The sequence below is a fragment of the Ornithorhynchus anatinus genome, chromosome 19 (assembly GCF_004115215.2).
Source record: "Ornithorhynchus anatinus isolate Pmale09 chromosome 19, mOrnAna1.pri.v4, whole genome shotgun sequence".
In the NCBI taxonomy this organism is placed as follows: domain Eukaryota; kingdom Metazoa; phylum Chordata; class Mammalia; order Monotremata; family Ornithorhynchidae; genus Ornithorhynchus; species Ornithorhynchus anatinus.
The window spans coordinates 6,139,533-6,268,701 of NC_041746.1; the positions used below are offsets into that span (position 1 = coordinate 6,139,533).

General features: G+C 43.8%; 1 protein-coding gene and 1 long non-coding RNA gene across 3 annotated transcripts; both read right to left on the reverse strand.

The window, feature by feature from the left end:
* Positions 1-1,190: 1,190 nt before the first annotated feature.
* CNIH3 (cornichon family AMPA receptor auxiliary protein 3) lies at positions 1,191-67,685 on the reverse strand. 2 transcript variants are annotated; one of them, XM_029047601.1, is made up of 6 exons: positions 67,089-67,685; positions 37,417-37,485; positions 34,508-34,555; positions 9,610-9,722; positions 6,935-7,078; positions 1,191-2,537 (listed from the first exon to the last, which is right to left on the reverse strand). In XM_029047601.1, the coding sequence occupies exons 1-6, from the start codon at positions 67,167-67,169 to the stop codon at positions 2,510-2,512; spliced, it is 483 nt and encodes a 160-aa protein (XP_028903434.1). In that variant the 5' UTR covers positions 67,170-67,685; the 3' UTR covers positions 1,191-2,509. The 2 variants fall into 2 exon arrangements, with proteins under 2 accessions (XP_028903434.1, XP_039770786.1); XM_039914852.1 differs by lacking the exon at positions 37,417-37,485.
* Positions 67,686-75,293: 7,608 nt separating this feature from the next.
* LOC120639026 lies at positions 75,294-101,683 on the reverse strand. Its single transcript, XR_005661139.1, has 4 exons — positions 101,647-101,683; positions 80,924-80,987; positions 79,017-79,079; positions 75,294-75,826 (listed from the first exon to the last, which is right to left on the reverse strand). It is a non-coding gene; the product is annotated as an uncharacterized LOC120639026 (long non-coding RNA).
* Positions 101,684-129,169: the final 27,486 nt, after the last annotated feature.

Consider the following 129,169-nt stretch of genomic DNA (forward strand, 5'->3'; position numbering starts at 1 on the left):
TGGGAGATTACCTAGTAAATGCTAAGAGCCAGAGCTTCTGCTGGATTTTTTTAATATTAAGTGCTTACTGTGGGTCAAACACTGTTCTAAATGCTTGGGTTAGGTACAAGCTAATTAGGTTGGACATAGTCCCTGTCCCACAGAGTTCACAATCTAAATAGGAGGGAGAACTGAGGCACAGAGAAGTTAAGTGAGTTGCCCAAGGTCACACAGGAAGCAATTAGCAGAGCCAAGATTACAACCCAGGTCCTCTGACTCCCAGGTCCGTGCTCTTTCCACTAGGTCACGCTGCTTCTCACACAGATTATAACCTCTCTATGAGCAGGGAATATGTCAGTTATTCCATATTCCCTAAGTGCCTCTTTCAGAGCACAGCACCAAAGGGTACTCAATAAATTGCTGTGGCTGCTGCTTGGTTGTTTTTTTAATGGTGTTTGTTAAGTGCTTACTCTCTGTCAAGCCGTGTACTAAGGGCTGGGATAGATAGAAGCTAATCAAGCTGGACAAAGTTCCTATCCCACATGGTGCTCATTGTCTAAGGAGGGAGGAGGATTTGATTCCCATTTTACAGCTGAGATAAGTGAGGCACAGAGAAGTTATGTGACTTGCCAAAGTCACAGAGCAGACAAATTGCAGTGCTGGGGTTAGAACCCAGGTCTTTTGACTCCTAGGCCTGTGTGCTTTCCACTAGGCCACATTGCTTCTTGCTGCTACTACCTTACAACTTACATCGCCTTGATTCTATTTAGTTGCCATTGTTTTTACGAGATGTTCTTCCCCTTGACGCTGTTTAGTGCCATTGTTCTTGTCTGTCCGTCTCCCCCAATTAGACTGTAAGCCCGTCAAACGGCAGGGACTGTCTCTATCTGTTGCCGACTTGTTCATTCCAAGCGCTTAGTACAGTGCTCTGCACATAGTAAGCGCTCAATAAATACTATTGAATGAATACAACTCTGGATTTGGAGCCTTGGCTCAGTGCCCCATGTTCCTCATTCAGTTCCAGAACAGTAATCCACCTTAGGATTTCTGCTAGAAGGCTAGCAGCAAGATGCTTTATTATGCACTAAACTCTTTAGTTTTTAAAAACTTTTTTCCCTCAGATAACAAAGTTTTCCTTCAGATTACAAACCCTGTAGAGTTAAAGGGTGTCCTATGAGGATGTAAAATGAGATCGCCAGTGAGGGGAGAAATTCTAGAATTGCTATTTTTTTAATGAAAGCACACAATATGTTCCATAAACATCCTCCTCACACACACCATCTTAGAGGCCAGGTTTAAATGAGGGGTTGAAACATAGAAATTTGGGGATGGAGATCATTTTTGCTCCCAATCTTAAAAAAACAAACCCAAAACTTCCTCCATTCTTCAGTCATCTGCCACCAGAGCCATCCATTATTAACTGGGTTTTTAATAGTTATTATGTGGAAATTTAATAAAGAGCCTATTATCTTTAGGTTAAATTGGAACATTACAAATGAAGCAACATTACAAAAATTTACACACTAAAATCAGACTGCCATCCTTCGAGGTACATGAAGAGCTAATGCACCACTGTTCAGGGTAGGAGGCTTCATTCCAACCATCCAGACTCTTAAATAGGTGGCATAAATAATGGGCTTTCATTCGTGATACACCATTTAAAAGTTAATAGATCAAACTAGCAGTCACTGAAGTTTCACCCACTGGAGATATTTCACAAAGTTGAAGTATTCCAGTCTGCACTGTTCTTTCCAGGAAGGATATCCTTCCACCTGAGTTCATATTAAATACGAGTGGTATTTTGACCTCAGTGAATTACTTCTAAATTGGAATCTCACAAACCTCAGGTGGAAAATTGAACCATCTGAGGGAAAGGTATCCCACAAGTTTGCTTCTAGCCTCCTTCTCCTTGGTGGAAAAGAATGAGGCAGTTCTTCTGAAGGGTCAGGAAAAGTTTCTTCTGCAGCTGGAGTTCCCGGATCTTTACCAGTTAAAACCCAGTATACTCATCTTGCTCTGCATTCCAGGCCCCAGCACCTAAGAATTAGCATCCTTTTCATGGCATGATTCCGGCCCTGCTCCTTTCCCCTACCCCTGCTCCATCCCGCTGCCCCACAGTCCAACTGAACGGTTACCAGGAACTCAGCATGAAATTGCGGGGAGCTGTTTTATGAAGTGGTTTCAGGAAAGCAGCAATTCTTACCCATGAGAGGTTTCTGCATCACCCACCCCTCCCGCCCCCAATTCTCCGAAGTGATATACAACTCGTGTGTGGGATTTTGAATGCCAAAGACTGCAATACACAGAGCAACAACAGACGATCACAGTTTACTCAGCCCACTAGCTGCATTATTTCAGTTTTGAATGAAGTCATTCTTCCTGCTGGGTCTCACACTCACACACGCCACAGACTGCCTTGCTTCCAACATTCCCCTCCTCCTGGTCCTTTCAACCAAGCCTGAGCGTGGGCGACGCTTCCTCATCTTCCATCCTTTTCATGGTCCCGGTCTCTGATGATGAGATCTTGCAGTTAAGAACTCACTAGAGTGTAGATCATGCTGCATGCAAAAGAAAAGACAACAGCATTAAAGGAGCCTTGGGAAACATTTGGAGCAACCTGACTTGTTCAAAGAGTCTGTTCTTTCATTCCAGTCAATGATGCTTTTCTTTTCGGTTTTAGTGTGTCTCTTGCCTTGTCCTCTCCCCACAAGCGCTCTCCCCCAGTCCCCCCCGACACCTCCCTGTTTACATTCCTTAGCTCCTCATGGGATTGTTCTAGATGCAGATTACTGTCATTTTTTTTCTGTTCTTATTCCACTTGTTACTTCCACAGGTGGGTCTCCGTCAAAGCTGAGGGGTTTCCTCACCCTGCCAGCAGCCACCTGTTACACAATGACCAGAATGCCCCAGGACTCCAAAGATTCACCCATGGCATGATTACCCTCTAGACTGTAAGCTCGTTGTGGGCAGCGAATGTCTGTTCATTGTTATATTGTACTTTCCCAAGCACTCAGTACAGTGCTCTGCACACAGTAAGGGCTCAATAAATTTGATTTACTACTATTATGGCTATTGGCAAACAAAGGTTCCTTTAAGAACATGTACAAAATGGGCACCTAATTGAATCAGTCTTCACCTCTGTAAATCATTAACTGTCTTTCCAGTTTCGAATATGCATTTAAAGAATTTGCTCTGAGGTCTGAGCACAGAAAGCAGAGAAAAACACATCACCATATATTAGTACGTTAGTCTTGGAAATTTCTGCAGTTAAATCTTTGAGGTACAGGAAAGATTCACATCAAATTGCTCCACTTTCTTTAGGAGGGGGAAAAAAACCAACAATTGCCTCTTCATGTGAAAATGCTGCCATTTGGCTGTGAAAAACTATGAAGGAAAGGACCTATCACAAATTGAATGTCACATCCAGGGAGAGGGCAACAGGACCCAAGAAAATGACTGCACAACAGAGACTCCAGTGAAGGGAAACCATCAGCTACTCTAAGCACCTCAGTCCCAGCTCCTGAATCAGGAACTCCTGGGTCACCCCTCAGACCCACTCCCATCTAAACTACCCAGGCATCCCATTATAGGTGGGACTTTCACAATTTTTGGGGTTCTGTTTCATCACATGAAAGAGATAGGTGGGGCCCAAAACAGTTCTGGTTTTTGTTGGGGAGCAGGAAGGAGGTGCTGTAGCCGAGACAGAGTGTGAGCATTTTGAGAGCAGGGATTGCGCCTACTTACTCTATTGTCCTCTCCTAAGTGCTTAGCATGGAGTAAGCACTTAAATCCCATTGATTGATTGACTGAAAGTGGTAGCAGAACAGCATCAGAAAGAAGAAGCAGAAGATGGTTGCCCACCATCACCTCCTCCTCTGGAGACACCAACAGCCACTGCTAATGCTCAGTGCACATGGTAAGAGCTCAGAAAATACCACTGATTGATTGCAGCTGAACTGGGCTGGCCTAGGGGTCTTCATGGGACTTCTGGTTTGACTGTTTTAATGTTTCCCAGGGGGCTCTTCTCCCTGCTTTCTACATACAAGTAGTAATGGTAGCCAGCCACAGCCTATTCAAGTCCGTGACTTCAGGGCCACCATTTCTTTTCCCCAAGGGAGGTAGCAGTAGGAGGGGAGAGGGGATAACAGTGGTAGCCCAGTATCTTACCACCTCCTGTCTTCTTTTTCTTCACTCCCTATTTTCTTCCTGATGGAGATGGAGCTTGCTTTAAGACCCAGCGGTCGTTGGTCACCAAATCCCACAAAATCAAGATAAGGAACCACCGGCTGAGCTGTCGGTTCTACCTTCTCAACATCTCTATAATCCCTTCCTTCTCCTCCATCCAAACTACTACCATGCTGATTCCATCACTTATCCTATCCCTTTTTGATTACTACATCAACCTCCTCATGGACCTTTCATTCATTCAGTAGTATTTATTGAGCGCTTACTATGTGCAGAGCACTGTACTAAACGCTTGGAATGAACAAGTCGGCAACAGATAGAGACAGTTCCTGCCGTTTGACGGGCTTACAGTCTAATTGGGGGAGACGGACAGACAAGAACAATGGCGATAAATAGAGTCAAGGGGAAGAACATCTCATAAAAACAATGTCAACTAAATAGAATCGAGGCGATGTACATTTCATTAACAAAATAAATAGGGTAATAAATATATACAGTTGAGCAGACGAGTACAATGCTGAGGGGATGGGAAGGGAGAGGAGGAGGAGCAGAGGGAAATGGGGGGAAAAGAGGGTTAAGCTGTGGAGAAGTGAAGGGGGGGTGGTAGATGGAGTAGAGGGAGAAGAGGAGCTCAGTCTGGGAAGGCCTCTTGGAGGAGGTGAGTTTTAAGTAGGGTTTTGAAGAGGGGAAGAGAATCAGTTTGGCGGAGGTGAGGAGGGAGGGCGTTCCGGGACCGCGGGAGGACGTGGCCCAGGGGTCGACGGCGGGATAGGCGAGACCGAGGGACGGTGAGGAGGTGGGCGGCGGAGGAGCGGAGCGTGCGGGGTGGGCGGTAGAAAGAGAGAAGGGAGGAGAGGTAGGAAGGGGCAAGGCGATGTAGAGCCTCGAAGCCTAGAGTGAGGAGTTTTTGTTTGGAGCAGAGGTTGATAGGCAACCACTGGAGTTGTTTAAGAAGGGGAGTGACATGCCCAGATCGTTTCTGCAGGAAGATGAGCCGGGCAGCGGAGTGAAGAATAGACTGGAGCGGGGCGAGAGAGGAGGAAGGGAGATCAGAGAGAAGGTTGACACAGTAGTCTAGCCGGGATATAACGAGAGCCCGTAGCAGTAAGGTAGCCGTTTGGGTGGAGAGGAAAGGGCGGATCTTGGCGATATCATAAAGGTGAAACCGGCAGGTCTTGGTAACGGATAGGATGTGTGGGGTGAACGAGAGGGACGAGTCAAGGATGACACCGAGATTGCGGGCCTGAGAGACGGGAAGGATGGTCGTGCCATCCACGGTGATAGGGAAGTCTGGGAGAGGACCGGGTTTGGGAGGGAAGATGAGGAGCTCAGTCTTGCTTCCTGTATAAAATCCATTCTGCTGCATGGATCATTTTCCTTAAAAAATGCCCAGTCCACATCTCCTCAAGCCTCAAAGCTCACCAATGACTGCCTATACATCTACACATCAAACAGAAACTCTCCTTATCATCGGCTTTAAAGCACCCAATCAACTCTCTTCCTCTGACCTTACTGATCTCTTACTACAGAAGAAGTAAAATAGAGTAGGCTTGCTAGAAACTTTGGCAAGTCAGGAAAAGACAGGGAATAGTAATTGTATTTGTTGAGTCCCCATAAATGCTGTGCACTGTACTAAACGCTTTGGTGGTCCCCTGGTCTTGACTGTTTTTACAACTGGGATTAAACCTAACTCCCATGGCTGGGATTTTCCCAGCTGGATCCTGTTCATGTAGTTCCAGTTCTTAGGTCTAGACTTTAGGCTGTAGAGTCCAGCTCCATCAGCGAACTCCACCATTTTGCCTCACAACAACTCAAAACACTACCTTTCACCAAGTTCCTGTAATTCCCTTCCATTTACTCCATGATATTTGAATGGCTTAAACTGAGTAGTATCTAATAGTAATAATTGTAGCATTTGTTATGTAATAATAATAATGTTGGTATTTGTTAAGCGCTTACTATGTGCAGAGCACTGTTCTAAGCGCTGGGGTAGACACAGGGGAATCAGGTTGTCCCACGTGGGGCTCACAGTCTTAATCCCCATTTTACAGATGAGGTAACTGAGACACAGAGAAGTTAAGTGACTTGCCCACAGTCACACAGCCGACAAGTGGCAGAGCTGGGATTCGAACTCATGAGCTCTGACTCCAAAGCCCGTGCTCTTTCCACTGAGCCATGCTGCTTCTCTCATGGCTTTTGTTTATGTGCTTTTCTACATGCTAGGCACTGTGCTAAGCAATGGAATAAATACAAGAGAATCAGTTCAGAAACAGTCTCTGTTCCACATTGGGCTAACAGTCTAAAGTAGAGAGAGAACAGGTAATCAATGACCAATTTTCAGATGAGGAAACTGAGGAACAACAAATTTAAATGAATTATCCAAGGCCACACTGCAATCAAATAGCAGGGCAATCAATCAATCATATTTATTGAATGCTTACTGTGTGCACAGCACTATACTAAGTGCTTGCGGAAGAGTACAATACAACAGAGTTGGATGACATTCCCTGCCCACAACAAGCTCACAGTCCACAGTCCACATTTAATATAAATAAACTACAGACAGGTACATAAGTGCCAAGGAGCTGAAGGTGGGGTGCTCCTTGTGGGGAAAGAATGTGTCTGTTTATTGTTGTATTGTACGCTCCCAAGCGCTCAGTACAGTGTGCTGCAACAGTAAGTGCTCAATAAATATGACTGAATGAATGAATGAACGAGTTCCAAATGCCCAAAGGGTACAGGGAATTAGAACCCAGGGATTCGAACTTACCAGTAAAGGTAGTAGAAAAAGGAGAGGAGATAGAACGCCAGCTTGCACCAGGCTTCCTTCTGGCAGTAACTCAAGGTGTCAGCATTCATGACCACAGGAGGATCATAGGCTAGCTCTGAACTGTCCGCAGGGCAGTGGAAATACCTGGAAGGAGAGGAAATGACATCGGAGAAATTCTCTATTAACTTCTAGCTGTAGCCTAAAAAAGGATTGTGTTCATTTTTGTGCCTATTACTAATCACTCGACACTTTATGCTACGTGCTTGGGGGAGTACGATATAAGAGAGTTAAGAGATGTAAGAGAGATATAAGAGAGTTGCCCCATCCTCTCCTCAAAAAGAGCGTACAGACTAGAGGGGAAAGCAAAACGAAGAAGATGGAGCACAAGCTGGACCTCCTGCCAAAAGAAAGAGGGAGGTCTGATAATCAGGTTTAGTTCTGTGCCCTGCACATAGTAAGCACTCAATAAATATGAAGCCGTGTAGCCTAGTGGAAAGATTACGCACCTAGGAGTCAGAGGACCTGAGTTCTAATCCTGACTCTGCCACTTGTCTCCCCTGTGACCTTGAGCAAGTCACTTAAATTCTCTGCGCATCAGTTACCACACTATAAAATGGGGATTAAGACTATGAGCCCTATGTGGGTCAGGGACTGTGTCCAACCCGATTATCTTGTATCTATCCCAGCACTTAGAACAGTGCCTGGCACATAGTAAGTACTTAATAAATACCATTAAAAAAATACCAATGATTAACTGGTTGATTTGTCCAAAAGAAATCTCCTTTCTCCCTGCAGTCAAGAAAGTCAGGAAAGTTAGCTTTCAATTCATCAGTTTATTCTGTGCCTTTCAGCAAGCGCCTCCCTCTTTATATTGAGTAGAATGATGGTGAGAGCGTTGATGATGGTGATGCTTGATTAGTCTACTCTTAATTACTCAAGACTTGATTATCCCATTCATAGATTAACCAGGCTCATAGATTAACCAGGCTCCTTACTTCTCCTCCCCTCCCACTTGTTTTCATCACTTCCATTTTAGGATCCACAGAGGCAAGAAGAGGAGTAAAATTCCAAATGAGTCCAAAATTTTACTCCTCAACATCAACTCTAGTAAAGGTTGGTGGTGGGGAGAGGAAGGAGAAAGAAGAAAAAGGGGTCGAGGGGAGTTGAAATTAATGGTTGAAAGGCTTTTTAATTATTTGTGAATTTTATTCATATGTGCTCTTCCCCGGGGCATGGGTAACAGTCTTGGCTGGAATACCAACACTAATCAAGCCTGCTTTACAGTACCATGCAACCTAGCAACTACCACAATTCATATTTTAATTGCCTCTTTTTTCTAGTTCAAAGCCCTTTGCTGACATTATTTCATTCTTCTTCCCAACCTCCCTGGGTGGGTGGTATATCATTCATCATCTCACCATTGCATGCCCCTCTGAGCTGTTGACCTTCCTTTTCCCAATAGTAGCTCAAGAATCAATTCCAGAAGTGCCACTGAAGCTATATTGTTCCAGCTGCTTAAAACTATGGTTCAGAGCAGAATTGCCTAGTGGAAAGAGCAGGGGCCTGAGAGTTGTCAGAGGACCTGGATTCTAATCTGGATCTGCCACCTGCCTGCTGGGTGACCTTGGGCAAGTCACTTCTCTATGCCTCAATTTTCTCATCTGTAAAATGGGGATTCAATATCTGTTCTCTCTCCTACTTAGACTATAAGCCCTGTGTAGGACAGGGACAGCGTCTGAGCAGATTATCTTCTATCTACCCCAGAGCTGAATACAGTGCTTGGCACAAAGAAAGTGCTTAACAAATACCATCTTTTAAAATTTATACTATTAATATCATCATCATTCAATCAATTAATCACATTTATTGAGTACATACTATGTGCACAGCACTGTACTGAGTGCTTGAGAGAGTACATTATAACAACATATCAGTCACATTCCCTGCCCACAATGAACTTACACCATCATCATCATCAGAAGGGAGCCATCCTATATCACTGAGCTAGAAATATCCCAAAGCCACCATTACTCAGGGGAGAAATTTGGGGGTAGTATCTGCCCATCTCTGTGCTCCCCTCTGAGCTTCTGGTTCCATTTTTAGGGAGGACTAGGAGCACTATAGAGAATACAAACTAGGAGTAGGGCCAGGAAACTGAGGAATCCGATAAGAATTGGAAGCAGAAACTAATCCTATCCCTTTCCCACAGGTGACCCCCTGAAACAACTGACTGACCCCAATATATCAAATCCTGTGATAAACCCATCCGTGATAAATTCTTTTGGAATCCTTCATGGGGAGGAGCGGTTCATGTCTTGGCCTTTAAAAATATGCCTATCCTTACTTGCCTCATCTCCCCTTTTCCTGTCTTATCCTCCCTAAAATTTCTGTAAACTCTTTAATGTCAGAAACTATGTCGATTCTTTATTCTAAGCTACTTAATACAGTGCTGTGAATGCTTAATAAATACTTGGCAATTGACTGACTGATTTCCTTAGTCATAGAAATGTAAATACTTCACCTCAAAGTGGAGACCAAGAAGTAAAAAAGGTGGAACATTGTTTAGGGAAAATAAGAGACTAGGTGGGGGAAAATGATGAAAGGAGGGCAGCAGGTGTTTTCATGACCTCTTGACCATTAGGAATAGTAGTAGGGAAAATGAAAGGGAGACTTACCTCCAGAAGTGATAGAAAAGCAGAGGAACATTCAGTCCCAAGGTCAGCCACTCCTGAGCACACAAGAACATGATACAGAAAAGGCTGTGGATGGAATATTCGGGCAGCACCAGCTGAGGAGAAACCACAGACACCTCAGTGAGTTGGAGAGGGAAATGGTCTCATACAGAAATAAACTGGACTTGGGAATTTCTGGAGATGCAGGAAAGGCCATTTGAGCAAGAAAACAAGTAAGAACGCGCCCCAAAGATATGGAAATGCAGGGAGAGATGGGAAAGTTTTTTAATAATAATAATAATAATGTTGGTATTTGTTAAGCGCTTACTATGTGCCGAGCACTGTTCTAAGCGCTGGGGTAGACATAGGGGAATCAGGTTGTCCCACGTGGGGCTCACAGTCTTAATCCCCATTTTACAGATGAGGGAACTGAGGCACCGAGAAGTTTTAGTTAGTGAGGGTATTTATTAAGCAACTACTACGTAGTAAACACTATACTGAGCCCTGGGCTAGATGCCCAATAATCAGACCAGACACAGTCCCTGCCCCAAGCAGGACTCAGGATAATGATGATGGTATTTGTTAAATCCTATGTGCCACATATTGTGCTCGGCACTAGGGTAAATACATGAAAATCAGATCATCATCATCATAATAATAATAATTTGGTATTTGTTAAGCGCTTACTATGTGCCAGGCACTTTACTAAGCACTGGGGTGGATACAAGCTCAGTTCTTGTCCCACGAGGGTCTCACAGTCTCAATCCCATTTTACAGAGGAGGTAACTGAGGCCCAGCCCTCTAGACTGTTAGCTTGTTGTGGGCAGGAATGTGTCTGTTGTTATTCTGTACTCTCCCAAGTGCTTAGTACAGTGCTTTGTACACAGAGAGCACTCAATAAATACTACTGAATGAATAAATAAATGCAGTGAGTTGCCCAGGGTCACACAGCAGACAAGTGGCAGAACTGGGACTAAAACCCAGGACCTTCTGATTCCCAGGACCATGATCAGAGATCAGGGGCTCATTAACTAAGAGCTAGAAATAGGTGCATGCCTATTATATAAATAATTCCTTGTGCCTCTACTGAATTATGCTCTAAAAACACCAGAGAATGAATGTATTTGCTTTTCGTTCATAAATATATCTACTGTAATTCTGTGGGCAAGGGAGCTCTGATAAAGCCTGGAAGGTGCTTGAGAGCATGGAATGGAATGATAATAATAATAATATTAATGGTATTTTAAAGCACTTACTATGTGCCAAGCACTATTCTATGCACTGGGGTAGATACAAGGTCATCAGACTGTCCCACCTGGGGCTCACAGTCTTAATCCCCCTTTTACAGATGAGGTAACTGAGGCCCAGAGAAGTTAAGTGACTTGCCCAAAGTCACAAAGCTGACAAATGGCAGACCCAGAATTAGAACCCACGCCCTCTGACTCCCAAACCCGTGCTCTTCCCACTAAGCCACGGACTACAGGATCTCTCTGGACTTGTGAATTGACTGGGGTTTCTCCCTGGTTCCTTCAAGTGCCTTGAGCATACTAGAAGGAAATAAGCCCAACTCCTATAGTTCAGAGATTAGTCAAAGGGATCCCCTGTGTGGAGTTGATAATCATGCCCCTGGGGGAATGTGTACAGTTGTTTGGGTCTTGCTGCCATTGGGGTTGGTGGGAGAAGTGTATGTGTCTGAGGGGCAAGGTCAGTGCTTAATGTGGGCCGGGACACATCCCAGGGACCTGCTCTGAAACCCCAGCATCTTTGGGAGATGCAGCAGCTTTTAGCCCGGGAGAGGTGCTGTCTGGGCCCATGGTGAAAGAGGAATCTTGGATCCAGAAGGGAGCATTGGAGGCAAGAAAGAGTGTGGGTGAGTGGCAGTGACCGGATGCAACGCAGCAATGCCCATCCACTGCTCGCTCCCCTTTCCCTTTCCGCCTCCCACCTCCACTCTCACTCCTCCAGGAGGAGACTGCTCCAATCCTGGATTCCGTTTGGAGGCAGGAGCTGGCTTTCTGGGTATCAGCTCCCGGGCACCTCTCCCAGTACAAATTAAGCGCTGGAGGAGGCCGGAAGTTCTCCCACTCACACACACATATCCACGTTTTTTTTTCAATCATCTGTTTCCCACATTAGCACCTCCCCACACCCCACCGGAATAATTAACACATTTAGAGGCAGCTACCCTCTGCTTGAATCATCTATTATAGTGCCACTGAGGACTCTAACCCTGATGACAAATCACTGTCTGATTACGGTGTGGATTTCAGGCACCACGATTAATCATCACTACCTCTTCCTTTCTCGCGGTTTGATTTATGGCGTAAACTGCAACCTTCCGCACAGGGAGGATTCATCACTGTCATCCTGCTGAGAAAAACCACTTAATGTTGGCCGTCTGGCTGCCTGAGCCCACTGGCTCAATGGGCCGCCCCTGGGGGTGAATGAGCTGAGAGGAGGCCTGGTGGTGGAGCCATGGGGATGAGGCAGGTCCAGGAGATGGACCTACAGGACTCCAAGTGCCCTCCTGCAGATTAGGCAAGGGCGGGCTTGGCCTTTCCTCTGGCTCCCATGCTGGGGCCCAGATGAGGCTGCTCCAGGAATTGTGACCAGACCTAGGAAGCCAATTAGAAACCGTGATGGAAGGCCCGGCCTAGAGAGAAGCAAGGAAGGAAGGAAGGGGGATGACCCACCCCACTCTGCTCCCAGTGGGTTCTCATTTATAGGGGAGGAGAAGGTCCTCTCTCCATTCCAGAAAATTTCCAACTCAGGATGTATCCCCTCTCTCCCTTCCTAACCATGGCCTCTTGCCCACACAGCACATACCCATAATCCTGAATTTATTGTTAACTGGTACCACGGTGAGCTCAAGCAAAAAGGGGTTGGCTGCTGAGAGGAAACCCCTTCTCTTAAGGGTTATCACACTCCCAAGAGAGAGGTGGGCACCTTTAGGCAAAAGGCCCACTCAAAGGGGTCACAGAGCACCCCTGCAGGCCTAACCAAAATCAGAACACTCAGGCTGCTGCATTACAGCTCTCACGGCCAGTTCTTCGCCTCCCTGGCCGGGCCGTCTCTTGTGGAGATCATTTCTAAGTTCCATGTGACCCCAAGCCTGGAACTCAGCTGAAAATCCTCAACTCGATTTATTAAGCCTTGGACCAGAGATACGTAGGCTCGCCACCGATTCCAAGCAGACAGCGAAAACTCAACATACAGAGAGCTCCATAAGGACTCTATCTCCCCGATTGCTTCCTGGAGTAACCATGGTGATTTGCATTTAGAGTAGCTGTTGAGAAGAACGGGTCAAAAGGGAGGCAAGCTGATCCAAACATTCTCCCACTCGCCATCGCTCACTCGCTTGAAAATGATTCACATTTTTAGAATGAGTCAGCTGTGGCATTGGGCGGGCAGGCACTGGATTTGCTCTCTACACCTGGTACCAGGGGTCACCTCGATCTCCTCAGGACCCGGGAAAACTGACTGTTTCATTTAAAGAGTGGCTCTCCTGTAGCCATAGCTCTTGCTGAGGTCAGCTGAAACTTCCTGGCTACATTAAGTCGGGGAGAAGAAGTTCCCACACGATGGCATGGATGGATTCTTTGCTTCATCTTTTTGAATGCTTCCTGGCTCAGGGGAAAGAAAAGGACACCCCAATCAGTGACATATGTTATAAATCCAGATACCTTCCTGGGAAAGCCTCTTGGAAAGTGGGGAGAGATGGCTGGGGAAGCAGCAAGCTGATGTCAGCTCTTTGAAGGCAAGGATCACATCTATTCTGTTGTAATATTAATAATTGTGGTATTTGTTAGGTGCTTACTATGTGCCAGACACTGTACTATGCACTGGGGTGGATTTCAGCTCCTTGAGGGCAGGAATCACATCTACTAACTCTGCTGTAGTAGTAGTAGTAATAATAATTATTATTATTGTGGTATTTAAGGGTATTTAAGAGCTTACTATGTTCCAGGCACTGTACTAAGCACTGAGGTGAATACAATTTAATTGGGTTGGACATAGTCCCTGTCCCACATTGGGCTCACAGTCTCAACCCCCATTTTACAGATGAGGTGACTGAGGTACAGGGAAGTGAAGTGACTTGCCCAGGGTCACACAGCAGATACACAGTGGAGAGAGATTAGAACCGATGACCTTCTGACTCCAGGCCCGTGCTCTATCCACTACACCATGCTGTTTCTCTGTACTCTCCCCAGCACTTAGTTCAGCACTGTGCACACAGTAGGGGGTCCATGAATATTACTGATGGACATGTTCAGTAGCCTTAACCACCTGGGAAGCATCATTCCTAATAAGGGTCAGGGGAGGGGAGAGAAGAGCATTCAGGAAACCAGGAATAGGCTGCAGGAGGGGATAGGGCTGACACTTCCTGGAAAGCTCCATGTTTCCCCAGCTGTTGCATGGGAAAGCCAAGCTAGCTCAGTGTTGGGTTCCTGAAAAAAAAAGACGTGGCACTTTTCCCAATTATTGAGGAAATCATCACTGCAACCTGAGCCATGGAAAAGGGCAAAACCCTTGGAGCTGATGATGAGTCTCATGGACTTTAATAGCACTCCAGGCTTACAATCCTTAAATACCTACACAGATACTTTAAACACCTACACAATGTATGGAACACCGAGAGGCCACAGGGTTTCAAAGATATTGCTGTCGTGTCTATCTTCAAGAATGAAGATGTAAATCAAACTTCAGCATCTATCAAAGAAATTGATTGCTTTCCATTGCTCCCCTCCAGATTGGAAGCTCCTTGTAGACATGGAAGATGTCTAACAAATCTGTTCTATTGTACTCGCCCAAGGGCTTAATACAGTATTCTGCCCACAGTAACCAGAGAAGCAGTGTAGTCTAATGGACAGAGTACAGGCCTGGGAGTCAGAAGGATCTGGGTTCTAATAATTGCTCCACCACTTGTCTGCTGTGTGACGTTGGACAAATCACTTAACTTCTCTGGGCCTGAGTTACCTCAATCGTATTTATTGTGTGCAGAGCTCTTTACTAAGCGCTTGGGAGAGAACAATGCAACAGAGTTGGTAGATATAGTCCCTGCCCACAACGAGTTTGCAGTCTGGAGGATGTTAGCATCTGTAAAAATGGGGATTAAGACTGTGAACCCCATGTGGGAAATGGACTGTTTTCAACCCGACTATTATATATCTACCTCAGTCCTTACTACAGTGCCTGGTACATAGTACATGCTTAATAAATACCATAAAAAGTGCTTGAAAAATATGATTCATTGCTCACAGAGTCCTAGCCAGAGTCTTGCTGAACCAGCTACTGAAGAATATCACTAACTACACACTCCCAGAATTGCAGTGTAGTTTAGGATCACAGGGTGGCAGTTGATGTGATCTTCCCACCCTGACAGATACATGAGTCCTATTGACAGCACCGCTAAAATCCCCTCTACAATATTCATAATCCTCAAAAAAATATCTCAGCCAATCAATCTTTGTGCACAGCACTAAACTAAGCACTTGGAAAAGCACAATGAAATTAGAAGATCATTCCTGCCCTCGAGAAGCTTACAATCTGGCAGAGGCGACCGATAGTTAAATTACAGATGGGAGGTAATTACAGAATATAGAGATATGTACATAAGTTCTTTATGAAGTTTTGCACATTTACAAATGTAAATGTCAGATGTCAGGAGGATATTAGTGTGGGGGAGAGTAAGAACCAACCAGGGAAAACGACCTGAAGGAGATATGATTTCAGACGGCTTCAAAGGCTTGCCTCATCTGTAAAATGAGGATTATAACTGTGAGCCTTATGTGGCACTTTGTGTCGCATCTGATTATCTACCCCAGCATTTAGTACAGTGACTAGCACGTAGTAAATATTTAACAAATACCACCCCCCCTCCAAAAAAATGCTCTAGTTCAAGGAATTTGAGCAAAGAAACATTTTGTTTGTGCTTCCAATGCTATTACATTATGTTACATAAATCCGTTGCTTCTGGGCCAGCAGAGGGGCATGCAGAATTATCTGGGCCACCAGTGACCACCTTACCTACAGTTAGGAATGGAGAGGCTCTTTTTGAGCAGAAGCTTCAAATGAATTGTGAGACACAGAGGCGAATGCCAAAGCAGTACCAGGCTCTGCTAACGAGTGTGAGGACACAACCGAGAAGAGTCTTTGGGTGTGCCCCATGTAGTTAGAACAGGGAGTCCCTCATTGCACAATGGCCTCTGCAACTCTACACACTCCCATAGGTGAGCTTTGTTTTGGAGTCTGCCGTCGAGCATGAGGGTCGAACCTCAGCCCCGTCACTTGTAATATTTTTGGGGAGTGAGAACTTGGACAGAGGAATTGATTATAGTGATTGGGTTTGCGGAGTGTCACTCACACACGCTCATCCCCCCGAGCTATTACTCCCGTGGGGGCACAAAGCACAACAAGTAAGAAGAAGGGCATATTGCCAAGTACACGCAGGACCTGTTGAAGGCCAAAGTGACCACAGAATAGTGCCGTGCTATAGCACCATCAGTCACTGCCCACATTTGTCAGCTATTTTTCAGGCTTTCTCCTTCGGTCAAGAACCTTCACCACTGATGCCACAGCAGGCACTCCCCAACTACTAGCTATTTTACCCCCCGCCCCACACACCACAATTAATCTGTTGAGCTTTGAGGGAATGGGCCATGAACAGTGCTTTGGAAAAGTCTGAATAAGAAGAGACCTTGGGCTGGTTCCCTGCTATAACATCCTCCTTAAGAAAGAAAGTGAAAGTGCCAGGGAAATTGTGAAAATTATCTGCTTTCCCAACTAGCCTGGTCCTACTGAATAACCAATTCTGTCCTGCCGAGGGCAGGAAATTGGGTTCATTGCCATCCAAGCGGCAGCAGGTTCTATTTGTGTGCACCGCCTGGGGAAAAGGAAAAGTTTCCTTCCACCTGACTTTGCCAGAGCTCCAACTCGGCAACCGAAATCACCTATAGACTGATGTTTCCAATCTGAGTTTAGCCCTGACAGGGGGAGGCTAAAATGCAACCCCAACCGCTTTGGCCTCTGCCAGGGGTACATAATATGCAACTGCCCTAAATTGGTTTCATCTGTTCATTGAGGCTCCAAAGAAATTCATTCACGACCTTCCACAAAGAGGAAATCCCTACTGCTGGTGGAATCTCCAGTAGCCCACCATCTGGCAGAGTACCACTTGAACGTCAATGAGGAGACAAAATAACTCTCCAATCCCTCAGTAAATGACAAGAAGTTAAATCGCCCAAGTAGAATCTCTGGGCTGGGAATGAATAAAGGGTGGGTTGTTTGGTATGGCCAGGAAGGGACAGCTCTTTAAAAAAATCAAGTTGTTCAGAACCCTCCCATCTTCGGTCTCTAGAACCAACAGTAGCGAGGAAGCTCAGGCAGACTCAGACCCAGAAATGATCATATATGCCTACCCCCTATTCTGATGCCTTGTTCCAGAAGACACCCTTCCCCATATGAAGCTTTGTCTTTGGACGTACGAAGAGTCCTGTTTTCAGAACCAAGCATTTATCTAATTTCACTTTAGAGTTCATTAATAGAGCGTGCCTGGTGTTAGCTCAGGTTCCCTGTGCAGCTCCATTAGTCTCAGAATTAGAGTCTTTGTGAGGGACAACAGGTGATTACCCTACTTAACAGCTATTAAGCGGTGTTAATTACCTGTTATATAGGGCAGGCTGGAAGAATTGTGCTCAAACTGCCGGAAAGAGTGAATGGGGTAAGGGTGAAAGCTTTGGCATTTGTGAAGAAGGAGGCTGACTAGTAACATCACTACCCATTTAATATTTATGGTCTCCCACAGGGTGCATACTACTCTACTAACTGTAACAAATAATGACCCTGAAAAGCTGTTTCTTGACCTCAGAAGGGATGACAAGTGAAAAACTGACCAGACAATATAATAATAATACTGGTATTTGTTAAGCACTTATTGTGCCAAGCATTGTATTAAGCACAGGGGTGGATACAAGCAAATTGGTTTGGACACAGTCCTTGTCCCACATGGGGCTCACAGTCTCAATCTCTATTTTACAGATGAGGTTACTGAGGCACAGAGAAGTGAAGAGACTTGCCCAAGGTCATAAAGCAAACATGTGGCAGAGCCAGGATTAGAATCCATGACTTTGTCTCCCAGGCCCTTGCTCTATGTGCTACACCATGCTGTTTCTCATTTGCGGATGAGATTGACTGGGCCAAGACTGATGGTAGGTTGGCATATCTGAGGCTGCAAGGAATTGGATTAAGGGAATCTTCTTTTGGAGGCCTCTCTCTCCACCTTTATGGTTGTGTCACTCAGGACATATTTTGACAGTCTGACTCATCATTTACAGTATCAAAATTCCTTGGCTAGAGAGGTGGGCCCCAAATAAGGATACGGAATTTGAGATGGAGGCAGATTAACCCAGTGGGATGCTTGAAAAATCCCAATGGATCCTTGTCTAGAGACTTTGTCTGTGAGCACACTCTGGACTGTGAGCACAGTCCAGAAAAGTCAGGGCAAGCAGAAACTGGGCTGAAATGGAGGAGCTACTACTCCACCCTTTGCAAGTGTGGTGGACCATGGGGATTCTGGGATTGCAAATTCCAGTAGCTCCCAATAGCATCCCTGAATCCACACATTCCTGGGTCCATGGGCCTATGCATCCATTAACCCCTGGATCTGCTACCATACCACATATGCATGCCTCACTCTGACCCACAGGTGTGTGGATGTGGGTCTGGCCTTGGGCTAATCAATCAATGGTAATTATTTAGTACTTACTGTGTGTATTAAAAGCTTGGGAGAGTAGACTTTCACTCAGCAGAATCGACACTCAGCAGAGAGCAGATGCAGCAAGAGCTGCATCAAAATGTTTAGGCCTGGGCCAGGCTTTCTGCCTAACCAACTAAAAGGGGTGCTGAAATAAGATCAAGCACATTCTGGCCTCATTCGCTTGTCCTTTTTAAGGGGTATTAATTTAATTGACTGAATGTTTGATGATGTTGAATGAATGAATGAGACATCTAGGCTTTTTGCTTTTTTTTTATCAAAGTCAATCTCTGTGTGTATACAAGGTAATTTTCATAGTTAAGTAAAAGAGGCTGAGCCCATTTCAAAATAAAGGCAAAAGGCAATGTAGATGTAATTTCTTCCAAATTACATCCATTACAATCACACCTGCACTCACTTAGCTGCAATGAGAAATGTCTCCTGCACTGTAGGAAAATTGTTCTGGAAACTACAGGGGCTTTGGTTACTGTTAAGAGTAAGCTGTCAAATTGTGGAGGGAGGCTCAAGGAAGAGGTGGCATTTTGTTTTGGGATGCAGCTCTTTTGATTCTATAAGACTATATTCCCTCTGTCAGGATAAACCTGCAGAGTGTCTGCTCCATAAATGGCAGAATCCCAAAAGGAATATATGATGAAGATTATGTAAAAATTGCCCTTTGTATCATAGCTGGAGCACATGCTCAGATAATTAAATTAAGAATTTACCTTTAACCTTTCGATCAGGGCATCACAGAAGGCAGGTTTGTTTGCCAGCTTGAAAATCGAAGGACAAGTTGGAAAAACTTATGAAACAGCTGCCTAAAGTCTGATGTGGTTATCAGAAGAGGCAGAGGTACCAAGTACAGAGCCATGATGTGCTAGGAAAGAAGGACTCCAGCTTTCTCAGCAACACGAAGCTGAGATCAAAACAACTAACAACTTCATGGGAGCAAATCATGGCAGTGAATACCCTCACAATATAATTGTGGCATTTATTAAGCACTTATTCTATGCCAAATACTGACCCAATCTCTGGCCCACACAGGCCAGCCTCAGGGTTCACAACCAGGGAAAAATGAAATTGTAATGTGGATAGGCATTAGTATTTTAGGCAGAATGGCAACTTAGAGAAGCAGCATGGCCAAGTGGATAGAACACAGGCCTAGGAGTCTGAAGAACCTGGGTTCTAATCCTACTTCTGCTACTTGCCTGCTGTGTGACCTTGGGCAAATCACTTAGCTTCTCTGTGCCTCAGGTATCACATCTGTAAAATGGGGATTAAGTCTGTAAGCCCCATGTGGTACTGTGTCCAACCCCATCGCCTGAGAGCTTAGTATAGGGCCTGGCACACAGTAAGTACTTAACAAATACCACAGCTTTAACTAGGCTGTTCCACTGCTGGGAGCAGGATGGGGCTGGAACAGCCAAGATCGAGGACCTACTTCTGGCCATGGCAACAGGGTAGTTCAGACTGTCACTGCCATGGCCAAAAGGTACCTTGCCATTTTGGGCTCCGAAGAGAGTTCAACAGGCACTCCCACCACACCAGAGCATAATCTTCTTGTGAGTCTGTGTTTCACCCCACAGATATCTGTGTCTTTCACTTCTTTTCCTTTCTGGACGTCTCTGTCTCTATGGGAGGGTCCTTTCTCATTTTTCTCAGGCTCTTGCTCTCACCCATTCTGCAGCTCTCTCTTTCTCTCCTCCCACCCCCTCCTAGGAGCCCTACCCACAGTTAGCCTTTCCACACTCAAAATGAAAAGTTGGCACCTATGATGTGACAGAAGCTGGAACTCAGAGTTAGTACCCTGCCCTGTGATCCGGGTGACCTGGGTTCTGGTAGCAGAGTCTGTTTCAATTGGGGACAGTTTCCGCAGGGAGATTAAGCCTAGCTGGCCCATCAAGCACAAGCAGAATCCCTCAATATCCAGTCGAGGGAGGATTAATGAGCTAATGATTGCACAGGCGCTCTGTAGCTCTGCACTATTTGCTTGGCAGGCACTGTGTAATCACTAGGTGATAACACTGTGAGCTATGAAAACAGTCACTGGATGTCGAACAGCCAAAGAGATAGGGGCCCTGATGAGGTTTCCAGTTCTTTTAACTTTTGCATAGTATCTTCTCCAGGCACATAGAGAGCTCTGTTTTTTTTTTCTTGAAGCATGTTTAGCCACTGCTGTGTATACAGCCTACTTTGCCATTTAAAGTCAAATAACACAGTGGGTTTGCCGCATTACAGCACTTTCACCTGGCTTCTAAAGTAAGGGGGAAATGCTGTATTATAGAAACTGTACAGAAGGTCGGTGAAGACATGAGGTCAAAAGGAAATCGATGTCCTGACTTCCTCCTAGCCCTACTCTTTTTTCCTTGGGCAAGTCCAAGGAAGGTGCTTCAAGATGCTTGTGTGGAAGAAACCCAGGCAAGGCACTGATTGGCCAGAAGAGGACAACATTCTTTCATTAGCAAGGGCTTGTGAGGGGAGCCCATATGCTTGGCCTGAAAATGGAGATGGGCTCTTTAGAGGGGTTTGTGTTTTGGCTGACCTGGAAGGAGTTGAAAGCAGGGTCACCAAAACCCCAACAGGAGGCCAGGTTGCCAGGGATAGGGAATACTGGATAAAGATCATGTTCTGAGAAAATACAAACCTTTGCCCCCAGGGATTAAATGAGAGGCTTCTAGGGAGAGCTCAGATACATAACTGTATTTTTGTGATTAGGGCTTAATTTGTGGAGAAGAGAGTTGTATACTTGGGACTGGAGGAGGCAACCTATTGACTCAGTAAAAAATACAGCTGCCCAGCGTGGCTGGCCCCCTAACACTAAATAAATCCTGAGAAGCACCTTCCTGAAGGTGAGTTTAAATTTGCATTACAAAGTTTGCATTTTTTTGCATAAAAAATTGCAAAGTTTTGGCTTGGGCTATCAATAAAGAGATGACGACTATCTCCCTCCTTTTTAGGAGACCCTGAAATATAGGCAGTGGTGAAGTTTGCCAGTTGCTTCCAATTTTTATTGGGGATTTCACTGCCTGATTAGATAGGTGCATCTTTGGTCCTCTTTCCATCCCAATAATGTGAGAGGATTGATTGTGCTATTCAAGTTATTTTTAACCCTTGCTAAATGAAGTGCTTTCATTAGTTATGGAAAAATATGACCAAATACAGTAACTGGTGGGAGAGAACTAAGACAAAGGTGTAAACTCAGCTCTGGCAGGGATCTGCTAGCATGCAGGGAGCGTGAGAGTCCAGAGGATTCTCAGCCAGAGTCAGGAGACCCCAAAACCCAAGAAGCTGGAGGGTTGGTTGGTTGTGGCCCTGCTCACTAACCTAAGCAGTCACTGGGGGATCATGAGAAGCAATGTAGTTCAGGACTCACTACACCTGCCCTGGGCCTGACCGATATTGAGTAAACTGCCCTGCTCATCCAATGAGTCCTCGGGTCCAAAATGGACTGGATTAATCCAATCTCTACTTCCACAAGTGTGGGCTCCTTTCCCCTGGAGGAGCCCCAAATCCACGCTTCATCCCACATTAGGATGGAAATAGCACCTGGATCTTATTCATCCAGTTGTTTCCAGCTCCTGGTGACAAACACCTTATACATAGATGAGCAATAAAAACAGGCTTAGAGGGGATTTACAAAAATAGATTGAAACCTGTTCTCCACTTCACTTACAGGAAGGCTGGGGATTGCAGGGAGGAGGTGAAGGGAAACTGGGGGGAGGCTGCAAAGTGTTATGAGGGTTGGCACTAAGGGTTAGAAGTGTCATGCACATAAGTGTCATACATGGGTTTTTCCAGCAGAAAAATCTAGTTCAAAAGACCTTTGCCCCATAGCAACTCAGTCACTTGTTCCCTCTATAACTTGCTGTGTGATTTCAGGCCATCCCCTGAACATTTCTATTCTTCCATTTGCCATTTAAAGAGAGCAATATTACTGTTTTGGTCCATTTCCCTGGAATCTCCAAAAGTGAACATGTCCAAACATTTTGACCTCTCCAGGCTGGATCAGAGTATTATGCATACTAAATTTTCCTTCTTAATGCACAGTTGCTGAACAGATTGTACCAGGCTGTCTTGTTCCCCAAGTGATGGCTTTAGTTCTTATGCTGAAAAATGCCCATACACCCCCAAGAGGAAGTGTTCTATAAATAAAAATAATTATAACAACAATGAAACTTCAGGCTCACTCAGCAATTTGCCCTCTTGCAAAAATTCTCCACAAAGAGGTCTTGTCCTGACCCTGTTCCTGCTTGGGAGGCAGATGTAAGAGTTAATTAGGATGATGAATGAACACCTGGTTTGTGCTCATGCCTTTTGCTGAGCTTCAGGGCCAGGTGCATGCTCCATAATTTTGAACTTTGCTTTGACACTGTGGCACCAAGAAGCAGCCTTATATATTCCCTGCTGCCTCCCCCCAGATTCCCTCTACTTCCCTGGAGAGAATGCTGGGAAAAGCCACAGCAACAAATACAGGCCAGGGAAAACCTGTCCTCCATCAGATTTGGGCATACAATTAACGGTCCTTTACTTCTATGTCAATGACAGAAAGATTCTGGAAAAGGCAGCATTCTCATTGTTGTTTTGAACATAGGCTCAGAGTTGAAGCCTGGAACGATATTGGTTCCATTACATCTCTTGGCAGCTTTCCTCTGATTTACCCCTCTGCACAAAAACTAAGCTCTGAACCTAATTATAGAAATTATTCTTGATTTTGAGCTGTTTTGTGGTTCAGAGATGGCTCTGTTTAACTTGCTTGATTCAGATCCCAGTTTAATAAATGTATGATAAAGATAAAATAACGCAATAGATTAATACGGCACTTACTACTACAAGAACTTATCTTTGTGTCAACAATCCCATTTCATCCTCACCACATCCCAATGCGCAGAGTTGGTAGATTTTATTATCCAGATCTTTCAGATAGGAGACAGAAGGCCCAGAAAGGTTGCAGCTTGTCCAAAGATACCTATTTAGTCAGTGCTAGGACTATGACTAGCATCCACATCCCCTGTTCCAAAGCCTAGGTCTCTTCTTCTTCCCAGAAAAGCTGTCACCATATCAAAGCCATACCAGCACAACAATCACCTCTGCTCACTCTGCTGCCACACTGTTTTCCTACTCATTAAAACTCCTGTCCCTCTTAGTCTGCATTTTTCCAGACTGAAAGTCCTCATATTTTCAGTCTCTCCTTGCACTGAAGCATCTCCATCCAACTGCTCAGTCAAATCAGTGGTATTAATTGAGGACTTACTATGTGTTCAGCACTGTACTAAGCATTTGGGAAAGTACAATATAGAATTGGTAGACACAATCACTGCCCATTCTCTGTGCCTCAGTTACCTCATCTGTAAAATGGGGATTAACTGTGAGCCTCACATGGGACAACCTGATTACCCTGTATCTACCCCAGCGCTTAGAACAGTGCTCGGCACATAGTAAGCACTTAACAAATACCAACATTATTATTATTATTATTACAGGGATGATAGGCAGCCTGATGATTCCCAGTCTTATGTCCTTTTGTTTTCTATCCCTTTCTGGTGATAGCCAGCATTGGGTTTTGTTTTTTCAACTGCTGCTGCACACTGAATCAATGATTTAAAGGAACAGCTGCACTGATACCAACACTTTCTGGAGTTGTATCTTTCTTGATACAACTCATCATGGAGTTGTAGTTTGGATTGTTTTTCCCTAGATCCGTTACCTTTTGTTTATTTAAATGGTATTTATTAAGTCCTTACCATGTGCCAAACACTGCTGTAAGTACTGGGGTAGATACATGCTTATGAGGTTGGACACAGACCCTGTCCCACTTAGGGTACTCAGTCTAAATTGGGGGACAGAGGATTTAATCCCCATTTTACAGATCAGGTAGCTGAGGCACAGAGAAATGAACTGACTTACCCAAGGTCACACAGCAAGTGGCACAGTGGGGACTAGAACCCAGGTCTTCTGACTCCCAGGCCCATTGCACTGCTCACATTAAAGATGAGACACCCATTTTCTTGCCTTCTCACCTAAAGCTCTTTCTGCAGTTTATGCTCAGCAGCACATTTTTCCATCTGCCCCAGCTAGACCTGTAAATCCTGGAAAGCTGCAATGACTGGAACCCTTAGAAATCCCTATTCGCCAACACTTTGTCAAGCAGAATTGTCACAGACCCACAGAGAGCGCTAGGGTTACCCCCTCCTAGGGTCTTGGTGTCAGAAAAGCAAAGTCCCATGCTGGTTGGGAAGCTTCCATTGGCAAGTTTTAACACACAAGCAAATACTGGGCCACTAACTGGAGATGGAGTTCACAGAGTAAAGGGCTTCCAAAGTCCCGTCCCCTATTGAAAATTTGCCTCTACTTCGGGGCAAGCTGCTCGCCTAAATCTTAAGGCTGAATGGCCAGGGAGTTGGGAATGCCAGTGAAGGGTGGATAGACAGGCCAGATCCCCTGGTGACCTAGGGTTAAAACCTTCCTGAAACAAGCAGCAGGCTGTGGGGTCCCCAGCCCACCCTGAGACAAAATAGCCTTTTATATATTAAAGAAGAGTTTCTGCAACCCAAACCTTCAGAATTCTAGCTGCAGAAAGAAAAGGGTGTACATACATATTCCACTTTTTACCAATACAAACCCAGATTCCACAAGCTGCCAGGCAGTTTCACAATGCTTCTTATTCTCTTCCTACTGTTCTCCGAGGGGCATGAAGCAGAATGAGCTCTCCGCCAAGAGCTGAGAGGAAACCATTCTTCCCCAGTTGCCGCCTCCATCCTTTCTGTTCAGCAGCCGGTGACAGCCCTGCTGTGTCCATGAAGTCAACTATTTCATTTCTTCCTCTGACTAACAAGGAATTTGCCCCAGAAGGAGCCTGAAAATAAATTGTGCATAAGTCATGGTTTCCAAACTCACTAGAAGTTTTGTTCCATGATATTTTTATCCTTTTGGAAATGTTTCTCTTAGGGGTGAATTACCCTCCACAGAAAATAAAATAGAAGACAATTTAAATGACTCTGGTTGCCCCACTTGCGCAAGTCTGGCATTTGCTACAGCAGCTGAAATACTGCTTAGACTAAGAAATACACATATGAATGGTTCACCGGGTACTTTGAAATATGTAAATAAGATTCCAACATTGGGGACCTTTTGACTCTCAAGAAACTATGTGTGTTTGGGGAGAGGATAAGATTCACAGCTGAGGGAAAATGATTGATCAGTTTTCAGAAACAGAAAGGAAATGTAACTTTATTACACAGGAGTTTGGTAACTCAGAACTGGAGGTTCCGCAAAGTGAATAATATGGGATCGGTGGTGAGATTCACCTTCAAATGCCATGCCAGGTAATAATGGCATCCCTATTGCACATCCCAACTGAGTGAAGACTGGATCCTAAGAATTGACAAGATTCTGGAGTAGATTCCTTGAATATTGCCAGTATTTTCACTTTAAAGGTGAATATTAAAAACAAAATGTTACAATAATAAAAATTGTGTTATTTAAGTGCTTTCTATGTGCCAGGCACTGTACTAAGGGCTGTGGTGGATACAAGCAAATTGGCTTGGACAGAGGCCCTGTTCCACATGGGGCTCACAGTCTTAATTCCCATTCTACAGATGAAGTAATTGAGGCAGAGAGATGTTAAGCAGCTTGCCCAGGTTCACACAGCAGACAAATGGTGGAGCTGGGATTAAAACCCAGGTCCTTCTGACTGCCAGAATGGCACCCAGTTAAAGAGAATGAACATGAAATTTCCAAGGAGGGAAAGTCTGAGAAACAGATGGTAAGGACTGCTGGGAATTGGCACCAGAGGGAGCCTTTACTTGTTCTGGGTAACAAGGATGTGAATTCCCTCAATGGCTGCACAGTGGCTAAAAGGTGTTATTGAGCCTGGGATTTTCCAGGTTGCATCTGGATTGACATTGGTACTGGAAATGATTTCCATGCCTTTTTTCTTTCCTTGACTGACTTTATTTAGGCAGGAAAAAAAAATACACCTATTCACAAAATGCTTTAGTGGCCTTGTCTTAGGAGCTCCTTAAGTATATAGAATAGCTGTCAATACAGATAGCCCTTCCCCTATTGGTTAGAGTGCTAGACTCTATCATCTCTCACTGCAGTGGAATACTCAGGAGTCATCTTAGATTGTTTCCTTTCAAACCCGTTACCTTCCTTAAAAGACCACATTCCAGTGAGATGGAAAGGGCCAGTAATTTTAATCAACTCAATTTACTAATGGGAAACCAAGACAAAAAGAGGTTGAGTGACTTACCCAAGGCCACATGGCATGTCAAAATTGTAACCCAAGTATTCTGATGCATTTGGTGGTAGAATGAACTAATTTTGCTGCCATGATTAGAGTTCTGCTTTTGTGCTCTCCTTTGACCCAATGCACAATTTCTCTGGAGATGAAGTAAGAGGAGTCTCAGCCCCTCCTTGCTTCTGCCACAGAGCAAGAGATGAGGTTGGAGGAGAAAGGAGGGGGAGGCCAGCCATTCCAGGGCCCCCAGCTTCTGGGTACCTAGGAACTGATGGGGACTGTGGAAGTGACCCAGAGGCACCTCAGATGACCTACCCTGATGCCCCCATTGCTGCACCAATCTTCTGGCTCAAGCAGTTGCATCTGCTCTTCTCAGAGCCCTGAGAGGCACTGCCTGATTTAATCTTCCAGGGCTAGAGGATTTGGACTTTATAAGAAACAGAAAAACTATCAGAGGCAGGTTTATTTTAGGGAAGAGAAGAAATGTTTCCTCAGCTCATTTCCAAAAATCAGAATACAGTACACTTTTAAAAACTTCCTCCTTCTTTCTCTTCTGTTCCCTAAAATAATTGCTTGCCCCACTTTACAGTTCAGTGTCCTCTAATATTTCCCTGGGGCCAATATAACCCTTGCTCACTCCTTCTGGCATTTTTGCCTAAGATAGAGGGGGGAAAATCCCAATCCCACAACTCCAAAGGCCCACTATGTCTGACTCATCTTAGAGAAGACCAAAGGCCAAGTTCTAATTCTGCATTTTCCATTACTCTGCATTCTGCAGCAAAAGTCTCTCTAGGTTAATCGTTAATAAGGTCCCTAGGTGAATACCTACTGCTCCACTAGAACAATCTCACCTCTGGGGAAATGGAGAAGACAAAGCAGGCCATAACCTACCCTTGGTAGAGGGCCAACTGAGGTGGCCATGATAATGTGGTGTTATCAAAATGGGTGTAAGTTTGAAGCCCCTGTCCCACCACCTGCAAACCCCTACAATTCAAATTTTCTCCTGGCTGCTGGCAGAAGAAGGGATGGGGATCTTGGGGCTCATAGCAGTGAGTGAAGAAGTGATTAGCTGTCTTAGGTGCCCCTCCCACATGCTGACACTGCCATGACCACTTTCAGCATAATAACAAAACCAGTGATATTTAAGTGCTTACTAAGTGCCCCATCCTGTACTAAGCACTGAGGTACTTACAAGATAATCAAGTCAGACACAGACCCTGCCCCACATGGGACTCAGTCTAAGTAGGAGAGAGAACAAGTATTGAATCCCCATTTTGCAGATGAGGAAATTGAGGAATAGAGAAGTTAAGTGACTCGCTGATGGCCACACAGTAGGCTGCGGGGAGAGTCAGGATTAGAACCCAATGTTCTGACCCCAGGCCCATGTTGCTTCCTTCCCTCCTTTAACTCCCAGGACCATGAGGCATCCAATGTGGTTGGAATTGTGTAAGGAGAAATGCAGGGGAAACATCTTTTGGAGGAGAAGAGGGCACTCATATTCTGGCAACCGTAGTAGTGATTCCTGGTCAGTAATGACAAAGGCACTGGTGGGGGTGGGCAATCTGGCTTCTAATTCTCTGCTTCCCTGCTGCTGCCGCCATGATTGGCAATCCCAGCTGGAAGTGCAACAGGGTGAGCACTTCTCCTGGTAAAGGTTTTTGTCAGGCAAGGAGGCTCCTCCTCTATATTCTCTTTTCTCTCAGTACATCTGCATCTCTGCATCTAGCTGGCTCATCCTCTTTTGAGAGTCTCACTCTCCCTATCTGCCTCTCTCTTCTTCCTCTCTACTTCTGTATGTCCTTATTTGCCTGTCTCCCTCAGATTGTAAGCTCCTTGTGGTCAGGAAACATGTCTTGTGCTTCTGTTGGAGTTTCCAAGGATGTTGTGTTCAGAAGGTGCTGAATAAGTACTGTAACTCCTACTGCTATTATTATTTGATCTTTCTTTCCTGTCTTTTCTTGCCCTCTATTTCTGGATGACTGGGAAGTGTCCTTCCTTCTTGAAGCTTGTAACTGTGGGAAAGCACCAGGCTATTAAGTGCTATGGTAGGGGCACTTCTGTTACATCTGTACTACAAGCCCCAGTAATAGTATTAGTAATGATGATAATAATAATCATGGCGTACGTTAAGCACTTACTATATGTCAAGCACTGTACTAAGTGCCAGAGTAAATACAAGATAATCAGGTCCCAAATGGAGCTCACAGTCTAAATAGGAGAGAGAACCCCATTTTGCTGATGAGGGAACTAAGGCGCAGAGAAATTAAGTGACTTGCCCAAGGTCACACACACAAGAGGTGGAGCAGAGATTAGAACCCAGGTCGTCTGACCCCCAGGCCCCTGCTTTTCCCACTAGGCCACACTGCTTCTCAAGTATGCTTTAAGACTTAAACTGTGCATACACTGATTCCTTTTCATCTTGGAGATTGAAGTTTAAGTACTTATAGTAACAAAAGCAATGACAGAGAGGAATCAAATGGCAGAAGTCACAGGGGTGGTGACACGGGTGGGGAGTCCCTTGGGGCCAAGCCAGCTTGCATAGGTGACCTACTTATTTGCCATTGCAGAGTCATCTTGCTGCATTATATAATCTGTGAAACACCACTATAGATACACTAAGCACCTTGAGTTTTCACAAAGACTGTACAGGGGGAGGGACTATTTCAGGATTTTTGCTAGGTCAAATCAGGGATTAAGATTAGATAAAACAGGTTTTTCTGATAGTGAAGCTAATGGTTTCAAGACTGTAAAAGGTTACCAAAAAAGGAATGAAATTTCCTTCTCTGAGAATCTTTAAAAATAGGAAGACATCATCTCTCAGAGCTCATTTATGTGTGGTCCGACATTAAGTCAGAAGAATGGACTAAATTACCTCTTAAATCCCTACCTGCCTTGGAAATTTTTTTTAATGATTCTTGTTAAGTGCTTACTTTCTGCCAAGTAGATAATAATTCATAATTATGGTATTTATGAAGCGCATAGTATGTGCCAGACACTGTACTAAGGCACTGGGGTAGGTACAAGCAAATTGGGTTGGACACAGTCCCTGTCCCATATGGAGCTCACAGTCTCAATCCCCAATTTACAGATGAGGTAACTGAGGCAACAGAGAAATTAAATGACTTGCCCAAGTTCATATAGTAGGCAACACAAGTGACAGAGTCAGGATTAGAACCCTGGTCTTCTGATTCCCAGGCCTGTGCTCTTTCCACTAAGCCTTGTTGCTTCCCAAATTCAGGGTGGCCCTTCTATTCCAGTGCCCTCTGGGGAGAAGAGAAACAAAACTAGCTTTCTCTAAATGCAACAGAATGCACACACATAATAATTGTGATATTTAAGTGTTTTCTATGTGTCAGGCACTGTTCAAAGCCCTGCGGTGGATACAAGTAAATCGGGTTGGACACAGGCCCTGTCCAACATGAGCCTCACGGTTTTAATTCCCATTTTATAGATGAATAGCTGAGGTACAGAGAAGTGACTTGCCCAAGACTATTCAGCAGAAAAGTGGCAGAGCTGGGATTAGAACCAAGGTCCTCCTGACTGCCAGGCCCATGCTCCATCCACTTAGCCATGCTGGAGAAGGCTACAACTGGTTAACAAAATTATAACAAGCACTCAACTTTTGACCAGAATGCTCATTCAGAATGCTGAAACTTTCTGCTATCAGAGGCATCTCCACCATGGCACTGGAGAATAGGTGTACTGGTGATTGATGGCAAACACTACATGAAGCCTATTGAAGCAGAGTTGAGTAGCAGAAAGTTGGTTCTAAGAGCTTCAGATCCACCATGCTGCTGCCATAACCAGACATTTTAGGGAGTCACTGAAAACGTTCCTCCTGAGTCCAGGATTAGGGTCCAGTTCCATCACTTGAGAGACTTCTCATTAAAGGGTTTTGTCCTTGAGTATCCAAGGATTGCCCCACGACCCAAAAATGTCACGAGACACCACCAGCCATTAAAGACTGAAGTTTTCTCTCTTACTGTATCATGTCTCTCAATTAAGCCAAACTGTTCCCTAATGAGCCCTGCAGGAAGAATTGCTTTACCCAGCAGCTGAAGTGACTTAAAATCAAATTAATCTCTTGTGTCCTCAGTACCAGTAATTAGCCACAAGGCATTGTCTCTGAGGTTCTTCAGAAAGCTGAAAGTTAATAAATATTAAACATCAGTGGGACACAGGTATCTCTGGAGACCCCTACATATTAGCATATTCACCAGCCCACCTGTTGATTATATCCCAGAAACTGAGACAATACATGAAGCTGCCTAAACAATGAGGAATTACCCTCCAGGCCAGGATGAAATTTTAAATATCCTGGCTCCCCTTCTTGTCCCTTTCCTTCCCTCCCTAGTCCTCAAAAAAAACAGGACCCAGTGATTCCTGTTAGTGACATTACTCAGAACCAACTGGTCTCTTGCAAATATCAGTAAAGTCAGGGAGGGTTTTATCCAATGCAAACCCCAACTGAATTAGGAAGTCAGGGAATTACAAAAGAAACTTCAACTGGTCTTGAAGTTTAGTTACTCTAACAAGGGGATGACCTCTCTGCACACAGTATGTTCTCAATAGATATCAATTATAGATTGATTGATTGACTACATTAAACCAACCAAGACAGATGGTTATCTGTCCTGGTCTTAAAGATGTACAAGGATGATGATCCCATCACCTAGTGACTTTCCAAACTTTCATCACTTGTATCTCACATCTTCAACTGGCCAGCAGTAACACCTCCTGCTACTTAATGTCCAGGAAGTCCCCCATCTTGTTTGGTGAAGGAAGCTTAGTAACTACAACTTTGATAGAATTCAATAGGAGTTACATAAAGTTAGGTTTGGTTTGTAGAGAGAAGTCTGCAGGGCCAGGATGCAGCTGACTTGGCCTCCTCATTATTCCCCTTCCTGGACCCAGGTTGGCGGCTGGGGGTGAAGGTGCAGAACAGAAAGGAAGTGGGGTAGAAAACCTTGAGAGTCTGTGCCCAGCAGGTTCCTGATTCTTTCATTCATTCATTTAATCGCATTTATTGAGTGCTTACTGTGTGCAAAACACTGTACTAAGCACTTGGGTGAGTACAATACAACAATAAACAGACATATTCCCTTCCCACAAAGAGCTTGCAGTTCAGAGATGCCAGATTTTCTATTGGGAAGGATTATAACGCATTACTGAAAAATTGTGTTAGCAAAAGTACAGTAGCCTAGAGAAGCCATGGCATCACTGTCAGAAGCCCTATCAAATCACAATTTCCTTAGCCTCACTTTAGACCCAGTTGCTCTTAGGTCCTCTAAGAAAATAAGGAACAACTGGTCAGTGTCTTTCTTAAGACACTTAGAGATAGCCATCGTCAACCTTCCCATTTCCAGACTGAATGTAAACATCAGACCTCTCCGCCTGGTTTAATGAGCCTGAGCCTGCTGTCCAGGGTTAGAGCAGCACAAGAAGCAAGTGGTTTTTGTAATGAAAAATGAATCATAAGTACAAGTTGACAGGAGAATCCTGCAGTTCAGACAATTACCCAAAGAACACATTTTCTGATAATTATAGTCCTAAAGATAGATCCACTTTGAAAATCCTTTCCTTTTTCTCAGGGAAGCTGTGGAGGTGGTTTGACAACAATCATCTGCTGAGATGCATCACATTCTGGGGTGTTTCAAAGACTAGTTCCAAGAAATTTCTTGGAAGGTACCAGTTCCCAGAAGGGAGTGATGCTAGTCAGTGCGGTCACCCACACATCCCCTTCTCCCTCCCCGACACACTCATATGTTCACCTTGGAAGCCTCTGAACCCTGAATCTCATTTAAATGAGAATAATCCCACATGCAAGGAAAGGCTCAGGATCAGCTGAGGTTTTGGGGCAGAGCACAGGCTTACCTGGCTGACATCCCACCAAGAGGCTGGTGTCTAGGAATGAAACAAGGATGGGGTAGGTTGAAAATCTAGAGTCCTCTGCATAACTGGCAGACCTGAACCTAGTAAGGAGACATCGCTAGTTTCTGAAGCATTTTCACCAGGGCCACTTATAAGCTACACTCCTCATCAAATGTCAGGATAAGATTCCCAACAATCAGTTCCCTGGAATGTAACCAGCTCTGCAACAACAACTTGCCTATTGTGCAGGACTTGTGAGAAGAGCGGATGATAGCAAATCCCTAAGCAGCTGTTGAATGGTGCACAGGCAAGCTGGCAGAGCAAAATAAATTATTTTAAAGACTTAGGCAAGCACACAGCCTCAAACATTGGGATCTGGCAGTGGACTAATGGAAGAGAAAAGCAGTAGACAGCCTAGCATGAAACAATCATGGGGAGGGTTCGTCTCCTTGACCAAAGGTTTCAGGGGACAGGCTCAAAAACAGGGACAGGTCCTGAACAGGAAAAATTAATTTACCCAGTAGAGGTATACACTGAGGGAAAACAAGGTGGCAGGAAGTGTCAGTCTTGCATTCGTCCCTTCAGTAATGCTCACGTGTTTGAGTAGGAATGTACTGTCACAAGTATGGTCATCTTTGAAAACAAGGACAGCTATAGATATTTGGTATCAGAGGGATGAATTTCAGGTTAGACTAATAGTGGCCAAGTGGAAGCAATGGCAAAGTCATGATCGAGACAAGCAGGGTGACGAGACGGAAGAGGGCAACCTTGTGAAACCCAAGGGGAAAACACTCTTTCCAGAGTTCCTCAAGAGTCACAGAAAAGGACAAAGAGGTGGTGCCTCTCCAGTCCATTCACTAGGCTCTCCCTCCATCATCAGCAGCCACCGCAGAGCTCTGACTAGCAGCTGCAGGCTGGGATCCAGGAGGAGGCAGCAGCAGAGACAAAAAGGTAGAGGTAGCCTTCAGCTTCCCTGCTATACTGCTCCATCAAAAAAAAAGTGCCAAGTCACTGACGCAGCATAAGGGGGCACCTGACCCAAATGAGGTCTCAGACAGAGGCCCGTGAAACTATTTCCCTGTGAAATTGGCCTGACTCAGTCAATTGTATTTATTGAGTGCTTACTGACGTGAAGAGCACTTTACTAAATGTTTGAGAGAATACAATATAATAAACAGGTACATTCCCACTCCATACCCATCTGAGAATTTACACACAAAAACAGCTTTCAAAGTAGCATCTATCAAACACTGATCTAGTCCCAGGCCTCTTGGCTGTTGCAGCCTTTTGAGTCAATAAGGATGGGTGATGAGAAGGAAGACAGAAAGATTTAAACAGGGTAATCTTAAAAGTAATTAAGAAAACAGCTGAATTTGCAAACCATCTAAGGCTGCACAGACCATATCCAAGCACAGTGGGAGCACTGTTAATGCTCAAATATCTCAATCAGGGCCCTCAGGAAAACTCTCATGAAGGCCATGGCTCTAAGGTCAGGTAAGGGTAGTAACTACTGAGAGATTTGGGGACACCAAATCAAATCTTTGAGAGGCCTGGACTAGGATTCTCCAGAAAAGGTGGATAGGCTACATCTTAACCACACACTCTACCTCTTTCCCAATCAATTTCCCAAAGAGCATGACAGAAAAAAGCTTCCAAAAAAGCAGAGTTAAGTTACTAGGTGAAGAAAAACCATTTGTATTTTAGACAAAGCTCAGAGCCCAATGGGAGGAGATGGCATGCATCAGCTGCACTTCCATCCACATTCAAATTAAAAAGCCTCTTCAATCCAGTGTCAAGTCATTTACTCACAGCCCATAAGTCCCTAGAAAGTTGACTGAAGCCACCCCTTCTAATTAGCATCTCCCCTCTCTCCAGAGCTTTGTTAATATTGATTGCAGCTCCCCAGCTCTGCCTTCCTTGCCAGGAGCCAGGAGCTAGCAACCAATGCGGGGGTTGGGGGGGAGGGTGTTAGATTCTGTGGGACTATTAACTGCCCTTTCCCATGAGGGTCCCAGAAGCAGCTGTGGCCCCACACTCACCTTTCGCAGAAGAAAACAGATGCGCTCGATGTTTCTTAATCGCTCCCGCTGTGAGAAGACACACAAGAGAGAGAATGGAAGTCAGATTTGGGAGAACTCCAGAAAAAGCCATCAAGAACCCATTTCCTACCATTTTTGCCAAGAAAATAGTCATCAACCTCAGCAGCAACTATGTCACTTGCAGGGATCCTGGGCTGAAGATGGCTTTCAGCAGGCAAAAAGCTCTCCAGTCCCTCACTGAAATTCTCCATTCAGCTAACCAAAGAAAATATATGTTCCCAATAAGAGAGATGCAGGTCAGCCTTCATTCATTCTCTTCCCAATTGTTTTTCTATTGAATCAGGATTATGTTGCCTCTGAGAGAAGACAGAAGAAGAGGCAGATTATTTTTCCTTTTCTCTGGGACTACTGATCTCCAGAGTCATCCAGTTGGTATCACCTTCTGCCCTTCAGTTTTGTGTAGCAACTGAAGTCTCCATAAAAGTCATCTCCAAGCTTTTCCAACTCAGAATGATTTTAGCTCACACCTCACTCAGGCCATTTATTTAATTTATTAGAATGAAAACCTTAGTGCCACAAGCTTCCTACAACCTACAGTCTGTCCTACCTTGAGCCTATAGGGTTGTCTCTCTGCCTGAAAGTGTATTTCCTGTAAACTTGTCCTTTTGCCATACAATATTAGTAGAGGTGGAGAATAATGACTCCTCTAAGCTTTAGTAATAGCCCAGACCAGAGATTGCTGATGGCACAATTAGCCTGGAAAAGTAGTTTGGGGGACACTAATGATGCATCTGTGCTTGGTTATCACCTTGATATGGCCAAGTAACAGGCCGAGTCTGAGTTGAGGGGTCAGCTGATCAACCTACCCGTGGCTGTTTCCACGGTCAGCACTTCCTCACAGCCAATGTTGGCTGATAATGACAAGCAGGGAATGAGGGTCTGGGGAAATAATGAGAAGGTATTTATTTTCCAAACACTTTCTAACTGATTATCCCTTTTGTTCTCATAGGCCTCTGGGAAGTAAATGCCTGTGAGAGGGAGGTAGGATGATCCCTTCTGTAGAACTGAGGGACTGAAGCACAAAAAAAGGTAAATGATTCAAAGAAGGGCAGAGCCAGAGCTAGAACCCAACTGCGGTAACTCCTCACAGGTGCTCTTTCCACTAGACCACTTGGTTTCCAGGAAGCCAGTCTTTCCCAGGGAGGTCCAGAATTGGGTAAATGGATGCTTTCCCTCCCCTTACACAATTAGTCTAGAATCTTAACTTTTGGGGAAGCAGCATGGCCTAGTGGATAGAGCACAGGACTGGGAGTAGGAAGAACCTGGGTTCCAATCTCACCCTGCCACTTGTCTGCTGTGTGACCTGAGCAAGTCACTTCGATTCTCTGGACCTCAGTTTCTTCATCTGTAAAATGGGGATTAAGACTGTAAACCCTCTGTGGAACAGGGACTGTGTCCAACCTGATCAGCTTGTATCTACCCCAGTGCTTAGAACAGTGCCTGACACATAGTAAATGCTTAACAAATACCATTGTTGCTATTATTTCTCTGAAGACATCTGTGTCTTCACTAGGACTAAAAAAGTCAACATTTTGATGCCTAGACTCTTCTCCTTACTCACTCTCAATGTTCTCCTGGTTTCAGTTTAAGCTGCTTGCAAAATAGGAGTTATAAAATAGTCTAATATTATCTGGAGATCAGTTAAGTCCCTCTTGTACAGTCGAATGTATGTTCCTTGGAGGCAGGGAAGATGTTACTTCTTCATGGCTTAATGGAAAGAGCCCAGGCTTGGGAATCAGAGGATGTGGGTTCTAATTCCGCCTCTGCCACTTGTCTGCTGTGTGGTCTTGGGCAAGCCACTTAACTTCTCTGTGCCTCAGTTGCCTCATCTGTAAAATGTGGATTAAGAATGTGAACCCCAAATGGGATGAGCTGATTACCTTGTATCTACCCCAGTGCTTAGAACAGTGCTTGGCACATAGAAAGTGCTTAACAAAGACCAAAATAATTATTATTATTCTGTACTTTCGAAGTGACTAGTCTGGTGAACTACAACTAGTGGGTACTCAATAATTGCTATTACTAGTACTACTATTACTAGTAATAATTTTAATGCACCAAGGGTATTGGTGAGCTCTAAGAGCCTCCTGGACAAACATCATAAGTTTCTGACCATTCACATCAACCTGCTGCTTCTCCAAATGACCAGGATGAGATGAGAGGAAGGACTGTGGGGAAGGAAAACTGCCTTGGGGAAGTGGTGAATTTAGGGAGTAATGGTGGGAGAAGCTGGGAAAAGATTTGGAAATGGGGACTTGAGGAAAGTCCCCGAGCTGACTCTTCCCTGCCTACCCACAAGTCAGTTCTCTCCCCGGCCCTTCTGCTTATCCTGTTCCAAACTACCCCTGGGCCAGCTTTCTTTTGCTGCTTCTACCTTGCTCCCACTGTCCTCACCACCGCAGATCCTCATCTCACCACTGATAACCCTCTCCGAATCCCCCCATAGCCTTTAGACAGACCTTTGGAGTAGTTAATATTGAAATATACATATTTCTTCCAAGGAATCACTAGAAAGGCTTACTGTCACATGCCTAGGAATGAGAAACAATAAAATTTCTGCTTGTGATGTGAAACTTTGCCTAATACTTCCAATCTCTGGTTCATTTGAGGTTTTGGACTCCAACCAAGGACAGCTAGAGGAATTTCCCTCAATAAATAACAGGACTTTTGTTTGGCTGAAAAAGTATGGTCAGGGTCAGGTTCTGTTTCTGTGTCTCCTGCAGACTTCAACTGTATTGACAAGCTAAATCCTAAATCATTTCAGTCCTCCTACCCCTTTAGTTCCTCCAAAACTCAGTGAGACTTCTCAAATTCAAAACTGGACAAGGTGATTTCCAGGCTTTACTCACCGCATGAACTGGATTGCACTGATCTATGGGGCTCTTGAAATCTGTTCTCAACTCATCAAAGGCAATTATCTGAAAAAGAACATGGAGAACCAGACTGTGTCAATGGCAAATGTCAATCAGCATCCAGGATGATAACATAGGCTGTGTGCGAATGTACCTCTTCAGCCAGTTCTGTATTACCTGTGGCAGCAGGGATGCTATGGTTGCACAGATGACTGAAATCCACAGATAATCCAGAGCCTCATTCAAGTTGCTATCAAGAAGCCAAATTGGCAGGTTTTTAAATCACCTCCTCTCCCAGCTCCTGGGAGAAGCGTAATGGCCAAAGGGCAATTAGTCAGAAGAGGATGGGAAACCGGGACCTAGACTGTGCACAAACTGGATAACCACCCTCTGGGTAATTGAGAAGTGGAAGCATAACTGAGTTAGACACAGGATATTGACCCATTAATCCTCCAAAGGAGTAAATGAAGCAGACACTGAGAGACTTTCACTTTACAGAGGTCAACAGCCCAGATGTGATGATTGTCTGACCAATTTGTGTATTCCTGTACAACCTCCCTACACAAGGCAATTTGATCCCTTGGAAAAAGGAGTTTTTTGTCCATCTCTCTGGGACAGACTCTCTGCTTCCTTTTCCCTCGGGACCTGTTCCTGTCTCTATACTGATTTCTATTTCTTTTTTTAAAAAAATGAGCTTGTGCAATGAGAACTAAGGATTTCAACTTTCAAATATAATTCCGCTTCCCCTCCCTGCACAGCTACCCTCAGTTTAGTCTCAAGGGTTCAAATGACACAGTACCTCCATTTTGTAGCTGAACGCTAAATTTCTGAAATGGATAAACCTTGGTGACACATTCGCTTTAGCTATCAGATGCTCTGCCAAATTGTTCTCAGTAATATTTCACGGCCGCATTCGTATAGCCTCAACCGTATTACAAACATTCATCACCACCTGTCTAGTATTACTGTAACAATCTCCTTGCTGGTCTCCCAACCTCTAGTCAATCCTTCAGGCAGCAGCAGGGATCATTTTTCTCAAATACCAATTAACTCACATCACTCCCCTCAAAAACTTGTAATGGCTCCCAATCTCCTGTCATATCACCTAAAGTTCTTGACATCGTTCTTGCTCTCCACTGCCTAGTTCCCTCACACCCACAAGCCTCCTCTCTGTTTACTCCATCCTGTGCCTCAAACTAAGCTCCTCCTCATCCCCCTCATTCAACTCTCACAATTTTCAATCAAGGGTAGGTATTTGAAAGCTTACTGTAAGCAGAACTCTGTACCCAATACTTAGGAGAGTGCAATATAAAAGACCATGTCCTTGTTTGCCTGTCCAAGCCATGGTCCTTCCCTATTCAGAATCCTGTTCAAAACTCACCTTCTTCAGGATGCCTACTCTAAATAATCCCCTTCCTAGACATGCCATCTACTATAACCACTTTTTTTATCATATTTGTTAAGGGCTTACTATGTGCCAAGTACTAAACTAAGCACTGGGGTAGATATAAGTGAAAGAGGTTGGACACAGTCCATGTCCCACATGAGGCTGAGTCTTAATCCCTATTGTACAGATGATGTAACAGAGGACCAGAGAAGTGAAGTGATTTGCCCAAGGTCATAGAGTAGATAAATGGCACAGCTGAGATTAGAATCAAGGTTCTCTGACTTCCAGGCCTGTGTTCTATCCATTAGGTCAATGCTGCTTCCATTATATGTGTTGTTGTACGTCTATGTCCTGAATCTGGAAGTTTATTTATAGTCAGTTCCTCAGTTAGGTTTTGCATTTATCAAATTGTCTGTCCCTGTACTTCTGCTTCCTTACATTCCATGATGAAACAGGACCTTGTTTTATTTTGCACAAAGCAGTCCTTCAATAAATACTGATGAGGAGGATGGTAATGAGAAGAAAATGCACTAAAAGACTAAATTTCATGATCCCAATTCCAGAGATAATGAAAATGAGAATGAAGAATTGAGTCAGCAGAGCTCAAAACAATGAAAAGAGATCTTTCTGGGCTGGCTTTATTGTGTAATGTTGTGTTGGCCCAAACCTCTACCTCCACCCCTGCTTTATGAACAGAAGCGACTAAGGAGGATGTTTTAGTCGATAGAGCATGGGCCTGGGAGTCAGAAGGACCTGAGTTCTAATCCCAGCTCCGCAGCATATCTGCTGTGTGACCTTGAGCAAGTCACTTTACTTCTCTGGGCCTCATCTCATCTGTAAAATGGAGATTAAGACTGTGAGCCCTGCATGGGACAAGGGACCGTGCCCGACCTGATTCACTTGTATCTACCTCAGTGCTTAGAACAATGCTTGACACATAGTAAGTGCTTAATAAGTACCATAGTTACTAAGCAGTGAGATTAATTGACCACTTGAGCTTCACATCTTCCCACTCCTTTAAACGGTCCTTTTACAGATGCTTTAAACAGGCCTCTGGTAGACCATTTATTTAATGAAAATCCCAAGGAATACACAGCAAAAGGAGACTCAAGGGATATGGGGAATCCCTACACTGGCAAGCCTACGCCCTGGATATTTGAGCAAACTGTACCATAAACATGTTACCACCAAATCTAAAACTAGCCAGACTGTATGTTTATTTTGGTCAGGGAACATGTCTACCAACTCTGTTATACTGTACTCTCCCAAGAGTTCAGTACAGTGTTTGGCACACAGTAAATGCTCAATAAATATCACTGATCAATTGAATAAAACGACTCCCTTTCCTAGTGGAATGAATCTCCAACCTAGGGCATCACTGGAGAGCCTGAATGACTGACTGGTTGAATTGATAGCTGAGCAGCCTCCCAAGGAAGTACTAAGGACTTTACGAAAAAGATCAAATTTTCAGTCAAATTCACCCATTGTTTCTTTATGTGGCCAGCCCCTGTCTTCTCAGCCCTTCCTCCCCTCCCTTCCCCAGCCCTGCCAGCACTTCTCAGATTTTTCCTAGGTTCACTCTATGCCTGGAATGCTCTTTCCCAACCTACCTAGCCAAGCACACTCTCATTCCTCATTCATATAGCTAGTGAAATTCACTCTCTTGGAGAAATCCTCCCTGACTAACTGGAAGAGAGGGGGAGACCATTGGCTACAATTAACCCTAAAAATTAGCAGTCTTGAAAATTATCTAGAAAGGAACACGATGGTTTCCGGTGGACACTGCCAAGAACAAGCAGGAAATAAGATTCCTTTGCATCACCAATTTCCTGGGAGATCTTAACTTCTTTTGACCTCGGTTTCCCCTTGTGGAAAAAGGAGATAATGATTCCTTGCCTCACAAGACCTAGGCAGATTAAGGAGCTTGATATCCTCAGCTTTATCTAAAACATTTTTCCTAGTCAGAACCTTGGTACCTTATAATTTGACTTGTGCAAAAAGTAACTGCGGCAGGTGGGGAGCGAATTTCTTGTGAGGAAATTAAAATGAGGCAGGAGATATCACCTATCCTGATGTAAGCAACTAAATGAGAGGAACCCCTTTACTTCAGTCCAGGGAGACAGGGTTTAGGATTAATCCTTCAAAGAGAAAATAGCAGCTACTGGAACCTTGTTATTATCCATTCTGACACCAGTCTTGGACATGAACCTCCACATAAGCAAGAGATGGGGGCTGAAGAGATGCTCATTATGTCCTGCCCAAGATGAAGCAATGAAAATTGCTTGTGATACTTATCAAAAGGGGTCACGACACTGAGTTTCAGCCTTTCTCGTAGGTCTGTTTCTTCAGCAACCCAGAGGCATTTAGGACATATTCAAGTCCTAAAAAAAAATTCCAGTTACTTATTGAGCTGCGCAAGAAGTGAGTGGCGGAAGTGGTGGGGATCTTAGCCTGGAACAGCCAGCGATGGTTGCAGGAAATACATACAGAGAAAAGATACCAATACTGCCCTCTGGATTTCTTCTGCCTCTTTTGCCACCACACCAGACTGCTCCTCTGAAGTTTCTCATGGAGCTATGATCAGAAGAGTCATTACAGAAACCTCTTGGGAACAGCCCACAGCCATGACAACAATAGCTATGTCTGTGTTGCCCCACACTAAAGATGCCCTACAATGAATCAGTGATTGGGTGAGGTGAATGTTTGTGCATGGTTGTGTATGTGTGTTTGTGTAGGGGGGGTGTGGATCTGGATGTGTTGTCCCTGCCTATGTGTATTTCTCTCTCTTTGCCTTTCTACATCTTTGTCTGTTTCTGATTGGTCTCTCTCTGTCTCTCATCTTTTTCTATCTTCCCAGTTCTCTTGTATCTCTGTACCCTTTTCTCCATCTCTAATTCCCATTATTCCCTTTACTCCCTTTCCCACCTTCTTCTACTATCCTTGGACCATTTGTCCCATCCTAGGAATGTCCTCCCATAGCCGAATCCCATCCCACCCTGTCCCACTTTGAATTCCAGAAAATTGAGTCATTTTATTTTGTTGGCCATCTTGAATTCTCTAGAACCCCTAAAGTTCTAATACTCTTACTGGGAGAGATTCAGGTGCTGGGGATTGTAAAGCCTAGTGTTGTAAACTGCATTACCCACAGAATGCACTCACGCTGCATCTGACAATTGACATTTTAAATGGGCTTTGCTTTCCACTACCAGAAAATGGTGAGTCACTGGCAACTCTGAGGTTTGGGGGAGGCTCAACACATGGGGATGCCAGAGGGAAGAAGAGAAAAGTTAAGAAACAAGCCCCATAATTCACCTAAAGAATAGAATAAGACTGTCACAGAGACAGGCATTATCAAGAAAATCAATGTGAGTCAAAGGGATAAAGCCAGAAGATTTGGTTGCCAGTGAGAGAAAAAAGAAGCTGGGGACCTGGCAGATCAGCATGGGAGAGAGGAGACAGTGCAATGGGAATTTAGCTTGTGGCCCTAAATGAAGAGTATTTAGTTGGATTACGAGTCCCTTGAGGGACAGGAATCATGTTTAATTCCCAGCTGTGTATTTTCTCCCAGTGCTTACTACAGTGCTCTGCACACAGTAAGCATTTAATAAATACTATTCCTATTACTACTGGGGAAACTTATTGAACTTATTGAAACAGTTGGTTTCTTTGCTACTGTCTTTACTGGTGTTTACAGATGCAACTGACTCCTTGGTTCCTTCTTGGTGCTGAGTCCATAAAAATAAATGAAGATGCTCAATCCATTAATCAATCTTGGGAGCCTATTGTACACAGATCTCTGTGTTCAGAGTGAAATAGAATTAGTAGACATACTCCTTGCCCTCAGGGGGCCTACAGTCTAGTGGGGAGACAAGCAATTTAATTGGAGATGGGAGGAAAGAACAATGTATATTACATATATATGTATATATATGTGCTGAGGGGAGATTGCAAGTGGTTAATGGATTAAGTGACATGGAAGTTCTGACATAGAAGTTGGGGGACATATAGTGGGGCAGTTAGACATTAATTGAGCAAAGCCTCCTGGGAGAGTTGCACTTTTAAAAGGCCTTTGATGATGGGAAGAGCTGTATGGCCTTTTGGATATGAAGGCAGAAGGAGTTAAAGTAGGAGAGAGCACATAAGCAAGAGATGGTGGCTGCAGAGATGCTCATGATGTCCTGCCCAAGATGAAGCAATGAAAATTGCTTGTGATACTTATCAAAAGGGGTCACGACACTGGGTTTCAGCCTTTCTCAAAGGCCTGTTTCTTCAGCAACCCACAGGCATTTAGGACATGTTCAAGTCCTAAAAAAAAATTCCAGTTACTTAAACACCCAAACTTCAGGGTCAGTAGCAATGCAAAATTTTGGTCTCTTGACTCCCATCCACTAATCTCTCCAACAGACCCTGTTGACTAATTGAAAACATTAGCCCTAGTTGGCTCATTGCCTATCCCTATTGAAATGTCACTCTTCGTTCACCAAATAAATATTTTCTCTAATGCAGCTTGAGAAAGCAAATCAAACCCAATCAACTTCTCAGTTGCCAGCCCTTCTGGTTTCTGGTTGTGAAGACTTCACTCTCCTTAGTGTTTTACGGTGGGGATGGGAGTGGAAAGGAGCAGAGGGGGAAAAGAGCATTCTTGGCGAGGAAATGCAGTGGGAATTTTACCCAATGCCTCTTCAGAAGGCAGAGCATCGGCTGCACAAGCTGTGTCTAAGGCGACAAGGAGAAAGAACTCTGGGAGCCACCCGCTCTGTGAATCTCCAGGACTCCAGATGGATGAGGAGCTGGTGAGACTATTTGGGACTGGTGGAGCTGAGTTGTTTAACTCAGCCAGAACTCTCTTCTTCAAGCCCTGCTGGAAAGCTTCAGAAAGACCATTCTCCAATTTGGCTACCAAACATCAGGGTCAGTAGTAAGGCAAACCTTGGGTCTCTTGACTTAGCATGGGCTGGAGAAGCAGCATGGTCTAGTAGATAGAGCACAGGCCTGGGAGTCAGAAGGACCTGGCTCTAATCCCGGATCTGCCACTTGTCTGTGGTGTGACCTTGGTCAAGTCACTTCATTCTCTGGGACTCAGTTACCTCATCTGTAAAAGGGGGATTAAGACTGTGAGCCCCATGTGGGACAGGGACTGTGTCCAACCTGGTTAGTTTATATCTACCTCAGCTCTCACAGCAGTGCTTGACACATAGTAAGCACTTAACAAATGCCATCTCTCCAACAGATTTGCCTACTGTCACCATCCAGGAAAATCAATCAATTAATCAATTGTATTTCTGAGCACTTGCGTGCAGTACGCTCAATAAATTCAAATTATTATTTAAATTTATTTATTTAAATGTAAAAACACTTAAACCAATTCTGGTAAATGTCCTGAGAAAAATAAGGGCTACTTTGATTGTTTTTACCTATAGTCACAGCCAGAGAACGGTTAATGGACCCCTTGTTCTTAGTACTTACAGACAAGCCTTATAAACATAGATGGCCTGCTGCATTTAACAGCTGATAGCCAGTCAGTTGAAAGAATTTTTAATTTTATTTTTATCACCTATGAAGTGCCTCAGGAGAATTTATGTTGGCTGAAAACACTGTAGTACTTATATGCAAAGATGGTACATACTTTCTCTGGTCTGTGGCAAGAAGGAAAAAATGTCCCCAGTTCTATAAAGTGGGGTTTGTGTTCTTGTAAAACATTACATTAAGAAAAAACTGTGCCCTATCCCTCCAAATTGTGAGCTCGTTATGGACAGGGAATATATCTACCAACTCTGTTATACTGTACTCTCCCACATGCTTAGTACAGTGCTCTGCACATAGTAAGCAGAAAATAAATACAATTGATTGATTGATATACTTCGCCCCCATCTGACACCATGTGCACACACACAACCCATTCCTGCCAACTTTTTCCGAAAAGACTCCTGCTTTTGGATGAATATTCTTTAATTCCCTAAAACATGTAGTAAAAAGTCTGTGTTATGGCTGAACTGAATGTATATCTTCCACCTCCCCCTGCTTTTCCATCCTTGCTCGATCCATTAAAGGGTCAATTTTCCTTTCCACTCTTCACTATCTCCCCTAGCAGGCAAATACCAGTATCTTTGCCCGACAACTCAAAAATGATGATTCCTTTTAGCCAAGATGTCCACAGGCAAAGCCAGGTGGAGAAGTTGGGATAGGATCTAAAAAATTCAACCCAGGAAAAGTTGGAATTCTGTTTGGGTTCATTCAATTCATTCATTCAATAGTATTTATTGAGCGCTTACTATGTGCAGAGCACTGTACTAAGTGCTTGGGATGAACAAGTCGGCAACAGATAGAGACAGTCCCTGCCGTTTGACGGGCTTACAGTCTAATCGGGGGAGATGGACAGACGAGAACAATGGCACTAAACAGCGTCAAGAGGAAGAACATCTCGTAAAAACAATGGCAACTAAATAGAATCAAGGCGATGTACAATTCATTAACAAAATAAATAGGGTAACGAAAATATATACAGTTGAGCGGACGAGTACAGTGCTGTGGGGATGGGAAGGGAGAGGTGGAGGAGCAGAGGGAAAAGGGGAAAATGAGGCTTTAGCTGCGGAGAGGTAAAGGGGGGATGGCAGAGGGAGTAGAGGGGGAAGAGGAGCTCAGTCTGGGAACGCCTCTTGGAGGAGGTGATTTTTAAGTAAGGTTTTGAAGAGGGAAAGAGAATCAGTTTGGCGGAGGTGAGGAGGGAGGGCGTTCCAGGACCGTGGGAGGACGTGACCCAGGGGTCGACGGCGGGATAGGCGAGACCGAGGGACGGTGAGGAGGTGGGCGGCAGAGGAGCGGAGCGTGCGGGGTGGGCGGTAGAAAGAGAGAAGGGAGGAGAGGTAGGAAGGGGCAAGGTGATGGAGAGCCTTGAAGCCTAGAGTGAGGAGTTTTTGTTTGGAGCGGAGGTCGATAGGCAACCACTGGAGTTGTTTAAGAAGGGGAGTGACATGCCCAGATCGTTTCTGCAGGAAGATGAGCCGGGCAGCGGAGTGAAGAATAGACCGGAGCGGGGCGAGAGAGGAGGAAGGGAGGTCAGAGAGAAGGCTGACACAGTAGTCTAGCCGGGATATAACGAGAGCCCGTAGCAGTAAGGTAGCCGTTTGGGTGGAGAGGAAAGGGCGGATCTTGGCGATATCATAAAGGTGAAACCGGCAGGTCTTGGTAACGGATAGGATGTGTGGGGTGAACGAGAGGGACGAGTCAAGGATGACACCGAGATTGCGGGCCTGCAGGACGGGAAGGATGGTCGTGCCATCCACGGTGATAGAGAAGTCTGGGAGCGGACCGGGTTTGGGAGGGATGATGAGGAGCTCAGTCTTGCTCATGTTGAGTTTTAGGTGGCGGGCCGACATCCAGGTGGAGACGTCCCGGAGGCAGGAGGAGATGCGAGCCTGAAGGGAGGGGGAGAGGAGGGGGTTATCTGTGAATCCCTGGCTCAACCAACTTTACCAGTGGTGATCTGGCCTCTGGGTGGACTGGGGTTGGGCCCCTGGAGGTCCCTATGAGATTCAGGTGGTTCCATGTGGCAGTGGGCTTTTAAGACAGGGAGACTCTTCCTTCTTGCAAATTAGATTCTGCCAATGGTTTTTGTTTGTTTCAAATTCAAAAAGTGAAGAAAGCTGAAAAATCCCATGTGATCAGAAACTTGCTTCTGAATTTTTTGCTTATTCAGTGAAAAGATCTTTTTTTTCCCTAATTTGAAAGCTCCCCTGATGTTTGGCAAATAAAACAGTTCCAGTGTCCCGAACACCAGAAAGTAAGAGTGATCAGAGAGTTGCACAGAGCTGAAAACTGGGGCAGAATTTTTAACCACAAAGCCCTGATGGGAAAAAAAAATAGTCAGGGACAAGGCTCAAAATGAAATTTGCATTTATTTAGCATGTATTTGCATAGATTTCATGTGACCCTGACTATTAGACTGAGGAACGAAATAAATTAATTAGCTTCCCATTTCATGATGTGGTTTTGTCGATTTGTGAGGCTATAATAAGGTACTTTGCTTTTCCGCAGAACCAGGGCATATTGTTTCTGTCTCTAGCACAATTCACTCTTGCAAACACATACCCCACTATTCCTCACCACCACTGCTCAAAAGAGCCACTCCCCACCAAATTCTTTCACACGCTCTTGCCCTCAGCTCACACACATCCAACCCTCAGCTCTCAAAAGTACATCCCTATGGTTAAGGATTGGCTCATTATAGCTCCTGGTCGCTCTCCTTCCCTACTACATGGTGACCTGTGGCCGAAACCATCGATGCCAGATTAGCAAAACTCTCTGTAAACACTGCCAAGGGGAGAAAATGAGGAAGGGCTTTTGGAACAACCAATCAATCATATTTATTGAGCACTTACTGTGTGCAAATTCTTGTTCTAAGCACTTGGGAGAATATGATAAAACAGTTACATTTGCTGCTAGGGAAGCAGCATGGCCAACTGGGGAGAATATGGGGCTGGGAGTCAGAAGGACCTGGGTTATAATCCCAGTCCCACCACTTCCTCTGGGGCTATGCGAGGGGTGAATAAAGGGTGCAAATCTAGGTTCAAAGGTGAGAACATGGCATTGTCTCCCCAGAGTCTAGGATGTCCACCAACCATCCAGAGAGACTGAAAATACACTTAATTCTCAGTTATCCAGTTCATAAATTAACCATGCTCTTTGCTTTAACTTCTCCCAGCTCTCTCTCTCCACCACACACACACACACACACTGCTGCTGCCTGCCCTTTGGATATTTCACTGCTCATTAAAACCATCATGAGAAAATAGGCAGAAGATGGAAGAAGAGTTGAAACAAATCAGTTCATTTCACTGCTCATTAAAAGCTTTTAAACTGTGAGGGGGAAGTAGGCATCAAAACTGTCAATACTGAGATATAGGATTACCTATGATTTACACTCACTCATGGCACAAATAACTGAAGGTGTGACCCCAGTGCTGATTAGAGCAAGCTCAGAAGTCTATAAATCAGGCATATTTTTCTCCATGCAACACACCTGCAAGTGGAAACCTGCCTAAAGTTGGCTGGAAGCATTAATGTGTTTGGATTTGTGTCTTCCATGTAAAATTCACTATTTGGACTTCACAATTAAGAACTGGGCTTGGTCTCCTTCCAGAAACAAAAATCTGAAGCACCCTGTAGGTCTGTGGTTGAACACAGTCATCTAAAAATGATTTCTAATCACTTTTCCATTTCCAAATCTATTTTTCACCTTCTGTTTTGATATATTTTCTAGACTAACCTGAGCCTGAGTCCAGGCCAAATGCCCCTAAGGCGAAACAAACATAGGTTTAAAAACAAAAATGCAGATTTTCTTAACAGGGTTTGGGACCTTATTACCAACCAGACATTAAGAGAGCTTGCAGTGGGTACCTTTTGTCCCATATTGGGAAGGTACAGCTATAATCCATTTAGCTGAAGTCCTAGAGAGAGAGAGGATTTTAGGTGGAATCATGTCTCCGGACAAGGCTCTAATTGACCCAAGAGTCTGCCTGTTGTCAGCTGTTGCCCTGAGGTGTCGATTCTTCCCTTCTCATTGCTAAGGATTTGCAATTTAGATTTTTAATATACTCCTGCGGCCCCTATGTGCATCGTTTAATTTGTGCTCAGAACCAGAGAGCTGGCACCTCTCCCAATCACGGATCACTCTCTTGTCGAGAGCCTTGACAGCTAAGGAAGAAGGGAAGGTGGTTTGAGGAGCGGGAGTGCAGTGACTTCCAGCCGCCGCCACCTCCAAGTTACTCTGGGGCTCCTGTCTAGCCACCATCCAGACACACCACCTTCCTAATTGGGGCTGGGGCCAAGGGTGCTGGGACTGACCATGAATTTATTTTGCACAACTTAGCATGGTAATGCATCCCCAAACCTCACCACCTGTTGTATGAAGAAGAAGAATGCAGGCCACATTCAAGACTGACAACCAGTCAGATGCTCTGGTGTCAAGGCAAGCTTGGCAATGGGACCGGTGGTCCATGACAGCAAAAATACCACCTGATAATCACCTGTGAGAAATGGGTCATAAACATAATTTTCCCATGGAAAAACCCTTGCAAAAAATAGGCCTGAGCTGTGCAGGCTCAGACTCTTGAGTCATTCGTGACTTTCATTAGCCCAGTGAATACAAACCCAACATTCCTCAACACTTCCATCATTATCAACTTCATCAATGGTCTTTTTTTAGAGCTTTCTAAGTGTGGAGAGTTCTACTAGGTGCCTAGGGAGAGTTAGTCGATCAATCATATTTATTGAGCACTTACTGTGTGCAAAGCACTGTGTTAAACCCTTGGGAAAGTACTATATAACAATATAACAGATACATTCCCTGCCCACAGTGAGCTTACAGTCTAGATGGAGAAGTGAAGCGTAGAGATCCAAGTGGCAGTGGAAGAACTCTCTTCTTCACAGTTGGAAGCTGCTTAGGTACTCGCCAGGAAGTGAGAAACAGGGAGTGCTGGGATTTGGATCTGGACTGTGGCCATGGGAACTAAAAATCTCTGGGAATAACTCCTCTCCTCAGAGCTGAATTGGTTTTGGTACTGAAAAGTAATACTAATAATAAAGTTCATGCTATTCTGTAACCTGGGAATGGAGTAATAATAGTACTCAATGTTAAGAAATTGGAAGTCAGGCATAACTAAAGGAGGATGCAAACACTTCATTTCTATATTAAAGTTGTTCCGACTGATTCTAAAAAGCTATAAATGATATCAATCATATTTATTGAGTGCTTACTCTGTGCAGAGCATGGTACTAAGCACTTGGGAGAGTACCATATTACAGAGTTGGTAGTCATATTCCCTTCCCGCCATGAGCTTACAGTCTAGAGGGGAAGTAGCAACTGGAAAAGATGGGGAAGGGAAGAGACTGTGGGGTCACCTATAGAGAAAAAAATGTTCTCTGTAAATTTTCCCTGCTATGAACTAGTACTCTGAAGGGAGGTCAAGAAAATTAAATTGGGTTGTCTTGCAACCCTTATTTGGTTGTCAGGCAACATTTCAAAACACTAGAGAAAATTCTGTCAAAGATCTGAATTGCATTTAACAATCCTAAAGCCTGAATTCAAGGGGAGTCCAGGGAGAAAGTAAAATCCACCATTTCCTTTCACGTTGCAGAGGAGGAAACACTGGAGCGTTACAGCAACCTCAAATGTGAAAAAGGAACCAAATGTAAGGAATATTGTCCATGAAAAAGAGAATGAGACTTTTGAAAGGCACAAATTCAGGTGTGGGCAAAAATCAGCTGAAAACTTAGAACTGAAAAGGCTGAGAAATACTTGTACTTTTTGATATTTATCAGATTGTCTGATGAGATCAGATTATGGAACGTGTCTACCAACTCTGTTGGATTGTACTCTCCCAAGCATTTAGTGCAGTGCTCTGCACACAGAAAGAGCTCAATAGATGCGATTGATTGATTGGTTGATCTGATGGATGACAGCGCAGTCAGAGAGAGGTCAATGCATGGAAAGGAACTAACTCTAGATAAGGCTCCAGCTCTAAAGAACATCAGAATCTGTAAAGATCCAAACCACTGAATTCAAGACCACTGAAATGACTGTCCGGGGACCAGACAGGAGAGAATGAGCATGGAAAAATGTAGAAGGATAGGACTACATGCCTTCCAGAGCTTAGAACAGTGCTTGGCACAAAGTAAGCGCTTAACAAATACCACCATTATTATTATCATAATAACAACCAAAAGGGAGAGAAGTTATTGTTAGGCATGCCACGATGTCCTGCAAATTTGCAAGGTGAGTTACAAGTGTGCCAGAAACAACCATTTTGCAAAATGTTTTTAATCTCAACTACCAAAACATCAAGTGGAAGGTGTTTTGGAGAAGGAATTTTACATGAATGTGGTGGAATCAAGAACTATTAGTAGAAGAACTTAGTTCCAGGGTGAAAGTACAGGGAACCATATGCTTCTCTCTCTTTTCCAGCTGCCATTCCATATATCATGTATAGTTTTTAGGTTCAGTAGGAACAATTTTAATGCAGAGACAAGGTGACTGCATCCTCCTTTAGTTATGCCTGACTCCCAATTCCCTTCTAAAGTTTTCTCTGGAGCTCGAGTTACTGGGGCAAAAAATGGAAAATAGAAACAAAAACACCATGAATAAAATGCCACTGAAAAATACCATGATTATTATTTAAAAGGCGTCCTATCAACATAAAATGAACTGACTTCTCAGGAACAAACTATACACACTACATTTCACTGTAATGCCTCAGGAAATGACTTCTATGTGAGGAGTCTTATCCATTCGGGCAAGCGCTCACCCTACAAGAACATGTTGACCTGGACTCTGGAGCATTTACTGAAAAATATCAAGAGTTATCAAAAGGGTAGAACGTTTCCTATGGGAACCAATGACCCCAACAATAACAAACTCCCTCCTGTTAAATATCTATGTAGAAATGGACTTACAGTTGATCACTCAGTTGAGATAAATATGAAGGCAGAAACTTAGTTCCCTCAGCAAAGTTTAAATCAGTTTAGAAATAAATATTTAGAAAACTGCAGATATTGAACCTCTGTCCAGCAAGGAGCTTTGAGTAAACACGTAAGTTAGAACAGTAAGGAGAAACAGCATGGCTTAGTGGAGGCAACACAGACCTGAGAGTCAGAAGACCTGGGTTTTAATCCCAGCGCCGCCTCTTGCCTGCTCTGAGATCTTGGACAAGTAACTTGACTTCTCGGTCTCTCAGTTTCCTCATCTGTAAAATGGGTACCTGTTCTCCTGTCTCCTTAGACCGTGAGCATGGGAGAAGAACTGTTTCTGGCCCAACTGTATTGCATCTACCACAGTCCTTGGCACCTGGTAAGTGCTTGCCAAATATTATTGTTGTTACCATTATTATTATCATCAGAAGAATGTGAGGGGACTGGAAATAGGTTAAAGATTCACTTCTAAGTAATCCTGAATGGCCCATTCTCTGAATATAACCGTCAAGTTTTTTTTAAAGAATTCATATAATAATAATAATAATAATAATAATGTTGGTATTTAGTATAGTATAGCAACTGTTCAGTATGAATTCAAGGTGAAATCCCCAAGTGGTGGTTTCTAGTTCGAGGCATTCCATGACTGGAGGGGATGTTCAATGTTACCCTATTTGAAATGGACGATTCGCTAAATAATGGCCCAAACCGTCAAATATAGGCCCTCTAGTGGTCACTACTGAGTATTTCAGCCTGGGCAAGGTCTCGCTTCTCAAAGTCTGGACACTTCAACTTTATGAAGTCTAGTTAGATGTAGGGCAGTTCCCCCCTGGATTTTGAGGATGGTATCCAAATTTAAGTTCTGAGGGTACAGATCACCTGCTGAAGCCTGGCTTTACCCCATTTCTTCTCAAAGGCCAATTGTGTCACTGAACTCTGTTCCATGGATGATGATCATGCTAGTTGTTAAGCACTATGTGCCAGGCACTGTAATGCATTGGTAATGCATGGATTGGTACTACATTTCTGCCCTGCTGTCCCGCTACCTCTCCTTCTCTCAAAAACAAACAAACAAAAAAGGAGGAGGTCTCTCGCTCTGCAAAAATTCCCATTTACAGTGGTGATGGGGGGAGGAGTCATGATGTGCAAGCAGTGAGAAGTCCAGAATGGGGAAGCAGCACGTAAGTGAAAAATGGAAGGGAGCTAGCCAAGTGGTTCCTCCCCTCTGGTGATTGTGCCACCACTGTTACCCAAGACCTCTGATTCATTCATTCAATCGTATTTATTGAGCACTTACTGTGTGCAGAGCACTGTACTAAGCACTTGGAATGTACAATTTGGCAACAGATAGAGACCATCTCCACCCAACAACGGGCTCATAGCCTAAAAGGGGGAGACAGACAGCAGAACAAAACAAGCAGATCGGTAATTGAGGCACAGAGAAGTGAAGTGACTTGCCCAAGGTCACACAGCAGGCTGAACTGAGTTCTCTTAATGACCAAAGCTGTGTTCTTACCACCTACTGTTACTATGGCTGATCTCAGGCTGCCATGGCCTCTGCTACAGTCTGATTCCTGTAACTTCCTGACAGCTGAACCGTGCACAGTTTGGTCATGCTAAAAACCCCCTTTGCCACTGAGGCATTCTAGTGGTGGCAATAGTGGAAGCTGCTATGGTATCAACCAATCAGTGGCATTCATTGAGCACTTACTGCATACAGAGCACTGTACTAACTGCTTGAGAGAGTACAACACAACAGAGTCGATAGACACGTTACCAGCCCACCAGGAGTCTGTAGTCTAGAGGGGGAGAAAGAGGTTAAAATAAACTACAGATATGTATATAAGTGTTTTGGGACTGAGGGTGGGATGATTAGCGAGTGCTTAAAGGGAACAGATCCAAGACACAGGCAATACAGAAGGAAGAGGGAATAGGGGAAATGAGAGCTTACTTTGGGAAGGCCTCTTAGAGATGTGATTTGAATAGGGCTTTGAAGAGGAGCAGAATGGCTTCTTCCTTCTCCACCTTTCTGCTACGAAGCATAAGATTATCAGGCATGCTTCTGAGTGTGTGGGTATGTGTGTTTTTGTTTTACACCTTTCCTGCCTCTATCTTTCTATCTCTCTCTCTCTAGTTACATATATATCTTTGAATCTGTGTGTGTATGTCACTGTCTCCAGTCTTTCTCCCATTATGTGTGTGGGATATCTTTGTATATCCTGTATATCTTTGTGTATCTCTCTATAAAATTCCATTTCTTCCTCTCTCCTTGTCTCTCTTGCTTCGCTCATAGTTGCTCACAGCCTGAGGAATCCAATGATGCCTTTGCCGGGAGCGCTAGGGAAGCTTTTCCTTAGGGGAAAACGGATATTAATGAGAGACTATTTACCATTGGCCTGCCTGTGCCTTTGTTGAGGAAAGTTAAGGGTCTTTTTAGATAATGTAAGAAAGTTTTCTTTTAAGTCCAGGAGTTGGAGCCCTGTTTCCACCACTACAACCTCTTGCCGCATCACTTGAAACTGAACAACTACTCTAAACACAGTCCCATTGGTCTGAGCCCAGGTCTGGCCACGGTCTTCTCAGTTTGGGTAATAAAGATGTCCTAAGGTGCTTCATGGAAGACCTAAAGAGGCTTGTGGGTTTATGCCCTTGGATGATGCAGAGTGCTTTGGGGATGGCCAACCTGGGTGATGTTAAGCCATACAGGGCAGCAGCAGCCAAAAGTCCCTCTTGTTTTTAGGGACAGTGAGTGGAACAGAAGGCAAAGTATGAGACTTAATTCCAGCTGGGCACCCACATGATCCCACAGGTTTCACAGGGGTCTCTGAAATCAGCATCATTCTCTATAAACCCACCCAAAGCAAGCAGATCATTGCAGCCTCGTATGTTTTTTGTTTGGTCTTTTTGACTATGGTGGTTTTTGGGGATCATCTCTAAAAGTCCAGCAAGTATAGTGATTTTAGCCAGAAGGCCTTCCCACCAGTCAACTAGGGTTATTCGTTTTCACTATAAGATCACATGGTTCACAGCCTTTCTCTTTCCTTAGCACCTCTGCTATTACTAAGGGTCTTGATGCAGTTTCGCAATTGTTTCCCGCTAGGTCAGACTGCTGTCACTTCTCCCTCCTGATACCACAGCCTTCCCAAAGCCTTGACCATAAAGCAATCTTACCATTTCTAACTGTTGTTTGTCTTCTTCTATCTAACTACTGCCCACTGCTAGTGCTAATGGGCAAATCAATAGTATTTATTGAGCACTTACTTTGTGCAAAGCACTATAACAAGCACTTGTTGGTAGACATGATCCTTATCATCAAAAGACTTTCATTCAAGTTGGTGGGGGAACAGACACTAAAATAAATTTAAAGTAGAGAGAGTCAATGGAATATAAAGATACGGATTAAGGACTGTCGGGGGATATTTACGGGAATAGAAGGTGAGGACTCAAGTACATATAGAAGCAGCATGGCTTAGTGGAAAGAGTCCCGGCTAGGGAGTCAGAGGTTGTGGGTTCTAATCCCGACTCCACCACTTAATAGCTGTGTGACTTTGGGCAAGTCACTTAACTTCTCTGTGCCTCAATTACCTCATCTGGATAATGGGGATTAAGACTGTGAGCCCAACGTGGGACAACCTGATTACCTTGTATCTACCTCAGCACTTAGCACAGTGCTTGGCACATAGTAAATGCTTAACAAATACCATCATTATTATTATTAGTGAAAAAGAAGGGAGGAAGTAGGATTGGGAGATGAAAGATTAGTCAGGGAAGGTCTTCTGGAAGAGATGTGCTCCTTCCTCTATTCTCTCCCTCACCAAACGACTGGATCATTTGATCCAGTGATCCAGGATGGTCCTGGGATGTCCCAAACCCTGCCCAAACTAGATGCAGGAACAATGACCAGCACTCCCTAGCTATTAATGGGGCCAGCAGTTGGCTCATAAGACCTCTAGGAAAAACTAAATGCTCACACATTTCCAGAAAAGGGTTGGTGGGACATGAAGGTGTTCAGGTTATGTATGATGGCCAAAAAAAAAACCCACCCTGGGACAGCCTGATGGAGATTAAGAAACCTTTCATAAATGCAATCTCAACCCTAGTTAAACCAAGGGCTAAACAGTTTGGTCCAATAGTACTTTTGTAATGTAAATGAATTACCCAGTGTGCAATAGACAAAGGGAAACAACCAGCAGCACTTGGGGAATCTCTATGTCTGCAGCTGCTCTTAATTGTCGCTTCAAGCAGTGTATTTCTTAGCTTAAAAAAAGAGAGAATTGTTCCACTTAATGATTTGGCCACAGAAAGGAAAACCTAGAGGGGCAAATGGGTAAATGGGTTAGAAGGAGGTTTATAATCAAACTCCAATTATCTCCTGTTTGGTGGGGGGGATTTTATTCTGTTTAGGGTTTTTTTGGCCAGAAGCCAATTCTATCCCCAATAACCAGCCTAAATTAGAACCTCGGTTCCTATTTTATTGCTTCTGATTTACTTCCCTTGATTCATCCTTGCTATTTCTTGGGACACTAGTGCCAATGGAGTCATTGCTCTTTTTGCTCTAATGTTTCTCCTCCAAAGTTAGGGGCCTCGTGTACAACAACAATGGTTTAATCGGGATAGCAGCTTGAAACATCAGCAGCACAAATGAAAACCATAATCACTCTTCTCAAGAGATAGTCGATGCTCCATTCCATTTACAGAGTAAAATCATTTATTCTACCCAGGACAAAGTGGCAAACTTTGCTAATTTCCCCTAACTTCCCCTCCTAGACTGAAGGCTTCTTGTGGGCAGGGAACGTGTCTACCAACTCTGTTGCACTGTACTTTCGAGTGCTCTGCACATGGTGGGTTCTCAATAAAGATGATTACTGATTTCTAATTAAGCAGCACTTGGCTCGAATTCAGGGGCTCTTTCAAATCACAGTGCTTCACTCGGGAAGCGGCTATGGAAGCCTACAAGAGAAAGATTGAACAGATTAAAAAAAATTGACTATATTTATTAAGCTCTTACTATGTGTAAAACATTATTCTAAGTGCTGGAGTAGGTACAAGGTAATCAGTTTGAACACAGTCTCTGCCCCACAAGAGGCTCACAGTCTAAATATCTGATCAGTCTCACCTCCTACCCCTCTTCTCAGCTATCAGCTCACCAGCGGCTTACAAGACTAAGGTTTGGGGAGACCACAAATAAAACTACTAAGAATTATTGTCGCTAACTCTTTAGTCTTGGGTGCCTTCCTTTTAGAATCCCTGTCAATCAATCAATTGATCAATCAACAGTATTTATTGAGTGCTTACTGTATGCAGAGCACTATATTAAGTGCTGGGGAGAATACAGTATAACAGGGTTGGCAGACACGTTTCCCGCCCACAACAGACTTACTGTCCCTAAAGAAATGGAAAGCTCCAGAGGCTCTTGGGATTTCAAAGTACCTCACCAGTACTTCCTTGGTAACTTGATAGGCAAAAGGTACACTCTGTGGTGAGGTTATTACACCCCTATTTCCACTCTGTACACAAGACTGATCGATGTCTGGGATCAGCCATTGAGCAAGAGAAGAAACATAAACCTTTATTATTATCACTACTAGTAATAACGCCTATTTATGTATCTATTTAATGCACAGTGTTATATTAGGTGCTCGGGAATATACAAAAAATATATCATTTGCAGTAAGTTCCCTGCCCTCAAAGAGCCTTCAATAAGGAAAGAGTCAAGAAAGACACATCCATTCAATTCAGTCTGCAATGAAAAATCCAACTCAAGGTTGTGTGCATTTCATAAATCCCCAAATTAAGAAGAATAATTCCTTTTTTGGGGAACTTACTGACTTACATTAGGAGTTGCACCCTGGGACTGTAGAAGCTCCTTGTTAGGGAAGAGCACCATTTTTCTTAAAAAAAAGTGCAAGACAGTAAGGTTTTCTAGATACTTTAAATGTTGCCATAAAAGAGTTACGAACTTTTATTTGCTAAAAGAGCAAACCAAGAAAGGAAGGAAAGGGACTGACAGTAGACAGCAGACTTTCAGTAAATGCTGTTGATGATGATGAAGAAACTCATCTCAGAAGCAAACACATTTTTCTTTGAGGTGTTGAAAAGCACATATATATGCTGGCCTCTACTCAAGTTCCCTTTCTCAAAAAAATTCACAAGACTTGCCCCAGGACTAATTCACAGCCCAAAGATGATGGAATGGGTCCAATTCCACGGCATCTGGTTCTGATTCTCAGCTCGAAATAGTCACCCAAACCAAGCCACTTTTCCTAAATGTCCTCATTAATCTTTACATGGCATCACTCATGTGAGGGCTCAGTTTTAACAGCAGGGCCGTATGGGTTCTCTAAAGCTGACTGGGAAATCCCTGGCATGAAGTCTGGAGAGCAAGGGAAGAGGGCTTGAAGAGCAAAAATGCCTCTATTTCCAGCTATCACTCACATGCGATACCTTACGGGCCAAAGAACTGACCACAGTGAGTGAATGCTTGACGATGTACACAAAACACCTAAATTTGTACAGTAGGGATTAAATCAAAATGACAATGACTCTGAGATTGACACTAGATGGGGGCGGCCCAAATGACCCCTAGCTGGCACCATCGCACTGGCCTGGACTTCTCCTTCGTATCTGACAGACCACAACTGTCTCCTCCTTTAAAGCCCTATTAAAATTACATCTCCCACAGGAGGCCTTCCCCAACTAAGCCATCAGTTCTCCTACTCACTCTTTTCCTTCTGTGTTGCCTATCCACTTGGATCTTAACCCTTTAAGCACCAGATATTCACCATACCCTCAGCCCCCCAGCACTTTTGTAAATGAGCATAATTTATTTTAATACTGATCTTCCCTTTTAGTTTGTAAACTGCTTGCAGTCTAAGGACTCAACTCTTTTCACACACCTGGATTGCATGAGACCGGGAATCCAACCCAAGTTGCTAGACTCCTCTACACTCTAAGTTCTAGTCTCTAGTCTGGGAGTTTCTTTTGGGCAGGAAACATGGCTACCAACTCTATTGTTCTCCCAAGCTCTTAGTATAGTGTTCTGCACTCAGTAAGCATTCACTAAATACCACTGATTGAAGTAACTGTGAGTGAGAGCCGCAGGGAGATTGGTCCCCCATCATCATAGAGTTGGCCCCTACGAGGAGACTTCTAAGTGAGATAGCTGATTCCAGCATTTCCAAGTTGACTCTCAGAAAGTTTGAAGCTGAATGGCAGAAAGGCACTTGCCTGAGGCAAGGCTGCTAGTTAGAGGCAAGATCCAGGACTGGAAACACAGAACTCCAAACTCCTAATCCTTGTTCTCCGAGGAATGGTTAAAACTGCTTGGCTATTTCCATGTCTGCAACTAAAAATAAATGCTTCCATGATGAGCCCAATTGCTAATTCATTTTCTGCACCAAATTCAGGGAATAAATTGAAATCTACTTTCCTCTCCAAGATACCAAGCTGGTTTGTATATTATATGGGGGTCCATCTGGACTGCTCTAGTTAGTTGGCTGTGTTGTCACAGACTCTTTTTTTAAGGTTTATAAATTGGTTGCCAATAGGAAAGAATGCTTCTCATCTGTATAGTGGAATTCAGTTCCAAGAACCTGCTCCCCTTTACCTGGATTCCCCTGCACAGAGAGCAGACAGCCAAAGTCAATATCCGTGTCAACCCAAGAGGAGCAAGATACATTTGGTCACATTGGTACTAATGGTGCTATGAAATCTCAGGTTATTGCTCCAGAGAACAGGGGGGAAGAACCCAGAGTAGATAGTGACTTTGGCCTCTGATGAGGAAGCAGTTCCTACAGCTTCTGCGGACCAACAGCGTCTGAGGCCACCCACAGACCAGCTCTGGAAAATCCTGCCGGCCACCCACAGACCAGCTCTGGAAAACCCTGCCCAGCCTACCGTGATCAGAAGTAGAGTTAAATTATTTTTTTAAATGGTATTCGTTAAGTGCTTACTGTTTGCCAGGCACCATACTAAGTAGAGGGGTAGATAGAGGATAATCAGGTTGGACACAGTCCCTGTCCCGCAAAGGGCTCACAGTCTTAATCCTCATTTTACAGATGAGGTAACTGAGACAGAGCATTTTAGTGACTTACCCAAGGTCACACAGGAGGCAAGAGGCGAATCCAGGTTTAGAACCCAGGTCCTCTGGCTCCCAGGCCCCTGCTCTTTCCACTAGGCTATGCTGCTTCTACAGTGAAGTGAAATCTCCAAGGGCATAGGAAGATAAATGGCACCATATGGGAATGTTTTCAGGGTTCTCCGAGGCTCAGTGAGTTTTACAAAATCCAATCTGCCCCCAAAGCCTCCATACGCAGAAAAGCCCCCAGCACTTTGTTTTATCCCTGGGTTAGGTGCAGTCACAAATACTGAGTGTGCAGATAACTGTATGAGGCTAAATATGGAGGAAATAGGCCACATTGGCCCTCCAAATAAGAACATGGTTAATTAAATGTATAAGCACCTAACTACTCCCACTTACCTGACCCCTAAATTGCACACTATTGATAGATGTAAATGTTTCACCTCCAGAAAGGGAGGGAGGATAAAGAGTCTGTGTCAGCATTTAATTTGTAGTGGGAGAGTAGGCTCATTATGGGCAGGGGACATGACTGCTAATTCTGTTGTGCTGTATTCTCCCAAGCACTTGGTACAGAGCTCTGTGCATAGTAAACACTCAATAAATACTATTGATTGATTGAAAGGTGCTTGGGCACTGAGAGCCAAGAAGTCAGCACTTCTCTGGCCGCCAAGAATATTCCTCTACTTTGTCTGTCATGGCTCCTTAATTTTCGGGGTGACTCTTAGTAATCACAATTTCCCTTGTGAACCAAGAGCTCTGCTCTGTTTGTGCATGAACCCGGAGGGAAATGGGTAGATTATGTTAGAAAGAGCCAAGACTGTAAGCTCTTCAAGGTCAGGGATCATATTTACTAATTCTAACATACTCTCCCAAAAGTTTAGCAATAATAGTAATTGTGGCATTTGTTAAGTGTTTACTATGTGCCAGGCACTGCGGTGGATAAAAGCAAACTGGGTTGAACACAGTCCCTCCCCTACATGGGGCTCACAGTCTCAATCCCCATTTTACAGATGAAGTAACTGAAGCCCACAGAAGTTATGTGACTTGCCCAGGGCCACACAGCAGACAAATGGAGAAGCTGGGATTAGAACCCAGGTCCTTCTGACTCCTTGGCCTGTGCTCTATCCACTAGGTTATGCTGCTTCTCTAGTATAGTCCTCTGCATAAAATAGGTGCTCCTACTGATTGATTTGTACATAGGTGGTTTTCTGACTTTAATGTTACTGAAATGGATCTAATATGGGGTATATAAGAAGCAAGAAAATTCTGTCGAATTTGAGTTCCTGATGACATTCCTACTGAAACATGGTACTGCATTCCTCCCCAGTTGACCCTGGAAGTCTACCAAGTTACAATTAACACTGGATGCCAAGCCTCAACTTCGACCTCTGCAATATTTGCCCATTTCAGGGAGAGCTACAAATTCCTGACTTTTTTAATCTGCAGTGAGTTCAGTGCAGAAGTCTGCATTCAGGGTCCAAATGTAAAATAACATAAGTCCCAAGGTTTAGCCTATCTCCCCATTCTCTACCCTACTGCCTCTGTTACTCACTTACCGAATGTTGATTCAGTGAGAGTCTTAGAGCCTGAAGGAGCTAGGTTGATGAATCACTGAGGGGCTAACCTTTCATGTTTACCAGTCAAATTCATGCTTTTGGAGAAATGGCTTCCCTTTTGATCCAGATTTCTGAGAAGGTGAGCCCATGTCCCCAATCTACTGCTGAATAGCTCATGGGAATATGTTCCTCAGATGGCCCCAAACAACCCTTCCTAGCCCACCGCCCCCAAAGAATTGGGATTTCTCCTTATTTAAGTGTGGACTGAAGTGGGCATGTCACTGGGTGTATGCTATTCAGAATTTGATTTTTTTTTCCAAGTCAGCTTTTTACAGCATGGATAACTGAGGTTGAACCCATACGTATTACCAGATCTACTGTGTGGATTATCAAGACCTCAGTACCCTCTTTTTCCATCTCCCATTCTTTATCACTCTCAGGGTCTGGGCAACAGCAGGGACAGGAAGAAAGGTGAAAACTCCATTAGGTCAAGTATCCTACTGTTAGCTGCCTGGTGAAAAGAATCAAAGAAAAGAAGAGGAACTACAGGATAAAATGAAGTTTTTAGAGTTATCTGTAGATTTCATTTATCCACGCTTTCCCAGTACTCCATTACTACAGATAGTAGACAGCAGTGTGTATATACTTGTTCTGAACACTTTTGCAGAAATGTAGGCATTGAAGAATGGTTTCACGTAATCGTTTAGACTGTGAGCTCGTTGTTTAGACTGTGAGCCCGTTATTGGGCAGGGATAGTCTCTATTGCCGAATTGTACATTCCAAGCGCTTAGTACAGTGTTCTACATATAGTAAGCACTTTATAAATACTATTGAATGAATAAGTAGCATTAAGCTTAAACATAGGTGTTTAAATAGGTAAAAACAAACTGTAAAAAAAGAGTGATGGGCTTGTTCCTGAACCCTCAGTGACTGGCTGAGACAGAACACAACCCCATTTTATTGTTATTTGAGAGGAGGGGGGCATTTTCTCCTTTCCTTCCTCCCTTTTCTTCCACCTTGAAGTAGAGAGCCAGTTTCTATGAATTTACAACAGTCTGTGGTCCCTAACAATCCCCACCATCAGAGAGGAGATGAGAGTGCCTAGAGAGAAGCTCGATTTTATTTATGTATGTATTCTGTGAATAATTTACATGTTTTTCTATATTTTATTTGAGTTTGTCTCATCTATTTACTGGAAAATAAACTTGTGGGAGGGGATTATATGTAAATCAACTGGGTAAATAATATTGCTACAGGCATTGACATTTGCTCTAAAGGTGCTACTAGATTTATGATGGATGATGATGATCAATTGGAGGAGTCAATTTTACATTCTGGATTTTATTTCTGATAATGTCATTGGTACTTGAGCCATTTTTCATGTTTGCAATCTGCGTACTAGGCATTGGAGCATATTACAAAGGAAAACTTAAATATGGTCCCTATTTTTGTCAAGTTAGACTAAAATGGTTGACACAAATGAACACAAGTGAAAAATTGGGGGAGGATAGTCTCATCATCAAATTTTGTAAATATTCTCAGAGCCCAATGTAAAAAAATTAGGATCTGAAAATTTAGTTACTTTCATTTAGTGACTAATAGTTTTCTAATGAAAATTATTGAACCCATTTTTCAGATGAATAAACTGAGGTAAAGAGAAGCTGGTAACCACCTTGCCTATGGAGATTCAGTGGCCATGCCAGGATTAGAATTTCCAAAAATGAAACCATTCTATAGACAAAACTGCCTTCTTAATAAGTTTACATTCAAAATGTGTCAGTGATTATTGGTTCACTCATAACCTATGCTGCTGTTATACCCAAATAATTCACACTCTACCCTGGGAAGTAATATTAAGAGTGCTATCATTTGTAATTTGGGTATAACTATATAGTCAGCTAGGAAAACTGGTTCTTGATGTGGCCAAGGTAGCTTTGAAAACAATACACCTCAGAGGCTGAAAGACGAGACTTCGATCTTAAGAGGTTGGTTTTATCATTATTTACTCAAATACAATATTGTTTTTGCAAGACGCAGAAATTTGTGTAAGTGAATTTTTGAGTGGCCAAGACAAGCACCTGTTCACACTTCTGAAGACTACTTAGGAACTGAGACCCCTTACATTTTATAATTTTAAATGAGAGGATTTGGGATGTAAATGAGATATTCAAATGAATTTTAAAATAACATTGATTTATTACAGCTACTGCAGAAGATTAAAAATGCACCCATTTTTACTGAGAAAAAGAATGCTAGAGACATCCCTCTTGGTGCCAAAATGAAATGATTTAAAGAATGAGAACATTTCACAGAACCATTATATATTTGAAAAATATTTTTAAACATAAAAAGTGAAACACCTAAGCTCATCTTTCTTATAGCCTTGGAATGCTAATTATTAGGGGGACTGCAATTAAGTCTTTTGACTGCTGTATACAGAAGCGGCAAGGGACTCAATAAGCAGGCTGTCGATGAAACAAGGGAGATTTATATGATAAAACTAGGACACATAAAATCCTGGAGAAATGAAAGTTTATCTGGTACAACCCCAACTTTTCTTTCCTTTACAATTCTTAATATGAATTCCATCATCATATTTCAATTTTTTCTCTAAAACATTTACGAAACCAACTTAGTTCTAATGTGCGTAGGAGAACGAAGGCTTATTTTTTTTCGTGGTGAGGGAGGGATTTTAATTGACTTTAAAATATACAGTTGGTATTGTAATTGCATCTCTTTACTTGCTACCAACCACTCTCCAAACAAGTGTCATTGGATTGGGAATGCTATAATTCTCACTTGGATTTTTATCCCATATTTGGAATGCTTATCAACTTCAATAATTCCTACAGAAGGCAGTGGGAGTTCTTAAATTGTCATCAGTGCAGAATGGAGATCTTTAGGAAAAATGAAAACCCTGCTTTTAGATTTCAATATATGATTTGATATTTTATTCCATCAACAACTTCACTAAAACATCCTCAACCTATTTTTGAATTATTTTATAATTCACAATTGGGAAAAACCCCACATTTTTAGTTATTTTTTTTTGCTTCCGTTCAGAGAAATTCAAAATCTGACGATAACTTTTCCTCTGAAACACCGGCTACCCTCTCAAAGGAAGAAATGAAACACTTTCAAAGAGAGTACTGAATCTTTTAATGCAAACAAATCCTAAAACCTGTGAAGAAAGGTGGCAGCTAAATTTGGTACAACCTGAAAATTTCCACTGGATTCAATTCTGACTCTGACTGCTTAGGTTTCAGTGAATGATTTCACAGGGTACGAAAAGTATTGCCTCCTACTAAAATCCTAAGCTATCTAAAAGTCCAGGATCTAATTCTAAGAGCCTAACTCCCCTGTATTTTGGAAGGAACTTAAAGAGCAACTAAATGTGACTGTGTCATACCAGAAGCTGGGAGTTTTCTTATGTTTTCCATGTGTTTGTAGTACCCAGTGCTGGATTAAGGCTTTGGGGGCCCTAGGACATGTAAAATGGGGAAGGGGTGCTTGTGAAGAAAAGGTGGGGTGGGGGAAGGAAAGGGAAGAGAAGGAAAAGGAGGAAAAGAGAAAAGAACAGGGAAGAGGGGAACAGAGGGAGAGAGAGGGGAAAGGGGGGAGGGAGAGTGGAAAAGAGGAAGGGGAGCAGACCCTCACTCTCTGCTGCTGCAAGTTGCTACTGCTGCCAGCAACTACAAGGAAGTGGCTACTGTGTCCAATCTTGGATGGGCCAGTTATATCAAGGCTGCTGCCCCTCAGGCTACAATGAAAGAAGGCCCAGCCCCAGACTCCAGAGTACTGCAGCAGCCAAGCAGACCACCACCTAGCAGATGCCTGGATGACCTGCCTCATATGGCTGTAGGGCCAGAGGCTAAAGACCCTCGTGCCCCCTGGAGCCAAACAGAAGAGAAAGAGAAAGAAAGAAAGTAGCTCTATTTTCAGCCTCTTTCTAGAGCCCTGGGGTAGGATGGGCTGGCTCTGGCTCCCCACCTTGCCTCAAGTTGTGCAAGTTCCCTCAGCCACATGGAGCTGAGACACCTGTGCCCCGATCTTCCCCTTAATCCAGGTTAGGTAGCCTCTTCACCCCTTCTCACTCCAGGAAGGGAACCAGCCCTGCAAAAATGGGAAAACTGAGCTTAGGGTGACTGATTCTATTATTTCTTTCTGGACCATCTCTGACCACACTGACCAATCAGGGGTACCAGGCTCTGATCCTGCTGTGCCCCCCTCCCTTTTCTAGGAAGCTTGCTTTCTCAATCCCCAGATCCCTTTCTTGGAACAGTTTCCATCCTCTTCAATGTACCAAATCCCAGATGGAAACCACTTACCTGTTATCTTCAGAGCGCCTCATCACTCACCTATCTTTATGCTCTGTGATTGCATAGTTACCTAGCAGACATTGCTGTAGCTGAACTCTGCGCCACTTAGTTCTATTTTGGGATTAGCCCTCCTGCTCTATAAAGCAGTTTTAAATCACCCAGAATCACACCCACCCTGAAATTTTCCTTTCACTTCCATCACCTTCCGAGTCTCACTACCAGGGCACAGGGTGACATGCACACGTGGAATTTTCTGCTCTGAGCTTCCCGATGGAAAAGAAGGAAAGTCTCCTAATGTCACTCTGACCAATCCGAAACTCTTAACCATTTTCCCAAAGAGGCTGAGCCTGACTGCTGAGCGGCTCGGGTTGTGGAGAGGGAACCGGAAGAGAGAGTGGTCCCCTGCTTATGTTGCATTTAAGTCAATCATACGAACTCCTCTCATTTTCCAGCCTGGAAGGACGGTTACGGCCAGACTGTAACCTATTACAAAGTCCTTCTCCAGCACTTTCTTTGGGCTGTTTCTCCCTCCACCCTTGGTGACAGTAAGTGAGGGAGAGCGAGGGTAGGTGACTTTGCATCAGAGTCCCCCAGCTGCTTTCTGCTGATAGCTGGGACTGGTGATGGACTTTAATCTATCAATCACTGGTACTGATTGAGTGCTTACTGCACGGAGAGAACACTGTAATAGTAACTATGGTATTTGTTAAGCACTTACTATGTGCCAGGCACTGTACTAAGCACTGAATGATGGTATTTGTTAAGCGCTTACTATGTGCCAGGAACTGTTTTAAGTGCTGGAACAGATACAAAATAATTGGGTTGGACACAATCCCTGTCCCACACGGGACTCGCAGTCTTAATCCCCATTTTACAGATGAGGGAACTGAGGCACAGAGAAGTGAAGTGACTTGCACACAGCTGATAGTGTTGGAGCCGGGAGTGGAACCCGTGATCTTTGGACTCCCAGGCCCGTGCTTTATCCACTGGGCCACACTGCTTCTCTCCTAAGCGTTTGGGAGAGTACAGGACAACGGAATTAGCAGACGCGTTTCCTTCCCAGAACGAGTTTAGAGTGCAGAGGACCTCTCCAGATCCACTCAATTCCCTTCTCGACACCTGCTCGCCACCCACCCCCGACCCCCTAAAAGACCCCAAGTGGGGGGAAAAGGGGGTGATCGATCCCTCCGCCATCAATTTGACACCCCCCCCCCCCCGCCCGAACGGGGCGACCCGGGAAGGTTAGGATCTGCGGCTCCCAAATCCCAGCACGTTTCCCAACTCCCGCTTAGCCCCTTTCCTCTTCTGGTCCCGCTCCCCTTCTCCACGATCCTCCCCTTTCCTTCTCTTTCTCCTCTCCTCTTTCTCAAACCGTTCTGCTTCCCGCTTCTCCCTTCTTTCTCTTCCTTCTCCCTTTTTTTCTCTTCTCTCTCCCTTCCTTTGCTCCCGCCGCCGCTCCTCGCTTCGTCTCCAATTATTTCTAAATGCAACTCGGCCCAGATGCTGGCATTTTCAAGGTTTAGTTGTTATAGTTACTTGACTAATTGGCGGGGCCGGCCTTGGCGTTTTTCCCCCTGCAGACTCTCCCCATCCCAGGCAGAGGGGAGGATGCTGAGTGCGGCTTCTCCTGGCTCCCTCCTGGGCCACTGACCGGCTGCCCGAAACTTTGGCCTGGGTCCCTGGGAGAAGCCCCCCGCCCCACAAAACCTCCTGGGGAACCCACAGGGAGCTGGAGGAAAAAGACGGAGAAGGGAGAGTGGGATTTAGGTGGGATTTGGGTGGGGAGGGAGCAGGAGTCGGGAAAAAAAGAAGGGTCGGAAGGGACGGAGTGAGAAAAGGGGGCACCTTAGCCTGGTACTCACGTGCCAGATGGCGAAGAAGATGAGCGCAGCGCACAGGACCAGGGACAGCATGTAGCAAAAAGCAGCGAAAGTGAAGGCCATGGTGTCCACAGCCCCAGCACACCTTCCCTCCCTCCGGCCAAAGGAAAAGAAAGAAAAAAAAATCCACACATCCACAAGAAACACAGGTGCCCCGACTTCTAATGCAGGGAAAGCAAGGAGCCTCGCCAGACTCTTCTTTCCTCGGGGCCGAGACCCCCCTCTCACACCTGGAGAGGTGGATTCAGCGAGAAAAAAAAAGCCCCCCCTCCGCCCCCGACAAAGAAAAAAAGAAAAAGAAAGAAATTCCAGCAGGGAGATGCGGGGTTTTCCCCAATTAGGGATGAAGATCCGCACCCTGCACCCCCCAAATCGAGGCGGGAAGAGGAGCGGTCTAAAAGGTGGTCCCCAAATGCCAAAGCTCCGGGGCAAGCTGGCAGGGTCCGGAGAGTGCCCAGGAGGAGCCCTCTGGCCTCGGCTGCCCGGTTTTGTGCCCAGCGCTGGGGGGGCTCCGGCCGAGCCCGGGCGCCCGGCAGGACCAGCCCGCGCTGCCGAGGCCGGTCCTGCCTCCACCTGCTGCTAAACCACCGCCGCCGCCGCAGCAGCAAGAGGGACAAAGAGGAGGAGAAAAAAGGAGAGGAGGGTATCCCGGGATCTCCTCCCTCCTGCAGCCCCGGCCTCGCCCACCCCCACCCACCCCCGCCCCAAGTCCAGGCCGCTGGGGAGGGACCCGATGGGAGCCAGGCAACTTGACCACTTGGGTTTCACAGGGAGGCTGGTGGAGCCTCGAAGGGGCGGTGCGATGCATTTCATTCCGCCCGCGGAGCACTGTACCCCTCCTACCTATTAATCATAAACATGGTATCTGTTCAGCGCTTGCCACGTGCCAAGCACTGTTCCAAGGGCTGGGGTAGATACAGGGTCATCAGGTTGTCCCACGTGGGGCTGACAGTCTTAATCGGCGAGGCTTAGTGGAAAGAGCACGGGTTTAGAGGCAGGGGACGCGGATTCTAATCCGCGTTCCGCCTCTTGTCTGCTGTGTGACCTTGGGCAAGTCATTTCACCTCTCTGTGCCTCAGCTACCTCATCTATAAAATGGGGATTAAGACTGTGATCCCCACGTGGGACAACCTGCTTACCTTGTATCGACCCCAGCGCTTAGAACAGTGCTTGGGACATAGTATGTGCTTAACAGAAACCGTCATTATTATTATTACTCTTATTAATACCCATTTTACAGATTAGGTAATTGAGGCACAAAGAAGTGAAGTGACCTGCCCGAGGTTACACAGCAGACAAGTGGCAGAGTCGGGATTAGTACCCACGTCATCCGACTCCCATGGCCATGCTCTTTCCATTAAGCCATGCTGCTTTTCTACAGAGTGCTTGGGAGAGCACACTAGGGTAGGCAGACATGATTCCTGCCCTCAAGGAGCTTTCTTCTGTTTCTTGCGCAGGCAGAAACCTTCTCGTTGTCCACTGTGTAAAGGTGGCAAAGGCAGACTGTAAGCTCCTGTGGTGTCTACCAACTCCATAGCCCTGCATTTTCCCAAAAGCTTAGTACAGTGCTCTGCACATGGTAAGCACTCAATAAATACCACTGATTGGAAAGAAAGGGTCATCTTCCTGACAGGGCATAGGACATTCTTTTCCCTTTGTGCACCTCTTTGACCCTGAGAAGCAGCATGGCTTAGTGGATAGAGCCCGGGCCTGGGAGTCAGAAGGACCTGGATTCTAATCCCGGCTCCACCACGTGTCTGCTGTGTAACCTCAGGCAAGTTGCTTCACTTCTCAGGATTTCAGTTACCTCATCTGTAAAATGGGCATTAAGAATGTGAGCCCCATGTGGGACAGGGACTGTGTTCAACCCAATTATCTCGTATCTACCCCAGTGCTTAGAACAGTGCTTAGCACACAGTAAGTGTTTAACAGATACCATAATTATTATCATTATTACTGATCTTCTTGGTAAGAGAAGTTCCTGTAGGGTTTATAGAGAATCTGAGAAGAGGGCACGAAACTGAAGTGCAAAGCAGCAGAGTAACTGAAACAGTCTAAAACACCCAGTGGGGGCAGAGCCAGAAAGTCCCAGATTTTTAAAAGCTGAGGTGGCATTAATCAATCAGTAGCATTTACTGAGTACCTACTGTGTGCAGAGCCCTGTACCAAGTGCATGGGAGAATATACATACAATTGGAAGGCATGATTCCTGTCCTCAAAGAGTTTACAACTTAGAGAGTGACACAGACACTAAAAGAAATTTCAGAAGGGAGGAAGGAGAAAAAGGGGATAGGTGCGTGAGTTAGTGCTTAAGTAATAAGGCCTGTAAGAAATGTACAAAAGTGCTTCAGGAGGTTTTGTGGACTTAAATGCATAGGTGGTGACATAGAGGTGCCGAAGTGGCAGCTGGGGGATTTAAAATGCGGAGAATAGAAATGATTGGGGAAGGCCAGTTTTGGTTGGATCTACATGTTCAAACTGCATCTGATTAAGTCCAGAACTCTTGGTAGGTCAGGGGAAGGGAGGGGCAGCAGGGGACAAAGAGAAACAGAAAAAAGTTAGATCAGAGCTAGAGATATAGATCAGATAGACAAGATGGAGTTGTGGGGGTTGGGGGCGGGGGACGGGACAGAAAGGAACATCTCCATAACTCACTTCTTTGAGGCCCCTCGTTTTTATTTTTTATTTTTTTGCAAGCAGATCCAGGCCAGGACCATTCCAAGATTTTCTCTAGGAGTGGAGATCCTGGGGGGTAACCACCACAGGTGGCGGGCTCTGGGGGAGTGAGCAATGAGCCCCAAGCTAGAATGTGTCTGTTATATTGTTATACTGTACTCTCCCAAGCACTTAGTACAGTGCTCTGCACAAAGTAAGCTCTCAATAAATATAATAATAATAATGTTGGTATTTGTTAAGCACTTACTATGTGCCGAGCACTGTTCTAAATGCTGGGGTAGATACAGGGTAATCAGGTTGTCCCACGTGAGGCTCACAGTTAATCCCCATTTTACAGATGAGGCAACTGAGGCACAGAGAAGTTAAGTGACTTGCCCACAGTCACACAGCCGACAAGTGGCAGAGCCAAGATTTGAACTCATGACCTCTGACTCCCAAGCCCGTGCTCTTTCCACTGAGCCACGCTGACTGACTGAGATGAAGGTTCCCTTGGGCACCCAACTGGAATTTCCCAGCCAAACTAACTTGATTTGGCATTCAAGGTCTATATAGGCCATGGGCAGAGGAGAGAATGGTGGGAAGTAGGCTGAGTGCTTTCTTCTCTCCATACCCAGGAAGACATAAAGCTAGCTAAGGCAAGAATCCTTATCCCTGTTTAAAGACCCCCAAAACAGAACCCCAGGAAGTCTGTGGCTTGGCCCTTAAGAATATCCAGGGCACTTCCCTCTTGTTCTGTCATGAAGTCACAACCTGAGGACACAGATCTCTTTTTCTGAGAAGCAGCATGACCTAGTGGAAAGAGCACAGGCCTGGGAGTCTGAGGACCTGAGTTCTAAACCTGGCTCTGCCAATTTCTTGCTGTGTGACCTGGGGCAAGTCACAACTTCTCTGTGTCTCAGTTCACCTGTTCTCCCTCCTACTTAGACTGTGAGCCCCATGTGGGACAGGGACTGTGTCCAACCTAATCAACTTGTATCTACTCCAGAATTTATAAAAGTTTTTGACACTTAGTAAGCACTTAACAAATACCATAAAAAAATCTCCACCAAACAGTCATACTCCTAGAAACAATAGCTCATGTCAAGGTAAAACCACTAAATAAACAAGTGCAAAAATGCAGAAATTATTAGGGACACATTAGCAGACCTGTAAAATTATTGGTTGCTTGAACCACTATTCACATTTAAATTAATTTTCTCTTTGGAGCTCAAAAAAACCAAACCCAGCAGTCTCCCTGTTAGATAGTCTTTGTTAGACTAAAGGACCCCATTTCCTCATCTATTTTTCTAACTTTTTCTGATGTCTCATCTTATCATCACCATCTCAATGGTTGGAAATCACCATATGATCCTCATGAAGGCCCAACAGTCGAGAATCTTCCCACATTGCCTGCTACTGGAAGGTTGAAGCCTGGAATCTTAGACCACAGCTATAGAAAGGGTCTGGTGATTCTTAGCACAAGTCAGTGGTCGTTTTATGAAATCCACTACCATAAGAAATTGTGCAGGCAGGAAATATCAGTGGGTTCATGTGGAGTTTGGATAAATTAATGAATCACTTTTCTCTAATGGGTCACTAGAGACCAGGAGGTTCAAGTCTCAACTCTGCCACTGGTCTGCTGTGTGACCTCAGGCAAGTCACTTAACTTCCTGAACTGTACTTCAATTCCTTCATCTGTAAAATACGGTTCATGATACTTCCCTTCCCTCTTAGACTGTGAACCCCTTATGGAACAGGGGTCATCTTTGATCAGATTATCTTATATCTACCTCAGCTCTTAACACAATGCTTTCTTCCACAATAAGTGATCAATAAATATAACAATGAAAACTGTAATCGATGTTAAATGGCTTATCCTTATATTTTTAATGTTATTTGTTAAGCACTTACTATATGCTAGGCCCTTTAATAGGCACTAGGTAGATGCAAATTAACCAGACTGGACACGGTCCTTGTCTCGCATGGGACTCCCTGTCTTAATCCCCATTTTAACAGATGAGGTAACAGAGGCACGAAGAAGTTGAGTGACTTGCTCAAAGTCACATAGCAGAGAAGTGGAGGAGAACTCAGGGCCTCTGATTCCCAGGCCCATGTTCTTTCCACTAGCTCACACTGCTTCTCTAAGAAAGGCACCATCCCACATTTCTTCAGTCTGTTGCCACAGTCAGACACAGGATAGATGACTGGATGGACCACTGGTCTGATCCAGTAATGGCTTTGCTTATGTTTTTATGACTAAGGTTACTTTTGAGGACAGACTGCTTTTGCAGCAGATTTTACCCTAACAACTGAGCAAAACATATTTTAAATGGTCAGTTCAAAACACTGAATAATTTAGCCCCTCAAAATGGCACTCTAAATAAATATATTCATCAAATTCACTCTTCCCAAGGACTACCAATGTGAACATTTTTCTAGTCTTTGTTCCAAAACAAAACGATCAGCTTCCCCAGAAAAGAAAGGAATTGCATCAGCACATCACTCTGCATTTAATGAAACATTGTCTGCTTTGGTAAAAGAGTTTGGGATGAAACGGGTTGTTCTTCCAGCCTCCAAATGAAGCTAACGTCTAGCTCATTCATGACCCAGAAACAGTTAAAAATAGCATCGTTAGTATTGACAAATGATGGTAATAACAATAACACATTCTACAAAACAATAACCATGCTAATGATAATGGCATTGTTTCGACTGTTGTTGGTAATGAGGTACAACCTCTTTTGCCAAAAGCTTTCAAGGCCTTTTGCAAACATTTAGCAAGATTTCCCTCCTCTCCAGACCCTCCAGACCACATATGAACAGAGGGTGAAATGGGAGAAGGAGAAAAGAACTGTGCCCCTTTCCAAGCATTGGTGACCCTTGCTGCATGACACCGCCCCAGAGATATTCTGTTCTGTGACCACAGATGGCACAGGTTTCTCCACCCGACCAGCTGTCTCACAATGCATGCTGTTGGACACAGAAGAACTGGGTTGAGAAAGTTTGGATGGCTCAGCTCAAGCCATCAGCAGTTACTGCAAAAAAACCGCTGGAAGGACATATTCCTTACCCCTTTTAACCACTGATGTCTCACCTGAATGGCAAGAGGCCAGAGAAGGTGCATTACAATATCATCCTGGGCATGGTGTGCAAGTAATTCTCACACCCATGGGTGCGATCTCCTTGTAACCAGGTCATCTTTGAACAGAAGGGACAACCCTATATAAAATATTTACTTGGAAAACTGCCACTAATTTTTGTAACACTAAAATGGGGTGGGTTCATTACAAGGGCCACATAAGAATCAAGTCAGTCAATATGGGGAGGAAGAGAAACAAGAGGAGAAGAAAAAAGGAGAAGAAAGGAGGGAAGAAGGAACAGGAAGGTCCACTTGAAACTGGACCTCTTCTATTGCACTCTCCCAAATGCTGCGTACAATAGGCACCTAAAGAATTAAATCCTCTGCTACTCTGTTGTAGCTTCTCACCCTTCCACTTGTCCTCCCATCCTCCAAGGCAATCTTAATGAATTAACTTTCACTGACCTGCTCTGTTCTTACCTCTCCCCCACCCACTCTGTGGCTGTCACCCCTAGGCTATCACTGATTACAATTAAGTGGTGCAAAGTATACGCATTTTTTTCCCTCCTCAAAAACTGAGGTGGGAAAATTATGAAGTAGAGGCAAATATTCAAGTAAATATGACAACACTCCAGGCTAGAGAAGGAAAACTGAGCAGAGATAATTTTAGTAACTTGTCTAAGGCTCATGTACATAGATAATAGTGGCAGTGGTTGAACAAAACTCAGAACACCTTCTGTCCAGCTAGCAATTCTACACTATAAATTTTATTCCCTCCACTGCTCTTTTTCCTTAAGGCCAAGGAAAGGGTCTATTCTGCAATCCATACACAAGCAAACACCCACTGACTTCAATACCCAATCATATTCCCCTTCAGCACTAATTTGAATGAAAAACGAATCAGCCTGACAAGGCTCCCTGTAGCTACATTAGGCAGAAAATATATTTGTTTCCGAGGCCTTCCATTTAGGGTGACATGCTCATCCTTTTATTTGTTTTCTCCAGAGAGATGGTCATCGTCATCTAAGATCCTGAACAATCGTTTTTAATTTAGGTTTTGTGCATAAAATTCAATTATCGATCTATTCCTTCAAGAAAAAAGCAGATGGGTGGTGAAACATAAATGGAATAAATGTTCAAATAGGCCTGGCAGAAGCAGAGCAAGGAGACAAACAAATCCTTAAAATTGTAGCATATCAAAGAATAATTTGTATGGTAACCATGAAAATATGAAGATTTTTCACGCAAGTGACAATATTGCTTTCCCTCTTGTGCTGTATATTGTTCTCATGCCTCATTCTGCCTTTACTCCTTTTTTTACACAGGCTATCATTAGTGAGGATAAATGGTGCTTTTTCTAGCCTCGTGCCCTTGTTATTCCAGAAGTATGAGGAACCCCGGTGAAACCTAGATTGGGCTCCTCCTGTCTTGCCTTTCCAGTGAGTTGGAGGGGGAGAGAGAGAGAGAGAGAGTGTGTGTGTATGTGTGAGATTGTTTCTTGCATTACACACTGTCAATCAAAGTTCTGGGCTGATTGATGCCTGAATGATCAGTGAAACATAATCCCAAAAGATTACTGAAAGAAGAGATGAGCAAAATGTGACCTTAAATAATCACTGCCCGAAAAGAGAAAAATGACACTTGTCAACCTAAGAAAGCCAAGCAATCAATAATAAAATAATGTAGTTCATTAGACTGCTAGTTCTATTTTTCGAGACTATAAATAGTGCAGGGTAACATTGTTTTTGACACAGGATTTTTCTCTTTTTAAGGTAGTAATTTGAAATCCAGAGCTTAGAACAGTGTTTGACACATAGGAATTTGTTAATTAATAATTGCTATTATTAATTAATATTAATTAATAATTAATAATAAGTATTATTATTAATGCTACAAAGCAATTGCTTTGAGTTCTAAGTAATAGCTAGGTAAGAGCCAAGTGTAACTGTCATTAGTTTTCACCTGATTGTTCATGGTGGGAGAGAATGTGCCTCATGGTTAGTGCTTTGAAAAACAAAAGCTCCAGGAACTGAACCTGGTAATAGTCCAATTTACCGCTGTCAAACTCCACTCTCTCAATTTAGTGTTGAAAAAGTGGGAATTAGGTAGCTCATCAAACTAACAGGGATGATTTGGGATTAAATAATTAATGTTTGAGATTGCAAAGTGTTATAATGAAAAGGAAAACGTTACTTATTCCAAAATGCTACCTCCAACATGGATTCAAATTTTCACAGGATCACAATTTCTTTTTCTTTTAACTATGGGAAAACAACAGTTGGATTTCCATTTTTTGAAGAGGCAATTTGAAACACAGAGAGGATGTGATATGTCCAAGGTCCAATCTAGTGGGGACTGAAACCAGAGTTAGTTTCCTTTCCCATCCAGAGTTCCAGAGTTTCTCAAACTGAGACCCAGGGGAGCTATCAAATCATTCAATCATTCATCGTTCATTCATTCAGTAGAATTTTATTGAGCCCTTAAAGTGAGCAACAGTAATGCACTACAGTTCATTATTCTAGTCTTCTGGAAAATACAATAAATGACCCAGATCTTGTCTTCAAGGAGCTTACAATCTATTGTTACATTATGCAAGGATTATGGAGAAGGGAATTTTGTCGTTCCAAATTGGGGCATGACAGTGGTGGTGATGATGAACCAGTGGCTTTCTGATTAAAGTGAAACGGTTTCTTCCAAAAGTTGGGCCTCCTCCACTACCACCACCACACAGCTGGCTGCTGGCCCCTCCCAGACATGCAAATCATCTGGGATGTGATACCCAAGAACCTTGCATTTTTCAAGGGATCAACTCCCTTGAAGATGAGAGGCTTATGGTCACCCTTTGAAAGATAAACTGATCTGATGTAGGTTTCAAAAGGCAAGTAACCACCTTTTAAGGTAGATCCACATGTGGCAATTAGCCTGAAATGACATCACTTTCAAGAAAGTCCGCTGGATTGTCTTGGTTCCAGAGAAGCAGCTTGGCCTAGTGGATAGAACACAGGTCCGGAAGTCAGAAGGATCTGAGTTCCAATCCCCACTCTGCCACTTGTCTGCTGTGTGATCTTGGGTAAACCACTTAACTTCTCTTTGCCTCAGTTACCTCATCTGTAAAATGGGGATTAAGACTGTGAGCCCCGTGTGGGACAGGGACAGTGTCCAACCTGATTAGCTTGTATCTTCCCCAGTGCTTGGACCAGTGCTTGATACATAGTGCTTAATAAGTGCTATTATTACTACTATTATTATTCTGAGAGGAAGACAAGAGTTCAGAGCTCCAGGCAAGCTGTTTGGTGGTGGTAATAGTTCCTAAAATAAAATATGTGGATATACTGGGGGTGGAGGGTCACAAGATAAAAAGGCTTAAGATCTGCCCTGGTCGTTAAACTATTCCATCCTCCTTTTATCTTGTCTTTCCTAGAGTAACCTGAAGCTCCAAAAGGAGAGCAGGAGGGTTGGGGGGGAGGGAGAGGGGAGGGAGGTTAAACCAGGTCATAAACTAGACCTATTCTAGTGATACATATTAAATATTGAATGCTAAGAATAATTAAGAAAGAACCTTGACAGTTGTGAAAAATGAAACCTTGATGAAATTTTCAAAGAACCTGGTCACTGTTCCAGCAGGGATTCACAAAATGGAAGCGTTTGTATCCTTGGGAAAGCATTAAGCCTTGCTTCCGCTCTTGGTTGGAAGAAATAAAAATAGAGACAGAACTAATGACTATAAAGGAGCACAGATTGTCTCGTTTTTGTGTTCAGCATTATAACATGTTACATAAAGAGGCAGCAAAGAGAAGATAATGAATTGTTCAAAGCCTAATGCCGGATTGTGCGCAAGCCCCCAAAACCCTGTTCCTTAGACAGTTTGAAGACTCCTGTTGAAAATCGTCTGCAACCAAAATGAATGGATAAGCAACATCTTTAAAAAAAAGCTTGAAGCAATGCAGACATTTTTGTAGTGAAGACTGACACTGGCCATCCCTGTGGCTTTGTTTGTACCTCATTTAACCGGAAGCAAAGGGGAAAGGGCAGAAGACTACTGACTTTGCCCAGTCACCTTCAGAAATAGTGACACCACAAACAGGTAGTAGATAAAAACAGTTAATTAAAGCTAGAGAAATCATCCAGAAAGTCTTCTGGGGCTCGGGGAAAAGCAAGAGGGCACTGGGTATGGGATTACAGTAACTTCCAGAGGCACCAAGGGGCACCTCCCCATTGAGTCACCCAAGTCATTCATCCATGGCTGCTGTGGTCAGCTCTTAGAATTGGAGCGTAAGTCCCTTAAGACACTCTGAGCACACAAACTCCCCCCTCCCAGTCAATGGTTGCCTCTCATGCCTGCAGGTTCGGGGAGGAAGGTCCGTGATAGGCAGCCCTACAGTCCCTTCTCTAATTTAGTAGACTAGGGTGAGGAACAGTCTGTGTTTTCACTGAAGGTTCAGAATGAAGTTCAGAATTAGCAAGTCAACGAGCAGTAGGTGGAGCCTAAATGGTTGTATTATTGGGGTATACTTTCAAGCCTCTTGCTAAAGCTAAACAGACTTTCATTTTACACATTTTGGAAAGCTGTCAATCAATCACTCAATTATATTTATTGAGCACTTACTGTGTTCAGTCCACTGTAATAAGCACTTGGGTAGAGTGCAATATAACAGAGTTGATAGACCCGTTCCCTGCCCATAGTGAGTTTACAGTCTAGAAGTGGAGACAAGAGTGGGCTCTACCTATCCATAATTAGAAAGATCATCTAGCAGAGGGCTAGGGCTGGAGAAGGATAAGCAGCTAGATTCTCCCCCCCCAGCAAGGAGCAGAGGGAGCTATGGAATTCCTGCTTTGATACAGCTGGGAAAATCACTCCCCACACAGCAGTAATGGAGAATAGTGCAGCTCTGCAATTCATTAATTCATTCGATTCATTCAATAGTCTTTATCGAGCGCTGTATGCAGAGCACTGTCCTAAGTGCTTAAGGGGGTATAATACAACAGAATTAGCAGACACAGTCCCTGTCCATAATGAGCTTACAATCGAGAGGTTACAGTCTAGAGTGGGTCATAGATAGAAGTTGTGTTAGGAAAGAGTGAACGATAAGTGGAGTGTCACAGGTGAAAAAAACCCAAATATAAATTGGGGAAAGCTGCTGGAGGTCCTTGAAACCAAAGGTTAGGAGTTTTTGCAGAATACAGATGGAAATAGGTAGACAGTGGCCATTTGTGATCTATGAAATGTCCAGAGCTATGGGAAAAGACCTGGGTTAGGAGCTTGTTAGTGTCCCTGGATTGGTCCAAGTCAAGGAAAGTGGAGGTAATGGTTTTTCCCATCGGGTACCACCACTTTACCAGCCTTCCTATCCTTACTAAACTCAGAGAGCCAAGTCCTGTCTCTAGTCCCCTCCAACAATGCTGTGGACATCGTCGCTTCCTTGTCAGTGACTTGACATGGATCCAGTGCTAGGGATAAGGTGGCTGCAGCAGCCCTAACTAGATAGAAACAATATAGGTTGGTGAGCACTACTCTGCTGTGAAACTTAAGGAGATGACAAAATAAAGTACTTTGATCTTTTAGGAAAAGAAGACAAAGTGTTATTGAAAGAATAATCACCTGAGGTAAACACAAAAAAAGACTGATCAGGGTTCTAAATACAAGATTAATTTGGGGGCTTTTTATTTCTTACTAGCTAGAGATTCCCCTCTTGTGCATGTTGGCTGACAGTTTAAATTACAGAGAGGATGACATTGTTATTAGTATTGGCAAATATGATTGATGGGCAATTTTAACCAGATCCTCTTAGTGCTGAATTACAAAAGACGCTTTCAGAATCCAGATAATTAGCCAGCAAGCTGGCATGTCCTTTGTAATATAAATGTGTTTGTTTTTTCATTTAAAAGGGGCTAAAATATTAACATTTATTAAGTTTGTTCACTCACAGTCATGTAATTAGTAGATTTCACACCACAAGAAAAAATTCTTCCCTTTTTAGCAGATGGGAATTTCAGAAGCAATTGATGGAAAATAAATTAAGCTGTGACCAAAAGAGCAATAGGCCAAAAAGTCAGAAGACCCCTATCCACTCTAATTCTCAGTCACCCACTGCCTACAACCTCCTTATCCTCCATCAGTTCAGAACCAAATATTGTTTCTTCTTAAAATGAAGGTATTTACAGGAGGGGACACCTACCTGATTTTTCAACTCTTTGAACAAATCCCCAGTTGGGCACCATATATGCTGCTCTCCTTTGCCCTGGCATGAAGGGAGAAAAACAGATTTGTCAACTGAGACACTCAGTGTTGGCTTCCTCTATCCCTCACTACCCTCACTATTGCTAACTCCCATTTCCATGTCACACCTTGTCCCCTGCATGGATATATATTTGTGTGAGATGCTTTCAGAATCCAGATGTGTGTGTGTGTGTGTGTGTTAGAGACAGAGACAGAGAGAGAGAGGGAGAGAGAGAGGGAGAGAGAGAGAGAGAGAGAGAGGGAGAGAGAGTACCTCAGTACTGACACTCAGGCAGATCCCCAGACACAAAAAGGGTATCCACAAACCTAATAGAGGGGTGGGGGCCTCGAATGAAATGGAAGGGCTTATTCATTCATTCATTCATTCAATAGTATTTGTTGAGTGCTTACTATGTGCAGAGCACTCTACTAAGCACTTGGAATGTACAATTCGGCAATAGATAGAGACAATTCCTGCCCAATGATGAGGTCACAGCCTAATCTCCCCCGATGGCAGCACAAAACAGAATGAAACAAAAAAGATAACATTATCATGATAAAACAACCCTATCACGATAAAACAACATTATCATGATAAAGATCCCAAGGCCCAGGGTGGGTGTCAGAGCAGTCAGACACTTGCCCCAGCTCAATGGAGACAGTGGCCAAGCTATTCAGATCCAGATTCAGGCACTTAAGTAGGTTTTGACAGAACTTCAAGCTCACGTTAGTCAGACGGGGATTCTGACATGCCAAAGCTTAAGCCAGTGCCATCATACCTGCATGCTCTGACCTGTACCTGCACACCCATTGTGACTCTAAGCAGAAATCCCTGATCCCTAAAGATTTCATTCAGTAAAGAATCTCAGCTATTATTCAACCTACCCTGGAATTCCTGCTGTCAGTGATTCATTAGTAAGAATGGAAAACATTAAATCACTAAATGCAGTCAAGCCTGCTTAGTTCCATTAATGTACCCATGAATATTAACCAAATAAACTCGTTACTGCATTTTAAAGTGTCAACTTTTTCATATCAGGCCTCAAGCCGTCCCCACATCAACACATTTCCTGGAGATTATCTTTAGTGGGCTTTCATTTGCTCCTTTTAGGTTGGAATGGGGGAGAAGAATGGAAAGGAAGTGGAACTTCTGATACCTTTTTTAAAAAAAACTACAGCTCTGAGTCAGTCTGAGGTTACAGCTGTGTAATGACTGTTTCCTGAGACTTTATAGCAGTTACCTAAGGTCATTAGCTTCCAAACTATTTTTTAGCCCCTCTTCAAGGAACTCCCCTAGTTTTGGTTTATCTCTGTCCTCATGAAATCGTCAGGAAAGCTAGCTGCAGCTGGTCACAGGAGAAGCCACCTCTGAGTGCACCATCAAGGGGGTGGCTGTGGGGCAATGGTAGCTGAAAATTTGAAAGTCTCCCTCTACCTCAGCTCCTGCTAAAAGAGCCCACAGCTGGGAAGTAGCACCTATGTTGACAGGGAACTGGGAATGGAACTCAATAGCTCCAGAGCAAATTCAATCATTCATTCAATCATATTTACTGAGCAATTACTATGTAGTGAGCACTGTACTAAGCGCTTGGGAGAGTGGTTGAAGGTACCTTTGGAGAAATGCTCTAGATTTGGGGCTGGCAGACCTCCAAATGACACCATTACATTATGCTGCACACCTGGCATAACATGCAGTCTCACGCACTCTGAGTATCCGGTGTCTGCCTCCTAGGGAGGAGGTGACCAGATGTCTAAAGCCAGCCCTGAGAGTCAGAGAACTGAGGTGTCATAAAGGTGGCCTGAACCTCTGCAAGTTTTCCTGTCCACCTGTTAAAGTGTCCTAAAAACGTTGGGGTTTTTTTTCACCTTTCAGGAAGTTCAGCAAGAAGCATTTTCCAAAATGAGGAGCATAAAGAGGGTTTTCAAGCACCTGTAATGAGAAAATAACAAGAAAGTAAACTATATAAGCGAGTTGTGGATTAAATTCCGGACTTGCTGGCCCTCAGTGCCCTCAACTGTCACCCTTGGTTTTGAGGGTTAAAAAGTCTGCTTATTGTTGTATACTTCAAGTTAAAAAAATTGCACTCTGGAAGCTTGTTGTGGGTAGGGAATGTGTCTATTATACTGTTGAATTTTATGCTCCTGAGCACTTAGTACAGTGCTCTGCACATAGTAAGTGCTCAATAAATATGACTGATTGACTCCAGAGAAGGGAAAGGTGGCATGAGGAGTGGGAGTGGGGGGGAAAACAGGAGGAAGGAGGATGTTTCTTCTGCCACAAATGAGCCTTGTAGGGTCATGTCCCTGCTGAAGGTGAGTGAATCCTTTCCATGCATGTGGGTAAGGCTGAAAAGGACTAGCAGCAGTAGAATTTATGGAGTGCCTACCAGGTGCCCACGAGTGCTTGAGAGGTACCAAACAAGCAATTAACACATTACCTGCCCACAAAGAGTTTACACTCTAATGTCAGTTAGAGTGTAAGACTCATAGGGAACCAATATCCCACTCTATCCCTGCTAGTCATATATACTGTAAACTCACTTTGGGCAGGGAACGTGACTGCTAATTCTGTTGCATTGTACTCTCCCAAATGCTTAGTACAGTGTTCTGCAGATAGTAAGTGCTCAATAAATACCATTAGTTGATTGACTGATTGACTGTCTTTTGTCCAGCTCTACAAGAATTCTGTGGATTATTATGACAATGGAGGGACAAATACTTTAGGCATTAATTGTTAGGTGGATTTGGTCCTGCACTACATGGTTCATGCACTGTAATGATCCAAAAGGCTGATCGACCCTAGTTGATAGGATGTTATGGAAAACAGTGTGGCCTTATGGAAAGATCCTGGGCCTGGAAGTCAGAGGACCTGAATTTCAATCCTGGCTCTGTTACTTGTCTGTTGTGTGACCTTGGGCAAGTGACTTAATTTCTCTATGTCTCAGTTTCCTCATCTGTAAAATGGAGATTAAATCCTATTCTCTCCTACTTAGACTGCGAGCCCCATATGGGATAGAGACTTTATCCCACCTGATTATCTCGTAAATACCCCAGCACTTAGTACAGTGCTTGGCACAAAGTAAATGCTTAACAAGTTCCACAAAAATAGCTACTTTGTATGTTTAAAATAGGAGGAGTGATGTATATTTTGCTTGTTATTTCTGACTGATCCTCTCTGACAGTTAATTGATGCACACAGTCTAGCAATCCAGACTCTGCCACCTGTTCTTTCTCTTGTCCTTTGTCTTCTCTCTTTCTACTTCATTTCTTATTTTATGTTTGCCACTTGCAGCACTCATTGTGGTTTTAAACCTGCCTCTTGGTCCCGATCTTTGCAGAGCCTCTGCTCAAGGACCACAACCATGATCACCTCCCACCAAGGTTGGTCGGCCTGCTGCAGTGGTCTCCCAACAGAAGCAGCGAGGCCTAGTGGAAAGAGCCCAGGCCCGGGAGTCAGAGGACTGGGTGCCAATTCCAGCTCTGTAACTTGCCTTTTGTGCGACCTTGGGCAAGTCGTTTCACTTAAATTGTGAGCCCCATGTGGGACAGGAACTGTGTCCAACCTGATTAATTTGTATTTACCCAAGGGCTTGACACATAGTAGGCGCTTAACAAAAGCCATTATCATCACTGTCATCATCAACAATCTGCTGCTTTCTCTCCCATTTGAGACTGGGCTTCATTGTGTCTTTAAAATATTTGTTCTGTCCTCCCTAGCTGCATCTGTCCCATTTCAGTTGGCCATACGGCAGCTACTGGTTCATTTTGCCATGATCCATTTTCCTCATATGCCCCGGCTAGAGAAACCTGTGTTGCTACGAGTGTTGCCTCCATGCGGAAACTGACTACAGCCTACGACCTCACTATTGCTTAACCGGCCTACCACTTAACATTGAGAATTCACTCATGAGGGCTGCTGATGAAAGGGCTCTAGAAGCCACAGTGTGCCTTCTTTTGGTAGGGCCGGATCTCGCAGCCATTTAGAAGCTTGGACATAGCTTTGTAAACCTTCAATTTGCTGTGAGGCTTTATATCTCGATGCCTATTCGGTCTACTTGAGAACTACAACAGACTAGAAATTCAATGACCCCAAACTGTGACATAACTGTCAGATAGGAAAGGCATGTGATTGAGGAATGGTAACATTTGGAAACAATACTTTGACTATAAGCTTTTTGGTTGGCAGGCACTGACTTTACCTTTCCTTTTGTTGCAAAGCCTTTTATGATCCTGAACAGGTGATAATTAATTATAATATATATAAACTTAAAGCATTTTGGTCTAAAGACAGTTACCATTAATTTAAAGAAAGACCCGGGGGCTGGAGGGAGGACCATATATCAGGAAATCCCAGTTCTAACAATTTTTTGCTTCTGGTCCTTGCCATTACCTTGCTGCATGACCTTGTGTAAATTACCTTAAACCCTTTGAGTCTCCCATACTTTCATCTGTAAAATGTGAAGAATAATATCTACCTATCTGCGGATTAATTTGTGGTTGTAAGGGACTCTGAAAATACAGAGCTCCAAATATGCTCTGAGCTATTACCATTTATCTATTGTTGCCCTGAAGGTGAGATATTTTGCTGTCAAAACACAGAGGAGACTATTGCTAGGTTATTTATCTTTGCCACATAGTAGGTGAATTGAAGGGAGGTACCATGATCTAAGGAACACTGCTATTGGTCAGCTTCTATTTTGGATTTTTTTTTTTATGGTACTTAAACACTTCCTATGTACCAAGCACTGTACTAAATGCTGGGCTAAATACAAGATACTCAGGTTGGACACGTGGTTCTCACAGTCTAAATAGGAAGGAGTAGCATTTAATCCCTATTTTACAGATGAAGTAACTGAGTCACAGAGAAGCATACTGGCTTGCCCAAAATCGCACAGCAGACAAGTGGCAGGTTCGGAATTAGAACTCAGATCCTCTGACTCCCAAGCTTTTTCCATTAGGCCATAATACCCCTCTGGCTGTCCAGCAGCCTGACCTCCTTGGCAGTGAGGAGAAATTGCTTGGCAAAATGTTACAGTTAAACAGGGGAGAACTGCAACCCCGAGATATTTAATGCTTCCTCTTTGTACCATTTCCTCTGTTGGGCTAAGCAGGTCATGATTTATTGGGGTAGAGTTAAAATGTCTCTGTATTAACATATTAAAATTTTGAGAGGGCTGAGGGAAGGGAGGAGCCCCCTGGGGGTGTGGATGGAGGGTGAACAAAAGGGAAGGAAGATGGTGGCAAGGAAAAAAGACCAAGAGAGAGGAGACAGGGAGAGGGAAGTCCTCTAGACTGTAAGCTCACTATGGGCAGGGAACACCTACAAACTCTGTTAAACTGCACTCTTCCAAGCATTTAATAGAGTGCTCTGCACATGGTAAGCACTCAATACACACGACTGATTTGATTGAGAGGGATGAGAAGGAACAAAAGAGAGGAAGAAAGAGGGAGAGAGATAGAGGAGGAGAGACAGAGAGAGACAGAGAGCAAGATAGGGTAGGGTGGCGATCTGGGGAGAAAGGAGACCAGAAAAGTGGAGGACATTCACTTACACTGCCCATCAGCTTGGGCCCCAGCAGTCAGTCAGCAGGCCCACTTCACCTGAAGCTCCCACACAGCCAAGTGGCAGAGGAGACGCTGGCTGCCAGGCCCAGTCAAGCAGCAGTGACCAGAGTGGCTGTGAAGACCATCACCATAGCTGACCTAAGTCTTCCTGGACCCTTTCTTGGAGTTTCTGGCATGTCCAGAAATACAATATACTGACCACCCCAAAAAAACTCCAAGGAAAAGCCTGGGAAGAGCTGAGTCACTCATAGAGCCAGCAGTAATGGTGCCAGCAGTGATGGCTGCTGCTGCTGCTGAAGAAGAAGAGGAAAAACAAAGGAGGAGAAGGCAGGACAGACTCACTCTCCTCCTCGCTGCTGTCCTGCAGCTTGAAGAAATTAAGTGATTTGCCCGCGGTCACACAGTAGGCAAATGACAGAGTTAGGATTAGAACTCAGGTCCTCTGACACAGGTTTTCCACTGAACAGAGTACTGTGCTGCCTCTCCTACTCTGTTTCTCAGCTCCCACTCTCCTATTCCCAGGTGAAAGCAGGATCCTGATGGGTCCCCCATCCAAGGCCTTTTAGACAGCAGGGCAGAACCTTACTAAGAATGGGATGGTCCCACCAAAAGCAAGATGTCTGGCCACATTTCTCTTTATGTATTCTGAACCCAAGGTCAGGGCGCAAGAGAAAAGCTGGAGATAGAGGTTGCTATGAATGGGAAGTATTTCTAAAGATACTGTTAATGCTCCTCAAGCCATCTATTACACTGGATGACTCCCTCAGCTTAGAATATCTTCTCTCTTGGTTTCTAGCATTTTCTCACTTTTTGTTGTTCTTGGAGCCAAATGCAAATGCACTTATGCAAATGCACTTTTTTAAAATAAATGAAACTTTATCTTGTTTGCATATTAGAGAAACTAAAACTGAACCATCCCTTTACATTTAAAACCACTAGCAAAATGGGGATCGCCAGGCGGCATTCTGGATCAGCACTACTTGGGCGCAGAGTTGGTTTCAAGAAGTAAGGAGGATACTGAGCCACATTAATGGGTGGCCCAAATGAAAAGAAACCATTTTGGCTACATTCCAAGTTTCCAAATAAAATCTAATGTTGGAGCCATGAGATAAAAATCCCTGGAGCAACCAGTAAAGAATCCCAGCTGAATCTTCAAGCCATCCCATGGGAGATCTCTCTGCCGAATGGATAATCTCCCTTTTAGACTCATTTGAGGAACCTAACCTTTCTTACAGTGTGCGGGAGGGGAGTTTGGATTTACATAAATCCAGTATCTGTTGGGAAGGAGAACTGCCCCCTCACTATCATCAGAAGTACATAAGACAGCCAGGAAAAATGAGGGATAGGCTCTGCAGAATTCGCAAGACATCTCCCCCAGGATGGCATCTGGAACTGCTGCTCCCTGATCTACCCTATGCACTCTCCATCCAAAGAGGTGTGGCAAAAAGGGAAGCCACCAGTCCAGCCCTCTGCTATCACCCAAGTGGGAAGGGGGTTAGAGTCCCTAGGTGGGACATGAACTGTGTCCATTTTGATTATCTCATATAACCTCCCTCAGTGCTGAGTACAGTTATGGGCATACAGTATTATTATTAACTGTCGAGTTGTTTCCGGTTCATAGTGGCTCCATGGATATACTTTCTCCAGAGCGTCCTGTCCTCTGCCATAATCTGCAGTCTTTCTAATGGTTCTTCCGGTATTGTTGTAATGGTCTCTATCCATTTAGCTGCCGGTCTACCTCTTCCACATTTTCCCTGGACTTTCCTAGCATTAGTGTCTTCTCCAGAGGCTTAGTCCTTCTGATTATGTGTCCAAAATAAGCTAATCTAAATAGAGTCATTTGGCCTTACAAAGACCACGTTGGTTTTTGCTACAAAATCCATTTGTCACTTTTTCAGGCAATCCATGGTATTTGCAAAAGCCTTCTCCAACACCACATTTCAAAAGAATTGATGTTTTTTCTATCCTATTTTTTCACTGTCCAGCTTTCAGATCCATACATTGTCCCTGGAAACCTTAGACAATTTGTATCTTTGTGGCAATTGTTACATCAGCATATTTCATGACTTTTTTCCAGGCTCTTCACAGCAAGGACATACAAGTGCTTAACAAATACCATTATTGTTATTATTACTTTATTATTCTTTCTGTGCTACCTTGGGCAAGTCACTTAACCTCCTTTGAGTCTTAACCTTTTTTCATCTGTCAAGTAGGAAAATCATACCTGCTTCTCTCTACCACAGAGGGATGTGATGGGGAGAAAAGGAGGTGGCTGATGTAAAAATGTCACTGAAAAAATTTTAATAATAATACACTCTATAAATTCAGGATATTATTCTTCTCTTTCAAACTAATGACAAAAAGGATATTTGAGGTGAAAACAAATATCAAAACCTAACCAGCTCATCTCCTCCAGAAGTTACAGATTTAATCAAACAAATACAAGCAGCATTCTTTACTGTGTGGTCCACAAAAATGGCTGCTTATCCCATTGGGAGAGCAAGTAACCATTTGCAAGACTTTCAGAAAGCATCATTCACCAGAATGAGCAGTCACAGTGTGGCCTAATGGAAAGACCCTGGGAGTCAGAAGACCTGGGTTCTAAACCTGGCTCTGTTGGTTGCTTGCTGTGTGACCTTGGGCAAGTCACTTCACTGTGCCTCAGTTTGCTCATCTGTAAAATGGGGAGGCAATACCTGCTCTCCTTCCTACTTCGATTGTGAGGCACATATGGGGCAGGGACTGTGTCCAACCTGATTAACTTGTATCTACTCCAGTGCTTAGACCAGTGCTTGATACACAATAACATTTAACAAATAATAATAATAATGATGATGCTGAAGATACTACTACTTCTAATAATAATGATAACCTTGAGTTCTACCCTTCAGCCTGCCATGGATAAGCTGAGGACCTGTTGCCAAAAGTTTCTCTATCTCTCTGTTTCTTCATCTGCAGAATGAGAATGAGAGCACAAACCTGCCACACAAGCAGGGGGCTGAGTGCTTCAGCTAATTAAAGCCATCACTCCGGTATAGAAACTAAAATGAGGCCTCTTGCTGGGAAAGGCAATGTTGTAATTATCAAGCAGCAGATCTGCCCAGATGCTATGGGATTGTTAGAAAGGTGGGAAATAAATGTGATCCATCTCATTCAACCGGCAGAGAATGATATAAAGGTAGAAACACCTGGAATCATCCCAGGCCAAGGCCACTGTCCTACTGCAGCGGATAAATTCGGCTGGATGGAGTTGGTTATTGCAAATCTACAGAATCAATCAATCAGTGGTATTTATTGAACATTTAACTATGTGCATGAGCACTGTAGTAAGCACTTGAGAAAGTACAACAGAATTAACAGACACGTCACCTACCCATAACAAGCTTACCGTCGTTACAGTCAGAGAAACAGTGTGGCTCAGTGGAAAGAGCCTGGGCTTCGGAGTCAGAGGTCATGGGTTCGACTCCCAGCTCTGCCACTTGTCAGCTGTGTGACTGTGGGCAAGACACTTAACTTCTCTGGGCCTCAGTTCCCTCATCTGTAAAATGGGGATTAACTGTGAGCCTCACATGGGACAACCTGATGACCCTGTACCTACCCCAGCACTCAGAACAGTGCTCTGCACATAGTAAGTGCTTAACAAATACCAACATTATTATTATTATTATTACAGTCCCTACCCATAAAGAGCTTACAGGGGAGAAAACATTTGTAAAATGTACAGAAGAAAACAGTTGTAAAATACAAGTGCCTCTGTCTGGTTTGTGAAGATACCCAAGAGTTTTGTCTAGAGCAGAGATTAGTTGGAAGTGATCAGCACCATTTATTGCACCCTTTAGGACTAGACAGGTCTCATTCGGTAACGATAAAGTCCAAATCTCTCACCCTGGATGTTTAGTATGGATTCAGGAGAATTTAGGCCGAAAGTTAGACTGTAAGTTCATCATGGGCAGGGAATATATCTACCAACTCTGTTTTACTGTACTCTCCCAGGTGCCTAGTAGTAATAATAATTGTGGGATTTCTTAAGCCCTTACTATGTGTCAGGGACTGTACTAAACGCTGGGATGGAAACAAGCAAATTGGGTTGGACACAGTCCCTGTCCCACATGGGGCTCACAGTCTTAATCCCCATATTACAGATGAGGTAACTGAGGCACAGAGAAGTTGTTATTCACCCAAGGTCATACAGCAGACAAGTGGCAGAGCTGGCACTAAAACCCAGGTCCTTCTGATTCCCAAGCCTGTGCTCTATCCACTAGGCCACACTGCTTTGTTACGGGCAGGAAGCATGTCTACCAACTCTATTACACTGTATTCTCCTAAGAGTTTAGTAGCTAGCTCTGCACACAGTAGTAAGTGCTCAATAAATATGACTGATTGATTGATTGAATGATGCCTCTTTGTTTCTCCTCTTACACTAGATGCTTTGCCAAGAAACATGGAGGGAATGTATGTTTTCCTTCAGCTAGAGATACCCAGTGAGGCCGAGCAGAAGGTTTGAGAGCCTGCCAAGAGACAATCCATGGGGGGGAGGTAAACACCTCATGGAAATGGGTTGAGCCTCCCCGATTTTCACAAAAACGCTGGGTGAAGCGAAAGTTTATGGACCCTGTTTTATGAGAGGTATTAGTTTTTTCTGTAAACCTGGCATTTTACACATTCCATAGAACGCCTATTGCACAGGAGGCTGAGATTAGAGTAATTGCTCTAATACCCATATGCCACAGTGCAGAGGCAAAACACAAAACAAACAGCCTGCTCAGACTCAATTTGTCCCAGGGACTCTAAAGGCCTGCACTTCTCCCCAAGCTATCGCCTCGGCCATCAGTGGCCAGGAGGGGAAAGGGACCCTAGTAGGTGATGGGAATCGTGGGCTGGGGGGAGACTGAGGAAGACTAGATATGCCCTCCCAGCACTAATCCTTCTGATCCTGGGACTAGAGGTCCTGGACCTCTCCCTAAAGGTGCTGGGGCTGAGCCTTGTTGAGTCTCAGCAACAATTAAGAGCTGCTTCAGCTGGTCACTGAAACAGTAGGCCCAATTTCTTAGCTTTGACCCAAGCCCTGCCAACCCATTCTGGCAATGCAGAAGACCTGCCAGGCAGGGGTGCTGCACAGGCTCACACGGCCACTGCATCCAGGGCTGCCTTTTGTTCCCCCAGTGGGGCCAAGCTAACCTTTTGGGATGTCCAAGGAAGTTTATAAAGACTAAGCCAGTGGGCTGGGCTTCTGGGCCTGAGGCCTCCCACCAAGGATCCAGACCTAGAATTTACTTTGAGGTTTCACTTATAGCACTCGGCAGGCCCCCTCTTTATTGAAGCCCCAGAAAGGGCTCTCTGCTCCTGCTCTGCCTGCCAGATGCTTTATACCCCCTCCAGAATCTATTCCTTTTGCCAGTTCCTGATTACCTATTGCCTCTACCATCTTCTGTCTGCTAGATCTCCTGTCCTCTTGCCCCCAACCCCTTCCCTCCACCTGTTGGACCAGCCCTTTTTGTTTTTGTGGTATTTAAGCACTTACTATGTTCTAAGCACTTGGGTGGATTCAAGGAAATCAGTTGGACACAGTCCCTTTCCCACATGGGGTTCATAGTCTTAATCCCCATTTTACAGATGAAGTGACTGAGGCCCAGAGAAATTAAGTGACTTGCCCAAGGTCACAGAGCAGACAAATAGCAGAGTCAGGGTTAGAACCAGGTCTTTCTGACTCCCAAGCCCAGGCTGTATTCACTAGGCCACACTGCTTTTCCCTGCAGCATTGCCCAGACATCTTACCACGTGGCCACTCTTGTCATTTCCAGGCTCTACCCAAACTCCCCCTCACATTTGGAGGAGACTTCACTCTCCCTTTTTCTCCTCTCAAGCCAAAAGCAGACAGATTCAGCCAGTTGACCAACAGCAAAGGCTCCAGAGTTGCCAACCTCCCTTTCGCTTCCCCGATCCTCTGGGTCAAAAATCAAAGGCCAAGCCTAGGCCCCGCAAGGGTCTGTCCTGCTTCCCTAACCCAGTGAGCAAGACTTGCCTCTCTTCTTCAGCCGAGTGGGATTTCATCTCGCCCAGGATCTGATGGCACTGCTCTTCCATCTATAGAAACAATTCATCATTGACTTGGCATTGGGGCCGAGGTGGCGCTCTGGGTGTGGGTGGGGCCATCTGTGTTTCACACCCGCTCAGTGATTGTCTTATGAAAACCCAGCATTCTACCCAGAACTGCCAGAGGAGCTCTCACACGGAGAGTGTGCCGCGGGTGATGCTGCCTAGAGACGGATTGTCTGGTTTGGGATCATTTGATGAGGAGAGGCGGGGGTAAGAAAATGTGTGGCAAAGTTTGCAATCTGTCCAATCTGTTCCATGCCGTTTCTATTTGCACTGAATTGAGTGGCTCATTTCTGTTCTTGCTTCTTGCATTGCTCTTTGGGACAGTTAGCAGAGCTGAAAAGTAGCTCTTGGACCCCTCCCTCTCTTCACTGGCTTACTTTATTCATCGAGCCTCTTGAGGAGGGATTTATTTTCTGCCTTAACTTGGGCTAGAGCCTGTGCTTTTTGCCAAAAACAAGCCACAGTTTTGACCTAGAGGTTGGAGAAAATTTTATTGCACAAAAACAAATGTGCAAGAAGTTAATTACTCGACTATTTCCCTTATTAATCTACCAAATCCCCTATCCCCAATCTATTTTAATGTCCATCTCCCCCTGAGACTATAAACTCTTTGTGAACAGGGACTGGCTCTCCTACCTCTGTTGCATTGTACTTTCCCAAGCACTTAGTAGTGCTCCTCACCCAGTAAGTACTCAATACATACCACTGCTTGACTGACTGAAGAAGCTGAATGCCATCAGTTATGTGAACTTTTGTGGACAGGGAACATGTCTACCAACTCTGTTGTACTGTACTCTCCTGAGGACTTAGTATAGTGCTCTGCACACAATAAGTGCTCAATAATTACCACTGATTGACTGATTGAATCAGATTTCACATGCGGCTCACAGTCCAAGTAGGAGGGAGAAAGGGCACTGAATCTCCATTTTAAAGATGAAGAAATTGAGGTACAGAGAAGTGAAGTGACTTGCTCAAGGTCACACAGCTGGCGAGTGGCAGAACTGGCATTAAACCCCAGGTCCTCTAACTCCCAGAGGCCCCAGGCTCCTTCCACTAAGCCGTGCTGCTTCCCAAGAAGCAGCTTCCTGAGAAGCAAATTTGTCACTGCATGTTGTATGGAACAACAAATACCTTTATTTTTAGGATTTAACTATGGACAAGTAATCCTGCCTCATTTTCCACTCTGCTTTTACTGCCCTACTGCCAGACTGTCCCTCTAGAACACTTCCTCTCAAAGTAATTCACCTCATCAGGGCCTGGCACTCCTAGTCCTCTGCCAGAAATGGGAAGGCACAGAGGACCAGGAGACCAGCCCAGGTCAGCTCTGGGGCAACCCAACCCAGGCACGGGGACTCGGCTACTGCAGAAGCCACAGACTTTCCCAAGCTCCTGTGTGCTGCATTCACCCCCTGAAAGTGATAGTAGGCAGCCACATAGCCTTGGCTCACCGTTGTGACCTCAATCTCCTCGGAAGTAGCACTACAGTCTATTCACTGCCACTCTGAAAGATAAGGCCAGAATATATCATTAGGTGAGTATGAATGGGTAGGGACAGTATATTTAATTGCCTGCACAAGTCACTGACAGTTGGTCTCCGGGCCCTTGTAAACTGTCTTGAGGCTATATTCAGGATATCCAACCAAATGGGGTCAGAATTGGGAGTATTGACTTCCATCATTCTGGTAGATGTCCTGAAGTTTTGGTTTGTGAGGAAGGGCTAATGGCAGAACTACTAAAATTCCATGTGGTTAGATTTGCCCAGGACAGATGTAAGTCAAATATGGATATTTTCAGCAAAATAAAAATCCTTTCAAAAAATACATCTGCCCCTAATACACACAGGCATTTAGTCTTTTCATTTCACCTTCTTTCCCTTCCCTCCACCATCCCTTTGATGATTACGAAGCAACGGATGGACAAAGGGTCCGGATAATCCACGAAACTGATATGTCAGTTAGTCTCTACATAATCAAGAGTTTGTTGTACATTATGGCAATGCATGCCCAAGGCTTAGGGCCTGTAAGAAGCAACATGGCGTAGTGGATAGAGCATGGGCCTGGGAATCAGAAGGTCATGGGTTCTAATCCCGGCTCTGTCCACTGTCTGCTGTGTGACCTTAGGTAAGTCACTTCACTTCTCTGTGCCTCAGTTACTTCATCTGTAAAATAGGGAATAAGACTCTGAACCCCATGCGGGACAAGGACTGTGTCCAACACAATCTACTTGTATCCACCCCAGTACTTAGTACAGTAGCTGGCACACAGTATGCGCTTAACAAATATCAGAATTATTATTATGAATATTAAGAAATCTGTTTGAGAAATGAAAGCTGCAGATGGAACTCAGGAGTCTCTTTTTAGATTATGAGCCCCGGTACGGACAAGGACCATGTCTAATTCCCACCCATGTATTCTTTCCCAGGATCTAGTACAGTGCTCTCCGCACAGTAAGTGCTTAACAAACGCTACTACAACTACCACTATTTGTCTCCTATTTCCATCCATTAATTCAGCCTGGTAGTCAAACTTCCTTCGTTGCTCTGGCTTATCCATCTACAAGAATAAGGCCAAAAAACCCTACTGAAGCTTTTTACAAACGTACAGCAAAAGCGAGGAGCTCATTCACACTTCAGGGTCAGAAGACGCATGAAAAGACCCAACTCAGATTAGTGCATTTTACGAACTCAGAGGCCACTGAAGAGTTGCCCGAGATGGGGGAAATCATCTTGCTTTGTCTCACATTTGGATGTAATTCTTGGAGGAGGGGAAGGCCGCTTATCAGGTGCTAGAGGATCGGTGCTGAATCAGCAGCCCCCCACCCTGCGCCAGAGGAGGCATAACTGTTTCTTTTTCTCACAGAGGCCGTTTTGACAAAGCCTTGACCAAGCCAATTATTTGGAAAAAACATCCTTCAGTACTTCTACTCATGTGTGCCTGTGGGTCTATGCAGAAGGCCCTATATTCTGTGAATATCGTCCTTTGCTGTGCCAGCAGAGGGAGAGCCAAGGAGTGCTTGAGAAAGAAATCCCAGGAAGAGAAAAGCAGATTGTGGAAAAGGAGATATGAGCAAGTGACATTTTTATGAAAGACTGTGGGCGCACCAAGCAAGCACCCAGTAGAAATATGCAGATTTGGTGCCCCCTGCTGTCTCTGCTTTAACAATTGGAGCTGCCAGTGTAAGTGGGGGGGGGGGGGGGGTGGAGGAACCACCAAAAAAAACAAAACCAAAACCCACCACCAACCAAAGCCCAAGAGCATCAGATACAGAAACACCAAATTCTGCACGATGGCTCCAGCACCCAAATGCAGGAGAGAGAGGTCTTTGCCAAGTGACTCACTTTAATGAGTTTCATTCCCTGGTAGGGACGTGGTAGAGGCAGAGCCCTGAGAAATGCACCTAAAAATATCAACAACGCATCACTCATGATATGTTGAGGAAAGAGAAAACAAAATCTAGCCAAGGAGCTGTGTCCCAGAGAAATCTTTGGGAAGCATACATATTACGGGGCCTTCAGTCCCACTCTTCTTTCCCCTGACCACCTCCCTCACAATCACACATTCTCTCTTTATATAAATTGTTATGGATGAGATTTAAAAATGAGTGGAGTCAGAGGGAAGACACTCAAAGGTACAGGGTGAGCATTTCTACTTTATCATATATACATTTAAGCCAAAGTACTCAAATGTTTTCATTTGGGACCTCCCCACCCGTGAAACTCTTGGGACATCCACACCCACTGTTCTCTTCCTCCCCTATTCACCACCTTCCCATCCCCCTGCCCTCCAAAATACTTTCCCATAAAAACCCCAGTTTGACTTGCAGAGGCCATTAGGTTTGGAGCTTTGTAGGATTCTCCATCTCAATATATCTTTGGGGTTAGGAAGGAGGAAGATAAGGAGAAAGAGAAAGAGGGAAGGAGGAAGGCAAAAAATGAAGGAGAAAGGGAGGAAGGGAGGGAAGGAGAGTGGGAGGGAAAGGAAGGAAGGAAGGAGGGAGAGAGGGATGACAGGAGGAAAAAAAGAAGTACAGAAGGAAAGCCCAATGGATAGCAAAGACCTTTCACATTTTTCATATATTCATTTTACTCTACTTATTCTCCCTTCTCCCCTTTTCCTCTTCTTCTACCTGCTTTCTTTTCTCTCTCCATTTCTCCCTTTAGATTTCATCTTTTTCCTTTCCTTCCTACCCAGGTTACCACTGTGGAAGTCCAAAGCAACAAAGGTGACCCTTTCCCTCTTCCACTAGATTGCCCCTTAAATTCATTCATTCATTCAATTGTATTTATTGAGCGCTTACTATATGCACAGCACTATACTAAGTGCTTGGGAAAGTACAATAGAGCAATAAAGAGAGATAATCCCTGCCTACAAGGAGCTCAAGTGACACTGAGTTGTGCAAACCAAAAGTTCCAGGTGAATCTGAGGCTGCCCAGCATCAACTAGGTGGGTGGGCAGGTGAGAGGAGGAATGCTAATCATTGCATTTTCACAGCATGACAACATTAATCAATCAGTGGTATTTATTGACCACTTACTGGATGCAGAACACTGTACTAAGCGCTTGGGAGAATACAATACAATGGAGTTGGCAGACACGTTCCCTGCCCACAATGACTTTACAGTCTAACATGCTCCTTTTTATCCATGAAGTGAGAGTTACCAAATGCAGAGTCCTTCCCCAGCCCCCCTATATATGATTCCAGTGGGCAATCCTTATCAATAATATAGCTACCTTGCACTTATGGAATATGCTAACTGGAAGTAAGTGAACCTCAGAATAAATGCAGCTTCCTTTATTTTGTGGTTAAAAACCCCAGTGGATAGTTGCCCCATTCTACAGTTAGACGTTCTTACACTGAAGATGGACCCCATCTCCAGATGGGGTCTAGAGGAAATACAATATGACAAATAGGCAGTAATACAGCTGGAGAATTTGAAATGCTTCCGCCTTTATTACTGAGAAAGAAAGTTACTTCAAAGAGTAGCCCTCAAGAATAACTGTGTCCATGCTCCATTATGGGTGTTGAGGACAAAGCTAACAACTCAGTTATCAAGTTCTTCAGGGTAGAGAGAGTCATAAGAGAGAGAGGTTGGTCAGCTCTGTGTAAGGAAAGTTCCTTGTATGTAAAAACAGCTAATAGCAGACTTCACCCAAAATACCTTTCTGATCTTACAAGAGGCTTCTGGTGGTCTTTTAAGAGGAGATAAACAATAATGGGAAACTAGAATGAAAGTGACTTCTCCTTCATTACTCTACAGTGGCAAGGGACATTTAGACTAATGTTGTTGGATACAAAAGAATGTTTAAAAATTAGGTTTTCTTCACTGACATGCAAAAGCTTTTAATCCATTGATTAAAGGCTTCTCCAGAGTTTTGAAATGAAGACTTGGCAGCGTATGGAAGGCAAAGACTTTGCATGGTGATCCATTTCCCTGGGTTTGAATGTCCTTGGGTGAAGGTAAAAGCAAGACATTAAGATCATTTTTTTCATAATGACAGTAACAGCACAGACTTAAAGCAGTTGGGAGTCCAGTGTTACTCATTTCAAACTAAGGTTACATTCAGAATTGTCAGAAAGTGGGGACAGAGCTGTGGCCTGGGAGTCAGAAGTCCCTGGGTTCTAATCGCAGCTCCACCACTTGTCTGATGTGTGACCTTCGACAAGTCACTTAATTACCCTGTGCCTCAGTTACCTCATTTGTAAAATGGGGATTAAGACTGTGATTCCCATGTGGGACATGGACAGTGTCCAAATGATCCGCTTGTATCTACCCCAGTGCTTAGAACAGTGCCTGGCACAAATACAAAGAAGCAGTGTGGCTCAGTAGAAAAAGCATGGGCTTAGGAGTCAGAGGTCATGGAATCTAATCCCGGATCTGCCACCAGTCAGCTGTGTGACTTTGGGCACGTCACTTAACTTCTCGGTGCCTCAGTTACCTCATCTGTAAAATGGGGATTAAGACTGTGACCCTCACGTGGGACAACCTGATTATCCTGTATCTACCCCCGTGCTTAGAACAGTGCTCGGCATATAGTAAGTGCTTAACAAATACCAACATTATTATTATTATTATTATTAATAATAATACCATTTTTTTAAGTGGTGTTTTTTCTACAGCCCAGACTGATAATGAGCTAGATATTTACCCTCTTCCAGCTGGTTTTCAGGAAAGGCCTTTAAAAAAAAAAGGTATCTGTTACGTGCTTACTGTGAGCTAAATACTGTTCTAAGCATTGAGGAAGATAGAAGCTAATCAGGTCAGACATAGTCCCTCTCTCACATGGGGCTCTCTTGGTCCAAAATGATGGGTTGGTTTAACCTCCAGGTATGGCCATCTGCTCTGTAGAATCCAAAGATGAAAGCCCATTGGCAAAGGAATCACTGCCAGGGTTTGCTCCCAGCATGGAGACAAGATGCAGGCTTCGGGCCTGCCTACCTAACCTCTAAGTTGGTCAGGCAGTAATGTTGGTGTGATGATGTCTCCAGGGCCTGAAGCGGAAAAGTCAACCAGCAGGCAAAATCAAGCTGCTGCCCAGCACCATCAGAAACCTCACACTGCCAGAAGGTTTCGGAGCCCCCAACATGTTTTGACTGGCCTGTAGTATTAAGGTGGAACCAAAGTAGTCTTGTGAGACCCGATCCAATCATAGCTTCCCCCACAAGAAATTTGTTTCAGGAATTTGCAATGAACTTCAGAACTCCCCAGGGTATCTCTGAACCAAGGTCCAAGGTCACAAAGCAGACAAGTGGCAGAGCCAGGATTCAAACTCAGGCCCTCCTATCAGGCCCGAGCTCAATCCACTAAGCCACACTGTTTCCCAAGTGACCCAAGCCTTGCAGGGTCCTATATGTAGAGAAGCAGTGAGGCCTAGTGGGAAGAGCACATGCCTGGGAGTGAGAGGACGTGGGTTCTAATCCCAGTTGTGTGATCTTGGGCAAGTCACTTACTTCTCTATGCCTCAGTTCTCTCATCTGCAAAATGGGGATGTGATAACTGTTTTGTAAAAGTATTTGTTAAGTACTTACTAGGTGCCAGGCATGGTACTAAGTGCTGAGGTAGATACAAGCTAATCAGGTTGGACACAGTCCATGTCCTAAGTGGGACTCATAGTCTTCATCCCCATTCTCACTGTTTTCTCTCCCACTTAGACTGCAAGCCCCAATGTGGGACTTGATTATCTTATATCTACCCCAGAACTTAGTAAATAGTACCACTTAACAAATACTATAATTATTGGTAGTAGTAGCCTTGTTATTATTAATGATTATAATAATAATAATTTTAAAATACCCAATCAAGTTGTTGGCACAGCAGATAAAATAGTTTTGTACTTCCCCTCATAGAGCACAAACATTTAATATGAAATTTCAGCATTTTCCATAGCCCTTTCTTAATCCATATATAGTAATAGCCCCATGGAGGTGACCCAGGCATTATCATTCTCATTTTATAGATGGAGAAATTGAGGGACTGCAGTGGTTTGCCCAATACCAAGCAATGACTCAACTAGGAAAAACCAGGAATAAAAATCAACCAATAGAAAGCAGCAGGCCTGATTCCTCTCCTCTTGAAGCCAAACACTTCTTTACGCTTCCTTTCCCTTCCCTACCCAGAAATCTGGACATATCCTCCAGAAGCAAATTCAAAAATTTATTTTAAGATTTCCAGTCCAGGTTGACAGCCAAAGAGGTGAAGCTGTTGGAGGATCCACCTGTGAATTTTGGCATCTCTGCACAAACTCTTCCTGATCCTGGAGTTCAGCTGTTCCTCCTTTCTCTTGCATTCAGTGTTACACAAAACCAGCCATTATCTTCCGCCTAGCCAGAAATACCTTGAATTTCCTGTCACCAGGTTTATAATGATTAAGTAGAAAAAATATTTCTCTGGGATTTATCCGAAGCCATTCCTACTGCCTCAAAACTTGAGCCATTTGGAAAGCTTGCTGTCTAACATTTGCCTATGAGTAGGCGGTAGAACACCAACATACAGTTCTTGTTTGTGCCTGCCAGGCCATGGTATTTTGAAGTGGTTGGCATTTGCGGAACAGCAGCCCAGCATCTGCAAGAAGGTTGGGCCAGGATTCCCTATCTGTCTTGTCTGTGCCAGCTGTGTTTTCATTGGCAGCCCTACTCCTTTTTGCCTTTCCTTGTGGGAGGATCCTGTCTCTCTTTCCTTCTCTTCCTCTCTCTCTCTCCCTCTTCCCTCTTCCTCTATCCCTCTCCCTCCCATTCTTCTTCTCTTTCCCCCTCCACCTCTCTCTTTCTCCTTGTCTCTCCAGCTTCCTCTCCCTCCCTCTCTCCAACTTCCTCTCCCTCTCTCTTTCCAACTTGCTCTCTCTCTCTCCCTCTCCTCTTCCCTCTCTTTCTCTCTCTTCCTTTTACCCAGAACAACTCTTTGGCATACAGTCATGTCAGAGGTTGTGTGAGGATAAGATTAAGAGGGTGGAACCTCTCTCATCTGCTTTCAGGGCCCTAAAGCTCAACCTTTAAATTGTTGATAGACTTGAAGAGCTGCTTTTGCTATAGAACCAGGACTTCTTCTTACTTCTTTTAATTATTTCTTATTTGTGTTAGTTTTTCAGAACCTCATGAACATAAACACCTTGGAAACCCTGTTTCATACCCATGGTGGCAATGAAATAACAGTAAAAGCTTTCTTAATAATAATAGTGGTATTGAAGTGTCCATACGGTGTTAGTGCATGAGTTCTATTCCAGTTAAGACTCCAAATTTAAGCTGCCCTCCTGGAAGTAGTGAAGTAAAGCAAATGGATGGATAGAGGGAGAAAGGAACAAGGGAAATAGGAAAAGAGGAGGGAGAGAGGGAGATGAGAGAAGGAAAGAAAGGGGAGATATGGTGAAAAAAGAAGGAAAGAGGAGGGAAGAGGAGATTTGGACTAAAAGGAAAAACTTGGGGAGAAAGCAGGAAAGAGCAAAAAAGAAGAGACTTTAATCTCATAAGAACTTGGAGAGGGTGTGGTGGCAAGCCACAAAGATGATTAAAAGTTAGAAAATTAGGTTGAAGAGAAAAGGCTAAAGGAATAGCTGCTTCCTACTTCATTATATGATAACACAATAACCCTGTTCTAGTTCATTCTTTTTTCCATACACCCTTACTTTTTCTAAAAAACTAATTTAAGATGCACATTGATTTCCTTGTTGTCAAACATGGCATATTTTGCAGTTTCATGAACCCCACACCCAAAAGCACAAAGGAATATGGGTTGTTGAGTGAGATTTCCTCCTCCTTTTCCCCAAGACAATCACTTCTTCACCTCCCTTCCCTCATTCTCCAAACCCTTCAACATTTCCTTGAACCCTTAAATGAAGAACTATGAAACAGTCCCTTCTCAAAGGCAAGCCAGTAAAACACCATTCCACTCTTTTTCCAATCAACTGCATCTGTCTTGGACCAAAAAGTCATGTCACTGGTTTTCTGCTTCTGCTTTCTGAGGTGCACTCGTTTAGGTAAGAGGTTCCTCTGTGGTCCTTCCTGCCACTTAAATAGCTCACCCCAAAAATAAAATCCTGGTTCCCAACTCCCTGGAGTGAAATTTTAATTTTGAGGACCAGGATGAAAGTGGGAGTTCCCTGGCACCTTCAGGGGCAAGAGTTTGTGTCTGCCACCCAACGGGGCAGGGATTACAGGCCTGTAAAATCCCTGATAGCAGGGATCATGTCTTACTATCTCTACTGGGCTCTCCCAAGTGCTTAACACAGGGCTTTTCACAGGTAGGTGCTCGATAACTAGTGTTGACTGATTGCGGCAGCCCTGGACCCACCTTCTGCCCAATCCAGCAGCTGTAGTCCCTCTTCCCCAGCTCAGGGGCCTACAGCCAGGCTTGGGCTCCTGCCCCACCAGCCAGAGGGGGTGGGGAAGGGTCAGCTCAATATTTCATGATAGCTATTAATAATTAACTAACAATACCAGGAATTTCTTTAGCACTTTCACATCATATTATCCCATTTTACCCTCCTGACATCCCTGCATGGCAGCTACTATTATCTCTATTTTATAGATTAGGAAACAGAGATAAATTGGCCTGAAATCACATAGTCAGTCAGTCAATCATACTAATCAAGTGTTTACTGTGTGCAGAGCACTGTACTAAGCACTTGGGAGAGTATGATATAACACAACAGGATAGTGGAATAACTGCAATTAGAACCAAGGTCTCTTGTTTCCAGTTCCTCTAAACCATGCCTGTCTCTTGTTCAGCTCCAGATCCAGGACAGGTCCAGATTCCCACATCAATTGGAGGGACGAGAGCACACGGCCCCCAAGAGTTGAGGGCTGGGGAGCCCAGGCCTGCCACTGATTGCTAGGGGCAGGAACTGGGGAATGGTAGTGAAGGGTGGTGCAGTGAGGGATAGCCTAAGGGTGAGCCACTACACAGTCAGTAAGTCCATCGTATTTATTGAGCGCTTACTGTGTGCAGAGCACTGTACTAAATGCTTGGGAGAGTACAATGTAACAGACACATTTCCTGCCCACAATGAGCTTACAGTCTAGAGGGGAAGACAGACATTAATATAAAAATATAAATTACAGGTAAGTACATAAAGGCTGTGGGGTACTATAGAGGTGACTTCAGCTTCCAGCTGCCCTATTCAACTCCAAGGGGCAGAGTAACTTAGTGACAACTGCCCATCTATCCTAAAAATTGGGGGGCTTTGCCTCCACAGTCCCAGTTTCGGGGTTGATTGACCCTCCATTATCTCCTGGATTGTCCCTGATCTCAGTTTTGGCAGCAAATAGCAGCAGTGGGTGACCCAGTAGGTTCAGTCAAACCGTGAAAGGTTTGAATGAGGAACCAGGGAAATAGCAGGATTGATTCGCCCCTTAGTGCTCCAGCGCTGCTCTGGCAAAGGAGGAGACAGAGACACAACAACTTCGCCCCAAATACCTCATGAATATGAGCGTACCTGATTAGACATTCAGAAATGATAGCATCACTCAAATAGTCATCTGCGGAAAAAAAGCAAATTAATGAATCAACCCTCTAAGCTTTTAAGGCTGAAAGATTCAGAGACACATTACGGATTTTGTAGTTAACTTGGAGAATCATACACAATTTTACATTGTACTCTTAGATCAGTGTTTTTTAGTTTACTGCCTGCTAAAGCATTGAGTTACAATAGGTATTTGCATAATAAATTTCTTTGAGGGGAAAGTGCTAAGCTCCTGCTAGTATTAATTTAGGATATCTAGTCTCCTCTTCACCCTTGGGAGGGTAATAATGGCATTTGTTAAGTGTTTATTATATGCCAAGCACTGTATTAAGCGCTGAGCACTGAACTAAGCACTGGGTATAAGCTATGTCCCTCTCATCCCTCCCCACAAAGGGGCAACAGGCCCCAATCACCTCATGCCAGTCTTGTCAGACTTACGATTGAACAAGCACCCTTATGTGTCCTCTCTACTGCAATGACCAGGAGGCACAATTCTTATTCTCTCTCTCACACACACTCACAAACACACACAGAGCTCCTCCCCAGCGACAGCACAGGAACCAACAACATCCATCCACACCGATAATCAGACAGAGAAGCACCATAGCCTAGTGGAAAGAGAATGAGCCTGGGAGTCAAAGAACATGGGTTCCAATCCCACATGTCTGCTGTGTGACCTTGGACAAATTACTTAACTTCTCTGGGCTTCATTTCCCTCATCTGTAAAATGGGGATTAAGACTGGGAGCCCCATGTGGGACAGGGACTGTGTCCAATGTGATTACCTTGTATCTACCCCAGTGCTTAGAAGGGTACTTGGCATATAGTAAGCGCTTAACAAATACCACAATTATTATTTGCCCTTCTCCCTTCCTGTCCAGCTTTTTTGGATCGGAAAGCCCCTCTGGGTTTAGCAGGGTCACTGTAGCTGCACATAGAATTGTGGCACCATCCCCCCTTCCCACCTTAAATCTTACTTGAGCTTGCTCCTCAGTGAACAGGGAAGGCAGATCAGCCTCTCTTAATATGGTACCATCATTTCAAGAAGTCCTAATGAGCTAGATTGTCAGCTCCCCTTCTAGACTGCAGGTTCCTTGTGGACAGGGAAAATGTCCACCAAGAGTGTTGCATTGTGCTCTCTCAAATACTACACCACTCTGCACAAAGCAAACGTTCAATAAATACCATCGACTGATTGATTGCTACCTCAACTACAGGTGATAGAATGGAAATCTAGCCCTGCTGGAGGTGGGGCAAGTGATCTTGGCTCAGAACTAAATCAGATTAGAAGAGAAAGTAAAGAAGAAAAGAATATCTCCTTCCGCGAGGAATTTGGATAATCAGTACAAAATTCCCTGAGCTATGTGCTACGACCAGGACTCTGGAGGTTAATACAAAAATATTTAAATTTGTTGGCTTTGTCCTCTATTTCTGATCTTTTGTTCTGCACAGGAAGTCTCTCCCCCTCCCTCCTCCTCCTCTCACCTCCCCCATCCTGTCCCCTCCTTCTCCCCACTCCCCCTAAATGTTTGCTTTTCTACCACCCTCCATAGGAACTCATTAGGCCCGCCTAGGACAAGGGATATTTTGGGAGAGGATTTTTTGAGTGCAAAATTCCCCTTATGACCTACTCTTCCTGGGGCAAATCTCTTATTTTTAGGGAGAACACAGTACATGCAAAGGTGGTGATTCTGAAGCTGTATACTCTTCCTACTCTGCCCCAGAGACTACCCAGAGAACCCTATCATAGGCACAACCCTGTTAGAGAGGGAGAAATAGAGAGAGAGAGAAAGGTCTCCTTTGTATCCAAAGATGACGTTATTAACAGTGAAGTTTACTCATGGGTACATGTGAGGCTGAAGAGGCCCATGGAAACAATAGTCTTATCCACACAATGAACACATTACGATTCTTCTTTGTGGTTCTGTAGTACCTCTTTTCACTTTTGCCATTTTTTTTAAGCTTCTGCTCATAAAGAGCCACTACTTTTTAATGCAGTGTGTTATGCCAGTCGGCCTGCCCCAGTTGTCTCCCAGCTTTCAGTTGTGATGCCATATTGTCTGAGGCTGCACTTCACTAGGCCCTTAAGATGTTTCCTCTGCTCACTTGATTTCAGTACACCAAAAAGCAATGGTTCAGTATTCTCATGTTAATGTTCTCAAATGACCTACTCAGTGAAATTGTGTCAAGATAAGCATAAAGTCATTGCTAATAGACAGACTTTGTTCCAGGACTGTGTTGTTCATGGTCCTATCTTGCCAATCCTCGTTGAGTGTGGCCCATAATAGGCACTGAAGGAACTGCTAACAATAATAATAATTGTGGTATCTGTTAAGCATTTACTTTGTGCCAAGCACTATTCTAAATCTGAATACCTTATTACCTTCAGGTCGGACACAGTCTCTGTCCCACATGGGGGGTCACATGAAGACTGCTTCATCTCCATTTTACAGATGAGGTAACTGAGGCACAGAGAAGTTAAGTGACTTGACCAAGGTCACACAGCAGAGGAGTTCAATGTGGTGTTTGTGGTGAGTCAAGGTCTCATAACCCCAGAGAAGACGTGACAGTACTACAGTGCTAAAGACTTGAGGTTTGGCTTGAAGCTTGATGCCACAGTCTATCTGACAGCCTCCCAGAGGATATGCTGACTTGTTTTATTCAATTTGCTACTTCCTTGTCTATCACTGCATTGTTATACGATGTGCTGCCCAAGTAACAGAGTTCTATGACTGCATATCATACTGTACTACCAAAAGGGATATTTGGCTTTGTATAGCTTCCTTGATGCAGGATGATGTATAATCTCAGTTTCCTTCCACTTTATTGTTAGTCCATAAGTACTAGACTGACTCTTCAAAGTGGTTCACAATCATTTGCGTGCCTTCTTGGCTATCTGCCTCTTGGATCAAATCATCCATCTATAGCAAGTCTTCATTAACTGTCAATTAATCAATCAACAACATTTATTGAGCAACTACTATATGCAAAGCACTGTACTAAATCACGTGGGAAAGTACAATAACTTTCTCTAGGACTTTTTAATATTGCCTATAGCCTGTTTAATCGGAAGAATTTCTCAGAGGATTGCAAACAACATCTAATGCCAACATCCAGAACCCTTGATGTGTCCTCCAATATGGCTGCATAGAATACATTAAATGGGACTTGACTTCCTACTCAGCCACTCCAAACCCGATAGGGTAGCCCTGTCTCAGAACACAAGGAGTTTACACTCTAATGAGGGACAGAAACATACAAATATTTACAAATATAATAAAGTAAATAATTGAATGTGCAATTGAATTACATTAAAAAGTGCTCAGGATGGGTATAAATAAGTGCATAACAACTGGAAATTGCTGGTGGGTTTGTATGACTTGTGGTGTTGGGCACTATGTTCAAACATTGTATTAGACATCCTAATTGTTTTATTAAACAACAAATAATTTGTAAGATTTAACTGTGTACAAATGAGCCTCTCATATGCTCGGTTTCTAATAATAGTAACGATAACTGTGGTATCTGTTAAGCGCTTACTCTGTGTCAAGCACTGTTCTAAGCACTAGGTACAAGATAATCAAGACCCAAGTGGGGCTCACAGCCCAAGTAGGAGGGAGAACAGGTATTGAATCCCCATTTTCCAGAAGAGGGAACTGAGGCACAGAGAAGTTAAGTGACTTGCCCAAGGTCACACACAGCAGGCAAGTGGCAGGGCCAGGATTAGAACTCAGGTCTTCTGGCTCCCAGGCCTATGTTCTTTCCATTAGGCCACCCCGCTTGCGCTTCCTGTCCCTCTCTAAACTTCCTCTTCAAGATCGAGTCCTAATACAAAGATGTTGTATAAACATAAAAGATTGTTTTTAGCGTTATTATTATGGCTCTACAAACAACTGGGTATACAATGGAATTGAACTGGAACATCATCATCATCAAAAATAGGCACTGAGCATCTCCTAAGAACACAGCCCTGTACTAGACTCTTGAAGAACAAACAGAACTCATATAAAACATAAATCCTGCCTCAGGGAAACTTATAAACAAATGGGGAAGGCAATGACACATAAGGTGATGAATATTCACTACTTAAAAGAACTTGAGAAGAGAGAAAAACAAACACAAATGGATGAATCAGTCAAAGGTAAATAAATGAACAGGTTAGCATAAGACAGTGAGCCCGTTGTTGGGTGGGGAATGTTTCCACCTGTCGCTGAATTGTACTTTCCAAGCGCTTAGTATAGTGCTCTGCACACAGTACACACTTAATAAATATGATTGATTGAATGAATGAATTAATGAATACAAGCCCTGCCTGCTGAGGGTCCATTAGAAAGAGTACCGCTTTGGAAATCAGAAGATCTGGAGAACAGTGTTCTAGTCCCAGCAGGCTAATGTGGACAAAGACTGCACTGTGCCCCAGTGAGACTATGACTGGCAGATATGAGAGAGGACTGCTGAGGTACCTGAGGGAAAGATAGACCTATAGATCGGGGAGGGAGCTCACAGGGGAGCTGGCTTTGTAGAAAGAGGGAAGGGATGTGGTTTGGTGAAGCTGAGCCGGAAGGGCGTTCCAGAAGGGGAACAGGGCATAAACAGTGAGTCAGAGGTGGAAGTGCCAAGGCCACGGCTAAGGGATTGGTAGGAGATGTGTTTGGAAGAAGTGAAGAGTATTTGCTGGTGTGTAGCAGGAGAATAAAATGAAAAATAAGAGGGAGCTTTTTGACGAACATGTAAAGCAGTTCTTAGAAGTCTTATAAAGTCTCTGTGTAAAGAGAAACCTGAAGAGCAGAGATTCGGGGAAGTCGTAATTCCTCTGCAACTTTGCACAATGCCTTCAGGAATACAGGAAATGGATTTAAGTAGCAGCATGTGGGATTTAGGCTACACATAGCAAGAATTTCCTGACAGTGAGGGGTTTATAACCCTGGAATGCTTTATTAAGGAGATTGTGGAAACCTTGTTACTGGAAGGCTTTAAAAAGCAGTAGAGATTCTCAGTGAAGCAGGATGGTTTCAGAGTGGTTCTGCAAGAAGGCAGGGGTTTTGACTAGATTGATTTCTTATGGTTCCTCTAGTCCTATGACTTCTTGAGTCCTATAATAACAATAGTATTTATTAAGCATAGTATTTGGTAAATATTATATGTTAAGCACTGGAATAGATGCAAGATAATCAAATCGGACACAGTCCCTCTCCCACACGGGGCTCACAGTCTGAGATGTAGCCTCCTCTTTGTATGTGGGAGAATACTGCTTTTGTGGCTTCTTTGTGAAATGGGGAGAAAAGTTTCTTGTTCTCCCTCCCTTTATTTCCAAGTGTGGTCTTAGCTGTTCCCTGAGGAACTGCCTTGAAGCCAGTGAGTCTGTCTGAAAGCAGCCAAAAGGGGTTTGCTCAATGACAACCATCCCCCACCCCCCACTCAATTTCACAGCTGCTACACCTTGAAAACATAAAAATATAGAAGGCAAAGATAATAGTAAATATGACAAAAGCAATAGGACATTGTGGCTAGTGTAGCAGGATTTCAGGCTCCTTGCAACTCAGTCAAAACAGTCACAAAAGTTACAGCTACAATCTCAGTCTTCCCAACACTCTGAAAGTGGAGAACGTTATAGTGTCATGTATGTGTTCCTTCCCGGGCTGAGAGTTTATAAGACAGCTAAGATAAACAACTTTTCAAGGTGGTCAACTGCTTCCCCTTAGTATATTCTCCCAAGCTATACCAGGAAATAATCTTCACTTCCTCCAGGCAAATCTCCTACCCAACCCACTCCCAAGGTTAGGCCCTGGCATTACAACTATACATAGAAAGCTCCACCCAGTCTCACAAATATTGATGCAAACATGTATTAAAGATTCTAGTAGGTGTTTACTTGAGCCCACTCTTTCCTACTCGAAGAGGAGAACTGAAATCAAAAATCCTATGATTTGTGCAAGGGGAAAAAAGCAAACCTCAACAGCAGTCTTTTTCGTGCACATAAAACAATGCATTGCATAAGATCAATTAACAAAGTCATTAATTTCTAAAACACAACCAACTTCCTTTATTAAGCTTGTGTCCTGTATAATAAGTTGCATTCAAAAACACAATTTAGTGATTTCTAAAATCTGCATTCACAATAGTCCCAAGGCACAGTTCTTGAAATGGCCACCAGATGTCAGAGTTATCAACAGTAAAATATGTTCTTTAAAGTCACTCTCTTTGTGAAGCTTCTTAATTGCAAATCCATTTTCATGCAGGGTAACATTAAAGGCTCATCAGAACTTCCATACTCGAGTTTGAAAGGCTTAAAAAGTATATCTGTGTGCAAAGATCACGTCCCATATCCCTTTCTGGGTAAGGATTTTTTGCCCCTCATTTAGAAAAAAATATTCGGTAGCCCTGAAGGTTATATATGAAAGATTTTAGGCTGTTCAGGGTTTCTAGGCAGTCTTTTAGCCCAGTAAAATTTCTAGTTTGTGTGTTTTGGGTAGTTGAAGAATTATAGATTTTTTTTTCTGCAATGCACATCTGCCTGGATACAATGCACTGCGGGGTTGGGGACAAAGCGTTTTGCCCATGGAGAAAACAGGACTCAGTATTTCATGGCAAGTGAGCACAGATTTAGACCACTTGCTGGCCTCTTGGTTCCCATTTAGAACTCTAGGAATTCTATTCAGTGGACATACCATAAGGGATGAATTTCTACCTTCAGTTCTAAATTGACATGTTACATGTAAATCACACAGAATCAAAATAATTATTCCAGGCACAGATCATCTGAACTGCTCTCTACATAATTAAACATTACACACTTATGGTGCTATACATGTAAAAAGATAATACTTATTATCAAAACATAGGCAGTGTGCATACACTCATGTAACCCTGTGTTGTCTAATGGAGGATTCACATACTAAATGAGCTAAATACTCCCGAGTGACAAATAATCCAAAGTAAAATAGAAAATAACTAAAACCCAATTATTAACAAGAATATTTCTTGGGCAATGTTGGAAATCTTAGATCAATCATTAGTAGAATTGGTTCCCTAAAAAACAATGTTATGATAGAGTCAGGGATAATAATAATAGTAACTGTGGTATATGCAAAACACTGTACTAAGCACTGGGGTAGATACAGGGTAATCAGGGCCCACATGGGGCTCACAGTCTAAGTTGGAGGGAGAAAAGGTATTGAATCTCTATTTTACAGTTGAGGGAACTGAAGCACAGAGAAGTTAAGTGACTTGCCCAAGGTCACACAGCAGGTACATGGTGGAGCTGGGATTAGATCCCAGGTCCTCTGACTCCCAGGCCTGTGCTTTTTCCACTAGGCCATGCTGCTTTTAGGGTTAGGATTAGGTACAGGGCAAGGGTTAGGGCTAGTTTACTAATAGGGCTAGGTTAAGGTTAAGGAATGGGGCTTAGGTTCAGGGTTAGAATACCTGGTTTGACATGAAAGGAGAAAGGAGAGATCTGAGGGGCTGGGGGGATTGAACTGGCACAGTCTGAGATGGGAGAATCCATAGCCAGACTCTTTTCAAATAGCCAGGCTATTTCCAGAGGCCTCTGTTGTCATGAGAGAAGGTTCCCCCAACATGGCCCAGCACAACATCCAGAACATTCTGTCCTCCCCTCCCTCAACAGCATTGGCCAGTCCTGCTCTTTCTTCATGGCCGAGAGACCTGGGAAATATCTGAACACCTTCCCTGACCCATCCATCCACATACACACACACACACGACCCACCCCCGGCAAATTCAAGTATACAGACCCAGCCAAAGACTTCATCGCTCAACCATTCCATGAAGCACAGAAACAGCTTTCATGTTCTATTAGTGATGGTACTTATCAAGCATATATATTCTTGAGGCTCTACAGACCGTATTCTAGAGTAGTAAACTGCTGCTCTTCTAGGTTTGAAATATCTGGGACTCTCAGCTCTCTAACAGTGTGGATCATCCAGGTAGTTTCTATATTAGGCCAAACTATAAAGAAATTCTATATTTACTAGTTCTTCAATAGGTCCCAAATCCAGAAATCTCTGGGGTATCTGACAGAAGGACCTAGCAACCACTAATGCAAAGGAAATCTGTGAGTAAAAAGGATCACAGCCTGAATCTGGGGGTTCTGGTAATTACATGGATCAATAATCACAACAGTGATAAAAACCACTTACAATGACTTACATGTATTTAGCGCCTTTCCAAGATCTCACAATGCTTAACATCTCCAAAAAGGCCCTGTACATTAAATGGATCAGAAATCACTCTCTTTGTTTCACCAGGTAGAAAACTGAGGGTTTGAGAGATGAAGCAGCTCACCTAAGGATCATACAAGCCGGAGTTTGACAGCTGACCCAAATACAGTACAGATTCCCTGGTTCCTAGTCTGAATCCTTTCTTGTATGAAGGTCCCCTCTAAACAGACCCTATCACTGGGAGGGTGTCAGCTGGGATCCCCTGGGGTCACTGCCCTTTGAAATCGGTACTAAGTGATCGGTGTTTGGGCAAGACCACAAAAAGACCCAAAGAAAGCCAAAGTTTCCCAAAATCAAATAGAGAAACCAAATGACTTCTGTGAGGCCAATCTTACTAAAGCCAGGACAGGTCCCTCAAGTTATCATTAGCTGCAATTAACCCTCCTATAGGCTGCCCAGTTCTTTATTGGCTGACGAATGGCTTCCAAAGCAGTGACGATACTTTCCTGCCTGTCGAAACTTCAAAGAAAACATTCCTGACTGGTCTTTTGACCCAAACCCTGATGACGAGTGCAAGAGAAGCAAACACATTAATATCAATGAGAAACAGAAAGAACTGGTTCTGCAGCTCTCCCACTCTCTAGGTTGCTCGTGAGGCTTTAATTGAGTTCATCACTCTGTAGCTGAATTATTTTTAACCTTTAAGACGCTCCCACATTTTAAAAATAATATTAGATGGATAGAGTTGATGGATGGCAAGATGTGGGGGACAGAAAAAAATGAAATTTGAACTCATAAATGTAAGTAAATACCCTTATGGGAAATAGGACCTTATACTCAAGGGCCTGAAACACTCTTGTGGGGTAGAATTTGAGCTTTATTTATTTGCTATTTATTGTTTATTTCTCAGACTTACCTAGGAGCTTTCCTCTGTAGACTTCTATTATTGGCATTTTGTTTTTCCAAAAAGAGAAACTGAGGCGTTATCCTTGACTCCTCTCTTTCATTCAACCCATATATTCAATCTATCACTAAATCCTGTCGGTTCAATTTTGACGATGTTGCTGAAGTCCTCCCTTTCTTCTCCATCCAAACTGGTATCATGTTAATCCAAGCACTTATCCTATCCTGTCTCCATTGCTGTACCAGCCTCCTTGCTGATCTCCCTGCCTCCTTTCTCTCCCCTTCTCTCCCCACTCCAGTCCATACTTCACTCTGCTGCCCAGATCATTTTTCTACAAAAATGTTCAGGCCATGTTTACCAACTCCTCAGGAACTTCCAGTGGTTGCCCACCCACTGCCGCATAAAACAGAAACTCTTACCATTGGCTTTAAAGCATTCAATCACCTTCCCCCCTCCTACCTCACCTCACTACTCTTCTACTACAATCCAGTCCACACACTTCACTCCTCTAATGCCAACCTACTCATTGTACTGTGATCTTATCTATCTCACCACTGACCTCTTGCCCAAGCTCTCCCTCTTCATATCACACAATTACACTCCCCTGCCTCAAAGCCTTATTGAAGGTACACCTCCTCCAAGAAGCCTTCTCTGACTCACCCCTCATTTCCTCTTTTCCCACTTCCTTCTGCTTCCCCCTGACTGCTCCCTTATTCACTACCACTGACTCCAGGCCCACAGCACTTATGTATGTATCCATAATTTATTTAATTTATTAATGCCTGCCTCCCCCTCAAGTCTGTAAGCTCTGTTGGCCAGGAATGTATATGCTACATTGTTATACTGTACTCTCCCAAGTGCTTAGTACAATGTTCTGTACACAGTAAGTGCCCAACAAATATGACTGATGGATTGATTAATTGAACTGATTTACCAAAAGTAAATCTATAAGTAAAGTGTACACATAGCAAACTCCAGGATTTTTGACATCCAGTTGGCTGCCCATATCTCTAAATCATAAAATAATCTAATGAGTTGAAACTACACAGACCAGCAACAACATAGGCTTCTCAAAGACACACAGACACAGACACACACACATCCTGTTATATGAGTCTTACTGAACTCAAACAAATTATATGAATAATCAAGGTCTAAAAATACACTTTGTCATCATCAACAACAGTATTTATTGAGTACCTTTTCTGTGGCCAAGCACTGAACTAAGTGCTAGAGAGAGTACAACAGAAGTAGAGCATAGCACTTGCCCTCAAGAATCTTACAGAGTGGATAACTGAATCATTAGATCTGTATATTTTAGACCAAAGAGAATCATCGCTTTTAATATTTTGATAAACCAAGTCACATAATTTGTAGCTATATAGCCAAAGTAAGCCCATCTCACTTGCAACAGACTTGCTTCAAGAAGCAGTGAAGCCTAGTGGAAAGAGTATGGGCCTGGGAGTCGGAGTATTTGGGTTTTAATACCAGCTCTTCCATTTGCCTAATTTGTGACCTAGGTCAAGTCACTTACCTTCTCTGTGCCTTAGTTTCCTCATCTGTAAAGTGGGGATTAAACTGTTCTCCTGTTCTCATTCCTCCCTATTCTGTGAGGACTGTCTTAATTAACTTGTATTTACCCTAGAACTTAGTAGTGCTGGGCACATAGTAAGCACTTATCACATACCACAATATTTTATTATTATTATCACTGCTTAACAATGAGGAGAGTCTGTACTTTGGCATTTTCCACAAGTGTTATTTCTTCCTGATATAAAGATCCTGGTTTTCAATTTGATACTGAAAGTGACCAAACCATAAAAGGAATTGCAGAAATATGGATATTTTTAGTAGACTAGGGCTCTCCTCTTACTGTCCATCTATTGATATATAGTTCGCCATTTGGTGTTTCCTGGTCAAGCAGCTGTAGCTGGACAATTCTTTTATTTTACAGTATCTTTGGGCTGCTTGATCATTGTAGAGATGAAGTACCTAAGGTTTAGGTTGCCTAGTTTGAGTCAGAGTAAAACTGCCTGAACTAGCTGCCCTTAATCATGGTTCTTGCTCAGTGAAATTACACTGAGACTACCTTCTACAAAATTTAATGTGCCATCTCATGACCTGGAGTGAACACATAGCCCTCTAGTCAGTTTCTGTATGCTAGGCCTTGGAATAGTCCATGGCCTAATACCTAGGCAATAATGTAATTTATACCCAAGCTTGAAAAGGAATGGATCTCAAAAGGAGACAGATCCAAAATACATTCTCTTCTACTTCCCCTACCCTCCTTCCTCCCACCCTCTGTTCTCTCTCTCTCTCTCTTCACTGCCTGGGAGTCTGGCACTTTTTAGAGACTGCTGCTGAGAACAGGAGTGTGAGCCAGTGGGAATCAGAGGACCTGGGATCTAATCCCAGCTCTGACGTTGTCTACTGTGTGACCTTGGGCCAGCCAGTTTACCTCTCTGTGCTTCAGTTATCTCAGCTGTAAAATGGGAATTAAGACTGCAAGCCCCATGTGGGACATGGACTGTGTGTGCATCTTGATTTGTTTGTACCTACCCCAGCGTTTAGTACACTGCCTGGCACATAGTAAGTGCTTATCAAATATAAAAAAGAGCTGTTATGGGCCATCAGCAACCCTGACTCTCTTGGCATTAGGAAGTGCCCCCCTGGTTTGGCTTGGTGGCCCTGATTTTGAATTTATACCACTGTTCCCAGAGCTTATCTAGAGAATGTTCATGGACAGAATGATTGAAAATTCTGAGCACATACCTATGTAGGCCAGGACTTACACTGGGAGAGATATCGTGTCATCTAGTAGCTTTTTCAGGAGGCAGAGGGAGATGGGATTAAGAATGCAGTTAGTTGACTAGTGGGACCAGAGAAGGATCCAGTTAAATAGGGTATAGAGAAACTGGAGAAGGTCCAGGGCAAAGCCACAGAAATGATTAAAGAGTTTGACAAAAAGTCTTATGAGGAAAGGTTAAAGGAGTTGAGATTGTTTAGCCTGGAAAAGAGAAGGCTAAAAAGTGACTTAATAGCTGATTCAAATATATGAAAGGTTTTATGAGGAGGATCCTGATTAGTGTCCATATCCACAGGCAGAGTGGGCTTCAGGCATTCCGCTGCTCCTATCATGTCATACTGCACACACACAAACACACAAGAACATCATGACATCATACCCCACTGCACAGCTCTCTGAAGTCACAGCTTACCTCACTTCTCACGTGAAGGCAGCCCCCTCCACAGAGGAGATGACAAGAGGACATGGGTCCCAACTTCCGGCCAGAGTCCGGCTAGACAGAACAAAGAATGTCTGGACTGAATGGGGGAATCAAACACAGGTATTGGCTATTAGACATTTCAGTTAAAGAAAGGAAAAGCTCCATCACGTGGTCTGGAAAAATGATTGCTTGGAGAAAGGTTCTATCACGTGACATCCTGAGGCTCCTTGCAGCTCTCTGATTCTCTGATTCACTATCCGGGTTTCATAAAAACTATTAAAATGAAGCAGGTTTAGGAAGAGAATATATTAAAAAACTATTCAAAGAATTTGAAGAAGACAAGTTCAGCATAAATTACATCATAGCTGTGAGCTTGCTAGGGATCAGTGACTATCTAAAAGAAATCCTCATTCACTCACTTATTCAGTAGCATTTATTGAGAACCTGTTGTTGGCAAAGCACTATACTAAATGTTGGGAAAAAATACCTAAATGAGATTTAGTCACAGTCCCTGGCTCCAAGGAGCTCACACTCTAACAAGGGGGAAAGGTTGGTGACTGACCCATAAGGAGAGATGAAACAATAAAAACCTGCAAGGAGCATAAAAGACAAGCTCAAAAATAATTTTAATAAAAATGATCCTGAGGCAGGATTTAGGGCAAAGGAAATTCTCCCTTCAAAATTCCCAACTCTTGTAATCCCCTGCACCTCATCACCTCTCTGCCTACTATCCCCTTATATTTCCTTTCCCACCTCTCCTACTTGCTGTCTTTGATGTTACAATCATTTCAGTATTCCAGACACCTTGCAAAGATTACACCCCGTGCTTTCATAATGATCATCATCCAGTGAAATACCACCACACTGGTGGACTTTCGTGTCATTTAAGGAGAACTTATAGTGCCTAACACTGTATCAATCAATCATATCTATTGAGTGCTTACTGAATGCAGAGCACTGTACTAAGCTCTTGGAAGAGTACAATATAACAGACACATTCTCTGCTCACAACATGCATACAGACTACTGTCTGTACTGGGTGCTGGAGAGAGTACAATAAAAGTAAAAAGATCCATCCCTTCCTTCAAGAGACTTACACCGTAGTGGGTGAGACTGATAAATGCAAAGTAAACAATAGTATTTATTGAGAGCTTACTGTGTAGAGAACACTGTACTAAGTACCTGAGAGAGTATAATACAACAGAGTTGGTAGACGTGTTCCCTGCCCACAAGGAGCTTAGAACCTATGGGAGGATTCATTGGTAAATTCATTGGTCATCATGTTTCAGAGACGGGGAAGAATGATGCTGATGCTGTGACCACATTCTTATGCCTTATTCAAGAAAGCAAGAATTATCGCTTGCAGTTTGTTACTAGATTGATTTTCAGATACAATCCGAGGTACTGACTTTAAAAAGACTTTTATGGTAAATTCAGTCCTGATTGGGTCCCTCCCTGGCAAGATTACAGTAACTCCGAGTAACCATGTACTTATTCAAATAGTCCTCATGAACTGGAATTGGAGACAGGATCCATAAATATACATATATTTTACTTGCATATGGTCTGACAGAACTTTAATCTTCTTACCCTCAGGGAAAGGGATACGACTCACTTCATTTCTTAAGTGGCTGCTTTATAGTTCTATCACTGATATTAATGTACCTGTTAGATATAAAATATGTATAAAGTTAATTTTTATGTGTGCATCAAATCTATGATATTAATGACATTTTTATGGAATATTTTAAGTTACTATGCTTTATAGTTATAGAACAATATATTTTCATTTCTACTTGTGCAGGTTGATCTATCAGAAGAAACAGATACAGATGAACCTCTAGTGCAAACACTAATTACAAGAAACCATTTACCATCGTGAAACCTGAGGGAAATCATATTTGACAAGAAGATCAATATGGAATTATTTCATCATCCTCCGATGAAAAGCACACTCTAAACTCCAATTTATTTTGTTGGTTATGAAGCTCGGTTGCCCTGTGTTGTAAGGGGGCACAAGATTAGCTCTTTGGTGTTGGGGGAGCTAAGGTATTGGAGATGTATACGAACTACCACTATATTATAGTTTCAACATCTTTGTGCCATATAACCCTATGGACCTTATCATGGACCTAAACAAGGTAATGGGAGATTTGGGGCCTCATCATCAATTACTATCATTATTTTCTTTATTATTATTGTTATCCTTATCATTATTTTTATCCCTCATTAATCTCTGGCTGTCTATTATTTGTATAAATTGATGAGTTACCGACTTTAATATAAAAGTTTGTACAAAAACAGGAGGCGCTAAATGGAGATGTTGTTTAGGTTATAAATTGGAAGGAATATAGTATCACATAATAGTAAGGCTGGAAACGCCCTTGAGAAATCATCTTTTTCCTTCTAGGCAGCAACGTACCCCAAACCATCCCAAGACAGGTAAGGCTCTATCCTGTTTCTACAAATCTGACTTATCACTCAATCAATGGTATTTAATGAGCACCTACTGCATGCAGAGCATCATATTAAGTGCTTGGGTGCCGCTGGGCCTTACTTGTATGTAAATAAGCAAAAGAAGAAACTAATGACCCTGAGTGTACTGTGGAGAAGAGTTACTAACATTGTAAGTGCCATGTCAAAAAGTCCATTTGGCCCCTGAGGCCACCAATTTGATGGAAACTTCCAGGCCCCACTTCTTTCCAATCTGAAGGATTGAGGTGATCTCCTTACCTTACCCTGTCCCCCCTCCCTGGTACTATGGTTTGTTGATGGGGGTAGTGTGTAGGGCACTGCAGAACAGCCAGAAGTAATTTCGGACCCAGAAGGGGCAGCTAAAGGAAGGGAATTATTATACCACCTTTAAACTACTCTCCCTTCCCAAATCACCTCTTCTCCCCTCTATCATTGCTATGGGCAAGGAACATATCTGCTAATTTTGTGGCAATGTATTCTCCCAAGAGTTTAGTACAGTGCTCTGTACTTATTAAGAGCTCACTAAATACCACTTATTGAGTATCTTAGGGCCACAAATACTGGGGCCACTAAACAGCTAAGCCTGACTAAGCCAGAGTGGGAAGGCATGTCAAGAAAAAAAAAATGGGGCCTTTAATAATGATTTTTTTTTAATTCTTTGGCATATGGTCCACCAGAGTAGACACTCTAAATAGGCACTCTAAGAAGCAGCGTGGCCTAGTGGAAAGAGTATGGACTTGCGTGTCAGAAGGACCTTGGTTCTAATTCTGGCTCTGCCACTTGTCTGCTCTGTGACCTTGGGCAAGTCACTTCACTTCTCTGTGCCTCAGTTACCTCATCTGTAAAATAAGGATTAAAGCTGTGAGCCCCATGTGGGACATGGACCGTGTCCATACTGATTATTTTGTAATAATAATAATGTTGGTATTTGTTAAGCGCTTACTATGTGCACAGCACTGTTCTAAGCGCTGGGGGAGATACAGGGTACTCAGGTTGTCCCACATGAGGCTCACAGTCTTAATCCCCATTTTACAGATGAGGTAACTAAGGCACAGAGAAGTTAAGTGACTTGCCCACAGTCACACAGCTGACAAGTGGCAGAGCCAGGGTTCGAACCCATGACCTCTGACTCCGAAGCCCAGGCTCTTTCCACTGAGCCACTGTTTGTATCTACTCCAGCACTTAGTACAGTGCCTGGCACATAGTAAGCACTTAACAAATACCATAAAAAAAAGAGTTGTTCTGGTTGAACTTTCTAAGACAGCAACAGGCTCCTAACATAGTTTCTGTTACCTATGTAAACTGTGTGTTTCGGTAACCTACCTGAGATAATAAGCAAAGATATTGAGTTTAAGATATCTGGCTCTATCTTTGTTAGCTATCTAGAGCTGTTGTTTTCTGTGCCAACAGGCTTGGTTGGAGCTTACTAATGGAGTTTGAGTAATAAAGTATTGAGCCTGGGGTAAGTCTGTCTCTAGCTCTCATTGTAGGATCTCAGACTAGTATAGCCCAATGCAGGCTAAAAGTCTTCCACAGCAATGAAAGCGGTGGACAAAAATAAATGTTAAAAAGCTTTTAGGGACCTCTGGCACTGGGGAAACCACCCTTTTTATCTCCTTCAACCTCTCTTCCAAAATACCAATCCAGAGAGAGGCCGTTGAGCTTTCCTGAAATGCTCCACAGTATCTCAGCAACAAGCTTGGCTCTGTCTACACTCTGTAGCTCAGGAAGCAGAGCTGAAGATGGGTTTGGGCGTTATAGCTCCGATAGAAAAGTCTTAGCTTTTTTCAGCCTTGTTCTCCGATCTTGTCCGAGATCTGGGGTGAGCGAGGTTGGGAATCCAGCCCCAAAAGCCAAGGGGATGAAAACAATAGCTTTGCCCCCAAAGCTGGAAATCTGTAGGGATAATGGCCCTGTGGCCACCACTGAGTTGGCAGTTAGAGAAGGTTGGAATAACAAGCATATTAAAGACGAGAACAGTGCCACAGCCTCTGGTTCCATAAAGGCATGATGGAGCAGTCCTAATTTTAGTTGAGAAACAGGGTAGTTATCTACCGATCCTCAAAAACTCCATCAAGGCCCAAACCCTTTTAAACCTTTTTGCTCCTGATCCATTACAGCTTCATTTATTGACCTTCAGGGATTTGCATTATCCCCTGAAAATCAAGATGCAAGAGCTATCTTTTTAATTGGTAAACTTGGATGAAACAGGGAGCTACATTCTAGTTGTCACTGTGACATTTGTCACCATCTGCAGTCCCCTCTCCCTCTTGGAGCAAGAGCTGAGCAGCCAAGAGACTGTAAAATAAGATAATGCATCAACATGAGAAGCAGCATGGACTAGTGGAAAGAGTATGGGCTTGGAAGTCAGAAGGACCTGGGATCTAATCCCTGCTCCACCACATTGTCTGCCGTATGACCTTGGGCAAGTCACTTCACTTTTCTGTGCCTCAGTTACCTCATCTGTAAAATGGAGATTAAGATTGTGAGCCCTATGTGGGATAGGGACTGTGTCCAAAGTGATTAGCTGGCATCTACACCAGCAATTAGTACAATGTCTGGCTCATAGCGCTTAACAAATACCATTTAAAAAAACAACAACAACTTCAAGGGAACAGGGTAGATTGGGAATGATATCAAGTTCGCCTTCACTACATAAATGTCATTAATGTTTTCCTTGTGAGCCTAGAACCTAAACCCATAGACTCTTGGTATCTTTTGATATGAATTCTATTTGCACAGTGTTTTTTCAAGACAGTAAATCGAGGACTGACTTCTTCGAATGTGGACTTGGAATTATTAGTTTAAAAATGAAAACCAAACAGCATTATTTGTCAAAAATCCAAATCAAATAGGTCATTTCAATGCATTCATCTAAATTTAATAGTTCTCCAGCACTGAATTTAGATATTTCTATAAAATGTCAGGTCACTGCCAGTCGAATTAGGTTGCACAAATTTTTTGCATATAAGCAGACAAATATAGTTTTCTTGGATTTGTTCATCACTGACTGTTACTTGAATTTTTTACTCAGTATTTTACTGTAAGTTATTCTTCCTTGTTGCTGGACTGCCACAGGAATGCAGAACTCTTTAGACGAGTTAAATAGCAGATTGGAACTGAGACTCAGAAAGGCTACCCAGAAGGGCTTAGAGTCTAGAGTCTACACAGGGACTCCCCAGGCTATTAATTATGCATCTCCTCTTAAAAGTTAATAAATAGGGATGTCATTTTACCATTCATCCCCTTGATGAATTTTACCAACAGAAAGATAGACAGAAAAGAAGGAGGGAAATGGACCTGAACCAAGAACATGAGGGACACAGATAGTGGAGCAGGGAGAGAGGGTGGAGAGGAGTCAGAGATAAAAATTATTTGAGGCTGAGAAGAAAGAGAGAGAGAGAATAACAATGGCAGACTGAGCGATTCAGTAAATGAAGTGAAAAAGTGAAGAAGGAAGTAAACCCCAAAAAAAAAGGTGGGGAGGAAAGTTATAAAGAGGTTCAGTAAGAGAAATGGGAGGAAAGTCCATAGAGGGAAAGATAAGAGGCTTCCTGAAAGAACATGATTCAACAGGACAGTGTTCACCAGAGCCCTGCCTCTCCCAACCTTGCCTCCGTGACGGGATGGTCCGCTGGATGGAGCATTGTGCAGGGCATTGTAGAACAGCCAATGGATAAAACAAAAAGAAATACATTTCATTTCAGTCTAGCTTCAAGGAGGCTGCCTCTCCCCATGAACGCTTTACTGAAATGGAGTTCATACTATCAGTCAAACAGAGACGATTGAGATAGTTTTTATCTTTTACGTGAATTTAGTACTGATCAGAGAACTGGGAAATATGCTCCCTGGTAGCTGACCTCTTCTATATCAGGAGTGGGCAATTATTTAGGTTGGCAGGTCACTCACAGAATTTTCCAAACCTTACGAGGCTCGCACACAAAGCTTCCCTGGAAGCTCTGGTTGCTATGGCCAGGAACGCTAGGGAGAGACAGTGCGGGTAGGGAGGGTGTTTAAGAAGTGGAAGTGGGTGTTCTGCCCCACCATAGCTCCAAATTGCATCTGTAGTCAGTTACCCCCACTCACCACCGGCCCCAGCATGGCCAGTGTCACAAGGGAATGGCACAGGAAGACTGTTGACAGCATCCAGGGTAGGTTTCAGCTAGTTAGTAGCTGCTCTAAGTGTAACTACTGCCTTTTCCTCCACAGACTGTTGATCTGAGTGTTAATCACCTATCCCTGCTCTATACAGCATGGCATAGTGAATAGAGCATAGGCCTGGGAGTCGGAAGGACCTGGGTTCTAAACCTGGCTCCGCCACTTGTCTGCTGTGTGAGCTTGGGGAAGCCATTTCACTTCTCTGTGCCTCAGTTACCTCACCAGTAAAATGGGGATTGAGAATGTGAGCCCCATGTGGGGCAGGGACTGTGTAAAACCCAATTTGCTTGTATCCTCCCTAGCACCTAGTATAGTGTCTGGCACACAGTAAGCACTTAAGAAATACCCCTATTATTATTATTATCATTATTATTAAGCAGATGCAAGGTATTCCAGCAGAGGCAAGATTTTCCAAGCAACGGCCAACAATTTTAAGTTATGAGTCAATCAAAATCATATTTATTGAGCCCTTACTCTGTGCAGAGCCCTGTACTAAGCGTTGGGGAGACGACAAAATATCAGAGTTGATAGACACATTCACTGCCCTGGACGAGCTTACAGTCTAGAGGGATAGTATTTGTTAAGCAATTACTATGTATCAGGCACTATTCAAAGCAATGGGGTAGATCTAAGCTAATCAGGCTGGACACAGTCCATGTCCCACATGGGACTCCCAGTCTCAATCCCCATTTTACAGGTGAGGTAACTGAGGCATGGAGAAGTGAAGTGACCTGCCCAAGGTCCCACAGCAGACCAGTGGCAGAGCTGGGATTAGAACACAGGTCCTTCTGACACTCTCGGAGATGAAACCAACAAGCCAACAGTCCATTATCTCACAGATTTCCTCTCTATAAATAATAATAATAATAATAATGTTGGTATTTGTTAAGCGCTTACTATGTGCCGAGCACTGTTCTAAGCGCTGGGGTAGACACAGGGGAATCAGGTTGTCCCACGTGGGGCTCACAGTCTTAATCCCCATTTTACAGATGAGGGAACTGAGGCACCGAGAAGTTAAGTGACTTGCCCAAAGTCACACAGGTGGCAAGTGGCAGAGCCGGGGTTCGAACCCATGACCTCTGACTCCAAAGCCCGTGCTCTTTCCAGTGAGCCACGCTGCTTCTCATCTAGAGCTGGACCACTTCTTACCAAATCCTTGATCTTTGGTCAGTACTAAAAGAACCTGGGCTCCCCTTGGATGACAATGATGATGATAATGGTATTTCTTAAGTATTTACTATGTGTCAAGCACTGTACTAAGCACTGGGGTAGATGCAAGATAGTCAGGTGGGACGGGGAGAGAGAACAGATGGCAAATCCAGATTTTACAGATGAGGAAACTGGAGCCCAGAGAAGCTAAGTGACTTGCCTCAAGACACATGGCGGGTTAGCAGCAGAGTCAGGATTAGAACCCAGGTCCTCTGACTCTCATGCCCCACACTCTTTCCACTAGGCCACAGTGCTTTCTCTGGGGTGTCCAGAACATTACTTAGTAGAAAGAGCAATAACCTGGGAGGCAGGGACCCTAGGTTCTACTTCCAGCTCTGCCCCTGATCTGCTGGGTAACCATGGGCAAGTCGCTTAGCCTCCCTGAACTTCCCCGAGCATCAATAAAATGAGAGTGAGAGACTTCCTCCCTGTCTCAGCCTGGGAGCCCCACATCTAATTATCTTGTATCTACCATGATGCTTAGCACAGTGCTTGGCAGAGAGTAAGCACCTTATACATGCCATAATTATTATTTTATTGGCAATAGACCCCAGGGCCCCAGACAGCCTCAGAAAATGTAGGCCCAAGAATCTTAGGGGGCTGTTCCTAGGGGGCAAGTTAAGTTTTGGATTTCGGAACCACCATAAGGCCATAATAATCTTGATTTTTTATGTAGTGGTTTTCTATACAGTGATCACATTACTATTCATTTTGGTCCTCACAATATCCCTGTGAGATAGGGAAAGATGGATAGCACTAGCCCCATTTTACACCTGAGGAAACTGAGGAACTGAAAGGCTAAGTGACTTGCCCAAGGTCACAGAGCAGGCCAGGGGCAGAGCTGGGACTCGAACCTGCACACTGCCAGCTCATAGAACTGTGCCCAACCTCTCCTCCCTCGCCCTCCTTCTAAGCGCATGCCCAGGGGACCTCAGGTCCAAACAATCCAGACACCCTGAGCGTGCTAGTAGGCCTGTCGGCTCTGTGAAGGATTTTTTCCCAGAACAGGGGTCCAAAAAAGTTTATACTGAACACTAAATGGGACTCTAATAGTTTTAACTGGTTCACTTTTGAGAAAAAGTCCAGATTTTGTTTGAAATCATATGAGTGGAAGCACCTTGGACTGTTGTTTATCAAAAAATAAGCTTTTCCCATCTTCATTTATGCTTGCCTTGGGAAAAAGGAAATTCTTTGTTGTTTCCTGCCCATCAGGACTAGACTAGGATGGCTACTAAGAAAATGCCAGTGGGCTGGTGACTGTGGGGATCACTGCCCTTTTGGACCACTCTATTTCCACCCATCAAGCATCTCCTTACTTGCTCAGACCTTGGTTTAAGTAAGGAGACTGCTTGGAGCCATTAAGTGAATAGTGGGAGTAAGGAAAGGAACTTCTCTCTTCCTACCCTTTTCCTGCTCTCCTCTCTTCTGTTCTTGCTCCCAAGCATTCATACGGAGATTTCCCAGTAATGATTTTAGAACCAGTCCAGGCCTCCTACCCGTGACTTAGGTTTTATTTTGGTTTTAGATCATCCTATAGCTCACTCACTCCTAAAGGGGTGCTGAATGTCCATGACATGAATGGAGTGTTTGGAAAAGACTCCAAATGTGAATGAGCCATGAAAGATGAGCATGGAGTGGCAGTTAAAAGCCTAGGCCGGAATGATGTAGCCAGATCTCTCCTAAAGAAAGGAGCCTACCCATTTGTCGATGATCTGAAAAATCAGCCTGGGGTAAGTAGAACCTTGTCAAATTTGTGGGTATCTCTCCCAAAGGACACAAGAAAGTGGTTGAGGATCCAAAAGAACCCAAACCGGGGCAAAACTCAGAAGCCTTGAAACCTATCCAAATCCCCTCCAAGAGCCAGAAACAGAGGAGCAAAGATGAGAAACAGAGAGACATACTGCCATTTAGAAAAACCTGTAATCCTGTAAACCTTCTGCCTGAGATAAAGACATGGGAATCAGTCCCAGAGATCACTAAAGGAGAAACAGAGTTCTGCAGGGGGTTCAGACACCTGATCTAATTAATAATGCAGTGACTCCTATTTACCAGTCGTGATGGAGGTGGAATTGGATTGGTACCAATTTTATCAAAGCCCTTGAACTTGTCAGTATCTTCCCTCTCCTTCCTCTCTTTCAATTCCCATATTCAGCCAGTCCCCAAATCCTTCGCAACATTTCCAGAATCTTCCCCTTCCTCTCCATCCAAACGGTCACCACACTGGTCCAGGCACCTGTCAAGGTCATGGGTTCTAATTCTGACTCTGCCACTCATCTGCTGTGTGACCTTGGACAAGTCACTTAACATCTCTATGCCTCAGTTCCCTCATCTGTAAAATGGGGATGAAGACTGAGCACCACGTGGGACAACCTGATTACCCTGTATCTACCCCAGCGCTTAGAACAGTGCTTGGCACATACTAAGTGCTTAATAAAAACCATCCTTATTATTATATCCCAGCTTGACTACTGCATCGGCATCCTCCCACCTCTCCCCGTCTCTAGTCTCGGGCAGAGCAGTCACATTGCCAGGAACTTTGTCCTGCCACCCGAAAGACCTAAATTGACACCCAATAGTGCCCTGCTTTTGTCCAAGATGATGAGGAGTTCACTACCACTTCAGTAGCAGGGAGACAAAGGAGGAAGGAGAGGGGGAGGAAGAGGAGAAAGAGAAGGAAGAAGAGAAGACTGCCCAGCCTTTTTTCCCCCTTCTCCTCTTCCTCTTTGGCAATGGCACGCACAGCCACCCCCGGGGGTGAAATGACTTTTGGGGTTGTTTGGGAGATTCTACTACTTGTACAGCCAGGCGGCCAAGAATATCCCCATTGCCACGACCATTTTTGCCCAGCTCAGATAGTAGGTACTACAGTGGCCGCACTGGTGGATGACAGGTCTTCCGATCCACTGGCCATAGCAGAGCTCAGTCTTCTAGGTTGTTAGTTTAGCAGCAGCATTAATGGCACTTACTGAGTGCTGGGCTAGTACTGCCAAAGGTGCTTGGGAACCCACAAAAGATGCAGAAAAACACAGTCCCCCTCAAGAAGCTTACAATTGAATGGGACAGATAAGTGGATACAAAACTGCCTATCCAATACAGACAATCCTTGAACTTCTGACACAAACGGTTCCTGAAAACTGCATCTTAAGAAAAAATGTTGAAACCAATTTTCTCACAGGAGATTGTTACAAATGGGGGAACCAAGGCCGGAACCAAGGTCAAACACCCTTTTTGTTTTACCAAAATTATTCCGAATTAGGCACTCAAACCATGATAAATGCGTAATATTAGCTACACTGATTTATATTAAATCTGAGAGGTTCCATGATAGGGAGGGTAGCCAACCTACTTCATTGCAAATAAAATGGACAAATTGACCTTCTCAGTGATTCCCCCTGGTGATCAGGTGACCCTCGACTTCCCCTAATCTGCCCTTCTGACCTCTTTGAACTTCCTCCCCTTTCCCCCACTGTAGCTTTTAAAATTGTTCCTCTGCTTCCCCAGAGCCTCCACGCATTGAAGCAGTGTGGATTAGGGGAAAGATCGTGGGCCTGGGAGTCAGAGTTCTAATTCAGGCTCTGTCGTTTGCCTGCCATATGGCCTTGGGCAAGTCACTTTGCTTCTCCGTATCTCAGTGTCCTCAACTCTAAAATGGGGATTCAATACCTGTTCCTCCTCCCCCTTAGACTGTGAGCCACTCATGGGACAGGGACTCTGCCCTACCTGATTATCTTGCACCTACTCAGCGCTTAGCTCAGTGCCTGACACTTAGTAAGCACTTAGCAAATATTATTATAATTATTATTACCCTCCACCCCATCCCACAACTAGAGCTAATGCCCCAAAAGAGGCTAGTGTTTTACAGCTGAAGCAGAGTGTAAATATAGGAAGGATGAATGAACCCATTCATCAAAATCTGTACCCCCTTAAAAGGGCAGTATGCATGTAGAGAGTAAGGACATCCATACAAAAGAAAAAAGCAAATGAACGCAGTTAGATAGGTAGCTAGATAGGCAGATAGCTAGATAGATGGATTAATTCACTCAATCGTATTTATTGCGCACTTCCTCTGTACTTCCACTTCCACTGTACTAAGCACTTGGGGCAGTATGATATAGCAATAAACAGACCCACTACCTGAGCTTACAGTCTAGATAGATAGACATGAGTACTATAAATGACTGAATGAATGACCAGGAAAGTGGGGATTAATCAGAGAACCTTTTGGAGAGAAGATACGGAATCGTAGATGGACTTTGAAGGAGGGGCGGGATGTGGATTAGTAGATCTGCAGCAGGAAGGAATCCCCTAAGAAAAAACTCAAAGGTTAGCTCCGCTGAGAAGAGGGCTTGTGTCTACCAACTCTATGGTACTCGGCTTGCGTCCACCAACTCTGTGGTACTCTCCCAAGCATTTAGTACAGTGCTTTGCACAGAGTGCTCAATAAATACCACTGGCTAATTGAGAAAGGGCCAGTTATGATGGGGACACATTGACCACTCTGGGGTTTTGCAGCAGAAGGGTGGTGTGGGAGAAGGGGAAGGTAGTAGTTAGGTCCAGTATCCAGAGAGTTAGGTGAGGCAGATAATTGTATTTATTTAGCACTTACTGTGTGCAGAGCACTGTACTAAGTTCTTGGGAGAGTACATTACAACAATAAACAGACCCATTCCTTGCCCAGAATGAGCTTACCCTTTCCTTACTTTTCTTTCTCTCCTCTTCCCTCCCTTCTCCTCTTCTTTCCCCTTTATCCTTTCTTTGTCCTGTTCTCTCTCTCTTTCTCTCCATTTTCTTATATCCTCCCCTTTTTCAGTCACATCCCTCCTCTGCCTTGGTCCCAAAGAGATCTGGTCACTTTAAGTGAATGGTGAGTAATCCTTGCCTCTGTTAAATTGGGTACTTAAAATTTCCATTGTGCCCTCATTTTCTCATTCACTTTAAGTCTGGTACATTTTTGGTTTTGCTGTTTTATATTGATGTATTCTTTTGGCCTTTTGACTCCATTTGTTGTACTTCCAGGCTGTTCTAAGGACTCAGTTTTGGCTTTGCAGAGACTGCACAATTTCTGGGTTTGGAGGATAGATTATTTATGCACTCCTGGTAGTTTTAGTTTAGGGAGGTTACATGTGTGCTCGCACTTGATAAACTAAGAATACTGATAAAGAGTAGCTTGAAGAGAGGAGAAAGCTACAGAGGCTGGGAAATGCACATGGTTTATTTGGGGCATTGGGATTTTAGACATTTAGCTTTTGCATGTCTCTTAAACCCAATCCCTTTCCCCTTTCATCTTTATACTTTTGCTAAGGAAGTATGAACCCTACTTCCAGATACCTTAGAGTTGGACCCTTTATGAGACTATAGACGTTGATCGCGAACCCATCCTTAGCTGGGTCTGTGGGGTTATCACATAAAGTCCGATATAAATGCTAATAACAAAAACATTAACAATAATAAGGTTGACTAAAGGCGGTGTACTAACAAGGATCTCTGAAGGTGTTTACTATCTAGTAATTCAGGCTCTGCTGGATAGAGTGATGGTGCCCTATGCCCCTTATGCAGATGCTAGGTCTGTCTCCAACGAATCAAAACAGCCTAAGTGAGTCACCTGGCAATTACAGTCGCCACCTGAAAGCATAATCCGGAGATGAGGTACAAATATACATCACCGAAAAGTCCATCTCCACTCCTTCTTCCTCTTCATTTCTCCCAGTCCTTTGAGTTGCTTTCATAAACATCTCTGTAAACCTCAAATGCCACACAAATTTCTTAGAGAAATACTTCTGGTCATTAACATAACCAAAGACCTCCTCTAGTTCCCCAAAGATCGCAGAGTTATAAACAAGGTATTAGATGGAAAATGCTACAGCCCTTGTTTGTTTTCATAAATGAGCTAGCTAAGTAAGGCTCCCTAATTTATTCTGGTCAAATCTCAATCCAAATGTCTTTTAAAAACCAAAGTACAAGTCAGGTGGCTACTGATGGCCCTCATTAAAAAGCTAGCAAAGAGACGTGCATGAGGTCACTCATGATGCCACTCATGCTGTTTTGAAGCAGTGTGCTGATTTTGTACAATCCTCGAACACTTACCTGGGGATTTGGGGGTGGAGGGAGGGGGCTCCTGAACCGCTCATTTGCTCCAGAACCTTCGTGTTTCTGTCCCAGTTCCAAATGAATTCTAGCACCATATCCAAGCTGCAGAACTCGGGGGCAGGGGTTATAGCAGAGGAAGGGGAGGGACTGAAAATTAAAAAATACACATATAATAAAAGCATTTTTTCCATATATACGATTAATAATATCGGTACTATTCAGGGGATAGACATTCTGAAAGTCAGACTAACTGGTATAAAATCCAACAGATGACTGATACATATATAGATATATACACAAGCACACATATTCATTCATTCAGTAGCATTTATTGAGCACTTACTGTGTGTAGAGCACTGTACTAAATGCTTGGAAAGTCTAATTCGGCAACAGATAGAGACAATCTCTACCCAACAATGGGCTCATATGATGTATATATCTGTACCAAAATCCCAAACTATGAACTGTGTGTCGTTTTATTTATCAAGTCATTTGCTGAATTAAGATCAAACCTAAATCTATGGGTAGCTATCTGTGTAGAGACAATAAATTCCATATCTACCAGCATAACTCCATCAACTTTTATGACCACTTTCCAAGCACAGTTAGGATACGCAGATACACAAGGTATTTTGTACCTGAAAAAGCCCACTTGCTCAGTGTTTAATGTAACTACCTTTAGGTGTTGGGGGAACATGAAATTTGTAAAAACAGTCTAACTGCCACACATATCTAGACATATACATCTGGAATGTCAAGACTAGAACTGTTGCATCTCCTCCAAGAAGGCTTCGTCTGTTGCATCTCCTCCAAGAGGCCTTCATTTCCCCAGCTCACCCTTCTCTTCTGCGTCACCTCTGCGCTTGGCTCTGTGACCTCTGGACATCAGAGAAGCAGCGTGGCTCAGTGGAAAGAGCACGGGCTGGGGAGTCGGGGGTTATGGGTTCTAATCCCGGCTCCGCCGCTTGTCAGCTGTGTGACTTTGGGCAAGTCACTTCACTTCTCTGTGCCTCAGTTCCCTCAACTGTAAACTGGGGATGAAGACTGTGAGCCCCACGTGGGACAACCTGATCACCTTGTATCCTCCCCAGCGCTCAGAACAGTGCTTTGCACATAGTAGGCGCTTAACATTCTCTGTGCCTCAGTTCCTTCAACTGTAAAATGGGGATGAAGACTGTGAGCCCCACGTGGGACAACCTGATCACCCTGTATCCTCCCCAGCGCTCGGAACAGTGCTTTGCACATAATAAGCGCTTA

What these genes read in the sequence shown, in the direction of transcription:
- CNIH3 (XM_029047601.1), bottom strand. Translation starts at nt 67,169, where the DNA reads ATGGCCTTCACTTTCGCTGCTTTTTGCTACATGCTGTCCCTGGTCCTG. An exon ending in AGTGCAATCCAGTTCATGCG is followed by an intron (nt 34,556 to 37,416) that starts GTGAGTAAAGCC and finishes GTCTTCTCACAG; the next exon opens with CGGGAGCGATTAAGAAACAT. An exon ending in CTTTTCTATCACTTCTGGAG is followed by an intron (nt 7,079 to 9,609) that starts GTAAGTCTCCCT and finishes CTCTCCTTCCAG; the next exon opens with GTATTTCCACTGCCCTGCGG.